The following is a 124123-nucleotide window of genomic DNA, read 5'->3' as shown; positions in this document are numbered from 1 at the left end:
GTTTTTAGGTAGTAGAAAAAACAATGCAAACTAAGAGGAATCTCCTTAACTTCAAGCCTTTGTTACCAAGCAAGTTACTTGAAAAGTACCCAGACACTCAAAACATAAATTCATTGTATGTTAGAGGAAGTGTACATTTGGGCAGAACCCATAGGCAGTGACATCCCTAATGGAAACTCTAGTAGGCCAAAGCAGCCACCTTTGAGAGACCCAGATGTATTCATGTAGGCAAGAAATTTTATTGGGAACTAACTTCTGATATATGGGTGACACACGTGCTCTGACAGAGCCTGAATCGGAACCCTCTCGACCTACCCACTCCTTTGAAATCATCTTTAGGTAACAATCTTCCCAAAAATAACAGTCGAATATGCCATCGAGATTAACTCAATGGTCCTGCATCGTTGCTCTTGAAGTGCTCTTCCCATAACTTGAAAACGATAAGCAGATCTGTGTATTAGAAAAATCTACTAGTCAGAACGCTTTCGGTTGCACGTGAGAAAAGCCAAACTCGAGTTATCTTAAGCCAAAAAGATCACTTATTGTTGCATGTTATTGGAGAGCTCAAGTAAGCCTGGATCCAAGTGTTCAGACGATGTTATCAGGAAGTGTCTGTCTCCATCTCTCAGTTGTTCTTCCTCTCTAACAGATTTATTCCCACACTTTGCTGTAACTATGTGAAGACCCCTGACAGGCAGGGCTGCTGAGAGCTGGTGTGGCCTGGAGGAATTCTTTTTTCAGGCGTTCTGGCAAGGATGAAACTGGTTAAAAATCTTTACACTGGTTTGGAACAGCCCATGGAGGCCCAGAGCACTCCTCTGGATCTCTTACCCCATAACGTGTACTATCCTCTCCCCTCATTGGTCCAGTTCATGGGCTTCCGTGATGATTTTACAAGGTAAGAGATTCCATCTGTCTCTATCTTGCTCTGTTTTTGTTTCACATTCTCTCTTCCTTCCCTCCCCAACTCCCAACAACCCTCCCAATCGGTATCAAAGTTTGAAACAGGGCTCCAATTGGTTCCGCTGAGGGAACCACCCCCAATCCTGGCCAATCACGGTACCCAGTGGAATAGAGTGTTCTGGGCATGCCCAACCCCATGAGAAGAAGAACATGTCATGATGGACAGCCCCACTGATTACATGTGCAGTTGGGGTAAGGGAAGCAGTCCCCAGAAGAAAGTATTCTGTAACACATAAGAAACAGACTCTACGTCAACTATTGAAACCACTGTAAGAATAAGGATTTGTTGTTTTATGTGATTTTCTCTGATCTCTGTTTTCTGATTCAGTTGACACCAGTAAAGCCAGTTGAAATAGGTCCCATCCTCACCAAAAACGTGTTGCTCAAACTCATTGAAGTGTACCTAGGCTTCAAAGTGTAGACATGATGCCACCCCATGGAGCAGTGAGTCTGGTGTTTACTGCGAGGAAATGAGGGGAGGAATTAACACAGGAAAATTCTCTTCCCTTGAAATTTGGCTAAGGTGGTGTATAGGCCATTCCCGGTGCAAGCCTGATCAAATAAAGAAGTACTGTGCATCTCTTGTGTCAGGCATTATGAGGACATACTGGTGAATTTTTTAAAAATTCCCTGCCTCTAGGAAATTCGCAGCTTTTAGGGGAACATAGAAAAGCAAACAGCTAACTATAATACAACGTGATTAATGCTATGGGAATAGTATGATGAAGTGTTACAGGAGCAAAGGGGGAGAGGTGATTAATTTTTCTGGGGATAGAGGGAATGAGCAGTAATCAGGGAAGTGGAGAGACAGGGATGTTGGCCGAGGTTTCCCAGGGGAGGTGACATCTGACCTGAAGAATGAGAGGGGGTGTGATAACTTAGAAGGGGGAGAACAGCATTTTAGGCAGAGGAAACTGTAAAAAGAGGGAGGGGGGGAAATCAATCTGACATCTCTTTAATAGTTGCTGGCCAAGTTCCCACAGCTAGCGCAAGAGGGAGAATTGAAGCAATTATTGAGAAAACTGTCTCAATCTTTCCTTTTCTCCAGGCTGTGGAAATTTGGCCATTGCTTCATTTTCATAAGAAAAAGAGCCTTGATTCCAGAGACCACACAATGGTAAGTGATGGAAGAATTACTTTTTCGATAGTATAGAGAAAAACCAGAGCACCTGAATTCAACTAGTCTGGGAAAACCAGACTTCATAGGGGAGGAAAACAAAACCCTTTCGTCTCTGTCTCTCTGTCCCTCTTGTCTTCCCTCTTCCTTTTCTGTGGGTGGAGGGAGATGGGTGGAGGAAGGTTTCACTTCAAAGAGCAAATCTATGGAGCAAAAACCATGTGTCCACAGCATTTGGTGACTTGGGAGAACTTAATAAATAGTTGTAGTAGGGGCGCTTGGGTGGCTCAGTTGGTTAAGTGTCCAACTTCAGCTCAGGCCATGAGTTCGAGCCCCGTGTCAGGCTCTGTGCTGACAGCTCAGATCCTGGAGCCTGCTTCAGATGCTGTGTCTCCCTCTCTCTCTCTGCCCCTCCCCTGCTCATGATCTGTCTCAAAAATAAAAAAAATAAAAACATTAAAAAATAAAATAAATAGTTGTAGTAGGATGATGGTAATTATTCAAATAATTTTTCAAGAATTTCCTAACATCAAACTTAAAATAAAGTGCAACTCCAGGAATTGACTCCCACGCCCTCCCCTCCCTTATCCCATCTCCCCAAATGCCTGAGTAGCTTGTTAGCATTCAACACATCCTTTGAAGATTAAATAGCATTAAATTTTTGCCTTGCAAGGAAAGAGATTATGAATTTATGTGAAAACAACTCTTTGGGAGAAATGTATGCAGAAATCTAAACAGGGAAGAGATGCTGGCTTAAAGTCCACAAAATGCACCACACATGAACAGAAACTAATCGAATAGACCCTGATTTGAAGTTCAGCACCACCATTAATATATTAGCTGTGTAACTTTGGACACATTTCTTAATCTCTCTAGACCTCAGTTTTAAAATGGGAATAATGGCAGTATCTACTACATAGAGGTATTTTGAGCATTAAAGAGGATAATCCATGTAAAAATACTCCACATGGTGCCTGGCACAGTGTTGTCTTGAAATCAAGGGAGCAATGAATTCTATGAAATTGCCCCCACAATCTGCAGAAGCAGATATTACAACAAGATTCTAATTTGTTTGTCCCTTCATTGAAGTGTTGTATTAACATGATTTGCTGACTGTCACTATGACATTAATCTGTGTTGGATATCACCAGAGGGCCAAGGGATGACCTTCAGTGCTTTTAACTCTCCCTGACAACTTTTCTGCCTGAGAAAAGCACTGAACTCTCCTGAAAAGAGGGGATTGGCCATTTGGCACCATGTGAGTTTGGTTGCAGAGAAGGGGGAGGTCTGAATGTGATGTTAACACTGAGCTCCAAAGGCCATGACACCAAGCCTTTCCCTGTCCCAGGGCAAAACATCCTCCTGTTCTCTGAAAATACATCTCAAAAGCATCTCCTTCCATTAAGGCTTCGAATTTGCTAATGTTTGACCTTTAAGCTTGAGTTGCATATTCTTTTTGTAAGACAAAAGGTATCATACAAAAGCTTCTAACTGAAGTGTAGTGCGGGTAACAGTGGAGTTGTCTATAGTTCAAAAGTGAGTGTGAACATTCTCTTTATGTTACGCATAAGAAGTAGGAGCCTAATTCAGTGCTGCTTGTTTTTAATCCAATAGATAGATAGATAGATAGATAGATAGATAGATAGATAGATGATAGCTAGCTAGATGATAGGTAGATAGATCCATAGATGATAGATAGATAGATAGATAGATCGATGATAGATAGATGGATCCATAGATGAAAGATAGATAGATAGATCGATGATAGATAGATGGATCCATAGATGATAGATGATAGATAGATAGATAGATAGATAGATAGATAGATAGATAAATGATAGATAGATAGATGATAGACGGATCCATAGATGATAGATAGATAGATGATAGATAGATAGATAGATAGATAGATAGATAGATAGATAGATAGATAGACAGATTTGCCTGTTGGACTCTTGACTGGGATTGATCTCTTACAAAGGAGCTAAAATAAGAGTGTGTGGGCAAACACAAGTCATGGCAAAATTCTCACTTCCCTGTGTTGTAAATTAGACCTTTTTGTGCCTTAGTTTTATACTTAATGGCTTCAAACATTATAATTCATCTCATTTAACATACAAGGAATAAAATATGACTGATTACAGACACCAAACTGAAAATAGACAGGTGGAAGATAGTGCTTAGGGCTATATACTTTGTGGGCAGGCTGTCCTAGGACTTTGTTCACATACCTGCCATTTAAATTCATCTTTAGCTGGATACGTACACCAAAGGGATGTGTCGACTGTTTGTGATTTATTAAAACAGCTGAACGGTTGCAAGATACAGCTCCTTGTGGTCATCTATCATTCCAAATGATGATTAAGTACAAAGGGAGATACAATTTAGAAAAAGAGCAAAGTGAAGTTGGGATAACAGGAATGGGCCACACCGCGGTTGTGTTCACAATAAAAAAAAAATATTTAATGGGGAACCAAATAGACATGTTAGATTTTGCAAGATCAGATAAACACAACTTTGCAGAATGGACGGAAACTATGATTTGTACTCGTAATTAAATACTAGTTTCTTAGGTCAATTTTTCAAGTGACATTGTAATGGGCTTTGGCTCTGTGTGCAATGGCTTCTCACTTTTCTTTAACAAGAGTAAGGTTGAGAGAATTTTTTATACGGACAAAGAAGCTGTATCCATTAGGGCTTCTCAGTTCAGAAAACGTCAACCCCAAGTGGGGACTTTGGAGTGTAGAACCAGTTCTAGCACATGAACACTTGAGCAAACCGGAACCTCAGTTGCTCAAATTATAAAACGTAGACAATGATACTAACGGCTCTGCTTCCGCCACAAATTGTGAAGATCAAGCAAGAAAGTAGATGTGGGGCGTCTGTGTGGCTCAGTCAGTTGAACGTCCGACCTTGGTTCAGGTCATGATCTCACCGTTTGTGAGTTCGAGCCCAATGTCGGGCTTACTGTTTACAAAGCTTCTTTCAGATCCTCTGTCCCCATCTCTCTCTGCCCCTCTCCTGCTCGTGTGCTCTCTCTCTCTCCCTCTCAAAAAGAAATAAACATTTAAAAAAGAGAAAGCAGATCTAAGCTACCATTATTATTATCTTATAATTAATTAATTTAAGGAGAATTAAGGTCACACCCATGTAGTCCTGTGTGGGAGCAAGGTGACATAAGACCTTATTTCCAAGGGTAACTGTTGTCTTGAAAGTGAGATAATACTGTGCTATTTGTTTTACTGTTTTTTATTTTTTAAAAAAATTTTAATGTTTATTTATTTTGAGTGAGAGAGAGAGAGAGCGAGAGCGAGCATGAGTGGGGGAGGGGCGGAGAGAGAGGAAGACACAGAATCTGAAGCAGGCTCTAGGCTCTGAGCTGTCAGCACAGAGCCTGACACGGGGCTCGAACTCACAAACCATTGGATCATGACCTGACTGAAGTCGGATGCTTAACTGATGGAGCCACTCAGGCATCCTGTACTATTTGTTTCCTAATCTTATTTGCATCCTCAGGCTGAGGGGTCATAAGGAAATACTGGTCGCACTTAGATATCTATGGGAATTAATGTGCATAGATGAGCCCAACTATGCATTTGTAAAAATGAGCATGTGTGTATGTGTGTGTGCCTAACAGTTAATTCTGGGATTCTGGAACCAGGTGGCTTAAATCTGAATCCTACTTACTTGCTTGTAACTTTCACAAGGAGCTTAATCTCCGTCCGGCTGTTTCTCAGTTTCCTTATCTGGAAAAGAAAAAAAATATATAGGTATGTTCCTACAGATTAAATGAGTTCACACCCAAAGTACTGAGAATCGTGTCTCTACATGTTGCAAGGGCCTAATACATGTTCATTATTTTTATCATCAGGAGGACCTGTGTTTTAAGCAAAATTATCAGTGGCGATTTACTTTGTTCAAAACACACATTCATGTCCTATCTCCCTGGTGACCAATACGTTAGCAGAATACTACTAGCATAGAGCAGGATAGTAACTTTTGGAATTCCTTGGAGAAAGAAAGCTGCGTGGCCTGTGGACAAGTCCTGGTAGCTACCTAAACAGAAATCCATACCAGGCTCTGAACTACCAACTGTATTTTGTAGAACATTATTGGCCCTAACATGGTGAGATATGCTTCATGAAAAAAGGGTTATGGCCAAATATGTTTGGGAAGCTGTGTTCAACTCTACAAATCAGGTCTCTTCATTGTGGGATGTCTCATAAACCTTAATAAACTAATGTGCATTCTGAGTCTCCAGGGGACTACTTATTTTCATACAGAATCATTGTTTTTGTCCCTTCTTTTTTTTTTTAAAGGAAAGCCTATAAAATCATGAGGAATATTAAAAATTCCTTAAAACACAGGTTGGAAAATACTTCTTTAAATAATTTTTCTCAAATTCAGATATTTTCGTCCAGTAAAGAGTACTCAACAAAATACTCCATTGTTGGGGGGGGAGGGGTAGTGCTTTGTGGAATCTTCCACTGGAAGGTCTTGGGGTTGTCATTGTTGATAATGAGTTAATAATGGCTTGTCAGTGATTTAAAAAGAACATCTCCCAAACCTGAGAGCTTGCTGTGGAACGTAGAACCACATGCACCATGAACACCAGACTTAAGTGTGATCTTTTGGGAACCCATTTGTACAATTGAGAGATGATGAGAATTTCTTTTTTATGGATTAAAACAAAATTGTTAACTGTAGAGCAGAAGTCGGGTCAGACAGATATACTGCTCTCAAGAATGTGCTGATGATGATTTGTATTTTATGGTAGCTGAAGGGTATGAGCTGCTTGTTAATGAGATCAAGCACCATTACATATATTACCGGCATCCTCAGAAGCCGAGGATCTATTTTGAAATATCTTTATGCTACATTTGTTCAAAGCATTGTCTTTCTGTTAAAAGAATTCACCTGCACGTTAAATTTTCTCTATAGTGTACTACTGATAGCTTAAAGAAATATTTCTGTGTATCTCTTTGTCTGAATTTGGAAGCTATGTATTTTCTCTGAGCTCCATTTCTTCTGAAAACTAGTTGTTGACAAATACGACTGTCACAGTGATTGTAGGACTGAATTACCCTGTTGATTTCCTAATTCGTTGCTTGAATTGTAATGACTCAAAATAAAAGCAGTCTCTCTAAAATATTTTGTCATCTTACACCGTTTGAAAGATAAATGGTCTTAAACAAAATAGTTGCGGAAATTCTTTGCCAGAATGGAAGTTTTAGCATCAAGGTCTATGTCCAAGAGAATGTAGGTGGCAGGGATTGCCCTTTTGGGGGGGCAGGTTTTTCTAATCCAAGCAGCGGAATTCTGTAGAGTCAAGTCTAAAGTAAAGGAAAGAAGATGAAAGGGGTTTCCAATTCAAAAGGAGAGCCGGAATGTGTATTAAAAAGAGTACAGGGTTTAGGTGTAGACCTGAAATGAAGCCTTGGGTAAATCAGGCCGTAGTCCAGGTGTCAATTTCCATATTTATGAAATGAAAGGAAAGGGCATCAGTAATCCAGAAGATGGAACATGTTTCCTTAGAAAGTTGGTACGGAAGGAGAGGAAAACAAGGAAAAATATGGAGTGTAGCAACTAACTATAGGATTCTTTCCACGTGTTAAGCATGGGGGGCGGGGTGGGAAGTCATACTGTTAGGCCTCATGATTACATATTCCTTGGTTTCCATTTCACATGTAGATTAGTAATAGTTTTGCTTTGGGGGTTACAGCATTTCCAAACTTGACTCAATTTTCTGCCTAGAATGTTGTATGTTGCTGTTGTATGCCTCGAATGTTTTCCCCCCATTTCTCATTTCAAAGGCTTTCACTTACTATGCCTATAAGCTATGATATTAAGGTTCAATGCCAGTAAAGTTTCAGGGAAGAGAGTGAGAAAATTATTTAAAAGGACTACTTTTTGATAATGGCAGTGTTTTGACAGTTTTTGACAGGCAATTTGGAATAATGCAACCTCCTGGATTACAGCCAACCTCTGAAATGGGCTGTAATTTAGAATGATGGCAGCTTCTATGACCTCTATATTGGAGAGTCACTAAAATTAAAAAAAAAAATCTCTAAACAGTTTAGGTTTATATTTGAAAATCTGGCTTAAATGTTCTGACATCTAGCCATTTTATTTAATGAAAAGATTTTCCTGTCCAATGCATAGCTCCAAATACTTATCCCAAAGCTGGGGAAGATTTGCTGCCTTTTTGTGTGTGGTAAAACTCTTCTTCTCAGATTCCACTCTCAACCAGATCGTGAACATTCTAAAGGGCTGCTTGTGGGCCCTTCTCTCCACTGGATGAAATCAGACCCACTCAGGCACGGGGAACTATATTATGCTGTCATCCTGTAGGGAAGGCAAGTCCTGGGCTATTACAGACTCCAACTTTCGTCCTTAACAAAGATGTGTTGTCTCAGGTTCTAAGTCTGGTCCTCAAGGCCCCTTTGAAAAATAGATTCTGTTACTTCCTTCATTCTGAGAGTTAAATCCTTTATAAAGAGTTGTGTAAGTTAAATATGAGCTGGGTGTGCAGTGTTGGATTTGTAACTGAACTGCAATTCTCCAAACATACCAATATATTCCAAAATTGCCAGTTGCAGGCCATAAAATATTTACATTACAGAGTAAATAATGTATGTTTAGTAAGAAATGATGAAATATTTACAGTTTTTCTAAAGACACTGTATGGGTTTTTTCCTCTACCACAGCCGTTTTTCTTGAAGCAGGCAAAATAGGCAACTGTAAGAGCTCTGAGAACAACATGGAACCATCTATGAAGGAAGAGAATGTTCTGAGGCACTAAGTGCAAAAGTCTCCACAAGGAGAAGAAACAGCAGCTAATCCCAGATACCAAGATACATATTTCATATGGTTAAAGGTCTAGGGAGGCGTTGGCAAACAATTTGGTATATTTACCATTAAACTGAAGAGATTTTAGGCCCAGTTCACGTGACACATCTTTCGCTGGAGCCATTCTGTGGGAGTATTCTGAACCTCAGAGGATAGTATGACCTTCCAAGCTTTCAAACAAATACATTTTTAAAAACTTTCCCATACACTCATTGACCCTGAACACGATCCAGAAAACCTAATCACAGTGTTATAATTCTTACTGCATGTGTCTGAGAAAGAGCCTGAAGAAGCCCTTAACAGAAGTCTTCCAGAGAATCACCTGAGAGAGTCTCACAAAGAGATTTTCAGGCCTTTGCCCAGAAATTCTAGTAGAATCGCTCTAGTGCAGGGCCTGGAAATGTTTATTTTTGAAAAGTTTCCCAGGTAATTCTGATGATCACTTGGAAGCAGAAAGAATATTGCCCCCCCCCCCCCACACACACACGCAAATATCCACATCCTCATCCCTGAAACCTGTGGGTGTTACCTTATGTAGCAAAAAGGAGATTACAGGTGTAATTAAATTAAGATTCTTGAGATGGGGGGGGGGGGACTATCCTAGGTTATCTAATGGGCTGTAAATGTAATGAGAAGTTTCTTTTTAAGAGGGAGATAGAGGGAGATTTGGTTATGGATGAAGGCAAAGTGAGGATAGAAACAAGATGGTGGCCTGCTGGTTTTGAAGATGGAGGGAAGGGCCAGGAGCCAAGGAAGGTAGGTAGGCTTTGGAAGTGAGAAAAGAAGAAGCCTCTCCTAGAGCCTCCAGAAGGAGCCAGCCCTGCTGATGTCTTGTTAGCCCAGTGAAACAGATTTTGGACATTTGCCCTTCAGAACTGTAAAATAATAAATATGTGTTGTTTTTTAAGCCATTATTTGCAGTCGTTTTTCCAGCAGCATTAGGAAACTGTGCAAAAATGACTGCCCTCAGCCACCTTAGTTCTAGTAGTCCTCTGTTGCTAAACACAGCCTTTTAAGCCAGACCTTCAAGGCTCTAGGATTTAACCCATTTCCCAGCACAAATGCAGCCCTGCCTCCAGAAAACACTGCCACTCCCCTTCCCATCTGTGGTGGGCACTTTCTTCACAGTCATGTGCCCTTGAGGATGCCATAACTGCCCGAAAGAGAAAAGGCAGCGATGTGGGACTGTGGCCAATAACTGCATCCCTCAAATTTGGACATCAAGCCACAGGAATTCATCATTCCCCGCCTGTGTACTCAGCATTCTGTAGCTACTGTGGGGAATTCAGAGAACCAGGAGAAGTCACTCCCTATTCTCGTGCTGAATACACACATTTCAGAGTGATTATGAACACTTAGGTTGCATTTTCCAGGAACGTCAACATTGAGGCTCCCTGGCTACAAGGGATATCATCTCATTTGGGGATAAGACAAATGCATCATTTCAGTTTAGGGGAAGAAGATGATATCAAAGCATGGGCTTCCCAGTTATATATACTCTGATTAGAAGACCGGGAAATCAAGTCATTTTTCCATAGGTTTAGGCTCTCCATAAACTGAGGGACACATTCACGAATTGTCCAGGCAGTACTTGAAATGTAGCTCTATTTTCCAAGGGCGGGGGGGGGTGGGTATCTCTATATTTTATCAGTATGGGCTCCTATCAGAACTGCTCACAGTGAAAGGGAAAAAAAAAAAAAAAAAAAAAAGATGGCAGCTGCATAGAGCCGGGATAGCATCTTGTTTCTATGACGACAGTGTCTGCTCTGCTCCCCAGCTCCATCTGGTATTTTCAGGCCTAACAGCCAGGTAGCATCTAAATGCTTAGTGGGGGGAAAAAAAAGTATTGATAGAGATTCTCCAGATCAAACACAAATGAACATAGCAATACCACGTCCTTTCTGAGAAAAACTGATTGCTTCATCAGCTACAGGACGCATGAAAGACAAACCACTTAGCACGTGGAACATGTTCACCTTTATATCGTGAACTAAGCAAGCACAACATTCATATAAAATGAGAGTGCTATTGGGGCAGACGGGGGCTTTTTCCTAAAGGCGGTCGAAGGAGGCTCGCGTGGGATGATTCTCTCCTCCCTCTCACGCTCTGTACCCTGTCCCGCTTTGTGGAGCTGCGTGTGCTTTAGGTAAGACGGATGCAGCAGCTCTTACCTGCCTCGCTGACCTTCCCTTCAGATTTTATCCTTGTTGATTACTGTTCCCTGGTAGCTCTGAAGAATTTACGAGAAGCTGAGTTTTAGTCCTCCTCCATGGGCCCTCGCTCACAGAAAAGCATGCTTTTATAGGGTAACATGACACAGCCAGTTTTCACTCTCCCCTACACTCATATTCAACATAATCTAGGGCAGCATCTCCTGTTTCTTCCTGAACAGTGCCATCATTAAACACACAGCATTTTGACCAAGTCCGAATTTAGCCGAAAGATGATACGATATGACTCTAGAGCTAGGTTGTCCTGCAATATTTGGGATGCACTTACACTAAAAAATTACTCATTGTTTACCTGACATTCAGATACTGGGCACCCAGTATTTTTATTTGCTGAATCTGGCAACTATGTATAGGCAGGAATATAGGCCTTTTCAGTTCACCTGGTCACTTCAGCTTCGATCCAGCAGATCAAAGTGTTAGTTCATTGGAGTATTGGTTTCCAGCATTTTCTGGTTATTAAAACAAACATTTAACGTTCGTTGTTCGTGCCAAAAACCTTACTGACACCAAAGCTTTGCATATGTTCATTTTTCCCTTATGTATTCAGTGCAGAGTTCCTGGGCACCTGCTATTGGCCTGGCACTATTCTGAAAGCTTGGAATTGATGGTGCACAAAACAAATGGGTGCTTCCTCAGGAGGCCAACATTCTATTGTGGCTCCTGGATTTCATCTCAGGACTGTTACTTTCATTGCATACAGGGAACTGTTATACACAAGGACCCAAAGCAGATATGGTCCTGCCCCCAAAAGCAGATTTAACTCATGTTAAAATTTTCCCAAACCCCAAGTCGTTCTTCAGTTACAGAAGAAATTTAAATCGCCTTTTTTCACTCTCTTTGTCCCTCGGTACCCCAGATTAAGAGACAACTGACCCTAGAAGAGTGGGACATTGACTAGTCCCACCTAACCATCATTTTCTAAAGTCCTCCCTTGTCCTTGCTGGGATCCATCTGCTTGAGAGTCCTTTTCCTCTGCCGAGCCCTCACAGGAGATTCAGACAGACAAGTGACCTTTGCATTCTTTCTCCGTCTTCTTCAATCCTTCTCTCTGTACTCCCCAACTCTTTTCTCCTTTTAAGTATTTCATCTATTTGATGCTGATAACGACTAAACAAGAAAGGAAAATTAAAGGTCTGCAGTGTTCCAGAAAGTTCTTGAGATACAGACCTACTTACTTAAAATTTTTTTTCTATAGACTCAGATTCTTGTATCTCATATTTTGACTGTGACACACTCAGTTTTATTTTATGAGAATTCTAGGTAGCGTATTATATACACTCAGGTATGTTACTTGAAATGTATAACCACCATGGTAGACAAAATGATGGCCCCCAAGGGTATTTTCATCCTAATCCCTGAAACCTGGGAGTATGTCACCTTACGTGGCAAAAAGGACTTTCAAGATGTGATCCAGCTAAGGATCTTGAAATGGTGAGAGCATCTTGACTTATCCAGGTAGGCCCAACAGAAATACAAGCATCCTTGAAAGAGAATGGCAGAAAAGGAAAGAGATTTTAGGGTGCTATGTTGCTGGCTCGAAGACGGAAGGAGCAGGAGCCAAGGGATGCAGGCAACTTCTACAAGCTAGAAAAGGTAAGGAAACGAGTTAGCCTCAAGAGCTTCCAGAAGGACTGCGGATCCTTTGATTTTAGCCCAGTAAGATCCATTTTAGATTTGTAACCTCCAGAACTGTAAGACACCAAATTCGCATTGTTTTAAACCACTAAAGTTGTGATCTGTCGTAGCATCCATCAATAAGACAATACACAGGCCCAGGCACTGAGAAATCAGAACTGAACCTGAGCAGGCTCCTTGAGGCTCTTTACTAAGCTGGATGTTACCTCTTAGTTGCCAGGTTATGGGAGATCTGCATGGTCATGGAGTTGGGACAGCCTGGTAGTGGTTATTTACCAACGACTGTGGCAGTATTTCAATATCTTTATAGTCAGAATGGGTGTACTGGTGGATTTCTGCTAGGCACACACTCACGCACAACTAAATCTGGTGGATGTAGAGTGGATTCTGGCATGAGTCTTGAATTTTTCTTCCCTAAGGCCCCGATATGAACTCTTAATCAGAGTGGTCAAGGGGCGCCTGGGTGGCTCAGTCGGCTAAGCGTCTGACTTCAGCTCAGGTCACAATCTCGCAGTTCGTGGGTTCGAGCCCCACGTCGGGCTCTGAGCTGTCAGCACGGAGCCTGGAGCCTGTTTCAGATTCTGTGTCTCCCTCTCTCTCTGACCCTCCCCCATTCATGCTCTATCTCTCGCTGTCTCAAAAATAAATAAACCTTAAAAAAATTTTTTTTTAAGAAAATAAAAAAAAAATCAGAGTGGTCAAGGCAATGATTCTAATAGAATTCTATATTCATTTCTATGTGTCCTACACTGGGATTTTACAAGGTGTGGACTGGAATGACTCCTTTTTGCTCAGGAACTTGTAAAAAATGAAATTCTTGGGGCACCTGGGTGGTTCAATCGGTTAGGCATCCAACTTCAGCTCAGGTCATGGACTTCAGCTCAGGTCATGAACTCGCAGTTCATGAGTGTGAGCCCCACATCACACTCTGTGTAGACAGCTCAGAGCCTGGATCCTGCTTTGGGTTCTGTGTCTCCTTCTCTCTTGGTTCCTCCCCTGCTCACACAATGTCTCTCTTTCTCAAAAATAAAGATTAAAAAAAAAAATTAAACGCTTTTTTTACTTTTTCAAATTTTTATTTAAATTCTAGTTAATCAACATACAGTGCAATATTGGTTTCAGGAGGAGAATTCAGTGATTCGTAACTTGCAGACAACGCCCAGTGCTCACCACAAGTGCCCTCCTTAATACCCATCACCCAGCTAGCCCATCTCCCACCTCCCTCCCTCCATCAACCCTCAGTTTGTTCTCTATCTTTAAGAGTCTCTCATGCTTTGTTTCCCTCTCTCTAAAAATGAAATTCTTGTTCGTTTGTTTTTCCAACTTACTATCTGAACATTCCATCTCTAAGTATTGAGGATGTTCTCTCCTTTTCATCTTTCCTATTTCCTCCTTTCTTTAACCCTGCCTCTCCTCTTCTCATTTGCAAACAAGTGAAATAAGGGGAAAAGAGACTTGCTCAAAGTCCCCAACCTAGTTGCCAGCCACACTGAGGGCAGGACCTGGGTCAACACCCCATTCAGGGATGTGAAATCACACCTCCACCAAGGGAATGATGCTTAGCGGTCATCTTCTCATTCTTAAATTGGGTTCAGTCTCCTACAGCTCCATCTATGGCCTTCCGCTGCACTCTGAATAAAATCTGAACTGTTTCCACTGCTCTCGGGGACCTGCATGGTCCGGCCCTGACCGCTTCATCAACCCCATTTGTACCATGATCCCACTGGTCCCTCCCTTCTCAGACACCAGTTCTGTCCTGCCCTCGGGGCTTTGTGGGAGCATAAATGTGTTGTCTGCACTGGCCACAGCAGGTCCTTGCCTCACGCTGATAGATTTTACACTTTCACTTACTCTGTGCGTGTTGAATTAATGAATGGCTGTACTCTGTTTCTTGTTCCCCCAGAGGCTCCATGCATTCAGAGAGCTTATTCATCTTGTTCACTGTTGTGTGTGCGCAATAGTGCTTTAATGAACACTTTGTGAATGATGTTCATGGTCATTCCTCAAGGCCTCACCCTAAAGTCATCTTAGCACTCTCAAGGCACAGAATTCCTAGGCCATCTCGTCAGCCACCGACACAGGCTGCCAACCAGATGCGGGGGCTGAATAAAGGAAAGACAAGGTGCCTGGTCATTTGTGTAAAATATCATAGCTGGTACTTAAAGGAAGTGGAAACTAGCTTTCTGACCTCTGCAGTAATCAGCTTACACCATGAAGCAGGAGATTTGAATCCCCTTATCTACTTCCAGATGAGAATATTATGTCTCGTTTATAGTTACAGCCTTCTGGACTGAAATATCATATTTTATGAGTAATAGCATCTGTAAGTAAGATAAAAGACATCACAAAAGAAAATGAAAGCATTTAAAATACAACAATTACTGAAATAAAATCATCTTTAGGACATTCTTCTGACAAGTTCTCTTAGGTTTTATTAATTTCTTCTAAGAATATCACCATGAATCTTTTTTACGAGTGTTTGGATCCCGTGTGCACAATCTTTGCATTTATTCACTTGAGGCTAAGGCACAGTGGAGTGCAAGATCTCAGCTCTTTCCTGCTTTACTCTGCGTTAACATCTTGAAAAACGAAATGGTAAAGGTAGGTCATCAAACAGTTTAAGAAAACTATTCATGTACGTGTTTTATAAGTGGAATAATGAGATATAGCAAGCACGGAATTACAAGGCCGTCAAATTCCAAATGATGATGTATATACAACTTCAGTAATTCTAATATTTGTAATATTTCCTTATTAGTTTTCAGATATTTAAATTCCTTTCACTCTGTATGCATCCCTTTCAATTCTATTCCAGAACTGCATACTATTACCTATAAAATAATCAGTTTATTCTCTGTTTAAAATGTTTCTTACTGAGCTCTTTTATTTAAATGCTAATTAATTGTTTCCTTTAACCATCTTACAGAGTTTCCATATTCTATTATCAACACACCTGCAATGTCAAATAAAAGATAAGGTTTATGAGCCATGTAAACTATGATGAAACATTTTGAACTGTCTATGGCATCGTGAAGGGAAAATAATGGCAGTGCCTGGCTTTTATAATGCAATACTATTGTACTAAGGCCAGTAAGTCATTTTAAGCATTGGAAGCATAAAGTAATTCTATCCTGATAAATGAGCAATTTAGCAAATTGTTTTAAGAAGAAATAGGATTTATGGTTCACTCTGCCTATATGTATATATGGACATCACATTTTTTTCAAACTTTACAAAGAGCCACTGTGAATAATAGAAGTATTAAAATTTATCCCAAATTTCCAAATAGTCCCTATGACCAATTTCCTGAAGTTAATAGAAATCTGCATGGAGATTGTAATAAGAGTAGGACATGTTAATTGTTGGTTTAAATTTGAAAGTATTCAATAGCTAAAGTCATTTATTTACTAAGCAACCACGTCTTATAAGGTAGTCAGAGACTATGTTAATGATGAAAACAAATAACTGGTAAGAAACAAAAAAAGGCTTAAATTTCTCTTTTAATTTTTTTCTGTGCAATCCCAAACCACTTAAATTTATTGTCATGGGAACGACAATTTGACACAACCAGATTTCAAGGCCCTCGCTCATTTTATTCACCTTTGTAATAGAAAATTCTTACCTGCCTTATATAGTGTCCACGCAATAAATATTTATCAACTAAACAAATTAATTATACAAGGTGGAAGAGAATGGCTTCCAAGGTCTGTTTTGTTTTTGTTCTGGGTGGGGGGCTGATGGGCTAATCTCGGGTAGGTGCACCTGGGGCAGCCTTCCTGGCTCCTGTGCTGGGCTCCTGACTCTGACAGCGTGAAGATCTAAGTTGAGCACCTTCACTATGGCTTCCTAATTCCAAAGTTTGCTATCCCCTGACTCTTTTTTTTTTTTTTTTTAATCCCATGACTCTTAATGGGCTATTGGAATTTCTTCATGCAATGTATTTCACAACCAAAACAAGTCTGCTTTTCTCAATCAATAATTAAGAATTGACAGTTTACTTTCACTCTTATTGTGGAATTGCAAGACCAAAAATAAAATTGGCACCTTTAAGTATTTATATTTATATTTATATTTATATTTATATTTATATTTATATTTATATTTATATATATGACTTTACCATATATATGGGTGCATTTATATATGTATGTGTATGTGTGTATGTATGTGTGTTTTCTCAATATGCACCTATATTTATCTACCTGTCTTTCTCTCTTTATCTATCTATCTAATCTCCTTAATGAAGAAGGGCTCCTACAGTAGGTGAATTGCCCCAGGCCAGCTCTGAACCCTAGCTGTATACCCTTTCTTCAAACTCTTACTAGAAAGTTCAATATAGAAAAAAAGATAAAAGAGGAATTGTTTTAACTAAAGTAGTTGAGAGCCACTGGTGAACAAAAAAGATCTTTCATTGGAGCAGAAGGAATTAGGAAGGAGTTCTAGACTAGTTCTAACATTAATTGCCTGTGCAATGTGGGGGAAATCCATCAACCTCCGTGGGCTCAGTGCTAACACCTATAAAATAAAAGGATTGTGCAAGATGTTTTCTAAAGCCTAAAATAAACACTAAACACTACAATGCTTTAAACACTAAAAATGCTTTGATTGTAATAGAAATAAATCAGTCACTTAGATTTTTTGTAACTATTTTTTTGCAGCTTGGGTTTTAATGTCTGTTTTATGCATTGAATTATATCCCCAAAAAGATACTTTGAAGTCCTAAACCCTCAGTAGCTCAGAATGTGACCTTATTTGGAAATAAGGTTATTACAGATGTGATTATTTAAGATTAGGTCATACTGGTGTATGGTAAGCCTTTTATCCAAAATGAGCTGTATCCTTACAAGAAGAGGAAAGAGACAAAGAGGCAGAGACAGATTAAGAGAACTCCAGGGGACAATGGAGGTAGAGATTGGAGTGTTGCATCTATGAATCAAGGAATGCCAAAAATTCCTACTAAGGATCAGCACGTAGGAAGAGGCAAAGACCAGTTTCTCCCTTAGGGGGCCCAGAAGGATCCAACCCTGCTGACATCTTGATTTCAGACTTCTGGCTTCCATTGTGTGAGAGAATATATTTCTGTTGTTCTGAAGCACCGAGATGTGATACTTTTGTTTTAGCAGTTCTAGAAAACTAATATAAATATTAGGAAGTGAATACAATACTTTGTATACAATTTTCATTTTTAGTTTTTCATGTTAGATATATTGCTGGTTAAATAAACATTTACAAAGCATGATCCATTCTCAATTATTTTTCTTTAAATCACTTTTGATTTTAATTTGTTATACATGGATTGCATTACTAATCTAAATTCCATAAATCCAAAAAGCTTTTGAAAAGATATTAATTTGTTGGTGATGAGCTTTTTTTTTCTTTAAACGTATCTGCTTTGAAATGAAACACAGCTGCTGAAATAGTCTTATTTTCTCCAGCCTCTAGTTTTTGGAGGTGGCAAATGAAGTGGTTAAGGATCTGCCTTAAGATACTATCAGGGTTTAAATCCTGATTCTGCTACTGTATGTGATTTGAACAGGTTAGTTCTCTCTGCCTCAGTTCTCCAACTGTAATGTGGAACAAATAAACGCATTGATCTTATAAGGTTATTGGGTTGATAAGGAGAATTAAGGCATGTCAAGGTCTCAGATGGTGGTTGGCACGTACTAAGTTATTAATACATTTTTAGCTGTTGTTCTCTTCCTTTCTAGTACTTCTAACTCACTGCCACAGATTGATTACCTAGAGCACCTCGGACAGGCCCACTCACCTGCTAGAAAACATTACATGATTTCCCATTATATAGTTTATGAAAATGTTAAACACCATCTCAATGTTGACTTCATCTAACTTTCTGCTTTTTTTCTCCCTTACTCGCTATCTGTTGAAGTTGCACCCTCACTGAAATGTAGCTCAGAGTCTATCCCCAAGTGATAAGTCTCCCAGGTCACCCACATCACACTTATTCTTTCTCCCTCTGCCAGATTCCCGTAACACGGGGGTGAAGGTCTCATACACAGCCTGCTTAGGAGTTATTTGTGCATGCTATATCTCATTTGATAGCTGATGACCTCTAGGAAGGCAGGGCTTGTACCTTTCAATTTTGTATCCCCATGGTACCTGGCAGAGACTTTTTTGTACTTAGTAGATACTCAATAAATGGTTGTTAAACTTGGTTGAACCTACGTTTTGTTTTTCTTTTTGGCAGATGCCCTAAGAAAAACATAAAATAAATGAATTACTTTTCTTCTTTTCATTGCAATATATACGCCCTGGGCTAGTGGGTATTTGCAAGCCTGGTTTAGAACCTAGGGAAGTCATCAATCTAAGAAAGGAGAGGAAATGCATTTTAAATCACAAGAGCAATCTAGCCTTATGTAAGGCCTTCTAGCAAAGCAATTATCAATGGCTCAATAACCCAGGTGCTAGAGTTTTTATGAACACAAGTCTGAGGTTGAGAGACAATGAGTGATCTTAACTTTTATATTTCATAGGTATGCAATTCAATGAAACATGTACAGATGGAAAGTTTAGATCTGAGAATCATATGTGGGTATCATAATGCAAATAATTGGCTTTCTTTCTACAGAACATCTGTTGAAACATCTGAGAGCAGTTGTTTATACTGATGCCAAAATGCTGAAAAATATAATAATTCTCCAATGAGGTTAGAAATATCCGGGGGAAGAAAAATAGTTTTTATGTAGTTCTGTTTTTATTAAATCCTGTTGTTGTTTCTCTAATATGGCACATAGGAGATGCTCAATAATATTTGTTGAGTGAATGTTGATTGAATAGCAGACTCATTAAACAGTTGTGGAATGACTCACTTTTTTTATACATATAAGATAACATTTTCAGAAAACGGTATGCCCTAGTTTTACCATGCCATATACCATTTTTATTTGGCATCAATTTAACTAATGCTACCCTTGCTCTGAATATTATAGAATGTAATTAGCATGTATATCTATAAGAATATATTACTGAATACAATATATGAATAAAGCTAGTATATGACAAATGAATAAAGCTAGTACACGATAACAATATTTTAATATCGTAACATGGTACTTTTACTCATTATTAAAAAACACTTAGAATTTGATTGTGGGCTTGTATAGTCATGTTTGTTTGAACAACTAAAAGAAAATGCCTAGAGGTACCTATAGTTTGGTACCTCTAAGAATTGAACTTGGGATTTAAGAGCACCAAAATACTCTGTTACATACTGCAGAAGACGAAGAAGACATTTCTTCCCCCTTACCCCATTCCAGAATTTCCAACAGTTCTCTCTTGGATACGCCTGCGTGAGTGAGGCGACCAGGCTCCCCAAAGGCTGTCCAAATTCCACTCTGCCAAGTTTCAGTACAGAAAGAGTTTCAGTACAGAAAGAACATGTTAAATAATAAATGTGAGTTTGAGTGTAACTAATAAAATTGGGATGTTAAAGAGCAGCGTGCTTTTGAAAAGCAGCCTCCTTGTGAGGCTGCTCCCTGTGCAAGTCCACGGGAAATAATTCTGAAGGGAGTGATATTAATTAGTGATATAATTTATCTTCTGGAAGCCCTTTCCTTTGACGGTGCTGTGGCACAGTTCGTAAGCCTCCAAACGAGCGCTCAAAGAAAATGGTTCAAACCACAATTTCAGTTTTGTTTTCCATCCTTGAACAGATAAAAGAGTCAAATTTATTTCAGTACATCTAAATTTTACACATGCATCACATGATGGGGGGATTATGAAGATAGAAAAATGTACTTATGAAGAGTTTTCAACGAAATGGTAAACTGCTTATGATGTAATCAAAGGAAAACAGAGTCGAAGCCAAAATTAAATTCATGGTCTTTGATCTCAGATTTCTTGGTTTCAGCTCTAGGTCTGCCATATACTAGGTTTGCCACCTTGGCAAGATACTTAACTCTTCCGTGTCTCAGTTTTCTATACCAATACTGTGAAGGTAATAGTAAAAATCGTTGTGTTCAGAGTAGTACCCAGCAAACATTCAATAAATAGTATTAGTTGTAATTATTACTTATTCCTAATATTTTCAAGCTTGGGAAAGAACAATTCAAGGTGAGGAGGATTACTCGGAAGGCAGTAGCCAAAGTGTTATTAATATTTGCTTCTGAACGGTATGTTTATGGGCAATTCTTTTCTATATCATTCACTTTTCTGTATATATTCTTTTATAATAAAGTTTAAAAATTAACTTATAATCATACATGGCGTGATGGAAATTGAGGTGGAAATTTGGAATAGGTTAAAACTTATAACCAAATATGCTACAGCGTTAATGAAGTATTAATTAAGTCTCTTATACAGATGATGTGACCGATGATGTTGCCGTCTTTCAATTCTAATACAATCTAACTAAAAATTACTTTTTTAAGTTTAGCCAATGTCAATGCTACATTCAGAAATCAAGACAAATGTTTATTATAGTATTACAATTTTGACCTACTAAAACTAAAAAAATACTTTATGTTTTAATTTAAAAATCCCATGCAAAAGTCCCAAAGGTGCCTTTCATGTTTAAGCTTTAATTAGCAACCACTTTGGTCTCTGACACATATTGTGCAGATATCGAAGTGTTAACATTACTGAAGCTTGATTACAAAAGGCAATGATTAATTTTAAAGCAGACTAAAAAGATATGCCCTGATTACAAAGGAATGATTAAGGCGGAATGTCAGACATTGCACATTTATAGCAGTCTTTGCCACAGTCAAAGGATAAGCTGTTGCGGTTTATATTTAGAATCATGAGTACTTAGTTCTTTATGATACGGGGTGTCTGTGCCTTGGAGATAGATCCCCCAAAGCCCAAGCGAGGTCTTAAGACCTTTGGGGCCACATGGGCAAAGCAAAACATTTGAAGGCAGATGGACCCAACGAGACGCCGTAGTTTACGTCCACAGCAGGCGAGGCCAAGGCTAGGCGCTGGCGGCCGCCTGCGGGAAGGTCTCCAGGCCATGGTATTGTGAGCAAGTACACGTTTTGCTGAGGGAGGGAGTATTATGTGGTCCTTCTCCATAAAAGAGAGGAGGGGACGGAGAGGAAAAGGCCGGCCACAAAGGGCTGCTGCCCCGGCAGGCTCCAAAGCCTCGGCTCTCGGAGCCTCCATTTTTATCTGCCACCAGCACAGAAAAGAAACTCCGAGAAGGGCCGCGGCCTTGAAGGAAAGGGAGCTGCGTTCAGCCAGGGAAGGAGCGCAGAGTTGCTGTCCCGGGCAGAGCGTGGGGGAAATACGGTTGTCAGTCCTTAGTGAACAGGGGAAACAAAGGCCTGGAGCCGGGCTCGCGTCCCGCTTCGGGCGGCCCGGGCTGAGGCCGATGCAGGAAGAACAGCCCTGAACGAGCCTTGTCCCTGTTGTGCTTTCCAGGACCCGCGGCTACCAAATACTGAAGGGCCCAGGAAGGATCCGTGGCAGCCCGGGCCTGAGATGAGTTTAGAGTCCTTGTTTCAGCACATCATCTTCTCGGAGCATCAGGCGGAGGAGAGTCGCCGCTTGATCCGAGAAGGTGGGTGTTTTCTGTCTCCTGCTGGGGTCTCTGGCTCCTCGAGGTGGGGGCTTGGAGCTCAAGGCAGCCCCGCAGGCGAAGTCAGAGCGGGTGGGGGGGGGGGTGTCTGCTGTCTACATCAAGAGACACGGGGGCTTGAGAAAGGTGGAGGTGTTTAAGGATTTAATTTGTGTTACAGTAAGGTCGGAAATTAACAGATGTCGTGAAGACATTAAGAAAGCAACTGAGATGCTGAATGAAGAGAAAATCAAGTTGGAATCCAAGGTAGATTGACCGGTGGAGCATGCTCATTGTCACTTGGGATACAAAAAATCTGTTTTAACTTGGGTTCTCGAGGATATTTTACCCTGTAACTAGTTGTCCTTCCAGTAGGAGGCACATTACTAGGCTGGTTAGTGGAGTTGCATGTTGCCGGGTAGTATTTCAAGCACTGAGTCCCGTGAGGCTCATTCTAATATGAACTTGCCCTAAAGAAACCAGTTTAAAAGTAATGAATTGATTGCCCCTGTTGTAGGATGGTTAACTTCTAAAAGAGCCCGATGTCACTGGGAAAAAAAAAAAAAGTTGTTCAATAAATAGTTGGTGCAGTGTATAAATTTTGAATAGTAAATAATTTAGGAAATGGGCTGTGTTGATATAACAATTGAATGTAGCTTTCGAACCAGCCTCTGCCATTTGTTGTTCAGTTCCCTACCACATGTTGGACATTTCTTTCATCCAGAAGTGTAATTTTTTCACTAGCATCTCTCTGTTTTCTGCGTCATTTGAAAAGTTCTGTTGTTTTAAATAGAAGCAAGGAAATCTGACGGCTTCTTGAAGGAGGATTTTGAAGGGTGGGTAGGATTTTGGAAAGGCAGAAATAATAAGAGAAAAGCATTTGGGGCAGAGAGAGGATGTGAACAAAAGGGAATCATGCCCAAGGCATATTGGGAGAGAAATCTAGTCAAAGCAGAGAGCTGCTATCTGGGAATAGGAGGAAACCATTCCAGGCTTTCGAGCAGGGAGTGGTGTGATAAAAGTGGTTTTAGGGAGATTTCTCTGAGCTCTGGGAGGAAGGGAGCTACGAACATCATCCAAGTATGCCCTAATGAAGGCCTTGCTATGGGGGACGTGGGGGAGAGAGACATTCATTCAAAAACATTTGTTCAACACCTAGAGATAAACTAAACAAGCTGTGTGCAATGGCAAATCTGTTTGAGGAAGTCTGTTTGCTTAAAATATGTCTATTTTAACCAGTGCGAGGGATTTCCAGTTATCTTTCTCAACAAAGTAATCCTAGATCCCTTATTTACCCGGTGACCTGCGAAGCCTGCCCTTGGACAGCTTAGAAAATTTCTTTATTATAGCATTCATTGTACCACGTTACAATTAAACAACGGTACATACTTGTGTTTGTGTTTGTATCCCTCACTGTTTGGGGAACGACACATCTGGCATTTTTTTCTTACCCGTCTTTTGTTCCCACAACTTGTATCCAGTGCCCAACACATAGTTTGTTTTGGCGTTTGAATGAATTGATGAGAACTAATAGTAGGATAATAGAGTGCTGTCTTTTAAAGTAGAATTTCGAACTGTTATTCACTGAGACCCTAGGTCCTGCTTTGCTTGTGAGTAGCGGACGAAGTAGCTACTAACAACAATATTGTAAACTGATGCAGCGGGTAGAGCATTAAGACTGCCATAATGTAGCTTTCTTTTTCTTTAAAAAGAATTAAGATACTTTCAAGATTGGTAACTGGAAGCTAATAAAAGTAATAGGCAAAACATGCAATTAGGTAATGCTTAGCTAACACTTACTGAGCACTTACTGTGTGCTGGGCAGTGTTCTAAATGCTTTACCTACATTAACTCCTTTACCCCTCCCAGGAATCCTGTGATGAGGCACCGTAACGAATCCCCCTCTATGGGTGAGGAAACACAGAGGTTAAATGACTTGTTCATGATATAGAATTAAAGGCAATTAAGCTACCACAATGAAAGTAACAATTGAGTAATGATAGCATATTTTGTTAAAACAGATTTCTTGGGGCGCCTGGGTGGCTCAGTCGGTTAAGTGTGCGACTTCGGCTCAGGTCATGATCTCATGGTTGGTGAGTTTGAGCCCCGCGTCAGGCTGTCTACTGACAGCTCAGAGCCTGGAGCCTGCTTTGGATTCTGTGTCTCCCACTTGCGCGTGCACTCTCTCTCTCTCTCTGTCAAAAATAAATAAACATTAAAAAAATTTTTTGAAATATAAAAAAGAAAGAAACAGATTTCTTGAGCTCATCTTAAGTTTTATTCTTCATGAAATCCACATATAATAATGTATCTGAAGCTTTTTCATTTAGTTTAGGACAAATTTTTAAAAGGTCACTTATGTAAGTTTTTATACAAAATGTATTTTTCCTGGATTGGTGAAGATATTGACCTGACAGATAACAAATGTTAAAAAAAATTGCTCTTTGTATATCTTCTTTGAAAAAAAAAATAGGTTTGCTCTTTGTACTATTTTCTTTTTTAGCAGCCTATTTTGTTGAAATGGAAATGTAATTTGTGGCTAAATACACATTCTTAAAAAATGTTGGCTCAAATATTTATACTTGAGAAAAGACAGAGCAAATCCTTAACATTGTTTAGAAACATCTGCTGAAATTACTAATTAATATAGGCTCTTAAATGTGCATTGTTTTTTAATCCGCTCATATACGTGGGTAATAGTACAATTGTATCTTACTAATAAAATTAACATAGAGGTTCACAGTTCATACAATACTAATTTGTAATTGAAATAATTTGATTTATAATATAGTCAAAGTGGTGTGTGTGTATATGTGTATGGATAAAGATTTTAAAAGTGGAACCACAATTATAATGTAAATGACTAATGGGAACAACTGAAGAAGTAATCATAAATTGATTTCTTGTATCTTTTATTCTCAGAGTTAATTATATGTCTGCCAATAACAATGAAAATATATTTACTTGAATATTTGACTTGGCATTTATTGACCAATTTATCAAGTGGAAGCAGCATAGGGAGAAACTAGAACATAATTTGAATAGACCAGTGCTTGAGCTATTTGTACAGTGATACATTCAGAAAATATTTGGGGCATTTATTTTGGAAGTGGCTTGTGGTCAAAAATGTATTTAGGAAGTACAGTACTCATTTTTTTTTTTCTGTTCTGTAAAACCCAGGTAGCATGTAATTAGAACTTGAATGATAGCATTTGCCTTTCAGGGCTCAATGAGTCCTTTAAAATATATGGTTCCAAAAGTCTCAAGATTATATAGTATGAGTACTTTGTGAATTGGAGGGCTACAGTATGGCTGGTTAGGTTTGGTAATATGAAAACAGAAAGTCAAGAACATGCCCTGGATTTGCATTAATGCTTACCAATATACCTAAAGCTTCTGATAGTCAAGGAAAGGTTTTATAGTATTGAGGACAGAGCAAATCAAAGACTGAGCAAATCAAAATAAAGGACTCACAGAACATTTGTAGTTTCTTCTAAGCATTTGAAAGGTATCTTGTTTGTTTGTTTGTTTGTTTGTTTGTTTGTTTCAAAAATGGTATATAGTTAAAATTTGGACATTTAATCTTTATACACATACTACATAAAACCTAACATAATGCCATACTGCCTCAAGATAAAATCACTGGAGGAAAGTCTGAGGCTATTTTGCTTAATTTTTCTTCTCCCAATTTTAACTTACTGTATAAACATTATAACAATAATAAGATAATATTTAATGAATTTTTAAAAGAAAATTATATTTAAATAAACAAGTCACTTAAGGGGGCTTCTTTTACTTTTCTTCAAAATGTACATATTCTTTTTTTTTAAGTTGATAAAAACCCTTCCCGCCAGGGACCCACCCAAAACAGTAGGTAAAAGTCATGTCTGTTAGTACTCTATTACCTAACTATGAAAAGAACAAAATCACAAATTGTTCTTTATGATATTGAAAGGGAGTTTTGTTACTAAGATTTTTTCATTTTGTAAAAGTTGAACAATGAAAAATTCATATCCTTCTTAATTTTATTGTTGATTAAAATTTACTTAAAAACATAAATAAAAGAAGGGCATTATTTCTTCTCTCTAATCAACAGTGTTTTAAAAAGCAGTACATGAGAATTGTTTAATCTCAATTTTAGGGAGTAACATGGAAATTCTGCTTATCACAATTTAATATATTCCTATAGTTTCATTAATTGTGACCAAGACACTTTTGGGGGTAGTTACACTTAGTTGCTTACAGTCTCTCTGACTTCTTTACATGCAAGTCCTTTAAGCAAAATCCCTCCTGTCCTGAACATGCACAGCTGATTTTCTAAAATTGTAGTATAAAACTTTAAGTACATTATGTCTTTTGCATTCACCTTGGTCGTGTGTATAATTCCATAGCCAGTCAATATATTTTTGAGTCTGGAATCTATTCTACGGAGTATTTTTCTTTCACACTGAAGATACCTCATAGAGGTTTGGCAGAAGTTTTCTTCACTCCCCCATGCTACTGCCAGAATATTTCTCCACCCTCTTTTGGTGGCTCATACTGTGTTCTACCATATTTTCCCCTCTTTCTTTTCTGTTACCCTACTCACTCACTTGTTCTTTAGAATTTGGTACCTGGTCCCAGGCTTCCACTCTGTCTCCACTCTCCCCATCATTATGAATGTCATTGTCCATATGGACTATTCAGCTACCACCCTGGCCTGTTAGTTCTTTGGTTGCCACATTTTCAGTGACCTTTTTCCTCACTCCACCTCAGCCACCTATTTCCATAATCATACTCTGGACTTGGCCATGACCTTAAAACCACTTCACTTTCAAAATCAATAAAATATTTCATTTTTTTCCATTATATTTTTCAATTTCATCTGAACCTTGAATCCATTTCTGTCTTTCTCCACTAGTACTTGTCTGTTCATTCATTTCCCTCTTTATTCTTAGATTTCATGGTTGGTCACTCCACTCTTCCTCCTGACTCCTCTCTCTCCTCTTCTTTCACACCCCGCCCCCTTGCAAGACTCCCGACTCTAAGTGAACCAATTAGCTGCTACTGTGTCAGCACTTGGACAATTCCAGGGGAGATTGGATCCAGTATTCGTGAATGTTAGCCTCAGCTTCAACTGAGACCTCCACGCTGCCTGGAAATACTACTACATGTCTTTCTCACCCTCTGTAGTGGCTACTTAAACCTTCACTATTTTTATACATTTTATTGTCTCTTCTGAACTGTTTAACACTTAGGCGATAGATAACTTTGCCTTTTGTTTCAGAGAAAATAGAAACCATCCAACGGGATTTTTTTATTTTCCCACCTACAGTTCTCCAAACCTGCCTATGTGAAGACCCGTTTTCTCCCCTTTTCTTCCTGTTATGAAGGAGTGCCCTTCCTTCTGACAAAGGACAATTCTTCTATCTTCAGATCCTATCATCTCCTGTTTCATCATTATCCTTACCATCATCATTGTTATGCATATTCTTGGGAAGGGCGCTACAGAGAGAGATTAAAGATAAAGACTAGAGAGGGGCCCCTGGGTGGCTCAGTCAGTTAAACACCCTACTCTTGATTTTGGCTCGGATCACGATCTCATGGTTTGTGGGTTTGAGCTGGTGTAGCCTGCTTGGGATTCTCTCCCTGTCTCTCTGCCCTTCTCCCACTCAAGTTTTTTTTTTTTTTTTTTTTTTTTCTCTCTCTCTCTCTCTTTCTTTCTCTTTCTCAAAAATAAACTTAAAAAAAAAAAGACTAGAGAGTAAAGATAATCAATAGTTAAAAGTCTCTGAGGAAGTCAAAGGAGGATGGGACCCAGAGCATAAGGTAAGAATTAGCCTTAGACAAAAGGAGGGATACCTCCTCTGTTGTACAAACTAAAAATAAGAGGTAATATTGAGCAAACTGTTACTGTATATCACGCCTTATGGTAAGCATTTTACAAACACTATCTCAATTAATTCTCACAAGAACTCGGCGAGGTTGGTAGAATTATTCCACCCTTATTCATTTGAGACGGTTGAGACTCAGAAATGAAGTAACTAACACGAGGTCACGTAAGAGGTAATAGATAAAAGATTTGAATCTGTGTGGGGTTAACTAGAGAGGTCTTGCTCTTAACCACTGTAGTAGAGTATAAAGAAAGGAATAAGGACAGGATGAGGATGTAGAAAAGTTTGGAGACATAAAGCAAACCAAAGGCATGATTCATTAAAAGCCTCCTTGCTTTGGTATTTCAGCAATTTTGATGAATATGTGTCCTATGTGTCTAATGAAATGATTAATAAGAATGTTTCATTTCTTTGTTCCTCTGCTTTTCCAGTTGGGTGGCCTTATGCAAGCAAGGTAATACTGTGAGTTTACAAAGGTTTCCCTGTAATCATATGGGCTACTCATTAGCAGAGATCCATTTCAGTCAGGCAGCAGGGTAGGATGAGTAATATACAGCCTTTGTCCTTGAGAGTTTAGAGTCAAGTCAGAGGTACTACTCCTTCCTTAGAGGGCTCCGTCAGTTTAGGGTGCTCTTGGTGGCAAAAAACAGAATCCAACTCAAAAGAGCTTAAACAATTTTGAGAAACTACTTTCTTACGTATTTGAAAACCAAACATTGGATTCAGAAGTTATGCCGGTTGGAATCGCATCAGCTTCCCTATAGCAAAGATCTAACCATGGTGGCTTTACCAAATAAAGGTTTATTTTTTTTCCATGTAATGGGAAGTGTGGAGGTAGGAAATCCAAAGCCATTTATTAAGGTGCTCAAGGAAATCCTGGAAGATTTAAGGATTAAAACATTCTTTCTGTTGCACTATCCTTAGCATGTGGCTTTCATCCTTACAGTCAAAGTACTTTTCCATACCCAGGCATTATATCTGAATTCCAGCTGGAAGAAGAGGAGAACATGAAAATCAAAAGACTTCTCCTCATGTGGCTTTATCATTGCTTTGGTGGAAGGGAAGGCCTCTCTAAGGACTTAGACCTGCATCTCAAGGATTAGATGGTCACATGGTCAAGCCTGGAAAAGGGAGCCTGGGAATGTAGATACTTTTAAGGGGATGCATTCCTCCTCTGAATAAAATTGTAATTTTGTTAATAAAGAAGAATGGTAGAATGCTGGTTGTCCTTGTGTTCCCCAAAAAGTAACTAACAATTCCTAGAGTCGCATGGTTTCTCGTTTTGAATCGGGGAGAGAGAAGGAAGTTTGCAGAAGCTTTCTCTGAAAAGCAAGTAAATTAGCCTCATCAGATGCCTCCTTTCCTGTCATTTCTACAAATTGTGACATGTGACTATCCCTAACTCAATAATTGTAGTCAAGAGTAGAAAATTCTCCCAAATTCAGTGGACAGTTTAGGAATGGTACAAGTTTCTGAGAAGTAATGCTTAACCGAGGAAAGGAAGAATGTATATTTGAGGCACCTGCAGTTTCTACAACAAATATTTCAGTGGTTGAAGCCAGAAGGCCCATGTAGAGAGTCCCTGTAGTTGGCTGAAATATGTAAGGCTAATTGATTGTTTGTCATTTAATCTTGGTATTATTTATCATATATGAAAGTATATAATGCCGGGTTTTCTTCTGTAAGTTATCCCTCTGTCCAGTAAGACTTGTTTTATGTTGGGGTCCTTATAAAGCCTTTATGTTATTAACATGGCCTTAAAATTCCTTTATTTTGGACAAGAACTCAATGATGGTTTGAGATGCTTGAAGAAATCACCTGATTGAATTGATTTAAAAAAAAATTAGGCAAAGACATAACAGATTTAGTTATTATTCCAGGGAGTATGACCTCAGAATTCTAAGTACTAAATGTCATTGTGAAAAAGCCACTTAATAATGACCCCCCCACCCAATTCAACAAAGCTCTAAAACATAATACTGTGATTAAAAAAAAAAAGCAACCTATAGAAGTACATAAGTATGATACCATTTAAAACCACACAAAACAATAATAGATCTTATGAGGGATTATAAATATATAGTGAAAGTATAATGACATGCGTGGAATGATAAGTAGCAACATCAAGATAGTGATTATCTCTGACGGGGGTAGAAGATAAATGTAATCAGGGAAGGGTATACAGGGCATTTTAGCTGTACACATAATGTTTACTTTCTTAAGCTGGGGGTGGGGACATAGCTGTTATGTTACTTTTAAAAATAAAGATACATTTTAAAAGTTACAAAACAGTGCTTTTAAGCCTATTCAAAAAGTTGTGCAACCGTGACTAATTGCAAACCATTTTCGTCACCCCTCCCCCCAAAGAAACCCTATACCTTTAGCATCCCCCTCCATCCCCCCCATACCCCACCAACCCTAGGTCACCACTAATCTACTTTCTGTCTCCAGATATTGCATGTAAGTGGATTTATATGATAGGTGGCCTTTGCTGACTGGCTTCTTTCACTTAGCATGTGTTCAAGGTTCATCCATATGGTAGCATGTATCACCACTTTGTTCCTTTACCACATTTGTTTATCCATTCATCAGACCTGGGTAAAAGGTTGGGTTGTTTCCACTTTTAGCTGTTAAGAATAATACCGCTATGAATGTTTGTCCACAAGTTTTTGTATGAACACACATTTTCAGTTCTCCTGAGTAGTCCATCCAGGAGTGGAATTTCTGGGTCATATGGTAAGTATAGGTTTAACTTTTTGAGGAAATGCCACACTATTTCCATAGCAACAGCACCATTTTACTTTACCACCAGCAGTATAGCAGGGTTCCAATTTCTCTATATCCTCACCAACACTTGATGTTTCCTGGGTTTTTAATTTGTTTTGTTTTTGTTTTATAGCCATCTCAGTGGGTGTGGGATGGTATCTGGTTTATACTTTGGTTTGTATTTCAAGTTTCTTAATGGCATTAATGCTGAACATCTTTTCAGGTGCTTATTGGCCATTTGGCACATCTATTCTTAAGATGAGCTGCTTGATTAATGGTCATTTGCACGGTTCCAATTCTTGTAAGGTGTGGAGAGCTGGTCTCTGAGAAGCAGTGATCTCTCTTCATATTGATAGAACTGGAATGATTGCATTTATAAATGAAATGAAAAATATTACATATAGCATTTATTGAACTCCTTTTTCTCAACTTTGTTTTCACGATCTTAAAATCCAAAGAATATTTCATGATAATAGCAGTGTAGAGCGAACTCTATAACAGTATGCCAGATAGCCTTTCTATTTGCAAGTGCTTATCAATCACAAAAGTTGCACACTTCCTGGCTTGGATTCACAAAGTGGAAAATCTACTGCACTGTTTCTAATTGTAAAATTTACCACGTGTGCCTCTATTTCTTTCTCTTTTTTTTCTTTCTTTCTTTCTTTCTTTCTTTCTTTCTTTCTTTCTTTCTTTCTTTCTTTCAAGAGCTACTCTAAGTGAATTGTTTAGCTTGAAATGTGAGAAATGTTCTCAACAGGAAAAAAAAAAGTTTCCTTTCCAGGAACTGAGAGAATGGTTCTCTAATTAAAGAATAGTAAGTTTGTGGCTCAGTATGCAAAAAGCGTGAGATTAAATTTAGTTTGCTGACCTCCTTATACAGCACAAAAGAATCCTTTTTCAGTAGTTTATCTTTTGATTTGTGATTTCTTAGAAAATCAGTTAACTGTGTTCCTCATTTCTAAATATCTCCAGTCACACATTGGAGAATTATTCATTCAACAAACATTCATTAAGCAATTTCTAAATCACACTATGAATGATTGGAAATCAATTACAAAATGACTCTCTACCTTAATTTGAGAGTTGACATCAAACAGCTTCAAGTATGTAAACTTAACTGTAAACTTAAAATTAAAAAAAAAATTACTTTTATTCATTTTTGAGACACAGAGAGAGAGAGAGACAGGGCATGAGTGGGGGAGGGTCAGAAAGAGAAGGAAACACAGAATCCGAAGCACGCTCCAGGCTTGAGCTGTCAGCACAGAGCCTCACACGGGGCTTGAACCCACAAACTGTGAGATCATGACCTGAGCTGAAGTCGGACGCTTAACCAACTGAGCCAACCAGGTGTCCTAAAACTTAAAATTCTTGATGTTTTCTTTTCTAAAAAAAAGTATGTAATTACTTTTAATTTTTTTCTGTGGAGTTCTATAAAGAAAAACTTTTCATATTTGTCATGAGTAATTATCTAAAACATGAAAATGCATGAGGTCACTGGATGTCCTTTGAGTATTTGAGCACTGGGCATTTTCTAGTAGCCTACCTGCCTGAGGATAATCTAATTTTCTGCCGTTCTTTGACTTCAGAGCTTTTGCACTTGGTGTCTCCTCTTCCCGAAATGCATCTTCCCTCAGCTAGTGGTATTTTGTGTACACTCACTTCTTTTAGGTCTCTTTCTGGAGGGTGGCCAACCATTCCACTGGAATGTGAGACTTTTGAAAAGGACAGTCCCGTGAAAATCTTAGGGTGCAGTTGCCACTTTAGAGCTCTGATTTTCAAAATGTGATCTGTAGCCAAAGGCCTCCCCAAGACTCTTTCAGGAGGTCTTGTGATGTCAAACTATTTTCTTAATAACGCAAAGACATTATTTGCCATTTTCACCAAGCTTGCATGCACATTGATGGTGGGTAAAGGCAGTGAGTAAAAGTGTTGGTGCCTTAGCACAAATCAAAGCAGTGACACCAAACTGTGCTAGCAGTCATTGTATTTTTCACTGTCATAAACTCGCAGTAAAAAATAAAACCCACCAGTTTCACTATATGCCATGACTGTTTTGAAGTTGACCACTGTGTATATGAGTTTTCAATACTGTGTGTGATGAGTTGCGGTATGAAATAGCTCTCTTTTTTTTTCTGGAACACCATTTTTACTTGAATAACTGACAGGCTGTAGTTATTTGAACTTGAGTACTTGGCAAATTTTTTTCAAAAACGAAGTAACCCTGACATTTCAAGGCAAACAACGAATAGTTAAGTAGTGGTAGTAGTAGTATTAGTAATATTTTGCCATTGATAATATTCAACCTTCCAAACAAAAATTAGAATTTTGGAAGACTCTTACCTGTCCCTATAAGTTTGACAGTTTCCCAATACTTAAAGATTTTTCTGATGAGTTTGGTGATGATATTAACGAATGTTATTTCTTAGTATCATACTTTGAAATGTATCCACATCTGGAGGATTTGAATAGTTGAGCGAAACGGTATTTTCCGAATGACCAGCACATAATGTTAGGAAACCATGCATGGATAAAAGATCCTCTCAAAGCACAAGATAGACCAATAAATTTTATTGTAACAGAAGAGGAATCTTCTCTTATTGTAAGAGAAAAGGAAAACTATTCTTTGGAATAGTTTCAGATTCCACATTGCAACTAACCTTTACGGACTACCAGCAGTTTAGTTTGGGTGCGGTATAAAGCATACCCGCAATCGTTTGAAAAGGGTATTAAAATATACTGTGTGAGGCCACATTTTCTTCATTTATTTCAACAACAACAACAAAAAACATATTGCAAAAGATTGAATAAACAGGTAGATGTGAGAATCCAGTTGTCTTCTTTAGGCCAGACATTAAAGAGATTTGCAAAAAATGTAAACGCAACTCTTCTTACTATTTTTTCGGAAATACTGTCTTTTCATAAATACATATTTTTAAACACGCAATGGGTTTACTATTGTTATTCTTAATAAATGTTTCTTAACATTCCTCAGTTTTAATATTTGATACAGAAAATATTGATAGGTCTAGCTTGCAAAAAAAAAAACAAACCAAAATGTTTACAATAATTTTTTAAGACTATAAAGTCTTAAAGACAAGAAAAGTCATGAGACTAAAAAGTTTCGTAATGGTTGCTGTAGAGGACCCACCCTGACCTCCAGTATATAAAATAGCATCCCCCCATCCCCCCCCCCCCCATTCATTATCCTTTATTTTGTAACACTTACTGCCTCTTGACATATTTTACATAGATGTGTGTATTATTTGTTTTCCCACAATGGGATGTAAGCTCCACAAAGAATACAAATTCATCTAGTTTGTCTGTTACTGTTATTCCCAGTATAGAATAGTGCCTGAATTGTAGTGAGTGTTAAATAAATATTATTGAGTAAGTTAATTTAAAGTTTTTCTCATAGGGGTGCCTTGGTGGCTCAATTGGTTGAGCATCCAACCCTTGATTCCACCTCAGTTTATGATCCCAGGGTCATGGGATGGAGCCCCACATTGAGTGTGGAGGCTGCTTAAGATCCTCTCTCTCTCTCTCTCTCTCTCTCTCTCTCTCTGTCTCTCTCTCTGCCCTTCCCCCCTGCTCTTGCACTCTCTCTCTCTAAAATAAAAATAAAAAATAAACCTTTTCTCATAGAATTCCGTTCTCTTCTGTGAATTCTGTTTGTTTCATCTTATGACTTTCTTATGTAATGATATATTTTCTTATGAGCTTCAAAGTTTTCTATTGTGAACTTACCTTTAGCAAAGCCTATCATTCCTGGGAGTACCAAATATTCCCTTCATAAGGAAGGTCTCCCTATGAAGCAGTTTCATAGCCTTACATATTTCACCCATTCAGGACCAGTTTTGATGTTAATTTCTGAACTTAGGGTTTCTGCACTACATGAATAGGAGATACATGAATCTCATATTTATGAAGAGTTCACGCTTGGGGTTGGGCTTCTCAGGGATGACTCCTTCCACTCATGGCTCAATGGCGGCAGCTCATTTATCTGCTGTGTCTCTACGACGAAGGGGGCTTTGTTACTCCACCTGCATAGCTGGCAAAGACACTTCTCAATTCCTGACTTTATCCAGTGATCCCAGTTCCAGCTCCCTGTGGTCCTGACGTTTGGTCTTATGTGGGCATTGGAAACATTAGTCCCTAATACCTGTAACCCAGTCTCAAAGATATCTCTTGGGCTTAAATTCTACCACACCATTTTACCCTGAGTCACCTCTTTGTTTCTGGCATGACGATTTCCCATTCTTGATTCCGGGTTGACTATGTAAACAATGTCTATTTTAAATGTAGTTCTATTTTATATAGCATTTCTCTGTATTTGAGGAGAAAGTGGGTCCTGCTCACATTTGCTTAGACTGCCATATTAACCAGAATTTTTCACTTTACAATATCTTAATGCCTCAACTTCCTCATTCTTGAATTCTTATTTCTTACCTATCTTTTGGTCAATCTGTATAACTGTTCAAGTAATTTTTCAGGAAAAATGGATTTTCTAAGCCCCTAAGGTCCTAAATTTCTTTCTGTTGTTTTCACACTTGAATGAGTATGTTTGCATACAAAATTCTTGGCTCACACCTATTTTTAGAAAATTATGTAGCTCTAGCACCACTGATTTTGTAAAGTTTTTATCTATATTCCAGTTAACATACAGTGTAATATTAGTTTCACGTGTACATTTTAGTGATTCAGTACTTACATACAACACCTGATAATCATCAAAACAAGTAGCACTACTGATTTTTGAAATTTTTAATGCAGAAGAGAAATGCTGAAATCAGTCTGGTCTTTCACAATTCCTTTTAAGTAACCATTTTCATTTTTCTACCCTGGTTGGTTGTACAGATTTTTTTATCTTAACAACTCCAGTTTTGTTCACAGATGCATCTGTTTGTTTTGTCTAAACCATGGGTGAGCCTCCCATTTGAACCTCAACTATTACTTGTGATTTCTTTTTCAAGTACCCCTATTCCCGATGAGCTTAGATCTTTGTTCTCTGTTCTCTGAACCCATGATCTTCTGTTATTTGCTACTTCTCAGCAGCCTTGGAGAACTCTTTATACTTTATATTACTGATTCCATCTTTGGCAGTGTTGTTTCTGTTATTGAATACTCTGCAAATTTAAATCCTGTTATGTTCTTACTTTTTTATTTCTTTAACTATCTGTCTTCCTTTTAATCTCAGCTTGTATTTGTATATTACTCTCTTATGTACTTACTTGCTCTTGTTTTTTTTTAAGGGAACATACCTTTGTATCCTTTTGAGGACATCACAGACTTGATTAACAGAATGTATCTTTTTGTACCCTGTACTACTATATTACAGAGATTTACAGTACTTTTGCTCTGTAAGCTTTTGGGTAATTCTCTTATCTTCCATTACAGTATTTTTTTTGGGGTGGGATTCATGCTGTCATTATGTGAGAACTGTTCAGATTTACAGTTTGCCAACAGATCCAGTGTATGCATTGTTCTTAATCCCATTCTTGTTTTCTCGAATTCTTAAAGTATGAACTGTCTTCTTAAAGCCAAAGCTGATGGTTGACAAGTTGATGGGAATATCCCCAACCCACTTTCTTGTAGTATACTTGACTGAGGTATGATCTTTTCTTGCTCATGTGCCAAATTTTCTTATTATGAGGAGGAAAATGTATGTTTTAAAGCACCTGTGACATTTTATAGTTCTTCCATTAAAAGCAGTACATGAAAAATCACTGCCTTCAGCATTCCATTGTTTTATATCCTGACAGAATAGGAAGATGTAGCGATAGGTAAGATAAGGTACTGCCTCCTGAATTGTCAAATAGCATAGAAATCACCTTATTTCAGAGTATCTCCCCCATGAGCCTTTCAGATTAAGAAGTATCGTTACAAGGTGTTCTTGGCCTATCAGTATTTGTGCATTACTGCTCTTTCCCTAATCAGATTAATATCTAGCTGAATCAGCAGTTCTTTGGAAATGGGAGTTTTATTTGAGGAAAAGGGGAAGAATAATTTTGGAGTATGGGGGTTATTTTGAGAAGATTAGATTTAGGTTGGACTTTGTAATACCAGATGGGTTCAAAAAAAGGTGAATGGCAGAGGTCAAGAGCAAACTGGCTATTGCGGCTGTGCCTGTGATCTTGATATTTCTGGGGAGAATTTCTCATGTAGCCATTGGTACCCATGTGGCCTTAGGAGTGGTTATTGCCTGAATTAATATCTCAGGATGAGTTGAAAGGTTGCCTACCTCAGCTTCTTTGATTCAGTCTAGTTCCATGGCTTTAACTGCAGCCCAGTTTGTCCTGGTTAAAATTCTATTAATTCCTCCTAAGAGAAGACAGAAAAGAGGAAGGAATGGGAGATATGTGACTGCCACGGTAGGAAAATGCATTTGATTATTACTCTACAATGGTCTTTTTCTCTTTATTATGAGATCCTGTTCCTCTCCATCTTTATTAGGAGCCCTTGCTTATGTTGCCACTGGAAGAGTGGGTTATAGTCTCAGGAGGTAGGCTACCTCGTGCCATGATATTTGGTGAACATGCAGTAGACATTTTGTTTTTCCTGAATCAAACTGGCTTTAATTGTTTGAGTTCTTCATAAAAGTAACATGTGTTAATTGCAGTTTATTCCACAAATAGAGATAAGCCAAAAGCAGACTGAAAACTACCACATAGTTCCAATATATAGTTAATATTTTCATAGGTTTTCTTTCAGAATTATTTAAGTGCATGTATTTTTTCTTAAATGATTTGGTTTTTTTTCAGTTTGATGTATCCTGCATATGTCAGTAAATATATATCTAGATAAGCAGTTTTTAGTAACTGCATAGTATTCTATTCAATGGCTATACCGTATCTTAGTTAACTACTTTCCTACTGACAAACATTTATTATTACTGTTAATAAATTACCATTATTAATATCACTGTGATGATAATTTTGGACATACATCTTTGTGCACTTTTTTTTTAGGATAAAATTCTAGAAACCAAATTGCTCTATCAGTGGGTATATACTTTTTAAATTTTTTTTTAAGTTTATTTATTTTGAGAGAGAGAGAGAGCATGCACACAAGCGGGGGAGGGGCAGAGAGGAGAGGCAGAATCCCAAGCAGGCTCTGTGCCATCAGCATAGAGCCCGATGTGGGGCTCAAACTCATGAACCGTGAGATTATGACTTGAGCTGAGATCAAGAGTCAGACGCTTAACCGACTACACCAATTGGGTATATACTTTTAAGGCTTTTGATAATTTCCAAATTGTCCTCCAGAAAAGTTGTTCCAGTTTATTTTCCTGATAATTTCACTACTCATATAATTGAAATTATCTATTCTTTTGGCAAATATAAGACAAATGTCTTTTTATACTTTTAATTTGAATTTCCTGTTTAATTATATTTATTACTTTGTTCGTAGATTGCTCATATTTACTATGTGTTTTACCTATTCATATCCTTTCCTTGTCTTTTTCTTACTGATATGTAGCTTTTTACATGCTATAGATCTTTTATATTCCTCAGTAGAATTTTTTTTCATATAGCTTTCAGATATTTTTAAAGCTTATTTGTGTTTTCTTTATTTGGTTTTTGCTGTTATAAATGAGATTGTTTCCATGCTTTTTTTTTCTGTTTATTGTTGGTAATTAGAAAAGATACTTAGTTTTGGTATTTATTTGTTACTAATCTCTTTCCTGAATTCTTGTTATTTCCAACAGTTTCTCAGTAGATTTTCTTGGACTTATTAGGTATGTATTAATGGCATTTGCCTAAACAAATGAAAGAGAATTTTGTGCCGGCTTTTTGGATAATTATATCTCTTATTCCTTTTTCTTGCCACATTGCATTCATAAGAACTTCCAGAAGAAACTTAAATTGCAGTGGTTTTCTCTGGCATCCTAATAACCTTCAGTGAAAAGATGAGAGATGAGCAAAGGCTTGATTGAGGTAAAGGAACGAACCAGGAGGAATCTGGGGAAAGAGATTTTCAGGCATAGAGAAGAGCCTGTACAAAGGCCGTAAGGAAGGAGTGTGCCTGGGATGTCAGAGGAATATCAAGGAGGCCAGTGTGGCTGGAGAGAGCGACTGAAGTGGAGAATGGTAGAAGATAAGGTTGGAAAGGGAATAAGGGAGCGCAGATCACGAAAAGCCTTATAAGCCATTGTAAGAACTAATATTTCCTAACATTGAAACAAGGATTACTGTGTCATGGAGAGTTTCTCTTTAAGTACTGCATCGTGGTTAAGAAATGCATTTATAAAAAATAGATTTTTTTATAAAACCTTAATATCTGCTGTTGATACAATATTCATTGATGTACTCTAACATTTAAAATGTCTTTGCCGTAATAGTCATAACACATTCTTTCCCCCAATTGCTATGATGTTACAAATGTGAAATGTACGTTACCTATGTTTTCTTATGTAGAGTTGCCTATTACACTATTGGGCAGACCATTTAATCAGCAAAACGTCAGTTCCTAAAATCTGAGAATATTTTAAGCGATAGCAATCACAACAGAGTAGCTTTGTACTTGCTTACGTGGACCTAAACATTAATTTAGAATTCTTAGTCATTTTCAGTTTTCAAGTTCTTCTGGTAGAAAAATACCTTAAGGCACCCAGGCAGCAAGAATAGTGAAGAGTCACAAATCACGGCTATGCTGAAAACTGACCTAGTTGACCAGATAAGTCAGCTCACTGGGAAAACTATAAGCTCTGTTGAAAAATCAAATATCCCAAGAGGAATAAAACAGGGAAAGAAAGAAAGACCTTTATTGCTGAGGGAAGCAGAATTAACCAGAGTGTTGGCAGTGCTATAAATTAAAAATTTCCAAAACAGCAATATTTTCTCACAAAGCTTGGCTATTTGATTCTAGAATGTAACTTTAAGGCGGCATGCAAATCTTTTCTCTTCGTTTGTAGTCAGAGGAAGAAGAGAGATGAGAAAGAGAAATTTGTATTACTGCTGCTAGGAACCTTCTACACTTTTTATTGTTGTGGCCTCTTGATATTCTTGGGTAATTCAGGAGATAGAGTCAGTAGCATCTTAAGTGTTTATCGTAAGATGTTCAAGCTACCGTGGATATAAGGTGGTGCTTCAATTCAAACCTGCCCCCATAAGACATGTTCAAAACTATTTTGGGAGGTGGCTCAAGATGGCCGTATAGGAATATCTGAACTCACTTCCCACATACACACCAAATCCACAGCCACATACGGAAGAATTCTCTCTGAAAAAGACCTGAAAACTAGCTGAAAAATGCCTCCACAGCAAAGGATACTAGACAGGGCCACACCGGGAGGGTGGGAGAGGCAGAGACATAGTCTCACCAGAAACCCCACCCTGGCACAGCAACCCCTGATCAGGAGGAAGCTCACAAATACGAGCTTCTCCCTGAGGAGCACGTCAGCGTCAGACACACCAACCCTCGGGACCTGTGCAGGAGAGATGAATCTGCAAAATGTCTGCCTTTGAAAACCAATGGTGCTTACATCCAAGAGATCCAAAGGGCTGTAGGGAACTGGGATTCTGTTCTTAAAGGGCTCATCCACACAATCATTTGCCCCGGAACCCAGTGCAAAACAGCAGTTTGAAAAGAACCTAGACTATAGATATGCGAAGGAGAAATTTATTTGCTAATTATAAAGCATCTGCCAGAGGGACAGGGGCCTGTTGGGACTCTCTCCAGAGATGGAGGCGGAGGTGGGCGCCATTTTTGCGCTCTTCCTCTACCTTGTGCCATTTTGCTGCCTTGCTAGCACCAGTGCTGGCGGGAGCCACTTTTGCACTCTCCCTCTACCTTGCTAGCACTGGTGGGTGCACAGAGTCACGGCAGTCTCCAACTGGCCTTCTAATGCCAGTGGGCATGCCCACCTCTGCAGTCTCCTGCTGCTTTGCTAAAGCTGGTAGACATGCACACACACACACACACACACAACAATCTGATTAAAAAATGGACAGAGGAGGGGCTCCTGGGTGGCTCAGTCGGTTAAGTGTCTGACTTCGGCCCAGGTCATGATCTCATGGTCCGTGAGTTCAAGCACTGCGTACGGCTCTGTGCTGACAGCTCAGAGCCTGGAGCCTGCTTTAGATTTTGTGTACCCCCCTCTCTCTGCCCCTCCCCCACTCTGCTCTGTCTCTGTCTCTCAAAAATAAATGTTAAAAAAAGTTTTTTTTAAATGGACAGAGGCTCTGAATAAATATTTTTCCAAAGAAGACATACAGATGGCCAACAGGCATATGAAAATATGCTCAACATTACTAATTATCAGGGAAATGCATATCAAATACCACAATGAGATATCAACTCATACCTGTTAGAATGGTTATAATAAAAAAGACAAGAAATAACAAGTGTTGACAAGGATGTGGTGAAAAGGGAACCCTCATGCACTGTTGGTAGGCATGTAAACTGGTGCAACTATATGGAAGACAGTATGGTGGTTCCTCAAAAAATTAAAAATAGAACTACCATATGATCCAGCAATTCTACTTCTGGGCATTTACCCAAAGAAAATGGGAACACTAATTCAAAAAGATAGGGGCACCCCTGTGTTCATTGCAGCACTATTTACAATAGCCAAGATAGGGAAACAACCTTAGTGTCCATCAGTGGATGAATGGATAAAGAAGATGTGGTGTGTATGTGTGTGTGTGTGTGTGTGTGTGTGTGTGTATATGTGTGTGTGTATATGTGTGTGTGTGTGTATGCATATATACACATGTGTGTATGTATATATATATGCATATATATACACATATGTGTGTATGTATATGCATATATATACATATATATGCATATATATATGTGTGAATGTGTGTGTATATATATATATATATATATCTATGTATTTCATTCCAAAAACATAACTTGTAATCTAAAGCATTTGTATATCAAAGTGAATGTCCCCATAAGAATTAATGGAAATTCAGATGATTTGTTCCACAACCCAACAGTATTCATATAAGAATGATCACATTACTGTAATATAATACAAAATAATAAAGAAAATAAAAGACATAAAGAAAAATAAACATAAATCTGCACTTACCTTTGAAAACCTTCGTGGCTGGTGTGAGGGAGACAAGAGAGAGGGGGGTTGTTGTATAGGATGACTTTCACTATCACTAATGAAATCCCTGCTATCTGTTGGCTCAATGGAATCTTTTTCTTTTTGTGCAACTTTAACGAGGAGCCTATCCAATGACACTTGCTTTTGACTCCTTTTGAGGATTTCATAGAAATGTGACATTGCATTGTCCTGAAACAGATTCATTGCTCACACTGCTACAGCCTTATTCAGGTGGTGCTTTTCTACAAGATTTTGCACTTTCCCGCATTTTACACATATCCCTAATCTCATCTGAAGTGAGGATACTCCTCTGCCTTTTTCTCCTCCTCCTCTGCAGCAAGAGAGAGAGAGAAGAACCATTGGTTCCGTTGTGATCATGTGACGTTTGGCATCACGTATTACTTATACTGCAAGACATGGCTCGTTTATCAAGTTAAAATTTATTAGAAATGTTTGCTCATCTTGCAGAACACTTGCAGAACAAGTTACTCTCAGTCCAAGGTTTTACTCTGTGTGTGTGAGTGAATATATATCTATAATGGAATACTATTCAGCCATTAGAAAGAATGAAATGTTTCCATTTGCAACAACATGGATGGACCTTGAAGAGTATTATGCTAAGTGAAATAAATCAGACAAAGAAAGACAAATACCATATGCTTTCACTTATATGCTAAACACAAAACAAACTAACAAATAAAGCAAAAACAAACTAAGGGATACAGAGAATAGATTGGTAGTTACCAGCTGGGAGGAGTTTGTGGGGTGGGCAAAATGGGTGAAGAGGGTCAAGAGGTACAAACTTCCCGTTATAAAATAAATAGGTCATCGGGTCATAATGTACAGCGAGGTGACTATACTCAGTGATATTGTATTGCATATTTGACAGTTGCTAAGAGAATAAATCTTAAAAAGTTCTCCTCATAAGAAAAAAAAATAAGATTTTATAACTTTGGTGACAAATGGTAACTAGGCTTTCTCTGATGATCATTTGGCAATGTATATAAATATCAAATCATTTTGTTGTACATTCAAAACTAATATAATATGTCAGTTATACCTTAGTTAAAATTATTTTTTTTATTTTTTTTTATTTTTTTTTTCAACGTTTTTTATTTTTGGGACAGAGAGAGACAGAGCATGAACAGGGGAGGGGCAGAGAGAGAGGGAGACACAGAATCGGAAACAGGCTCCAGGCTCCGAGCCATCAGCCCAGAGCCTGACGCGGGGCTCGAACTCACGGACCGCGAGATCGTGACCTGGCTGAAGTCGGACGCTTAACCGACTACGCCACCCAGGCGCCCCTAGTTAAAATTATTTTTAAGTCACAGTTTCACATTTCTTCCAGCATCTTTCAAGTTTTGATCTCCACCCATCACTTTTATAATGAAAGAGATGTTTCTGATGATGGTTTATTCTGTGAAATGACCTTGTCTTGTGATCATAGCAATATGTATGGGGTTATATTTGGATTTATTTACCTAAATTTTACACCTCAGTAAGTCTGGCTTTCAAACACAAGAATGTGAAAAATAGTTTAAGAGATTGGTTGTGATAACAGAAAGAACAAAAGGAATAATGAGAAATGCATTCTGCAAATAGGTGGCCTTGAAAAGCTATTTCAGCTTTTAAGAGTAACAACATACTTGGCCAAGAGGAACTGGGAAGATCCAAAAGTCTTTGTCCTTTTGGTTTCGTTAAAGTATGAAGAACTCTATTATTAATAAACCTGTGTAGCTTCTGCAACCTTAACTTATTGCTGTCTTCACCATTTGAATCAGCATATTGTGGGCATCTCCTCTTTAACCTTACCGACTTGAGCTTTCTCAGACTCTTTGCCTCTTTTTCTATTAGGCTCTTTCCTCTACCTGCCAATTCCTTTTTGTATTAAATGTTTTAATCACAGACCCTAGTAAATTTAAAAATTAGTGTTACTGTAATTTTTATGTAGTTATTGATTCTAGGACTTTTTAAGGTTAATTTAAGGAGGAAAATGTGGAAGTACGAGATAAAGACAGAGTGTAAGACAGAAAAGGGGAATGATGAGAAGCCGGCCAATAATTTAAAAAAATATATCAAAGAAGCTGAAAAGACCTCAAAATGATAATTCCCATGGGAGTTTAGGGGAAGAGGAAATGTATAGATACATCTTTCTTACAAAGCTTTTGAATAGCTGTTTACTTTTCATTTGGGGTACATAGGTTTCATTTTTCAGATTGTGGTAAAATATTACAATTAAATGCCAACTTATCTAATAGTTCACTTTAATATATTAATTTCTTAGTTCTCAACATAAGGCTTTTCTGAACTTGAATAATAAATTTGGTTATGTCATATTTAAAAAACTTTTTAACCTTGTAAGTAATATTTTCTTCATCTTTGGGTTTTACCATAAGTCTTTCACAACAGATCAGTGGCAGAAACAACCCGAATTCAGGAATTTTGATTCTGAAGGGCATAATACCTGACACACCTTATTGGCTTAAGCCAAAATTTATCCAGCCCAGTATTTGGTCCTAGCAGTTTTTCAGGCATTCATGGTTACTGTCCAAAATAGCAACTCTGGGAGGTAGGTGTAGACTGCAAGCCATCTTCTTTCATTAGGGTCTGATAATTTTTCTCTTTCTCAAACTTCCATACTTTGAACTTCTGCTATTGTCAGAGACTGAAGTCCCTTTTAGTTCCAGAAGTATCTCTATTACTTTGAAATAGTTCTAGTCATTATTTAGAAGAAAGGAAGTAAAAAGATCTGGATTTTCAATCCTGAGTTTGCCCATAATTAATATATTACCTTTATTAAAGAATTTCACTTTTCTGGAACTCATTTTATTCTCATTTACTAATAAATAGTAAGTGGCTCTGAAGTATTTTCTTATTCTAAATAAATGTAATAGAATTCATGATCGTATTCTTGCTTGCTATTATGACCAATTTCTAGATGATTTTATAGATCTGGCCTTATGTTTTCTAATTTCTGTCTTTCTAGACAGTAAAATAACTAACTGCCCCATTCTTCCTGCCCCCAGTTTTAAAACAATTTTTTCTGAGTTTCTTTGGTCATGAAAATTACATCTCTTTCATCATTTTTGGTTGATGTCTTTCTTAAGATAGAGCTGATGAGAACGATACCAAGTACTGAAGGTGTGAGCAGACGTGCCGTGATATTATATATATGCGACATCATATTTTCTGTTTTATTCCTGTTACTTTTTTTCTGCTACTTTTTTAATGCCAATATTTCCAGGACATTTTAGCCATATCATTTCAAAATATCTTTCAGGCCAACCCTTTGCCTCTGGACTAGACTATTCCTAAGCTCTTTACTATTCAATATCTTCTGGGACAGAGATTTCACACCCTGTCTCTCACCTTCAGGAAATTCTTATGGCTACCGTAAATCTTGCTTTCTGCAATTTAAATTGAATTTATTTCCTTTTTCTTTTCACTGTGGAGATGGGAACAGCCCCAAACTAAAAGTGATGCTTTCTTATGAAGGCCAGTACTGAATATAGAGGAAAGATTATTTCCAGTCTGGCGTCATTTTTAGCTTTTATATATTAAAACTTCCTGACTTTCACTTCAATATTCATGGTCTCAGGAGATGCTATTCTTTATGGCTCAAATGAAATAATAGTTACATATCTAATATTAATGTTATTATGTCTTTTGCTAACTAGAACCAAATGAGGTACTAAAATAAAAAAATGATTTCACAAAAGCATTTGAAGGCTTTAGCAGATTTGTGGTTTTTTAGTATAACTGTAGTCATGGGACTAGGTTTTTGCCTGTGGTTTGTAGATTTTATCTCATTTTATTAGTCATACTGTATACATGTTTAATTCATCCATATCTTCCTTATAAATGATGAGAATAGAAACTTGTTCTTTAACACAAGCTGTCTTGCAACAGATTTCAGTGTGTGTAGTCAAAAAACCTTGGTACCTAAGCTAAGAAATGTGCTAGGTATTGGAAAGAAAAAAGAAAACACGTTCTCTGCCCTTGAGGGGCCTATAGTCTAATTGGGGGGAAATATTATAAAACTTGTAATTATAGAACACTTATAAAAAATATGTGAGAGTACCTATAAAATACGATGTTTAATGTGAATTTTATTTTGTATTTAAGTTTAATACAGAAAATATCTTACGCTATACAGATCTGTTCTATTAACTAAGGCACCTAAAATGTCTGACTAATTGTTTCATTCTGATTTCTGTTTTTTCATTTTAAAGGTTCAGGAATTTTCTGAAAAAACTTTCCTCTTACAGCTTTGGAAGATTCATGAAAATGCCTTAGAAAGACAGTGTAGTGAAATTACAAACCAGAGGAATATGCTTCTCCAAACCTTTGTAAGCCTTCAGCCGCTTAGAAATGTCTATTTCACTAACTGTATTGAAAAGTATTTAAATATACTTAGGTGTACTTTTAGAAAATTATCTGTACGCATATTGGCAGATAGTCCTGTTCAGATATGGAAAGTATTAAGTGCTATTTAAAACCAGTTGGTAGAGTAATACAGTTTGAAAGAGTTCTATTGGCAGGGATGCAATATAGATATTATTTGCAATTATAATAAGCATTTAAAAAACGGTGAAACTGATTTGAATTGCTCAGGCTTTGAGACCTTGGTTTTAATGCTTCTGAAAGACAGAGAGGTTCACACTTTAGTCATATTATGGATGTTGGTGAAAAGATAGTTTTTATCTTTTTATCTTAAGTCAGAACCAATAGACTGAGTAGTTTTAAATGACAGGGCCAGTTTAGGAATGTGACTTATAGTTAATTGACATTTCAAAAGAAAATATATTTAGAAATACTAAAAATATTTATCTGATTTCAGAATCAACAGACTTGGTGGTTACATATGATATGGCCAGTTTCTCAATGCAGTTCACAATCAGTGGACATTTCTTTGAAAAAATAGAAAAATACAGTAATATTTAGGTTCTAGCATTGCCCAGAGTTCTTGGAAATTCTTACTTCTTCTTCATGTTATGTCTCATAGAATGTAAGCTATTTCATAGAACTGAATTGGAAATAAATATAGAATTTTACCTTCTTTACCTATATTTTAAAAGGGTTCTTTGGATTTCCTTGTTTGTTTATTTGTCTTTTTTCTTTAGCGGTTATTCCTTTGAGTATAGATTTTTATTTTCAAGTTTGGACATTTAGTTATTTTCCCCAGTTTCACATTGCAGTGACAGAATGGCACATACGGCTCTAAGCTTAATACACAAACACAGATACAGAGATAAATAGTAGAATTTCTACATCAGTAATACTCCCAAAACATTAAGGATAAAACTTCCACATGGGAATAGTTGGTTGTCATTATGTAATAGCTTCAGCTCTTTTATTAGTATTGCTAGAGGAGTAAAGCACTTTGTAATAATACCAGGATATACAATTATATATTTTTGTTGTTAATAATTCCAAATGACTGCACTGTAAATCACTAAAGAAAATATTGTTACAAATTAACATCTATATTTGGTCTTTTGTTTCTGTTTTTTAGGAGGCTACAAAGAAAAAAGTGATAGAAGAGGAGGAAAAATTTATTAAGGAAATTGCAGACTTCAATAATGAGTATGAAGTAACAAAGAAAAGAGAGCTGTTGATAAAAGAAAATGTCCAGATTGAAATATCTGACTTAGAAAACCAGGCAAACATTTTGAAAAGAGGTATGAGTACAAAGTACCACCTCATTTATCTATCTGCCACTAACGAAACTAACTTATTTTGAATCAATGGATTTTCTAGAAATTTAACTTTTTCACAAGCAATTTGGGTTATTTCATAGCTATTCCTTTACCTTTTTCTTAATTATCCTAATGAAAGTGTATCTTTTATTGCTCAGTCCCACGTTCTTTAGAAGTAAGTGTGACAAGAGCATTTAGTCATTCATTCAAGAAGCAAATATCTATTTACTCTCTGTTGCGTGATAGGCACTGTTCTAGGTCATCAGGATATAAAACTAAAAAGTGGAACAATCAAATATGGAAGCAGATATTTATAGTACAATGTGATAGACGCTATAATAGGGATAGGACTGGTGCAGTGATCCTCATTTACCATCAGTACAATTTAAACTAGGAAACAAGGTTACACAGTGGAGTGGGGAGAATTTCATTTCAGGAACATTATATGGTTATTGCAATCTGTGATAAGATTCTGAGCTAAAGTCATTGCCAAGGAGAAGAGAGTGTGAATTAAAGAGATGTGTAGGAATAATGACAGGACTTTATCACTGATAAATGTGAATAGAAATAGAGGAAGTCAGGGATGAATCATAGTTTTCAAACTTCAGAGATTGGGTAGCATATGGTACCAGGAGGAAGAGCAGAGGTAGAGAAAGAAGCCTGTTGGAACGATAGCCTTTTCTGGACAAAAAGATTGAGTTTTGTTTCAGGCATTTTTAGCTGGAGATATCTATGAAATATACAGGGGGAGATGCCCAAGTGGCAAGGGAAAATTTGGTTGTGAAGCTAGTAAAAGATCAGAGCTAGAGTATTAGGCTTGGGACTGAATCCAGAGGAGTTTGTGACGTCATTCAGAGAAAGTATGTAGAGAGAACATAGATGAGGAGTGAAGACCAAAGCCAGAAATTGGGAAAGCATAACATTTAGGAAAAGAAAGAAGAATGAGACAGAGTAGTCAAAGATGGCAAGAGGAGAACCAGCAGAGAGTAATATTTTGGAAACCAAAAGCAAAAAATGTTCTCCTCAAATTAGTGGAAATCAAAATAGGAGGTTAATCTGACGGTCAGATGTCAAGAGCAGTATCGTGGAGTAGAGCAGTAGAGGGAGACTGGTAGTAATAGATTGGAGTCAATGGGAATTGAGGAAATAGAGAATGAAAATATAAATGATATTAAATGGAAAATTAGTTTTTAATGGAAGCCTTTCTAAAATGTACTCTTACTTTGATGGCTTTAGTAGGTGGAGAATAATAAACACATTTAACTTTTTTATTGACTTGGAGCTATCAGTATGAATAATTTATTATTTTCTTTGCATTTGACAACTATTATTTTAATTACTATTTATTGGGCTTATACTATATAACAATCATCATCATCCTAAAGATTATAAATGCTAATGTCATGTTGATTTAATTTAAATCTTAATTTCACCATTTAATAATTGTGTGATTTGGGGCAACATATTTAACATTTCTTTGGCTCAGCCTCCCCATCTGTAAAGATGGGGGTTAGTAGTAATGACCTTAACAAAGATTGTTGTGAGAATTCAATGAAATAATGCTGAAGCACATAGAATGCTGCCTCGCACATAGTTAAGCCCTCAGAAAATGTGGTGATTATACTTTTTAATCTCATTTTATAGATGAAGGAAATAAGGTTCTCAGAGATGAATTACTTTGGGTAGAGAATATAGGACAGAGGCCCACATCTGGGAAGCTTTAAAAAATATTAAATGTTTGAATCTCATCCCAGACCTATTGAACCAGAATCTTTGTGGGAGAGGATAGGGAACGTAACTTTTTTATAAGTCCCTTAGGTGATATTGATGTGTACTATTCAATAACTACTAGTGTAGAATATAAAGTTAAATAGATACATACTCTAACTTTCTGTGAGAAGTAATGGATATCGCCAGTTCTATTTAACATAATATTGGAAATTTTAGCCGAATCAACTAGGCAAGAAAAGGAAATGAAAGGCATCCAAATTGGAAAGCAAGAAGTAAAATGTTGTCTGTGCCCAGATGATATGCTCTTATATATAGAACAACTAGGGATACCACAAAAAAAAACCTGCTAGAGCTAATAAATAAATACAGCAAAGTTGAAGTATGCAAAATCAACACACAAAAGTAAGTTGCATTTCTATGTATGAGCAATAAATGATCCAAAAAGGAAAATTTTTTTAAATTCCATTTATAATAAATCCAAAAGAATAAATACTTAGGAGGTGAAATTTAACCAAAGAGGTGAAAGACTTGTGCGCTGAAAACCATATAAAACTTTGCTCAAAGGAATTAAAGAAGTCCTAAGTAAATGGAAAGACATCCCGTATCATGGATTGGAAAACTTAACATTGTTAAATGCCATTATTACCCAAACTGATCTATAGATTCAATGTAATCCCTATCAAAATTCCAACAGCATTATTTTCATGAATAGAAAAACCCACTGTAAAATTCATATAGAATCCTAAAGAATCCCAAAAAGCCAAAACTATCTTGAAAAAGAAAAATGAAGAATAAAGGATTCACGCTTTCTGATTTCAAAACTTACTAAAGTGCTGCAGTAATCAAAACGGTGGTACTAGAATAAGGACAGACATATAGAAAAACAGGATAGAATAGAGAACTCAAATATAAACCCTCATGTATGTGGTGAACTTACTTTTAATAAGAGTGCCGAGACTATTCAATGGGAAAGGACAGTCTTTTCAAGAAATGGTACAGGGAAAACTAGATACCACATGCAAAAGATGAAGTTAGGCCCTTCCCTTACACAATATACAAAAATTAGCTAAAATGGACCAAAGTCTTAAGCTTATGAAGTAAAACAATAAACCTTTTAGAAGAAATCATATAGGAAACACTTCATCATATTGGAATTGGAGATGATTTCTTGGATACCAAAAATACAGGCAACAAAAGAAAAAAATACATAGGTTGTATTTCATTAAAATAAAGATCTTTTGTATATCAGAAGACACTATCAAGAGAATAAAAACAAAACTCTCAGAAATAATGGGTCGTGTTTTCTTATGGAAGAAAATATTTGCAAATCCTATCTTTGATAAGGGATTAATATCCAGAGTATTTTTAAGTAGTCTCTGCACCCGATGTGGGGCTCAAACTCCTGACCCTGAGATCAAGAGTCGCATGCTGTATCAACTGAGTCTGCCAGGTGCCCCTAGTGTCCAGAATATATGAAGAACTACAGCTCAACACTAGGAAAATAACTCAATTAAAAAATGGGCAAAGGACTTGAATAAACATTTCTCCAAAGATACGGCCAATACGCACATGAAAAGATACTCAACATGACTAGTCATTAGAGAAATGGAAATCAAAACCATAATGAGATACCACTTCACGCCTATTAGGATGGCTATTATCAAAACAAATCAGAAGTCTCCACAATATGATATTCACAATGTTCAGGATGCAATCCAAAATCACTCGACCTCTGAAGAATCAGTGAAATGTGACCTAGTATCAGAAGAAAACCATGAGATGCCAGACTCACAGTGATCTAGATATTGGAATTATCAAATATTTTATAGCAGCTATTATTGAGCTATGCTCAATGAATAAAGGAAAATGCACTTGCAATAGATGAAAAGACAGGCAATCTCAGTGGAGAAATAGAAAATGTAAAAAAAAGAACATTTTAGAATGCCACAATACATTATCTGAAATAAAAATGTCACTGATAAATGAGGAGTTAAGATGGTGGAGAAGTAGGGGGACCCTGGACTTTCCTAGTCCCTGAAATTCAGCTGTGTTGAGGTCAGATCACTTAGAACACCCAGGAAGTCGATCTGCAGACTGGCAGAAGGATTTCCAAGGTTGGAGGGAGACAGTGTGGTAGTTGCGAGGTACACAGAAGTGAATTGGGGGGAGAGGAAAACAGCAGTCCTGAACCCTTTTCATGGAGAGACAAAAGGGAGACTAAGAGGGGTTAAGAGAGTGCGGCATCAGTTTGCACAAGAGGAAAACCTCTGTGGACAACAGACTGGGGAGTGAGAAGTACTGAGTGTTGCAGGGCTCTTTTTGCAAACGGTCTTCAGAGCTCAAAATCTGAGGCTTTGGAAGTGCCTTTCTCCAGATTGGAGCTGTGGTGCAAGCTCCTGCAGGGAGGGAGCTGGCCCCAGACTGCAAAGCATGGTGTAGAGATCTCTGGGGTGCATTAAGAGAGAACTTTCCCTTCCTGGAGTACTTTTGGAAGAGGGTATATTGCCTCCCCAAGGACAAAAGACCCTGAAGGTGCCAGCAAAAGCCCTTTCAACAGTAGGGGACAGAGGTGCACCCAGAGGGAATACAACCTTTGCTGCTTTTAGCAGTGCTATACCATAGATTCCACAGATTGCACAGGTGTGGGCCTGATTTTCAGGGGCAAAGAACTTCACAGTGTGGAGAAACTCTATTCTAGAGAAGGGGGCTGGGTCTGAAGAGCCAGGGACTTTAAGACTTGAGTTTTGAATCCCAGCCTCACACCAAAGAAAAAATGCAGGAGAGTTGTGGTGCAGGGTGAGTCGACTGCCCTCACAATTCTGTGAGGGCTGCCTGAACAGTAGGGGTATGACATCCCCAGCCAAGGGATGAGAGATTGAGGTGGTGCCATTTCCCGCCCCCCCCATTATCAACAAGATGGGACTTCAGAGTGCAACACAGTGGCCCCCAGTGGAGGTGGGACCCACTTACACCAAACCCTATCCCCCTATGCCTGGCAACCAGTTATTCACTGAGGTAAGACTGATGCTGAGCCAATGCAGCAGGCTTCTCTTCCAGAAGACCAGAGCAGCCAGCACCCTGCGTGAACCAGGTATACTGAAAATCGAATGCTTCAAAACAGCATCTGCAGTTCTGGTGGAAACAGGATCAGACTTACTTTTATTCTTTCTTCTTTTTTTTCATTTGGAATCAGGTTCATTGTCTTGTTTGTTTTTTAAATTTCCTTTTTTTAGGATCAAGCTTCTTTTTTTTCTTTCTTTTTTCTTTTCTTCTTTTCTTACCCCCCCCCCCCTTTTCTTTGGAATCAGCCTTATAGTTTGTTGTTGTTGTTGTTGTTGTTGTTGTTGTTACGTTTTGTTTTTGTTGTTGTTGTTCCCTTTCCTTTTATCTTTTTTGGGGATCAGGGTTTTCTTTCTGTTTTTTTTCCAAATGAATTAAAGCACATTTTAATGACCAAATCAAAGCTCACCTAAAGGTCCAAACACCCCACACAGCAAGTAAGGAAGAACTCTGTGGAGTACTGGCCAGTGGGAAAAAGCAGGCAAAACACAACAGCAGAGTGCACACAGCTTACATCAGAAACACTTCCTGAAGTGCCAGGTTCTGAAGTGTATGAGCCCTTTTGAATATAGCATTACTCTCAGGTTCAGGAAATATAACAAGCATTTAAAACATGTAGAAGACAGAAACTTAGCCAAATGACAAGACAGAAGAAGTCTCCCCAAAAGAAAGGTCAAGAAGAAATTACAGCCAGAGACTTGCTCAGAACAGACATAAGCAATATATCTGAACAAGAATTTAGAACAATAGTCATAACTACTAGCTGGGCTTGAAAAAAAAAACATAGAAGACACCAGAGAAACCCTTGCTGCAGAGATCACAGACCTAAAAATTAGCTGAAATCAGAAATGCTATAACTGAGATGCAAAACCAACTGGATACAGTCACAATGAGGGTTGAAGAAACAGCAGAGAATAAGTGATACAGAAGATAAAATTGTGGAAAATAATGGAGCTAAAAAGAAAAGGGAAAGGAAACTATTACCATGAGGGGTGATTTAGAGAACTTAGTGATTCCATAAAATTAAACAATATCCATATCATAGGAATCCCAAAAGAGGAATGGTGGTAAAAGGAGGCAGAAGGTTTATTTGAACAAATTATAGCTGAGAACTTTCCTAATCTGGGGGAGGAAACAGGTATTCAGGTCCAAGAGGCACAGAGAACTACCCCCAAAACCAACAAAAACAAGTCAACACCATGATATATCATAGTGAAACTTGCAAAATACAAAGATAAAGAGAGAAGTCTGAAAGCAGCTAAGGACAAAAGGTCCTTAACCTACAAGGGTAGACCCATAAGGTTAGCAGACCACTGAAACTTGTCAGGCCAGAAGGGAGTGGCAGGAAACATTAAATGTGCTAAATTAGGAAAATACGCAGCCAAGAATTCTTAATTCAGCAAGGCTGTCAGAATAGAAGGAGAGGTAAAGAGTTTCCCAAACAAACAAAAACTAAAGGAGTTCATGACCACTAAACCAGCCCTACAAGAAATTTTGGGGGGACTCTTTGAGTGGAGAAAAAAAAGAAGACCAAAGCAACAGATACTTTAAAGGACCAGAGAACATCACCAGAAACACCAACTCTACAGGTACACAATGGCACTAAATTCTTATCTTTCATTATCACTCTGAATATAAATAGACTAAATGCTGCAGTGAAAAGACATAGGATATCAGAATGTAAAAAAACAAAAACAAACAAACAAACAATAAATAAGATCCATCTATATGCTGCCTACAAGAGATTCATTTTAGACCTAAAGACATGTGCAGATGGAAAGTGAAGGGATGGAAAAACATCTACCAGTCAACTATATATTAAAACAAAGACTGTAACAAGAGATGAAGAGGGGCATTATATAATTAAGGCATCTATCCATCAAGAAGATCTCACAATTTTAAGTATTTATGCCTCCAACTTAGAGAACCCAAATACATAAATCAGTTAACAACAAATATAAGGGCATTGATAATAATACCATAATAGTAGGAGACTTTAATGTCCCATTTACAACAATGGACCGATCATCCAAGCAAAACAATGACTTTGAATGACACACCAGACCAGATTGACTTAACAGGTATTCAAACCATTTCATCCTAAAGCAGCAGAATACACATTCTTCTTGAGTGCCCATGGAACATTCTCCAAAATAGATCACATACTGGATCACAAATTAGCCCTCAACAGATACAAAAAGATTGAGATCACACTATGCATATTTTCAGATCACAACACTATGAAACTTGAAATCAACCACAAGAAATAATTTAGAAAGCCCTCAAATACACAGAGGTTAAAGAACATCCTACTGAAGAATGAAAGTTTTAACCAGGAAATTAAAGAAATTAAAAAAAAATACCTGGAAGCAAATGAAAATGAAAAATGACAGTTTAAACACTTTGGGATGCAGCAAAGACAGTCCTCAGAGGAAAGTATATTGCAATTCAGGCCTATCTCAAGAAGCAAGAAAGGTCCCAAATACACAATCTAACCTTACACCTACAGGAGCTCAGAAAGGAACAGCAAATAAAGCCTAAAGACAGCAAAAAAAAAAAGGGGGGGGGAATAATAAAGATTAGAGCAGAAATAAATGATAGAAACAAACAAACAAAAACAACTAGCAAAACAGGTCATGAAACTATGAGCTGGTTCTTTGAAAAATAAACAAAATTGATAAACCCCTAGCCAGACTTATCAAAAAGCAAGGACCTAAATAGATAAAATCATGACTGAAAGAGGAGAGATCACAACCAACACCACAGAAACACAATTTTAAGAGAATACTGTGAAAAATTATATGCAAACAAACTGGGCAATCTGGAAGAAATGGACACATTCCTAGAAACATACAAACTACTAAAACAAACAGGAAGAAATGGAAAATTTGAACAGACCCATACCCAACAAAGAAATTCAATCAAAATTCAAAGATCTCCCAACAAACAAGAGTCCTGGGCCAGATGGCTTCCCAGGGGAATTTTACCAGACATTTAAAGAAGAGTTAATACCTATTCTTCTCAAACTGTTCCAAAAAAAAAAAAAAAGGAAAAAATAAATGGAAAGAAATTTTTCAAACTGATTCTATGAAGCCAGCTTTTCCTCGATTCCAAAACTAGATAAAGACTCCACTAAAAAGAGAATTACAGGCCAATATCCCTGATGAATCTGTATGAAAAAATTCTCAACAAGATACCAGCAAATCAAATTCCACAGTGCATTAAAAGAATTATTCACTGTGATCAAGTGGGATTCATTCCTGGGCTGCAGAGCTCATTCAATATTCACAAATCAATCAACATGATGTACTACGTTAATAAGAAAGGATAAGAACCATGGGAACCTCTCAATAGATGCAGAAAAAAACATTTGACAAAATACAGCATCCTTTCTTGATAAAAAACTTCAAGAAAGGATAGAAGAAACATGTATCCACATCATAAAGGCCATATATGAAAGACCCACAGCTAATATCATCCTCAGTGGAGAAGACTGAGAGCTTTCCCCCTAAGGTCAGGAACACAACAAGGATGTCCACTCCCACCAGTCTTTTTCAACGTAGTACTGGCAGTCCTAGCCTCAGCAGTCAGACCACAAAAAGAAATAAAAGACATACAAATTGGCAAAGAAGAAGTCAAACTTTCACTTTTTGCAGATGACATGATACTCTACATGGGAAACCCAAAAGACTCCACCAAAAAACTGCTAGAACTGATACATGAATTCACCAAAGTCTCAGGATACAAAATTAATGGACAGAAATTGGTTGCATTTCTCTACACCAATAATGAAGCAGCAGAAACAGAAATTAAGGAATCGATCCCATTTACAATTGCACTAAAACCATAAGATAACTAGGAATAAACCTAATCAAAGAGGTAAAAGATTTGTATGCTGAAAACTATAGAAAGCTTATGAAAGAAATTGAAGAAGACACAAAGAAGTAGAAAAACATTACATACTCATGGATTGGAAGAACAAGTATTGTTAAAATGTCTATACTACCCAAAGTAATCTATACATTCAGTGCAATCCCTATCAAAATAACACCAGAATTCTTCACAGAACTAGAACAAACAATTCTAAAATTTGTATGGAACCAGAAAAGACCTGAATAGTCAGAGTATTGTTGAAAAAGAAAACCAAAGCTGGACGCATCACAATTCCAGATGTCAAGCTGTATTACAAAGCTGTAATCATAAAGATAGTATGGTACTGGCACAAGAACAGACAAATAAATCAGTAGAACAGAAGATAGAACCCAGGAATAGACCCATAAAAAGACCCAACTAATCTTTGACAAAGCAGGAAAGATAGCCAATGGAAAAAAGATGGTCTCTTCAGCAAATTATGCTGGGAAAACTGGACAGTGACATGCAGAATAATGAAACTAGACAACTGTTTTACACCATACACAAAAATAAATTAAAAATGGATAAAAGACCTAACTGTAAGACAGGAAATCATCAAAATCATGCAGGAGAAAACAGGCAGCAACCTCTCTGACCTTGGCACAGTAACTTCTTACTAGTCATGTCTCAAGAAGCAAAACTGAGCTATTGGGACCTCCTCAAGATTAAAAGCTTATGCACAGTGAAGAAAACAATCAACAAAACTAACATGCACCTGACAGAATGAGAGGAGATATTTGCAAATGACATATTGGGTAAAGGTTAGTATCCAAAATCTATAAAGAACGTATCAAACTCAACACCCAAAGAACAAATAATCCAGTAAAGAAATAGACAGACGACATGAATAGACACTTTCCCAAAGAAGACATCCAGATAGCTAACAGACTCATGAAAAGGGGCTCAACATCACTCATCATCAGGGAAATACAAATCAAAATCACAATGAGATACCACCTCACACCTGTCAGAATGGCTCAAATCAGGAACTCAGGAAACAACAGACGTTGGCGAGGATGCAGAGAAAGGGGAACATTTTTGCACTGTTGGTGGGAATGCAAAGTGGTGCAGCCACTCTGGAAAACATTATGAATGTTCCTCAAAAAGTTAAAAATAGAAGTACCCTATGACACAGCAATTGCACTACGAGGTATACAATGGATACAAAAGTGCTGATTCGAAAGGGCACATGCACCCCAATATTTATAGCAGCAGTATCAACAATAGCCAAATTATGTGAAGAGCCCAAATATACATTGACTGATGAATCAATAAAGAAGACATGGTATATATGTACAATGGAATATTACTCATATATAAAAAAAATGAAATCTTGACATTTTCAACAGCATGGATGGAACTAGAACGAATTACGCTAAGTGAAATTAAGTCAGAGAAAGACAAACATCATATGATTGCACTCATATGTGGAATTTAAGAAACAAAACAGGTGAACATAGGAGAGAGAAAAGAAAAATAAGATAAAAATAGTGAGGAAGGGCGTGCCTGGGAGACTCAGTTGGTTAAGCATCTGACTCTTGATTTTGGCTCAGTTCATGATCTCAGGGTTTGTGATTCGAGCCCTGTGCTGGGCTCTGTGCTGGCAGTGCAAAGCCTGCCTAGGATTCTCTCTCTCTCCCTTTCTGTCTCTGCCTCTCCCCCCTCAGGATAAATAAATAAACTTGAAAAAAAAAAAAAAAAAAAAAGAAAGAGGGAGGCAAACCATACCAGAGTCTTAAATACACAGAACAAACTGAGGGTTGCTGGAGGGAGGTGGGTGGGTGGATGAGCTAAATGGTGATGGGCATGAAGGAGGGCACTTGTTGGGATGAGCACTGGGTATTAAATGTAAATGATGAATCACAGGTTCTACCCCTGAAACCAATACTACATGGCATGTTAGCTAACTTGAATTTCAATAAATTAATTTAAAAAATAAAAATAGAAAATAAAAATGATAAAATGAGGATAATATTACCTAAAAAATTGTCTCTAAATGAGCTTAATAGCAGAATGGAGCTTATAGAAGAGCCAGTGAACATGAAGATAGATTGATAGAAATTGTCCCATCTGGAAAAGCAAAGAAAAATTAAAATGAAACAAAAAAAATAGAAACTTAGGGACTTGTGGGACAGTTTTAAAAGGTCTAACGTTCATGTAATTGGAGTCTCTGAAGGAGAAGAGAGAGAATTAGCAGAAAATATATTTGAAGAAATCATGGCAGAAAATTTCTTAAATTTTCTAACAGACAGTAATTTACATATTCGAGAAATTAGCAAACCCAAACTGGATAAATTCAAAGAAATCCAGGCCTAGTCACATAATAATAGTCAAACAGTTGAAAAGCCAAAGATAAAGAGAAAATCTTGAAAACAGAGAACAATAAATCTAATGACTATGTACCTGTCAGTAGAAATGATGAAGTCAAGCAGATGGTGGAATAACATCTTGAAAATATTGAAAGAAAATTTTCTCTATCCAGTGAAAATATCCTTCAAAAGTGAAGTTACAATAAAGAAATTTTCAGATAAATAAAAATTAAGGGAATCTAATGCCATCACGATTCAACAAGATATGCTAAAGGAAGTCCTCTAAGTAGAAGCAAAAATGACACTAGAGAGAAACTCAGATCATAATGAATTAAAATAATCAGAAATTGCAAATATAAAGATAAATATAAATACCTATTTTTTCTCTTGATTTTAAAAAATGCATATGATTGCTTAAAGCAAATAATATATCATCTTGTGGAATTTATAATGTATGTAGAGACGATTTGTATACATGTGTGTCACTTGCATATGTGACAGCTATAACAAAGGACTGGAAAGGGGGACTGGTAAATGGATCATTACAGTCCTATATAACTCTAAGAAAACCAGGAATAGAAGGGAACTTTCTCAACCTAATAAAGAACCTGTATGAAAAGCCTACAGCTACTATTACACTTAATGATGAAATATTGAACACCAATATTATACATAATGGTGACATATTAAATACTTTTCCACAAAGATTGAGAATAAAGTGAAGATGCCAATTCTTATCACTTCTATTCAATATGGCCCTGGATGTCCTAATAATTTTAGCCATTTCAATGAGGCAAGAAGAAGGAAAGGTATAAAGATCAGAAAGTATAAAAATAAAATTGCCTCTATTTAAGGTTACATGATTATATAGAAAATTATAAGGAATTTACGAAATAATTACCAAAATTAGTAAGTTAATATAATAAGGTTATAGACTACAAGGTATATGTTTTAAAATCACTTGAATTTTTATATACTAACAGCAAACAATTGAAAAGTGGAATAAAAATACCATTTAAACAATCAAAAAAACAAAATAGAAACAAATTTAACAAAAGACATCAGGGATTTCTACACTGTAAACCACAGAGCACTGCTGATAGAAATTAAGGAAGACCTAAATAAATACATCTATCATGTTCATGGATTAGAAAACTCAATTTTGTTAATAGAACAGTTCTCTTCAAGTTGATCATAGGTTCAAGAGAATCTCGGTAAAAATCCCATCAAATTTTATTATGCCTTGAATGCTGATTCTAATATTTATATGGAAATGCAAATTACTTAGGATAGCCAAAACAATTTTTTAAAAGAACAAAATTTAGGGATCTATACTCCCTGATTTCAAATTTTGCTAAAAAGGTATAGTAATCAAGATAATGTGTCATTGGCTTAAAAATAGGCACATATGTACCACTGGAATGAAGGAGTCCAGAAATAGCCTTCTGCATATAGGGTCAATTGATTTTCAACAAAGGTAGCATGGCAATTCCAGGGAGAGAGGACAGTCTTTTCAGTAAATGGTGCTGAGACTATTGGACATCCGTTGTGAAACAATTATTCTTAAATCTTCATGCCATATTAAATTAACTCAGAATGAGCATACACCTAAAGATGAAAGCTAAAATTATGAAACTTCTAGAAGAAAATATAATAGGAAATCTTTGCCATCTTGGGATAGGCAATGAGATGAGACACAGAAACGTGAACCATAAAAGAAAAAACAATTACATTGGATTTAAATTTGAAAAAACACTATTAAGAAAATCAAAAGACAAACCACAGGCTTGGATAAAATATTTGCAATACGTATATCTGCCATTGTACTGTTATCTAGAATATAATGAACCTGTACAAGTTAATAAGGTAACACAACTGATTATGAAAGAGGGAAGAGATTTGAACTTCACAAAAGGGCATACACTGATGACCAATGACATATGGAAAGATATTCAATATCTTTAGTCTTCAGGAAAATACAAATTTAAACCACAATGCAATATCACTGTACATTCATTTAATTAAAATTAAAAAGACCGGTCATATCAAGTGTTGGCAAGAATGTGGAGCATCTGGAATTCATATAGTAGTGATGGGAATGTGAAATAAATGGTACACACTTTGAAAAATTATTTTGCAGTTTCTTAAAACATTAAGCACACATTTACTGTATGACCCAGTCATCCTACAACTAGATACACCAACGAATTGAAACATATGTCCACACTAAGTTTTTAGTAACTTTATTCACAATAGCCAAAAACTTAACATAACTTAAATGTCCATTAGGAGGTAAATGGATAAACAAAATTGGTATATCCATGCCATAGGAATACCCAGTGATGTAAAAAATAACAAATCTGCTCATAGACATCATGGATGCATCTCAAAATGATATTGTTAGTGAAAGAAGCTAGATACGGAAGAACACACACTACGTACAATGCAAACTGTGTGTGACAACAAGCAGGCATGTGACAAGTCAACCAGTGGTTGCCTGGGTGAGAATGAATAAATTGCAAAGCGGCAGAGGAAGCTTTAGGAATTGATAGGAAGTGTATATACAATTTCTTGATTGTGGCGGTGGTTTCATGAGTGTATTGTGACAGCCAAAACTCATAGAATTGTATGCTGTAAATGGATGTACTTTATGTAAATTATTCGTCTATAAAAATGATGAAGAAAAAAGTCCTTGATACCACAAATACTGTAGGAGCCCTGTATTTTGTATCCTTTCTTCCAGAAATATGAATTTATTTTAATAGATTTGCCTCCATGGTACCTGGTACTGTTGGTCTTTATACTTTCACAAAGCCTGCCTCTAAATATTTTTTAACATTTTTACATGAGACTTTAAACTCTGTAATGGCAGGACTTTGTTTTATTTAATGCTCTGTCTCCAACACTATGAAAGAGATAATTATGAATTAATGACTGCTTCAAAAGGAGAAGTACAAAATGGTGTGATAACATATAATAAGGGAACTTAATGTGAACTAGGAGTTGAGGAAGATCTCTCCGAGCAAGTGACGTCCAGACTGAAGTCTGGGGCCGATAGAGATTAGCCAAGTGACAGATCTAAGTGTAAATGTTGAAAAGTTGTGTCTATAAGTCAAAAGTGCTGAGAGAGGTTTGGCTGGAACTGTTAACTTTGAGCGTCACCCAGGAAAAATGTATTGAAAGAAAATAATAGAACCCAGATTTTCAAAGCAAGGAAAAGGAAACGGCAAAGAACAATGTGAGAGGTAGGCAGGAAACATTACTGTGTGACAACGAATTCACCTACAGGAGGGAGTGTTTGAGGGAGTGATCAACCCACATTACTTGCTGCCAAACTGTCACCCATAAGGACTAAGAAGCAGCAAGAGGAGGTCCCTGGTGAGCTTTAGAGAAAGCAACAGATGGAGGTAGTAAGAAAGGGCAGAAACCCTGTCGGGATGAGCACTGGGTGTTGTATGGAAACCAGTTTGACAATAAATTTCATAAAAAGAAAGAAGGAGAAAGGAAGGAAGGAAGGAAGGAAGGAAGGAAGGAAGGAAGGAAGGAAGGAAAAAGAAAAAAAAGAAAGAAAGAAAGAAAGAAAAAAAGAAAGAAAGAAAAAGGAACTAACGAACCAGGTCGTAAGATGGGTTGAGCAGTGGCAGCAGAGGAAGTGGCGATCATGAGCGCACACAAGTCCTTGAAGCGAAGTTTCTCTGGAGAAGACAGAGAGTCCAGTAACCCAGAGGGGTATGAGGTCAATGGAGGGTTTTTACTGGGGAAGTGTTTTTTTGAGACAGGAGATATTTGAATATATTAAATGCTGATGGATCAAAGCCCATGGAGAAGTAGAGTTGAAAATTCAAGAGAGAAGCTCTATCATCGTATGATCTAGACTCAGGAATTGGGTAGCATTACTTCTACCTCATTCTGTTTATTCAAAACAGATCACTGAGGTCGGCCCACACTCAAGTGGAGGGGATTAGACTCAACTTCTTTTTTTTTTCAGGTTTGTTCATTTGTTCGTTTATTGATTGATAGAGGGAGACAGAGAGACAGTGCAGGAGGGACAGAGAGAGAAGGAGAGAGACAGAATCCCAAGTAGTCTCCACATCGTCAGTGCGCACTTCTCAGTTCCCAGAGAAGATAGGAAAGTGCACAGGTAGAAGGACTGGTGGTGATTTCAGAAGAAAACAAAACAAAATAAAAATCAAGAAACAACCAACATGACCATCAATAAGGGCCTCTCACTATCTGAGTATATATCTCCCTATACTTCTGTGACTATATTTGTGTGGCAAAATCTACTGAAGAAACTGCTAGATCAGAAGAAAATATTAAGGGACTCAATGCCAAATTATACTCCTTAAAGCGCTGAATTAATTAATTTTCCTACCAAGTCTATAAGTGAGTGCCTGTTTTCCTATATTATTATCCTATACCATTACCAGTCTGGGCATTATCGCTGACCTTAATCTTTGCCAGTCTGACAGGTAAAAATATTATTTTATGTGTTGGTTTAATTACATTTCCTTGATTTTTGCATGATGTTGAATTTCTTTCTCTGAATTTATTGACTGCTTATATTTCTTTTTATTGTCCTGTGAACAGTCTGCTCATATTCTTTGTTCATCTTTCTGCAGTTTTATTCTTACTGATTTATATGAGCTCTTAGTACATTAAGGAAGTTGGCTACTAATTTAGTGTCATGTGCTAGAAATTTTGTGTCCTGATTTATTGTTTACCTTTTGAAAAATTAGGTGAATCTTAAAGAATGAACTGGAATTTACTGTGGGAATAAAGAGAGGAAAGGCATTCTAGGTAGAAAAAATAGTATTCCCAATACTATGGAGGTTTGTAGCCATATAGTGAGTACTGGGAAATGCTACTTTAAATATGCTTTAGTTATGAAGGGTAGAGTTTTCTCACTATCCTATTTGGAATCTTGTTTTACTTAGTGATATTACATTCTTTGGAATTATCTCTTGGTGGTCCAACCACCAACGAATTCTTTTGTACCTGGTTGTTGCTTAATGAATCCTGGTCAGTTTACTAGAAACAGTTTCTAGATGGCCAGAGGAAGCCTTTTGGGGCCTAGAATTGACCATATGATGCTTAAATTATTATTACTACACACACACACACACACACACACACACACACACACACACACACACTCGTGTGTGTGCGCACACACAATGTTAATACCTGCTGACGTATTTAAGGCAAAGCCTAAATAGTTAAAATGTGATTTTTATTTGTCTATTTGTTTCTAGAAATGAAGACAATGGAACACGATAGTGGCCAGTTAAGTGAACTTCAAAAACAAAAGGATGAATTAATACAAGAATTATTTACTCTGCAGAGAAAACTTAAAGGTATTATCTTTATGAGCTAGTTTATTTTGCTGATTAATATAGTTATATACACATAACAGGGTCATAATATTCTTTCAGATTGTACTAATTTATTGGGATATAGTATTATTATTGGTATAAAAAAAGAATGGGTAAAATACTGAAATGATTAGTGTTAGATCTGGTATTTTTAATGTCATAAATTTTGTTAAGATCTTTTTTGTGCCTTTAGTTGCTATGTTAAAGTAGAAAAATAAAAATCATTACTACATACATTTTATATGAAGCACCAAAAATTAGAGTATTGTTCTTATGAATGAATGAAGGTAGCTCTTCTGTTTATTTTTTAAAGATTGTAAGCATTTTCTTAACTGTTTAGTTTCTGAAGATAAAAAGAATGAAGCCATTTGTACTACCAAATACCTAGAGGCAGAAAAAGTAAAAATCAATGAAAAGCCTCAAAATGATGCTGAATGCTTAAGGTAAGAATTGCCTATTATATTTTGGTATAAAATCTAGTAATTTTCCAAGTTTTCAAAGAGATTTGAGCATAAAACTGAATGTGTAATTTAAGTTCCAAATAAAGACATTAATTCCTTCTATGTATATTATGAAACATGCTAATGAGAAAACGCTTCACTAGCTAAAAAGAACTATATGTAAGTTTCACAGGGTATCAGGTTGATAATACTGAAATCAGTTTTATCTTTCTGCCTCATGGACTCAGTGCTATTCACATGCCAATAGATTAAGACAAAGTATTGGTTCCACAACCCCCCTTTTTGTTATTTGTAACTTTTTATTTTTATTTATTTTTTAATATTTTTTATGTTCATTTCTTTTTGAGAGAGAGAGAGAGAGGTGAGCAGGGGAGGGGCAGAGAGAGAGGGAGACACAGAATTTGAAGCAGGCTCCAGGCTCTGAGCTGTCAGCACAGAGCCAGATGCGGGGCTCAAACCCACAAACCAGGAGATCATGACCCGAGCCGAAGTTGGACTTAACCGGCTGAGCCACCCAGGTGCCCCTATTCATAACTTTTTAAAAAAGTATTGAAATTATTTTTTCTCTTTTTAGATCTAAGGGGGGAAAATCACAAATTCCTATTTTTCTTGAAATTTATTACTACCGGTTTGGTGCTGAAAGAACGAAATGTATTTTTTGTATGAAACGTTTAGATGCTTTTTATGCATTTGGATAATGAAAGAAAGGCTGGCGTTTGAAATAACACAGTCATACACACAAGGAGAAAAACTTCGGTTTATTAATTTTACTATTATTTATTAATAATTCAATGTTATATTTTCTTGCTTAATTTCAAAGAAGTTCATATACTTTCTAGGCTAAATATAAGGAAAGAAACCTCATTACTGAATCTATGAGAAGCAAATGAAGTCTTCTTTTACATAAATCATATAGAAATATGTCCACTAGAGCTGAACAAATGCTTCATATTAGTAGTGTATTGCTTTAGGCCATACTTTTAGTAGATTGTGAGAAAATATTTGCAATTTAATTTTATGTTAAGTTTTATAAGCATGAAATATCAATCTCTTGGGTGATATGTGTGATGCAGAATGCGTTTCTGTAATGACAATCTGCTCATTGATTTTTTTACACTTTTAAAAATGATAATGCCCACTGGTATCATTATGGTTAGTAGTGTAAGGACTTCCAATGTGAACTCCAGTTTTGTGGGTTTATCACTGAGTCATAAAAATTTGCCCTGGGTTAAAATTAAACACACAAAGTCTGTTAGAGTGTTTTTTCCTTCACAGATGGTGACAGGAAATTTGAATAGAAAGAAACATCAGTCTGTATACACTGTCCATTTTCTGCATTTTAGCAGTTATTTACCAGTTCCCACTTTAAATTGTTTGATATGTGTAGCTTATTTTGCCAACTGGTATGTTCTATAAAAGTTATTTCAAGTATAAAGAACCTAGTCAAAGTAGTGAGTGTAAAGATTTTAGGAAATAGGGCCATAAGTCTCATAATTAGTATAACAAGAGTCTTATGATGGCAAGAAATGATATGACATTTATTCAATATCATGAAGGCCAAAATTAAGTAGGTTTTATCCCTAACTTTGGAATATTCTGTTCCATTTGAACATTCTGTTCAAACGTATACTGAATTCTGTTGCCTTTTTCCTAAATTTTCAGGTTTAACTTCTGTGGGTATAGATGCTATATTTATGGCAGGATTTCTCAAACTTCACACTGTTGACATTTTGGACCAGGTTGTTCTTTGTTGTGAGAGGGCAGCCCTATGCAATTTAAGCGTTTGATAGCATCCCTGGCCTCTGCCCACTGGATACCAGTAGCACCTTCCACCCCCAGCCTTGCCAATTAAAAACGTCTCCAGATATTGCCAGATGTCCCCTGGGCAGAGAGGGGTGGGTAAAATTGTCCCCAGTTGAGAACCAGTTTTATTTTAAGGTTATTATAATTGTACTCCTACTTTTATTAAACTTGAACCAGTAAGAAAGCAATTATAAAAAAAAATTACTGTTAGCTTATTTGTATGAGCTTATTGTTTCTACTTTTAGTAATTGGAAATTTTTATACATATTTTATTCTGTCTACATTATTGGAATTCTTTTTTAATGATTTTTTAAGTTAATCTGCCATGTTCAGGTTATTTGTTGGACACTATTGTGATGTCATCCATTATTGTAGACTCGGTACTTACATTCACAGTGGTTTGATGGTCTCTGCTTTAGGTAATCTTTTCCTGTTTGTAAATACCAAGATGCTTATTTATTTAAAAGGTTCTATTTTGAAGAGTGTGGGATCATGTTAAGTCAGCTAACTTGTAGAATATCGCTGTGATTAACACTTAAATCAAAGGTTGGGCTAATCCATAAGAAGCTCCCAGAAGGTTGTACAATAATGACTGATCTAGTTGTTGTGATTTTTGTTTCTTTTGTTTTGTTTTGTTTTTTCATATAGTTCAGGGAGGATAGAAATGATAAATCTCAGGTTCTTAAGAGACAGTAACCATAGAGATTAAGATTACAAACCCCTTGGAATCTCAGCTCTGCTGTTTACTAAGTGAGTAGTCTTGGACAATTTAACTTGTCTGTACCTCAGTCTCTAGATCTATAAAATGAGGTTCATAATAGCACCTACCTCACAAGGGTATAGTAAAAATTAAGAACAGTGTTTGGAACATAGAAATGCTCTATAATTAGGTATAATTATATAATTACTTACGATTACATTTTGACTTCATATTATCCATGTGGATTTCGTGACTTTCAAGCTTCTTTCTCATTTTTCCTTCCACCTGTCCTTTAAATGCAGGGGATCCCTAAAGGTTAATCATTGATTGTCTTCTTCCTTTGTATTCTTTATGGGCTGGCTCATATGTTGTAATGGTTTTAATGATCACATATGATTTCCAAATACTTGTCCTGAATCTCTCTTTCCTAAGCTCCAGTCCTGAATACCCAACAGTTTGATATAATCATAGATCTGAAGTGATGCTGCCCTGATTAAATAAGCAAAAAAGCAAGCACAAAAGTTTTATCAGAAGTTCAAAGGTTTTGTCTATGACCATACTACTCCGAACATGCCTGTTCTAGTCTGGTCTCAGAAGCTAAGCAGTGTCGGGCCTGGTTAGTACTTGGATGTGGAGTTCAAAGGTCTTCGTAATCTGTGCCCTATACTACTATTGCATCAGAATACCATTTAAGGAATTCCAAATATGCCACAGGACTTCTTCACACCTCAGTATCTTTCTTTCTTCTCTATGAGCTAAAATCTAACTTAGTCCTTAAGGCCCAGCTCAGGTGTCATTTTTTATGGGTTTTGGTCAAACCTAAAATGTAGCAGGCAGTTTTGACATATTTACAAACCTCATCATTCTCACCCTACCCTAATCCATAACCAAGTTTTATTGATTTTGTCTGCAAAATATTTCTTGAATCCTTCCAATTTTCTCTCCCCATTGCTAACATCCTAGTTCTAGCCACTACCCTCTCTCACCTGGATCACAGTAAGTCTCTCCTCTTCTCTACTTCTTCTCTCCCACTCACCCACTCTTGCACAGGCTGATCCATTGTAAATTGAGTCATGTCATCCCCTCATTAAAATCATTCAATGACTTCATAATGAACATAATAAAACCTAAAGTCCTTAGTGTGGCCTTGTCACAATGTAGCCTCTGACCATCTCCTTGATGTTATTTTCAGCCATGGTCCCCTCTTCACTATGCTGCCTCAAGCAATCCAAGCTTTTTTTTCCATTTGAGAACCTCTGTCTCTACCTTTCCTTCTCCCCAAATTGTCTGCCAGCCCTTTTGCCTGCATGTCTCCTGCCTAGGTGGAACATACCCTGTCCTTTAGATCTCGATTGAAATGTTTGCTCAGAGAAGCCCTCCCTCTGTTATTTTTTTAAAATAACAACCTGTATTTTTCCTTTAGAGCACAAATTCTATTTTGTAACTACATATTTATGTGATTTATCTTGTTAGTATCTCTCTCTGCCATGTGCTCAACAAGAGGAGGGATCTTGTCTACTCAGTTTACCATTGCATACTCAGAATCCAAGACATCGGTGCAGAGCTTGGCATATAGTAGGCATTAAATAAATAAATGAATAAATGACTCTAATAAATTATGAAAACTCTCCTCTACTTTTCCTTTCTCTGTGTTCATAGAGAATATGTTTGTAATTCTGTTATATCATTAATCATATTCTATGATAGTTATGTGTATCAACCTATCCCACTTGACTGAGGATTCCCTCTACTTCCTGTTCATTTTTCGACCAGTCTCACATCTAGCACAATCAAGGGCACATGGTGTTCAACAAATGTTCCAGCGATTGATATAATTTTATTTTCACTACAAAGAAGATAAAGTCCTTCACCTATTTTGAATGTTATTTACAAAAGCATGGTATATTCCCACCACTGGGATAGCCCCATGGAATTCTTTTCTTCACTCCTGACTTTTACGGGTTTAACCCCTCCAGCCTTTCCCCAACACCCTCCTTTCTTTTTCGAAGGTGAGGACGAGCAACTCAGTCTGACTGGTGAGTTTGGCAAGGTAAGCTGGAGCTAGCCCCTTTCTTTGGCCTGTCTCTTTGGAAGGTGGCCTACCTCACATAGTGTATGTTCCACTCTGCTCTTCTGTCCCATAAGCTTCACGGTGATAGGACTACATAAGAGAAAGCTTATGGCATCCAGTTGTGCCTTTAATGGTGTGTGTATTACCTTAGTCTAATTCTGGGGCTCAATATTAGTCAGTCCTTTGCTTGCAGATATAAGCCACATTCTCCAGTATCTGCCATATTCGTAGTAAATGCAGTATCTTCTGCTTTGCTTATTTCTCAATAGGGCAGAATTCAGCGAGGAAAGAAGAATGTTATATATTGGGCCCTTTCAAACTCCCAACAGAAAATATTTTTTTTATTATTACCCAGCACCAGGGTCAACAAAATACAGCTCTTGATCATGACTTTTTATTTGCTCCAAATAGTGACATGCCAGACAACTTGAAGCATTTCAGGCATTTTTCTTACCCACAAAACATCTTTCTAGAAGGTTTTACATTTTTTTATAACCAATATTTGTGCCTGTTTAATACAACAGGAAGTTTATTTCAGAAACAGAGCTGCAGAGTCAACAGCATGGGGCTGTCCTTCTGAACATTTGAAGATAGTGAGGCTTTGTGAAGAGATATTTGCAATGGAAACTGAACAAAAGTTAATATACACCTCCTACTGAGAGACTCTAAATGCATTTATATGAAGTAGTAAATCAGTGCTGTTGCCTTTTCAGTGAAAAAGCCATCGAGTTAAGGTGAATGTAGAGGTCACATTGATGGTCCTTCGATTTATAAGAAGGCATAAATACAGGATGGTATTCAGACACTCCCAGCCTCTCTAAAAGATACACAGATAAATGTGTATATTTACACACATTTATATTTTTTATTTTACCAAATGTGTAGAGGTGTTTTTAAATTTTGAGAGTAGGTTATGTTGACTGAATCCAAAATTCAAACACTACAAAACTGTAAAACATCAAAGTCTCCTCTCTTATCACCTTACTTCAGAACCCCCCCCCCCCCCCACGTAACCATTGTTGAAAGTTTGACATGCATCCTTTCAGGGTTTATGTATCTCTGTGTGTGTGTCTGTGTGCACACACACGTCGTGTGTGTGTGTGTGTGTGTTTAGCACTTACTGGGCTGCAATTTGCTTTATTACTTAGCAAAATATTATGGACGTTTCCCATGTTGGTTTGTACTGATCAGTGTCATTCTTTTTTACTGCTAATGCATGGAGATGCCATATTTATGTAGCCTTTCTCCCTCTGATGGATGTACAAGAGTTTTTAAAGTTTCATAGTTGAAAACATTTTTATACATGTATCCCTAAATACTTATGGGGGTGTTTCTATAGCATTATTTAGGATAAGCATTATTGGGGCACCTGGATGGCTTAGTTGATGAAGCAACTGGCTCTTGATTTCAGCTCAGGTCATGATCTCACAGTTTATGAGTTCAAGCCCCCCTCATTGGGCTCTATGCTGACAAGCACAGATCCTGCTTCGGATCTGTTCCTGTCTCTCTCTCTCTCTCTGCTGCTCCCTGCTCATTCTCTCTCTCTCTCAAAAATAAACATTAAAAAAAAACAGAATAAGCATTATTTAGTAGAGTAACAGGAATTGTTATTCAGGTGACAGTGAGAAAATAATGCACATGTATTTTGCAGTACTCTGTGTTATCAATAAAAATGAACTCTATGTGGGTAAGTATAACAAGATCTCAACAGTAAAGTTTCTGGAAAATACTAGTCAAATAATTATATATCTATAGCCAATCCATACCATCTCTCTCTCTCTCTCTCTCTCTCTCTCTCTCTCTCTCTTTCTCTCTCTCTCTCTCTTTAGCATTTATAAAAAAAAATGAAAATCTCCATTTAATTCCAGGATTATTCTTAGCTATGTTGAATATTTCTGTTGACTCTGCATCTTTTCTAGTAAAACTTCATCATTTATTCACTAACAGAAGTGTCTCTACAGCATTGATTATGTAGCCTTCAAGCTAATAGAAATCTCCTGTTTTGTGAACTCTTGGCACATTCTATGGTTATTAAAGCTTCTAAGTAAATACAAGGGAAACTTTGATGACAGAGTCAATTGATTATTTTAAACATTATATTCTGATATAAATGTGACTATTCGTAAATGTTCCTAAACTTTGAAATAATTTTGCCTATTTATTGTACAAGCCATGTATAATGTTACAATAATCATTTTCAAAAATCATTGGTGTCTTTGAAGGAAAACAGATTTTTTTTTTCCATTTTCACATGTTACTTTTACGAATAACCCCTTTTGGCATGGGGGTAAGGAAGGTGATAGAAAGTATGTGGTTAAAGAAGATGCCTAATTCAGCTCGCCCAGGATTTGCAATAATAGCCGCTGGCAGGACCCCACTCTCTTTTACCTCCTTCTCAACAGATCTCTCTGGTTCAGACTGACACACCTGTGAAGGTTCGTAACTGTCTGCTTGTGGCCTGGACTGAAGAAAGGATGATTAGGACACCAAAACCCTGATTTCACACATTCAACTTTGAAGCCTAGTTGCAGAAATAAATTGTACGTGAGAGAGGATGACCTACATGTCTTAAAAAATAGTATGTGTTTAAGTGGCACTAAAATAATTTTCATATGAGTTAATATACAGAAGGAATACTAAGACAGTCAAGCCAAGGAAACACTAGCAAAAAGTAGATAGAACTACTGTCTGTGAACTCTGGTGTCTGTGAACACCAGAACTCTGGTGTGATCAAGGAAACCAAAAAAGTGTAAGATTAATAGACTTAGCATGTAAGATTTAAAATTTCATGTGTCAAAAAAGTCAGCATCATGGGATGATAAACTGGGAGAAATTTATAGTCATTATGATAAACAACAGATAACAGCTTACCAAATAATCAGCTGATGAAAAATCAGAAAACACTAAAGTCGATAGTTTTATTCATGTATTTATCCAACAAACATGCATAGAATGCATACTTTGTCTCATACACTATACAAGTTAGTAGGGATAACAGGGCAAATAAGTCAAATAGTAATGCAGTTATACTGCTTACCAATTAAATGCAAATTGAAACCAGTAAATACAATTTTCCTATCAAATTTTGAAAGCCATTCTTAAATGACCATACCAAAATTGACAAGAGTATGGTATGGAGATAATACATTGCTGTGGCAGTATTCATTGCATATGTTTGGAATGCAATTTTATGTACATAAAATCAATCATTGTAAGCACTTAAAAATATCTATGCCATTTAATCTAAGAGTCCACCTCTGAGCTCTGTCTTAAGGAAAACAATTCTAAGTACAGAAGAAACTTTATGTACAAAGGTGTGCATAGAAATGTTATTTATAGTAGAAAAACGTAGAAAACAACTTATAAATGAATGATTAAGTTAACTCTGATGTAGCCACTTGGATCGCTACATATTTTTCTTATATGGTATGAACTGGCATGTGTAATTAACTGGGGGAAATGTAAGTAATAACATTGAGCAAAAGAAAAAACTAGGAAGTAAGTGTACATAGTCCCTATTATAGGGAAACAAAAGACCGTGACGAAATATACCTAAATTTTAGTGTCGTTTGAGTTTGTGTACTAGGACTTTGGGTGAAGTTTTTCCTTCTTTCCACTTAAATAGTACTTATGTACAGTCCTATAGCTTAAAAGAGTGTTCTTCCAGTAAAGGCTTTTCTTTAGCACTCAGAAGTAACAAAAAAATTGGAATGGCGCAGGAAATCATAAAAATACATGGAACATAAGTTTTGCAAAGCTAACTAGCAATATTGGCCCATCCTTGTCATCATTTGATGATTCAGAGAAAGCTGACAATAACCAATGCAAACTGCCCTTAGTTATTGTGCAGCAGGTGAAGGAAGTCCTTCTTGACTCCTATAGGCAATCAGTCTATGCACTGAAGCATGAGATCTGCTTACCATTATATGGCTTTGGCTAGCTGCAAATGTATTAATATTCATACCATTATTATCTAGCCTCTTTTAAAGCTAGCAACAGCAATTTTTTCTTCAAGTACAGATCTAAATTCTACAGCTTGATTATATGCTGAATAGTGAAATACTTCCTATAATTTGCTCTAACTGCCCTCCTTAATTTCAGTAGTCTCTCATTTTTATTGTTAGCTAACTGAAAGGGAAAGTGGTCACTGCCCAGTGCTGATGGGCATAAACAGTCTTAGGCAACCTGCGGTCCGTTTGAACTGAAAAGAGGAAGGAGCAGGTATGGATGGGATGATGGGAAGAAAGATCTCTACTATTTTAGTTGAAAAGATAAATATATTCAAATGAGGTCTGAAGTACATTTTAGAGCAGCCTCCACAGTACATTGTAACTCTCCATTCAGTTTTCCACTTTTTAAAAATATTCATTATAAGGCTTTTATGCTTGTGTAAACATCTAATGCTCAAAAATTAATAACTTGCTCTATCTTTCCTATGTAAGCATTCCTTCAGGATTCCTATTTACTATTAAATTCATAGAAGTTCACAGAACACATTGAACTTCACATATATAGGGTATTGTTTCCTTTTCCATCCCTACAATTATGTTTTTCTTCCCTAACTATGTGTAAGTTCTGAAGTATAATAATATAATAGGCGCCTGTGAACTAAACTAGACCTTGCATTTAGCCATGGCTCCTCCTTTATTCCATACCCTTCCTTACTCCACATGTAATTGTGGTCCTACACTGTGTTTCATTTCCTTGTGTGTGTGTGTGTGTGTGTGTGTGTGTGTGTGTGTGTGTGTGAGATATGGCATTTAGTCCATTTTCTTATATATAATTTTCTTTGTTACCTTATGATTTATTTAAATGTATGCCATACATTTATATATATGTCTGCATATTGTTTATTTTTGTTTATATTTGAGTTATGTAAAAATGGTATGATACTGTTTTTATTCAACTTAGTTTCTAAAACTCACCTATGTTGTTGAGTGTAGATATGTGAATATATCACAACTTTCTTTTCTCTTTTTTTTGTTTTTTAATATTTTATCTATTTTTGGTAGAGAGAGACAGAGCACAAGTGGGGGAGGGGCAGAGAGAGAAGGAGACACAGAATCCGAAGCAGGCTCCAGGCTCCGAGCTGTCAACACAGAGCCTGATGCGGGGCTCAGACTCACAAACTCAAGACCATGACAGCCGAAGTCAGACGCTTAACCGACTGAGCCACCCAGGCGCCACTCTTTTCTCTTTTCAGTGCACATTTGGGTTGCTTCCAGTTTTTGTTTTCACTGGCAGTGCTCAGGTGATCATCCTGGTGCACACGCGTAAGAGTTAAAGTTTTACTCCTGGCAGAACTGCTGCATATAAGGCACACGAATGTTGAACTTTACATGATAACAACAAACTATTTTTCCAAAGTGATTAAACTCGTTTATATTTCCATTAGCACGTGATAAAATTTCCCACTGATCTCCAACTTCTTCAATATTTTCAGACTTACTAACTTTTGCCAATCTCAGGGGACGTAAGATGGTATTTTGTGGTCTTGATCTGCATTGCCCTACCATCTATGTGATTGAGCTTCTTTTCATGTTAATAGACCATGTGTTTTCTTTTCTGTAAAATGTTCCATACTTATTTTGCTACTGGGTTTTTGAGTATTTGTCTTTTACTGGTTTCTAGAAGATTTTTATTTTTATATTTTTTAATAGTTTTGGATTTTGTCTATTACAGATTGAAGATATCTTCTCCCAACTTATGAAGCTTTTTGTTTTTGCTTTGTGTTTTGGAGTTCTTTATATTGTTGTGCTTTACTGGAATTCCTACTTTTGCTGTGGTTTAAATTATCAGTCATTTTTTGTTGCAGTTAGCATTTTTGTGTCTTGTTCTAGAACTCTTCCCCCATCTAAGATCGCAAGGATATTGTCCTATATTTTTTCTAACAATTTGTAAGGTTTGCCTTTCACATTTAAGTGTTTAGTTTATATGAAATTGATTTTATGTGTATAACAAGATCCATTTTTATTTTTTTTTGCACACGGATAACCACTTGTCCCAGCAACATTTATTGAATGGTTTCTTCTTCCTCTAGTGATCTACAGTGTCACATCTTTTATTAAAAATAATAAAATAACGTGGATATATTTCATATTATACTTTCTCTTCTGTTTCATTGGTCACTTTGTTGATTTCTGCGTAAGACTGTGTTAATTACTACTAAATGCATACTATTCCATTTTAACTATTTAATTACTTGATAAGGAGTCATGATACAAGGTATGACACCCCCTTTGTCTCTTTCGGTCTTCATCAGGAGCATGTTGGCTATACTTGGCTGTTTACTTTTTATGTACATTTCTTTTTTTTAATGCTTTTATTTTATTATTTATTTTGAGAGAGTGTGCATGTGTGAGCGGGAGAGGGGTAAAGAGAGAGAAAGACAAAGAATTCCAACCAGGCTCTGTGCTGAGAGTGTGGGGCCTGACATAGGGCTTCTCCCCAGGAACCTTGAGATCATGACCTGAGCTGAAATCAAGAGTAGGATGCAACGGGGCTCCTAGGTGGTTCATTCGATTAAGTGTCCCATTGGCTCAGGTCATGATGATCGCAGTTCCTGAGATCGAGCCTTGCCTTGTGTGGGATTTCCTCTCTCTCTCTCTCTCTCTCTCTCTCCCTCCCTCCCTCCCTCCCTCCCTCCTCCCCTGCTTGCCCATTTTCTCTCAAAATAAATAAAAAACTTAAAAAAAAAAGAGTAGGACATTTAACAGACTGAGCCACCCAGCCCAGGTGTCCTTATATACAGTTCTGAATCAACTTATCATATCCATGAAAATCTGTGGTGATTTTGGCTATAGTTGTACTTACTATCATAGTTACTTTTGAGAGACTTTATGTCTTTATTAAACTGAGACTTCCTGTCTATGAACTTAGGATACCTCAATTTGTTTTTCTAATATATTTTAATAAAACTTTAGAATTTTCTGTTTGTCGATCTTGCACATCATTGGTAAGTTTTAATTTTAGGTACCTTGCAGTGTTGGACGCTGTTGAAAATGGTGGTTTTAATTTAAGTGACATGTTCTAATTGTTTATTGCTTGTGCACGGAAATATAACAGATTTTTGTATTTTGACTTTATGACTGCTATCTTTGCTAAGCTCTGTTTCTTAAGAGAATTATTTTAGAAGATTTAAAGCACGTACAAAGGTAAAAAAGAAAAATATAATGAATCTTATGCACTGATCACTCAACTTTAACAGTTATCAATTTATGGCCAGTCATGTTTCATCTATGTCTCCACTTGTTTTTCTTCTGTATTACTTGAAGCAAATCATGTACATCATATCATTATTATATATTTATCTTAGTATGTCTCTTAAGAAATAACTTTTAAAAACCATGGAGTCCATTATTACACATAAAATAATTAATAGCAATTGAACAAATAATAATTAACTGATATCAAATATCTAGTCAGTATTCACACTTACAATTTATAGGTGTCAGTTTTTTGTTTGTCTGTATTATGTTCCAGATAAGGTCTACATATGACAGTGACCTGATGTCTTTTAAATCTCTTTTAATCTTGAAGCTCCCCTATTTTCTTTTATTTTTTAAACTTGTAATTTATTTGTTGAGGAAATTAAGATTTAAACACATTTTTCAACATTTATTTATTTTTGAGAGATAGAGACAGAGCATGGGTGGGGGAGGGTCAGAGAGAGAGGCAGACACAGAATCTGAAGCAGGCTCCAGGCTCTGAGATGTCAGAGCCTGATGTGGGGCTTGAACCCATGAGCTGTGAGATCATGACCTGAGCTGAAGTCAGATGCTTATCCGACTGAGCCACCCAGGCACCCTAAGGAAATTACATTTTTTATCCTGTAGAGTTTCCCACAATTTGGATGTAGTTGATTATGTTCCCATTGTATGGTTAAATATATTTGTTTGACCTAATATATTTTTTGGAAATTGGTAATTGGATCTAAAAGCTTGAGCAAATTTAGGTTGAAATTTTTTGGCAAAGCTATAGCATAGATGGAATGTTTTTCCATCAGAAGGCCTTGTGCCTCTTGTTTTTTGAGTGTTAGTGGCCATCAATGTTCAGTTTCTCCAGACTTTCTAATTCCGCCCCCCACCCCACCCCCAACGGCCTAGACTAAATTATGCTTCAGAAGCAAACAACCTCAGTGATGTGCAGTGAGTGTTTATTTCTCAATCACACTACATGTTCATTGGGAGTTAGCCACACTTCTCCTCATCTTCATTCTGCAACCAAATATGAAGAAGCAGCCCCTATGGCGTATGGTCATAATCTTTGTCAATACTTGTTGCTTGTTTTACATTTTAGCTATTCTGATGTGTGTCGAGCATTTCATTGTGTTTTTCTTTTCTGTTTCTTTGATAACTAACAAAGTTGAGCACATTTTGTGGATAATCTGGTAGAGGTGTGTGTATGGGGGTGTGTGTGTGTGTGTGCGCGCTTGTATGCCCATTTTCCATTGTGTTGTCTTTTTCTTATTGACTTGTACTTCTTCATATATTATGGATATACTCTATTATTTATTGTGTCTTCTAACTTTTACTTGCCTTCTTGGACGCTGGGTGATCTCTGATTTTGAGCTCATGGTTTCCTCTTAATCTGTGGGAGGCCTATAGGTCTAAATATGTTCAACTTTCCTTCCAAGGGGATTTTCTTTTGCTTCTCCTAGCGTACAGGGAATGCCACTGGCCTAGGACCCCTTCAGACTTTCCTTAAGGGTTGGAGCTCAGCAGAGGTTCGAGCTGATCTATTCTCTGCACCTTGGGGCTGGCCCAACTGGCTTAGGTTTGTGAGATCAGGATTGCTCTTGGTATCCGCCCTTAGGTTGGCCTCACCTGCCCGGCTGCCCTTGCTCTCTACCTCTCCAACTGCCATTCATGGCTTTTGCTTATGTTTTTCTTTTTGGAAGTCTGTAATGCTAGAAATAGAAGACTTTTCACTATTTTTTACATGAAATACAGACATAAAATATTTTTTTAATTTCAGAATATTCTAAGGATTAAAGACTTAACTGGAAGAAAGAAGTATTGCTTTCTTACTCTAAAATTAAAATATATTCTAATTACATATGTGTACTATAAAGTTAATGTTTAATTTTAGTGCAAGAAGAAATCTCAGAGGTCAATTTTTTCTGTAATTAAAATTTTTCAGGTTAGGTTCGGAGAGGCGAAATGAGTTAGCCAAGTTATTCAGCTTGTTAGTGGCCAGGACTAATACAGAGCTCTTCAGACAGTACTATATTTTTCCCACTAAACTGCGATGCTCTTTTAACTAACTAAAATTGCCTATTGTGCATTTAGTCTGCTTTTTTCTTTATGGAAGCTTTTTTTTCTTCTGCAAATTTTATATAGTCTTTAGAGAATTAAAATTTCTTTCCAAACTCTTTAGTGTTAAACTCAAATATGCCACTATCCATATAACCAAAACTTGCTGTAAAAGTTTATTGCTGAACTCATAGAGTGAATTTTTCCTTTAAAACAGACTTAAGAAAGAATTAGAACTTTGTAAGGAAGACGACATGCAAAGTGCTTATGAAGCTCTCCAAACAGAAATAGAATTTCTGGAGTTGGTAAGCCACCAAGTGATTCTTTAACGTCTGTCCAGTATTATTGTACCCATTGGCGAGAATGGGCTTGCCGGGAGACATATCATCAATCTAGTGGTTTGCCCTTCACATGGATTTTCACTAGATACAAAAATTAAAACTGCACCAACGAACCAGGCTAAAGTCAGGATCTAAGTCAGTGAAGTCTTTTGAGTTCCTGGAGAGTTAGGTGCTACATAAAGCAAGTTCTCTTCAAAGCGAATACATACAATTTCAAACTAAGTTTCAAAAAAATTCAAACCTGACCTCACAACATTCCCTTGACTGAAACAGTTGTTAGAGGATTAATGCACTGAAGGATTTTAACTATCATAATGCTTAAAAGCTTTTTGTTTTTGATAGGCACAAATTATACTTTTATTATATTTGATCTTAAAACTTTTTTATTACAGATTTTTATGATCTCAAGAACTTTGGATTCAATTATTGGAAACTTATTTTCGGATTGTGTGGGAGCACTTTAAATTGCTTTTAACCTCTTTGGTTGTTTATAAAATGAATGCAGTATTTGCCATGCTCTATTTTAATGGAAGACATATATAGCTAGCTTTAGAATATGTTAAAATGTCATTTTAATTTATTACATTACATTTTGTTTCATATTTATTTTCTGTAAACATTTCTTTTAAAAGTGTTCCAATAGCTTATGTTAAGATTTAAATTTTTTATGAAAATTTTCAAAAATAAAATTGAGAAAAGCCCATTTATTGTTGTGCTAAATTTACATGAACTTTATGGAATTCCTTCAATAAGAATTTCATTTTTCCTCATGAAAAATTATCATATTTTTCTTTTCAGACATTGGCACAGAAAGATCTTCGGGAAAACAAATAACTTGTGGAGAATTGACCAAAGCTATCCAAGGTTTGATCAAAGCACCTTAAAATCAAATCCTGTGACAGATACACAAACAGTGCCCATTATAACAGATTTTTGTGGAAAACATGAGGTTCTGAATGTTCAAAGTTGTTGATATCTAGAATTGGCATATTAGCGTTTTTAAAATGTAATGTCTTGTTACTTGCTGGAACTTTAAAGCTTCTTATGGGATTTGATTTTGTTTCTAAAGGAAGAAAAAGGGACAGGTGGATATTGTGCTCTCCGCTTCTTATCTCTCCTGACCCTTAAGCTGATCTGTACTTTGTGATGTTCATTCTTTATTGCAGTTTACCTCGGGTCTGGTTAAACACCGGTGGGGAGAAACGATCAGATTATTGATCCCATTTTGTCGGTGCCATTTCCCCTAACAAAGATGCTCACTTTCATTTTAATCCTTCTCTAATCTTTAAAATGTCTGTTGACAGAAGTCTTCTGAGGCCTTTCATCTGCAAAAGCCAGTTTTCTCCCCTTTTCTCTAGATATTTTTGTAGAGTTAAGTCTGGGGCTCCCGCGGCCATTTCCCAGCGTTTTGTGCCTGCTGTCCTCTTCCCAGTGCCGGTGTTGGTTAGAATGAAGTAAGTCATCCACCTGGGGAGGTGCATGATCTCCTTATGGCCATCAGGATTCATTTCGCTGGTGGACTGAAACATCGCAACTAAAACTCACGTTTGGATCAAACGTGGTATTTCCACCAAATTTGCAGCAACACATAGCTTCCTACAGTTAGCAATCCTGCCTAGGAAGGTGTATTTTTCACTAGTTTCTAAAAAAAAGTGGATGGAAATTGCCCAACGATGCCCTAAACTGTGGTGAATCAGGGAGGGGAACAAAACCTATTTGGGGATATATTGCAAAGTTCGGAGTGCAAATGTTAGAATCATGTTTTCTTTTGCGGCTGTAGTTGAATTAGTTTAACATCAAATATGAGATGTTTACAGATGTCTTCTATCTACCGACAGTGAGGTGGGCTAGTTTCAGGGCAAGTCCTATTTTGGTATAGTTTTCTGTGTATGTTGTTTTGTACTCTTATTTTTTTTAATTAGTAAAGTTAAAATTCTCCTTTGAGATGTGTAGCAGTTGCCATCTGTTTAAGTAATTTGCATTTTCAGAAGTGATTTCTTATTTTGATTCCTTAAATAGTTGATAGTAAATTATTTTTGCTTAAGAAGAAAAAAATTAATGGTACCAGGGAGTTGCTTCCTATTTTATATGCAAATATAAAGCGGAAAATGGTTATTGGGATTAGTCGTGACTTCAGTTTTGTCTTATTTTAGTCCATTTATCTATCTAAATTCTAAGTCTCATGAATATCTACTTATTAAATGTGTATTCTATTATTAATATGCAGATTGAGCTTACACATAAAGCCTCTTACACTTACCAATAATTTTTGTTCGTTATTGGTTTTGTAGCTAAATATTAATGTAAACTACAGATATGCCACTTATTTGCATAACTAACATGCAATGACATATACGCAGAATAAACTCTTACTGATACAACTATCTTTTCATATGTGTATCATCCAGAATGTCAAGATTAAATATTCACTAATGGAATCAGGATTCATATGAACTGAATCTGAGAAAAAATGGAAGATGCAGTATTTTCATTATTTCAGAATGCTTAAAATGCATATTTTAAGATTTAAGGTAATTTTCAAACAATCAAATGAATATTTTAGTGTTACATGTTAGAGTAATTCAAAGCACTACCCATGTGATTCCAGACAAAATAACTGGGACTTCTAGAATCAATGTAATCAAAGGAAGAGTTTTACCAAACAAAGGAAATACAACAATCAATAGAAATCACAGTGTACTAAACTGAACTGTACTGCCAAAGTAAAATATCAGTAGTAGATTTGGTCAGTTTTTAGTTTTTTTAAGAGTTAGTATTCATAAACCTCGTAAGTAGGATAAATAACTGAAATTTCTGGGTAAACATGTGTCTCAGACTGACTTTAATTATTCTGGAAGCAAGACTTTGGCTATACAGAAAGGCAGTTTTTAAATGAATGCTCATTCATTAAGTGAATTCACTAAATTTTCCTTGTACTGATGTATAACCAAAGCTCAAATTAACCCAGAGTAACAGTGATCCTGCTCCAAGGTTCTGGGCACGCCACCATAGTTCTTTACTGTGACAGAAGTTCTTCCAGAAGCAACTTTTTCATTCTCAGCTCTCTGTTGGGGATAATACGAGGATGTATAGATACTTTGCTGCATATTTTTCCTGCTGATTAATGGCACTATTTGGCTAGGGGAAAAACGGCAACAAAATTATAGTATGTGGAGCGTGACCACTAGACTAGAAATTCCTTTCTTCCTTCCCTGGCCTAATTATTGAAACAGAAGGAAAAAAATCAAAGAAAAGGAAAAGCTTTAAGGTATGGAGAGTCAAGAAGATTTCTATACTACTCATTGTTTTATCAATAACAGTGTTTTCTCTTATAAGAGAAACAAAAATTGAGGAGTACTTTGTCTGCTTGTCTTTTTCTCCTTGAACCTTGAAAAACTATGATGAGATGGTTAAAAGTCCTAAATAAGGTTCAAGTCATAGAATTATGATGAACTGCAATCTAGAAATGTCTTAAAACAGAGGCAATTGGGATTGGTAATTTATTGTAGAGTGGATATTATACTGTGAGAAAATCTACTGAGTCTCTTACCAGAAGGGTAATTCAGCTGGCTGGTTGCAGATGGACGGATAGCGGGCACTGAACAGGCCCTGTTCTAAGCTTACACGGAGGACAAAGTCCCTTTCTATTTCATACCAATCAATCATACATAACTGTGTCACATTATTATGAATAAGTCATTTATTTGCAGCCCAGAAAACAGTAGCAGTGCGGTGACATGATTAGAAATAAATATGATATGATTTTTAATCCTGGGTGTACAAGGGTAAGGTGTTCTGTCATTCAAATATTTATTTCTAGCATAACATTTGAAATTTGGAGTTGTCCAACGTTCTAAAAAATATATTAATATTTGAAACAGATTTTGTTGAGGTCAACTTCTGTGTTTCTTCATGACTCTTCTCTCCTTTGTCATCCTGAAAAACTGAAATGAAGCAAATGCATTTGCCTTTCGGAGTCTAGTTCAGAGCATTTTCTGTCAAGGGAATTTTTTTCAGGATGTGAACTAAAAAAATGAAAAATTTTTTTTGTCATTAGCCTGAAGCAGGGATTAAGTCTTGGAGTTTTGTGGCCCTTTTATCTTAAGACAACAGATTTTTTTTTTTTGATGGAAGAAAGGGGAAGATGAAGTTGTATTTGAAAATGTCAGAGGTAGGAGTGTATAGTTACTTGCATTTGTGCTTTCTAAACATTATATTTTCAAGTTAAGTAAATTTCTGCTTGGCCAACTAATGATCTAATTATCATGCCGGCAAAGAAACTTTTTTTTTTTAAGTTCATTTACTGACATTTGACCAAATAATATGGAGATGACACTGACTGATGTATGAAGGAAATAATGTAATAATTCTCCCTGTTCTATAAGGGAGTCTCGGGATTTCATTTGTTTATTTGTTGTTGTTCATTATACTGAGGGTCATGTTCATTAAACATGAGGAAACATTTTGCAGGGTAATGCTAGTTGTAAGGACATACTTACTTTGATTGGAGGAAGAAAAAGGAAGCATTACAGAGAAAGCCATGACTGACGGTAAAATGCTCTCTCCTTGCTGCTGCTGTGAAAAGTATCAAGAGCAAAGCTGTCAGAACTGAAAGCTTATTTAAACAACTGCTTTTGATACATAGCACATTTAAAAGACCTTTATGAAATTGACAGCACCAGAATTCAAATGTCTAGGAAAATAAAGAGTAAGTAAAAATGTGAAATTAATAACAATGACTGGTATAAGTAGCTGTGCAAAACAAGGCCCACAGAGTGGGAGAGAAATGATTTTATTTCTCTCTTACAACCAGAAAAGCTATACTACTCTATTAATTCTAAGTTAATTATTTTCATACTTGTAATAAATTGTCATTTTAATTAGTTGGTAAATAAAATCTTGTTAAAATAAAATCCTCTTAATCTACATTTAATAGATGCAAATATAATTACTAATGAATATTTCTGGATATGGCTTTGTGATTGCTGAGAGAAAGTATTTGCAAATTCAAACCACCATTACATGGTGTGGTTGTTGACAGTTTTTGTGGACTTTACACAAGAAAGCTTCTGGTTGGGAATGGGTGACATGGGAGTAATCCTGAGGTCAGTGCAATGTCAGCTCTAGAATCTATTGCCAATTAAAATTTGTAAAATATCAATGTTATATTTATAGAAATAATTTTATCCAATAAAATCAAATCTCTTTATTGAGATTCTAGTTGGAAACTAAACATATATCCCAGTTTTTGCAGGAGGAACTGAGATTTTGATTGATAATCTGATTTGTGTGAGGTCACAGAGGGCAGTGGGCCTCTTTATTTACATTTTAATTGCTTGGGCTTCAGTACCAACAGCCTTAAAAATACACTGCTTTTGAAAATTTGCTTATAATAAAATCTTACACAACAGGTAAATATTAGAATATAAGAGAAATTTGAGAATCCCTTAAAACACCTTTTTGGACCAGAAAACATCGATCAGAATCTGTGAATCTAAATCATTAGCTAAGACTATCTTTTACACTCCATGAATAGAAAAGGGCAAATCAGTATAAAACAGACTCAATTCAAGTATTACTGAAAATTTACCTCCCGGATATCGCTTGAAATTAATACCTATTCATCCCACTTTATTATACTTTCTACAGATGTATTTTTTTCAGTGCTACCCTGTGGTCATTGATAATTTAAGGTGATAACCTAAGGGATGGCATCTTCTTAAAATATCAAATAATAAGTGTTATATTCATGTTTCAGTACTTGCTAAGGCAGGATTGTGAACTAACAGAAAAACTTCCAAAAAGAGCAACATATTAAAGAATTTCTGATTAGCCTGAAATTAGCGCTCTTGTTCATTTCTTTCTGTTCCCCTTCTATTCTCCCATCCAGCCATCCCAACTCCTGGCAACCTCTCAGAACTCGTATCACGCCACTCTCCTCCTTGAACATTCCTCTCCAGACACACTGGGTTTTTTGCTTCCCAGATAGGCCAGGCTCACTCTGGCCTTGGGATCATTTCAGGAACTGTTTCTCTTGCCTGGGATGCTCCTCCTCCTGATCTCTTTATGGTTTTCTGCTCTGTCATTCTGGTGTCAACTAAAATGTCACCTCCTCAAAGAAGCCCTCCTTTAAACAGTCGATCTAAAGTAGTCACATGTTCACATTCAAGTTTAATGCTCTTCATACTACTTGTCATTTCTGATATCTTTCTTGTGTTTTTTTTTCTTTCCTGTTTCTAACCACTGAAACACAAGTTCCATGAGGGCAGGGGTATTACTTATACGTCATTTTTTCTTCTCAAAGCCTGGAACAGTGTTGGCATTTAGGAAGTGTTCAATAAATGTATGTGAAAATATGGCTCCTTAATTAACGTGTTCGTGTAACCCATATTTATTAATTGAGAATTTGAACATAAATTATTGATTCTCTAGTTAAAGAAATTAGATTCATTTATTGTTGATTCTTTCCTGGCTGATAGATTCTTACTCTATGCTCTCATTTTTTACTCTTTCTGAGCTTATGTTTACTTAGCTAAAAATTGGCAGTAATAATGTTTGCTAATTTCAGAACCTATCTTTGTAGAACAACCAATAAAAGCGTTGAAAAGAAACTCGAAGAAAATAATGATTCCATATCCCATCATGGAAAAAGTTTGTAGGTCTCTAAGTGTTTACTTACAGCTTTCTATTATCAAGCTGTTGATTGGCAAGTAATGGCTTTGAATGCCTACTTTCCACCAGCTACTAGAATAGGAAGTGAAAATTGTAAGTTGCTTGCAAGCTATGAATGTGCATTAGAATAGCTTAAAAGCATTATTTCTCCATGGTAATAGAAAATTTTGAAATGCACTTGCTTCTGACTGTGATTTACTCGCTCTTTCTGGTCTGAAATACAATGTTTAAGCAATCTTGGTTTTATGCAGCACCACATTTAGAAAAATGTATGAGTGCCATCTGCTGGATTTCTTTGGTACTGCCTTGAACAAGATGAGCTAAAAATGGAGGAAATTTGGGAATGACAAATCCTTATAAACAAGTGATTCTTCCTTTCTCCTTTCTTTCCTTCCTTTATTCCCTCCTTCCCCCATTTATGTAGATATAGATTTTAAATCTCTATCCATAATTTTCATTTGTTCCATATATAATTTTCAAATACGTATTTGATACTAATTTTCAAATCAGTATGACATGTATCTTACAGAAAATATAAAGTTTAAGGGCTGTAATAGTGAAATTTTAGTAATACTACTATTTCTACTTTTGCTAACATTAAAAGAACCTAACTTATTTAATCAAGACATCTTCTTTATTTTTGAATTAAAAAATATAAAACTTGTGCTGTGACACCGCATGAAAAGTTAGTGTAAAATTAAATTGATTGTTTATATAACTTCTGAGTTTGTTAACGTTTGTTATTTAGTGTTGATCTTTAATCTTCAAAGATTCACTCATGAATTGGTGGACCACCAAATGAAGTGCAGTCATTCTGTTTAAGATCTTTGGCAATTGACCTGCCCATCACCTTTATCACCAGATATGTGTTTTCTTTCAAGCTTTACTTTAAAATTCCTGTCTCCTTGTCATTGAACATCTACAGAATTCATGTTGTTTCAGGAGTTAAGTGATTGAAATCGTTTGTAGCACAGTTCTGTTGACGAAGGGAAATTGGGGTGAATCTCTGTTGACTCCAAGAATGTCCTAGTTGTTGAATATTTGACAGCATTTCATATGACCAGTCCACCAGCAGGCCTGTTGTTTCTGTCTTCAAAATATTTATAGAATCTGGGGAGCTCTTGCCATCACAACATGGCTACCACCCTGACGTAGTCTCCCCGATAACCTGCCATTCCTTTCTGCTTTTTCTCTTAGTGCTTATCCTATTATTCTTATTAGTTATAAATTCTGTCGTATTCAGTCTTCCAGACTAGAATACATATGCTTCATTAAGTTAGAGATTTTTGTGTCTTTCACTGCTGTCTCCCCAGTGCCCAGAACAGTGCCTGACACATAGTATGTACTCAAATAGCTTATTTCTTAAATAAATGGATTTAGTGTGAGTGATTTTCCTCGTCTCACATTATAAATCATTTAGTAGAGATACATTCTTGGCGCTGCTGTTAGCTCAAAATTACAATGTCCAAGAAAATATAATCTCTATCGTTTACATGCATGCAGACTATCACTACATTTTAAGGTGAAAAATTAGCACCTACTACACAAGAGATCATGATAATTGTAGTATGGGACCAAAGGTGACGAAGATGCGGTCTTTTTGCTTACAGAACTTACACTTCTTCCTGAGAATTGTTGTTGTCAAGTGACAAAACAACTCAGACTCAGAGCTGCTAGATTTACTCTTCAGTTAAATAGGAGATGGATTTAGTTGTGTTGCATTTTGCTTTATTTTCTGAGGGGCCTGGGTTAAACTTGGCAGAGATTCTTGAAGAGTTCGGTGAATTTCCTGATCCGTGAACACTTGACTTGTGTGTGGATTGGCGTTAGAATCCGAATTCAGAATTCCATTTTTGATCTCTCATGCTAGGTGGTTTATATAAACCATCTCTGCTCTTCACCACTATCTTGGAAGATGGTGATGTCGGTGATTGCTTTATAGCCAAGAAACCAGAGGTTGAAAGCCTGAGAAAATTACCAAGATAATGCAGTGACAGTTTCCAGGCACATTTGAACCCAGGACTACCTAAATTCAATGCTCTCTAATAAGTGCTATCTTTCCCAATTCATAAAACGTAGCCTGGGTTTAGAAATGCAACAAAGAGATGTTTTGTTTTGTTTTGTTTTGTTTTGTTTTGTTTTGTTATGTTTTCGTAGATGCAGAGAGAAGTTAACCAGGTACCAGGGCTGTTTAAACTGCCTCTTCTCCAATGGTGGCCACTGCTTCCTCCTTCCCAGCAAGTGGAGGTAATTGGAATAAGAATATTCATTCCTTTCAGATATTGCCCAAGTGTTTCTTTCTCTGCCACGTGTCTCCTTATACCATCAGGCAAATCAAGCATGCCCTCTCTGCCCCACTGAACCTTTGCTAAATGCACATTATAGTACTATCTAGCAGTGGTATAATTATTAGTCTCCTCTGGATTGTGAACTATATGAGGGCAAGAATTTTCATTTATGTTTGCATTTCGAACTCATATCAAAGTGCCTTGCACATTGCAGGTACCCAGTAGGTGTGGAAGACTTCATGCATATGATTAATTTGCACTTCACATACTTAACGGGTTGATTAAGTTTTATAGATTGGCTTGAAACCTAATCATCTTCAGTACTCTTGGTGAAAGGAGGTGAATGGGAAGATTTGAACAACGCACTTCTCCTGAAACTAATGTTACACTGTATGTTGACTAACTGGAATTGAAATACAAACTTGAAACAAAATAAAAAACAACCTACTTAATATTAACTTTTGAATAGGTACCTACAATTCTTTCTTTCTCAAATTCTTGTTCTGGTGATTTCCCCCACCCCCAAATTCAAATTTGCTCTCAGTACAACCAATTACCATTGGCCATTCACATTCACAGCTTGATACTGTTAAAAAGGAAGTTGGGAATACTCACCAGTATGGGAACACTTTAGAAGGAATGGAGGAAGCATCTAGAAAAACATAGCTGATGACAGACGACTAGAATTAAAGAATTAAGAACTACATATAAACCAGCAGAGGAAGTTCTTCTTAGGGAAGGGTGTTTGGTTACTCCATTCTGCAAGTGAAGAAAGAAGCAGATTTGGCTACGCTACAGCGATATTATGCAATGATGATGATGTACTAAACAGGCTACAAATACATGTTTAATTCAGTTCTGATTTCTGTTTTCATAAAACCTCATTAATTGAGTTTAACTGGGAATACATTTATTTGAAACTGAAAAATAGAGTCAATTTTTGTTGTAACAAAAAAGTGATCGTTTTATTTTTGCTGTGCAAAACTTGAGGGTCTACTGGCTTGCTTTAAAGAATAAGGGAAGACTCACAATGAGTTTACATGCATTGGCTGATCAGATGTATTAGTTTCCCACTGCTGCTGTGACAATTACCACTAATTTAGTGGCTTAAAACAACACACATTTGTTATCTTACAGTTCTGGAGGTCAGAAGTGTGACGTGGGCCTCACTGGACTGAAAGCGAGATGTCAGAGCTGCGTTCCTTCAGAGGCTCTAGGGTAGGATGTATAGAACGCTTGCCTTTTCTAGCTTCTGGGGGCCGCTTACATTCTGTGGCACATGACCCCTTCCTGCACCTTACTCCAGCCAGCCCAGTAAGCCACGTCCTTCTCACGTTGAGTCTCCCTGGTTTCCCTCTTCTGCCCTTCTCTTCAACTTACAAGGACCCTTGTGATTACGAGGCCCACCTGGACAGTCCGGGCTTGTCTCCCCATCTCGAGGTCAGCCAGTTTCTCTTTGCCACTTAACTCACCATATTCATAGATTTTGGAGATCAGGATGTGCACGTCTTTGGAAGGGGGCATTACTCTGCCTAGCACATCGATGAAATGTTTGTGCTCTCTAAAACAGGCTAAGCTGCCTTCTTACCTGTGTGGCACATTGTGTGTTCAGTTTCTTAGCAAGTCCTTTTAAATTGAATGAAAAATTCAATATTAGTTAATGGCATTTTACTTTTTATGATTCTGTGGCCCATCTTCTGGCCTGCAATAAAGTGAAAACATAATGTAGTTGAGTGATTTCCCCCCCTCCCAGGCAAGTGGGTCCTGTAGTTCAATAACAAAGACATTTCATGTGCAGTTCTACATTAGAATTTTTTCCTTTGTCTCCTTTTGTCCCAATTGTTAACATCTCTGTCTTTCTGAGTTTCTGCCAAATACATTTTAATAAATTTTTTTCTCTTATTTTTCACTTCCCTTGTTGCCCACTCTTATCTTGTTTATCTGTTTTACTGGATTACTTTCACGGATAATAAAAGAAGTTTGGTCCCCTTTTTAGATTGGAAAATGTGATCATTACCCCCAGTTTAATCTCTCTTCTCTGGTAAAAATCTTCATTTGGAGGACTCCCCAAAGAACATAAAACTTTGGGGTGACCTTTATATACTAAAGCAAAATTATCCACCCTCAGAGTACCCTTTGGAAAAACCACCTTGTTGGTTCAAATGTTTGGAATCTTTTTATTTAGAAAGACAGAAGATATTGCAAAGTAATGGTAAGTAAGTACTGGTAAATAATAAAAGTAATATTACTTTTATTACTTCTGTGTATTACTTCTCTGAGGGGTTATCTGTCCTTTTGATTTCCCTTGGCAGAAGTCTGTCTAGTGACTTGCCAGACATAACTATAATAATCTTGAATGAACCTGTTCTTGTGTATTATGCATAGAGCTATTAAATATATTATAACCGTCTTCAATTCAATTTAATGAGTATTTCTTGAAGTTTTGCTCCGATGGTGTATAGGTCACACCTACACAAAATAAGATGTGTTCCAAATCTGTAAAAAACTTAAATTCAAGTACACTGTGTTGCCTTACGAAATTCACTTGGGTTTTGTGTCCAAAGTAAATATTTGTATTTGCTTTTAACTCACTCAATTTCAAAATGGTCATGTGGTAGCTTTTGAATTAGACAGGCCTGCATTCCTCTTCTGGCTCTGCCCTGTCCTATGTGGCCTTGGGTTAGTTACGTAACCCTTTTGGAATTCAGTTACCTAACTGGTAATAAAAGAGTAAAATAATACCTATTGTGTGGGGTTGTTGTAAAGATTCTATGAGACAGAGCGTACAAAGGAGCTAGCATAATTCTGACCTTAGGAGCTAGCATAATTATGCTCAGTGAGTCATTTTAATTGTTCTTGGGCAGAAGACCATGTGGAACAGAGAGAGTACCTTAGCATGGTGTTAATGTTTTTAGTGTTGTTCTTTGTATGCAAAGATGAACCTTCTAGTCCAATCACGTTGATGTCTTGCTTTGAGACACCAGGATTTCTATGTGTGGCTTGTATCCCAGACCCATGACACATTTGGCTGTGGGAGAGGTGCAGTCTGAAGCTGTGAAGCAGATTTTCCCATGCAAACATAGTTTATAGCTTTTGCCAAGTCGGCAACAACTGAACTGACCAGCCTGGCAGAACTTTAGGGGATGGTTCAATCTGCTTTTGTTACGTCTATGTTCTGAAATACAATTAGTCTGGGAATATCATTTATTGGATACTAAAGAGTTATCTAACTTCCAGTTAAAGGCAGCAGATTAAACACAAACTTTAACCTAATGATTTTCTTTTAAAAGCATCAAAGGGCAAAGAGAAAATGATGGAGAAGAGCTGGTAGTGACACAATTTGGAAGCTGGAAGTAGATGGATGAGTGGGAAATGACTTAGCCAATGACTTAGCAAACTTGAGAAAGTAGATCCAGTTTCCAACACTGGTGAGAGAAAGGTGAAAACCGTCTTGATTTTCCCCTCAAGAATTCTCAAAACACTTGGAAATTGGCAATCTTATGTACCTTTATAAGGGGAGGGAGGTAAAGGTAGAACTGAAAAGAAAAGGGATTGGTTGGTTGAATGTGTATTTAAGAAACACTGAGACCCTTAGATCCTCTTTGCCATTCCAGCTAGGAACAGCCCCTCCCCAACTCTGGCAAAAGATCTTAGGCTTATTTTCTGGAAACTGTAAAACAGAAGGCCTCTGGACAGAGAGTACCAGGCGCTGTTGAGGATGGAGTATAATTACCGAAAACAGAGAGATTAAGAAAAGCTTACATTCTAAATGTTGTAAGTCCAACTCTTTAACTTAGGTCTTGTTTTGGACAATCAAATTTATATCCTTTAAAAGGGCCAGCCAATATTCTCCAAGGATGGTCCCAGGACTAGCAGCATCAGTATTATCTAGGAACGTGTTAGAAATGCAAATTTTAGGGCTCTCAGAAAAGCTATAGGTGGGGCCCAGCATTCTGTGTTTTAACAAGCCACCTATGTGATTCTGATATACATTCAGGTTTGAGAACCACACCACTCCAAGCAAAAGACTGGAATATCCTTCTCTGAGGAAGCTCAACAGAAAAGACTTACGGAAAGAAAGTTTTCAATGAAACAGTCCAGCCAGATCACTCTAGAGTGAAATTCACAGCTGACAAGTACCACCCATGTGTCCAGAAATTTTAAAACATTTTACAGCCTCCTTCTTAAATGGAATCAATCAATATCCACAAGACGTGCGTTTAACAAGAAGAGGACGTATCCAAACAAATAGGGGGAAAAGCAACTTGGAAGACAGTATGCGGGGAAGTGAAAACTTCAAAAATCCTTGATATCCTGAGATATGAGAAGATATTTGCCATTATAAGATGCAAATAAATGAAATTTAAAATGTTAGCAGAAGATTTTTAAAATAAAAGAGCTAAAAGGTAAAGTTGAGGAGATGTCCCAGAAAGTAGAGCATAAAAACAAAAAAAGAGGAAAACTAGGAGAGAAAGGTAAATTTTGAGAATCAGTTCATTTTGTTCAATATCTAAATAATAGGAGTTTGGAAAGAGAACAGAAAAAGCAGAGAAATTTTTCAAGAATTAAAGGACGTGAGTTTTTAGATTGAAAGAACCCATTAAGAGCCTAATGGAATCAATGCATAGACCTGCTGTCCAAATGGCATCATCACAAGATTTTAGAATATGAAAGACAAAAGTAAGATCCTGTGAACTTACAAAGTGAAAACTAGGTCACCTCTAAGGGATCAGGAGTCAGAATGCTTTGAACTTCTCAACAAGATTAGGATGACTGATCCAACAATTGGTTTACCAATTCACAAGAGAGGTAATGAGAATCTTATAGATAAGGAGACGATAACTCCCAGGATCAAAGCTGTGCATCAGGCTGGAGAGCAACCGACCTGAATGAGAATAGCCTCTAGAGAGGTGTTTCCAAAGTGGAATTTCTACGATACTTACATGTTGGAAATATTGAGAGGAACTTTAAACAACTGGAGTAGAGTTTTGGTCAGTGCTAAGTATATAGAAAACTCAGTAAATAAAATAAATCACAAGAATATTACTAACTCCAGAGAAAACAAAAAGGTGTGCAAGGAAGGATGAGTAATACCAATCATAATCCTACACAGCTTGTCTGTACATATTTTCATAATCATATCAGTGTAAACATTGACTATTGATCTAACTAAAGTATAACACAATGTTGAAAGGCTAGAGGTGGGAAGAAATGTGTTTGTGATGATGGTAGATGTTTTGTGGGAAAAAAGACTAAATTCATACCCTCCATGTAGAAAATCAGCAGATAATGCCAAAACTGGAAAAAAAAAAAGCATGTTATTTAGTGACATGAAAGCAAATTCAAAAATTAATAGCCACAGGGCCGCCTGGGTCACTTTGGCTCAGGTCACGATCTCAAGGTTCGTGAGTTCGAGCCCCACGTTGGGCTCTGTGCTGACAGCTCAGAGCCTGGAGCCTGTTTCAGATTCTGTGTCTCCCTCTCTCTCGCTGCTCCTCCTCTACTCATGCTCTCTCTCTGTGTGTCTCTCAAAAATAAATAAACATAAAAAAAATTAACAGCCAAAAAAGTTGAAGTTACTGCCTGGCAGCAGTAAAGGGGAGCAGGCAAGGAGAGATTGATAGTCTATGTTAATACAAATAATCTTTATAAAACTATTTTTTGGGAAGTTTGCTTTGTTTATGGACCATAACTCTAAACATGACATGCAAAGTAGATCTTTATTTTAATATAAATCAAATACGGTGACGTGCTAGTAAACCAGCTCTCTGAGAAGATGGGGGTGGGAGGAGCCCTGATTTGTAATGTGTTGTAAAGGCTACCACCATGGCCAATTTCAAGATAACAATAGCTTCACAGCTGGCTCACAAAGTTCCTAAAATACAACAATGGGCTCATGCAAGGCAGTATAAATCAGCTTATAATGACTTCAGTAAAAGTACATGTTTTTGTTTTTGTTTTTAAAGGAAAAAAGTCGGGGCGCCTGGGTGGCGCAGTCGGTTAAGCGTCCGACTTCAGCCAGGTCACGATCTCGCGGTCCGTGAGTTCGAGCCCCGCGTCAGGCTCTGGGCTGATGGCTCGGAGCCTGGAGCCTGTTTCAGATTCTGTGTCTCCCTCTCTCTCTGCCCCTCCCCCGTTCATGCTCTGTCTCTCTCTGTCCCAAAAATAAATAAAAAACGTTGAAAAAAAAAAAATTAAAAAAAAAAAAATAATAATAAAGGAAAAAAGTCCTCTCTGGCTTACGTGAAAAGCACACTGCTGCTGTGTGAAACAAGGCTCTCTCTATTTTTTTGCAGTTGTTTTTTCTTTAAATTTAAGTCACCGTTTGAGATGTAATTCATATACAATAAAATGCACAGATTTTGAGTGGAGTTTGATAAGTGTTTACCGATGGAAGCACCCATGTAATCTCTACACAAAGCAAGGGATAGAACAATTTCATTTATAGTTATTGACTGGATGGAATCAGTAATTTTAAGAGCTTTAATGGATAACTTACAGTCTATAGTAATCCACCACAGAATGTGCTTTATTTTTTTCCAGGTAAAAATGTAAAAACAGGCAAAAATTGGACTATTAAATGGAGAAGCGGTGAGATGATCAATCCTTTATTAATTAGGCTTTATATAATAAGTTTCTATCTTTGAAAGTTTTGTTTTAATGTACACTGGAACAAATTAAATATTTTAACTGGGAATCCATGAGGTCTCATTTATCAAGCTAATTTATAAATGCCAAAAACTTTCTTAGTTTTCATTTATTATTCACTATTATACATATATATATATATATATATATATATATATATATATATATATCTCACTATATAATATATAGATGTTAGAACATCTATACCCAGTATGGGATATTTTAGGCCATAGGGTACTATGACTAGAGGAAGTTTAGGCAAGGCTACAGTTAAAGTAAGGCATATCTATTTTTCCCTTATATTACATTTAGTTTCCATTATAGAGATCATGATGTTTAAAGTTAGTGGGATCTCCAGGTATAATTTTCAGCACCAGTATTAAGCCTATGAACTTCTGTCTACTAGAGCATTTTAGCAAATGCTGAAGTTAATTTAGAACCTGAGTTGCAGAGATACAAAAGCCAACCGGGCCCTTTTAATATTTTTTGTTACATAAATTCTTTAGTATATAAATTTTGGATTTCCAATTAAGAAAAAGAAAGGTGTGCCAGGCATAAGACTGTCTAAAACAGAACCATGTTTGAACTATGCTAGGAAAGAGAAATGAGGTTTTGTGTATATAGAAAAGTTACGATATTAAAGTTACACAAGACAAGTTGAGAAGATCTACTTCAGTAGATGTGTAATTCGATCATATAGGAAAGGTAGTGAAACTACGTCATCATAAGCTGGCAATGCTCTAGTCATAATATATGCTGTTTGAATATAGTACAGATTATGTGAATCTTTTGGTTATAAATTAAGAATAGGAATTGTTTCCTGGTGCGTGTCAAGAGGAATGACATCATAATGGTTGGTTTAAGGATTGATTGTAATAGCTGAAAATAGAGATAATAAATGAGCTCTGTAACACTGCCTTCAATCTTTTTGTTCAGAACATGAACAAAATACATAGCCTTCTTTGAACAAAACTGGACAATTTCTTTATAATGTATCATTATTATGTATGACAATTTGACAGGGGAAAAGGAACCTTCAGATAGGTGCCTTAAGAGGCATGAAATACCCTGCATCTATGGGCTGCTGAGAACAGGAATATATATACGTTCCCCCATTTTTAAGAGAAGTTAAATTAAGCTGTTTAAAACTTAATTTCCTCCTTCACTTAATGCCATTTATTCCTTTGACCTGAAACCTTGTTTTGTGTTTTCTGCCTGTTACTTTTGTACACGTTCAAGTAGTTAATTACTGAATGTTGCGTAAGTCGGGACACTCTTACTTGTAAAAGATCAGATATCCAACCCAAACTAGCTTGAAAAAACAAAGAAGGAGTGTGCTGTCTCATGCTTAAGTAGTTAAGTCCCAGAATGCACACTAGCCTTCGGCACAGCTAGGTCCAAGGGCTTAAACAAAGGAATTAGACCACACTCTCTCTCCATCGCTAGATCCACCTTTTCCACTCTTGCAGCTTCATCTGCCGGTGAACTCTGCCAATATGGTGGCAAAGATGGCTACCAGCAGCTTCAGGGTTTTATCAGCAGTCTAGCTATCCCCATGGAAAGAGTGCTCCTTCTCTACTAGTCCTGGCAAGTCTCTGAACTGGTGCTCGTTGGCCCGCATGGACTAGGTGCCTGCACCTGAACCACTCTCTACGATTCTGATTGGCCAGGCCACTCTGGGGTGGCTGGTGGCGGGGGGGGGGGAGTTCCAAGGAATGAGATCAGCCCACTGAGGAAACAGAAAGCTAGTTCTCCAAAAGAAAATGGCAATGCTGTTACAACAAGGAGGTGGAATTAATGTTGGGCATTACCAAAAAAAGTACTCTTCTGTATCCCAAGCACTGTGAATGTCTACTTATTCTTCAAGGTTTGCTTCAGGTGTCACTTTCTCAATAAAGCCTTTCTGGGTCCTTCTCAATACAGGCAAAAATAATCAGCCCTTCACCTCTCGTTTAACTTTTACACATATCTATGTCATGACACATAATTTTGGCTCAATTATAATTAATCGTTTTGCCTCTCTGTTTCCTCTAACCTCTTTGAGGGCAGAGACTGTATTTTATTTTTGTTTGAATGCCATTTTTTTCATTCATTTAGTCAACAGATATTTATTGAGTGGCTACGATGTACTGAGCATGACTGATGCTAACGCCAGCAAGATGGTGGATTTCAATAAACGTATTGTCCCTGCGCTAACAAAGCTTATTTTAACGGGGAAGAAAAAAATTGCAGATTATGTGTTAACTTGTGTGACACAAGTTGTAAGAGCACTGTGGTAATAGGCACGGAGAGAATGAATGAGTTAGCACGATGAAGGGTGTTGTGGAGATGGGAGGTGACTGTTTCAGGAAGACGGAAGGACCTGGGTGAGAGCTCTGAGGTAAGAAATGATACCATGAGTGTTCAAGGAACTGAACCTCATATAGTACGGAAACAGCATAGGCCAGATCTTGGAATGCATTATTAAGCTGTTTCAGCTGTTTGCATTTACTTAGAGGTCAATGGACCAGGAGTTTCAAGAAGGAGAAGAATATGACCATATTTACATCGAATCATTCTTTCCTACTACAGTATGGGTAAGAAATTGAAGAGGCACGAGACTGAAGGCAGAGAGATTGGACCCTATTGTAGTAGGAGGAGGTCAACATTGAGAGCAATTTGGACCAAAATCATTGTAAAGAAGATTGGGGAAGAGGAGACAGATTTGGGGGAAATTTAAGCCCTAGAATTAAGAAGACTTCATGATTGGTTGCATAGAACGAAGTAGAAAGAAGTAAAGAAGACCGAGGACTCACACATGACTCCCAGTTTTCTAGCTTGAACACTCGGTTGCATGGGACTGCTGTTGTGGGGTAGAAGCATGTTGAAGCAAGGTGAAGAGGAAAGGATAAGCTCCAGTTTGATGCAGATGAATATGAGGTGTCTGTAAGATCAAAGGGGAGAAACCCAGAGACAATTCGATCTATGATCTGTCACTCAAGAGAGAGATTGGAAATAAAGATTTGTTGTCCACATAGAAGCAGTAATTGAAGACTTGGAGGTGAATAAAATGACCGGGGGAGAGGGAGTAGACTTAGTAGAAGGCTTATGACAGACTCTGAAGGAACTCCCAAAAGTTAATGGGCAAGTAGAGGAGGAGTCGGGGAAGAACGGTGAGGAAGAACAGTGAGGATTTCCCCAAGAGGTAGGAGCAGAAACAGGTGAGTGTGACATAGAGTGTGCCTAGAAACAGAACTTTAAGGAAGAAAGGGATGGGCAACTGTTTCAAATGCTGTCAACAAAGGTAGGGATGAAAACATACCCATCCTGCCTAGCACAGCACCTGATTTCATTTATTATTTTATTTGTCAAATAAATGATTATTAAACAACGATTATGCCAGGGCCAGTGCTGGGTACTAAAAATTCAAGAGTGGAAAAAATATTTTAGTGAGTGGTTAAAAGACGTTTGTTGAATAAATGAGTCACTGAATGAACTGTTTTTGTTAAAAATTTAGATGAGGTCGGGCGCCTGGGTGGCTCAGGCGGTTGAGCGTCCGACTTCGGCTCAGGTCATGATCTCACAGTTCCTGGGTTCGAGCCCCGCATTGGGCTCTGTGCTGACCGCTTGCTCGGAGCCTGGATCCTGCTTCAGATTCTGTGTCTCCTTCCCTCTCTGCCCCTTCCCCCTCTCATGCTTTGTCTGTGTTTCTCAAAAACAAATTAATGTAAGAAACTTTGAAAAAAATGTAGATGAGGTTGCTTGAAGATGGGATAAAATATGTAAGGACACACATCATTGTGAAGCTAATATTCACCCAGCTTTCAACATTTCCTAGTAGCTGAACCATCTCAATGACAGAAAATTGGTTTGGGCTTAATCAATCTGGGCCAAAGGAAGGTATCAGTCTTAGGCAAAGGATTTACTGGTAGAGCATACAGGAGTAATTAGAGTCTCTCATTTGAAAAGTCTTGTTTCCAAGTGCAGTTAAGTGTCAGCTCTCGCACTCTCTTGATTCCTCATGGAAACCACCACTTTTTTCACCTGGGTTCACATGCGTCCTGTGATTCTTTTTTTTAAATGCCCATCTTATCTAATAACAGCTGCACAAACAGTTTATGTCATTGAGACCTGTCAGATCAAGCTGAGCAAGATAGTCCACTAAAATATTTTCCTGTGGCAGAAGGTACACAGGGAATACAGCAAATTACGTCAACATTTCTTCATTCCTTATCCAGAGTACGTTCTGATTTCTCATCTGGGGAGCATGAGACAGAGACTGCAGGGCTGACCGACACCTGTTACACCTGTGTTCCACTGTCTGAGGACATTTTGTTCTCAAGGATGAGTCATAAGAATTTAAATTGTTTTCTGATGCTTGTCATGAAAAATGGTATCTGTTTTAGTGTGAGTTGGCTTATGTTAATTAAAACTCAGTTTCCTGTAGAAGATTTACAGTTAGCAGAATGTGGAAGTAAGAAAGCAGTCGTTCTCCGTGACTGGTGTGGGGGGAGGAGTCGGATATAAGTCAGAAGTGTGTAGAAAATGAAGCATTTAGCTTCCTAACAGACTTCAGTAGGACAAGCAACGGGGTTAGCTCCTGGCATCAACCATTCACATGACGGGATTAATAACAGTAGTTCTATCACTGCATGCCTGCTATTCACCGTGCCAGGTGCTTTATCAGCATTCATCTATTTCTGATACTTGTAATGAAAAACATCCAACACACACACAAACGCACAGACACATGAACACACAAAACCAGGACGATGAATTTGCAACAGGTAATAAGTGGGGGGTTAACATGAATAATGCAGAGAGAACCTAGAAAATTTAATAAAAAAAAGAAATGGGCCAGGAATATCAATAATTAATAGAAAAAGATCCAAAGGCTGGTACTCATATAAAAAGATGCTTAAACTCATTTATAATTAAAGAAACGCAAATAAAAACAAGATAAATTCACTTAGGAAGTTGGCAAAATTTTTTAAAAAATGATTATAGCAGTATTGGTGAAATTAGGAGGAAAAAAGCATCCTCTTACGATATTTTCAGGGAATCTCAACATTTTAATTTGTGGTTCATAACCTAGCAGGTACTACCAATTATAAGCATGGGTTGTGTGAACGTTTGTAAATGAGAATTCAGCAACATTTATAGTTTTGAAAAATTTGGAAATGACTTAAATTTGGAATCAAGGGCATATTATACAACTATTAAAAATTGAAGAATATTTATATTACCAGTTTGGAAAATGTCCATGATACATTTTTAAGCAAAAAAAAAGCGCAAATTAGAAAATACCATACAATAATATTTTACAAACCTGTAAAGTGATACTTTGAAAGACGAATAGAATTGATACACTGCAGCAAATATAATCAAGCAAAAGAGGAAACACAAGTTACCAATGTTTGGAATGATGAGACACCACTACAGATTTTGTATACAGTATGAGAATAATGTGAATGTTACAGACTTCTTTATGCCAATCAATTTTGCAACATAAAATAGACACATTTCTTTAAAACTAAATTACCAAAACATATACGTCTTGAACATCTAAATAGCCTGTATCTATTAAAGAAATTGAATTTGTAATCATAAACCTTCCTACCAAGAAAACAACCACCCCAGATATCTTCATTTATGAGGTCTACCAAGCATTGGAGGAAGAAATAAAACCAATCTACACAAACTTTCATAAAGTATAATAGGGGAGAATATTTCATACTTTCTTTCATGAGGCTAGAATAACCCAGATACCTAACAGTAATATTACAAGAAAAGTAAAGTATAGATCAATAACTCTCACGAACATAACACAAAATTGTTAACAAGCTGGTAATATACACAAAGGATAATTTATCATGGTGAAGTGGGGTTTATTCCACAAATACAAGGTTGATTTAACACTTGAACACCAAGCGAATGGAGTACACCCCTTAATAGAATAAAGGGAAAAACTCATAACGCATGCAGAGAAACACTTGGCAAAGTTCAATACTCCATCATGATGAAACCTCTTGACACACTACGAATAGACAACAGCCTCCTCAGTTTGGTAAAAGGCATTACAAAAGAGCCTACAGGTCACATCATACTTAAAGGTGAAATGCTAACTCCTTTCTCCTGAGACTGGAAACAGGGTGTGGAAGTTTGCTTTCAGCGTTTGCATTCAACAGTGTACTGGAGGTTCTTGATAGTGCATTAAGGCAAGAAGAAGAAACAAAAGACATCTAATTTTTCTATATTTATTTTGAGAGAGAGAGAGAGAAAGAGAGAGAGTGAGAGCACAAGTGTGTGAGCAGAGGAGGGGCAGAAAGACAGGGAGAGAGAGATTCCCAAGCAGGCTCCGTCCGCACTGCCAGCACAGAGCCCCAGGCGGGGCTTGAACACACAAACTGTGAGATCACGACCTGAGCCAAAATCAAGAGTTGGATGCTCAACCAACTGAGTCACCCACGCACCCCAAAAGACATCTAAATTTGAAAAAAGTTGTAAAATCCTCATTCAAAGACAACATCAGTGAGTATTTTAAAAATTCTATGGAATCATCCAAAAGTATAGTAGAACTAACCAGTGAATTTAGCATGAAGACAAGATTCACAGGCAGTATTCAAAAATTAATTGTATTCTGTATAAGAGCAATGAGCAATTTAAAATTAAATTGTAGGGAAGGCTGGGTGGCTCAGTCAGTTAAGCGTCCAACTCTTGGTTTCTGCTCAGGTCATGATTTCGCAGTTCATGAGTTCGAGCTTCATATCGAGCTCCCTGCTGATGGTGCAGAGCCTGCTTCAGATTTTCTGTCTCTCCCTCTCTCTTTGCCCCTCCCCTGTTCATAGTCTTTCTCTCTCAAAATAAATAAGCTTTAAAAAATTAAATTTTAAACAATACTAAATACAAAGGCATCAAAAAACATCAAATACTTTGGAAAATACAGATATATTACAAAAGATGTACACAACTTCTACATTGAAAAGTGTGCAATGTTATTTTGAGAAATTATAGAATGCCTAAAGAAGTGTAGAGATATATGGATACTGTACTGTGTGTTTCCAAGTTGGATTCCTCAATATCCATGGTGGAAAACAACCCTGGTAACTCCACAGTTCTCTACAAAACCCACTATTAAAAAATGACTGAAAAGTAGGTACAACAGGTAGAACAGCCTTTAGGATTGTGTTGTGAATTCTCAAGAGTTTACTCAGAGACCACTGAAGCCAGGTGAGGCACCATCCCCTTGTCTTCACTGGATAGACTCTGATTTTTATTTTTATTTTATTTTATTTTATTTTATTTTATTTTATTTTATTTTATTTTATTTTTTTAGTGTTTATTTTTGACAGAGAGAGGGGGAGGGAGGAGCGGAGAGAGAGGGGGACAGAGGATCCGAAGCAGGCACTGTTACTGACAAGAGTGTGCATGATGTGGGCAGGGCTCGAACTCACAAACCCTGAGATCATGACCTGAGCTGAAGTTGGATGCTTAACCGACTGAGCCACCCAGGCGGCCCTGGACAGACTCTGATTTTTAATGTGGGACACATGAGCGTGGAGTGATGCAAAACCCATGAGTGTTAACAGCAGTCTTCTTCATTGTGATACTCTTTGTTATCTACAGCATCCTTTCTGCCTGACCATTTGCTGGAGGCAACCATGAAGGCAGTTCAAATAACCCCTTAGTTCACAGCCTGTCTAATACCAACACAGACCAACTGATTCATTCACTCAGATTCTGAGTCAGAAACTGTCCTATCTAGTCATCTGTCAGTTGCAAGTCACTATAATTGAGGCATCAAGGTCTGTTTTGTTGCCGGTGGCTCAGAGCCAAAGATCATTCTTTTTTCCACCTTTGGGTTGCCCTCCTCTGTAGGTATTGTGGAAATTGGGGAAGTATGGGTGACACTGATGTACCTCTGTCAGGTGGGTTCTTCCCCCCTTGTAAATCTCTAGTATTTGGTTCTGATGCAGCCTGCTGGTCTCCTTTCTATTTGGGAAAACACACACACACACACAATCACTGGACACTGTCCTGGCCACTAAAGGACATATTCCTGAGCCTGATGATTCTCTTCTGGATCTCTCCTCCTACCGAGGCACTGACACTTGACTCCATGGGAATAAGGCTGAGATTCTCCTTGCGATTCCTGTCAGAAAGTTCAAGTCCTATTTATCCAACCACCCGTTTCCTACTCCCACCAGGCTTCCTCCTTGCAGCCCAGAAAACAGCTTGTAATCAATGTAAATTATATAGACATAATTGCAGACATAATTCTGGAACTTCTTGACTCTGAGATAGTATCAAGGGCTTCCTTTATTTGGAGGGCATTGTCCCTTAAGAATACACATTTTCTCCCTCAGCACCGTCTGATTTCTTAATGTGAAGCCGAAGAAATTGTGGTTTGTGTTTGTAATGTTCTGGCACAAATTCAGAACTCAGTACCTGCTTGATATTCCAAACAGCATCTCTGTGCTGGTAAATTTAATATCATGGAACAACATTTTTCTTGTGGGCTGTAAAATAATTCTGCAGTAATTCATGTTTATTGAATGAAAATATGGTAAAAACTGAGTACCTTGTAAGCACTGAATATGGGTGCTTAGATTCTTATTTGATGGATCATTGATGGCCTCTCAAAATGTTCTGTGGCTTTAGGTTTGAAACCTTTCTGTAGGGCCTTGGGTAGAGCCTACGGGGTTGTTTCACTAGTCTGATACCCCCCTTTTTTATTAATTTAATTGGTTTTCAGTCCCCCCCCCAAAAAAAACACAAAAGATACACATTTTGAAGTAAAATGGCTTAATATCTGAATCTAGATAGAATTACAGTTTGTAAGTGCCCATTTCCCCAGATTATATCTTGGGAAATGGTTCAACAACTGAGGCCATACTATCGTTTTATTGTACCTGGATTTTTAATGAACCATGTCTTTCCCAAGACATTTTTGTAAGTTGTCCCCCTGTAAGCTGTGTCTCCCTTTGCAGCTCTCTGCACTGTCTCTAGCCATGTCAGGTACGATGTTCATCAGTGCAAAAGACCATGTGAGGAAGTACTCACTGTTGATTGACGCCAAGAACTGCAGTGGACATCTCCAAGTCATGGCCATTTCTCCCATCCAAGTACTAACCAGGCCCGACCCTGCTTAGCTTCCGAGATCAGACGAGATCGGGCGCGTTCAGGGTGGTATGGCCGTAGACAAGTCATGGCGATTTCTAAGGGCTACTGCTAACCTATGCCATAGGTCCTGAAACCTATGCCCTAGTGGAGGACCTCTGAGTAAGAACCGTTTATAGTTCACATGAATATTCACATCCAGTTATAGACTTTGTTATAATATTGGTAAGTCTTCATCCTAAGGACAGGTTTACTCAAAGTGGCACGTCCTGAGAAGATGGACACATTGTATCCTTGAATTAGTCAGATAAAGCTTTAGGTCCTGCATAATCAAAGCCAGATTTGGCTTGTCTCCTTGCATTCTGACACATGAATTTCCTACATTCTGTTGACTCTGTGGGCAACAGATTTCTGCCTGTGTAATATGGACAACATTAGTGTCAGGATATGGTGTTTTTTTGTTTTTTTTTTATTTATTGTGGTGGTTGGTTATGGGGTCTCATTGGCTGGCGAACTTAATTGGGCTGAGTTCAGTCAGAAATTAACTTGGGAGGATTTTATTGGTAACTCCACATTCGATTTTTGTCCTATGTTGTCAAAGAGATCCAACAATGTTAAATGGTGAAATAGATATACCAGCCTTTACCATAAGCAGCATAGTTTTTGGTTCTATTTTTGAAGGTATAATCTCTGAGCAATGTATGATGTTGCGGCTGTAATAATCAATGGTAGTATTCTAAGTAAAGCAATAACGATGGGAGGCGTTATTCAAATACATGAGCAGATTCCATAAACTGCCCAGGGACATCTATTTCCTTCGTGCAAAGGAAATCTTAGGACATATACTGATCAATGTCAAACTCATCAGTGTGTCCCAAAGTGCTCATTTTAAAACAAAAGATCTACTTGAATACCAGGATGGAGACCAGGAATACTGAGAATGAGTTAGTTATTTATGCCTTTTCCTGTATTGTTTCTTTTCAATAGAATCTCACCTTTGTCTCCAGAAAGTATATAGAAGATAAACCAGTTTTTCCTAGCAGCTCTTTACTTGGTGAAAAAGTGATTCTAACCCTGCCTCATTCTAAAATATTGTCATAAGCAACACAGGAATTCAAAAGGAACGAAAATTCTAACAATTGATTAAAATGGTCTTTGACATGCAAAATTTTTGTTAGTTTCTAATCCAATGACGTTTCTTTCATCCCTACTCTCCTGTGATCAATCATAAACCAACCCAACCTTTCAGATCTCAGTAGATGAATGCAAAGTTTTGAGGGGCTTCCACTAATTATTTTCTATATCAATAACAATAACTATTATTCTTTTGGGGGGCTTACCCTATAGTCCTAGCTAATGAGACACTGTCTTTATTTACCTTTTAAAGGGACATATGGCCGTGGCTACCCATTAGAATCTTAACCATTGGCCTTTTGCCCATTCATTAATTCTTTCAACACTCTTGCTAAACTCTTCCTACTTCTCTTGCATCATGTGTGCTAGGCACTGGGGGTAAAAAAAAGATGAGTAAAACAGGGTCCTGTCCTTGAAGAACTCACAGTGTAACGGGGAAGTTAGACTTGTGAACAACTTTGGTTTTTACCAGTTAGGAGCTACAACTGAGAGGTTCTGAGAACACATTATCTTTTTTGGAAAATCAGCTGGACTTGGTTTCGTTTCCTTCCTTCCTCTGTTGCTCTTTTCCCCATGCCACCCCCTCAAGGGAAAAAACAAAAGATGAGAGTAAAATCTCTTTTGAAAAGTTCCTCCATGTCAGCTATGAAAAATGATATTACTTACTACAGTAATAGAGGAGGAGAAATAATATTCATCCTAGGTCCACACTTGATTTTGTAGAGCCAAACAGAGATAACCAGCGAGAGCTACTATAATTCTATTTAGTATTAAAGCAACCAGTTATTTTCATCTTATTCTTAAATAATGGAACCACATTTGTTTAGAATTAGTTATTTTATATTTTAGCTTCATACTTCATAAACAGACAAGTGCAAAAATGGACAGATTAACTGGAGGGTTTGGACTAGAAACCCAAACTCTACATTTGTGAGAATTTATGGTTTGGACAATAATGCAAATACTGAAAGCAATTTAAAAGCTAATCACTTCCATGTGTCATTCTTTATTTTAAACAAAGATATGTCTGTGTAGATTTTTAGTTTTATGTACTTATGATAGCAGAAGTTAAGATCAGATAAGAGGGCCCCATAGGCTACATAACATAATATTCTTTTTCAAGAAAAAGAAACAAGAATCTTAGCAACAGTAGCTATGCAAAACATTAAAGGTGATTTTGAAAAGAGATTTGTTCATTATTGTATGAAAGACTAAAACTTTAAAAAAAATTTTTTTTAACATTTTTTAATTTATTTTTGAGAGACAGAGACAGAGCGTGAGCAGGGGAGGGGGGGAGAGAGAGAGGGAGACACAGAATCCGAGGCAGTTTAATCCTAAGTTTATCCTCTAGCTTAATGAAAGAGAAAAAGATTCCACTAGAATCAAATATCATTTTAAAAGATGTTTAGAAATATGCACATTTTTCTAGGGCATAACATTCTAAAAGTGTAAATTTTCATATTTTTGAGATTAGACTGGCTGAGTTTTTAATTTTTTTTACACAATTAAAATTTAGATGTTGTCATTTTTTATTTTCATGCATTAATAGTTCAAAATTTGTTGCATACAAGATTTTCAGTTAAGAAAAAATATAGTATGAAAATTATCCTGGTTGTAGTTGATTTTTTTTTCTTAGAAAGCCTGTGAAGTCCAGTTTGTTTTTCTTTTAGGGCAAGAAATTCCATTACAATGACCACCCCTTTGTAACAGATTTGATCTATTTTGTTAAGCAGGCAGGATCACATTCCTTATAAACACTGATCATCGTGAAAACTACTAAAATCTACTCATGTGTTAATTTTTTTTTTAAGAATTAAAAAAAAAACCTATGAATCCTATATGTTTACTAGTTCATGTGAAACTTTTAAGAGAATGTATGGAGTTCAGGGGTGCCTGGGTGGCCCAGTAGGTTAAGGTCTGATTCTTGATCTCGGCTCAGGTCATGATCTCATGGTTCGTGGGTTCGAGCCCCACCTCAGGCTCTGCGTTGACAGCACGGAGCCTGCTTGAAATTCTCTCTCCCTTTCTCTGTCCCCCTACCCCTTTCATGCTCTCTCTCTCTGTCTCTCTCTCTCAAAAATAAATAAGTAAATAAACTTAAAAACAAACAACCAAAAAAGAAAACGTATGGAGTTGGTTCAATAGGTGATACCATCTCTAATTTATGTGTGGAAAAAAAAGTACGTTTTTAAGCGTGTTGCCTGAGACCAATGACCTGTTGAGGATGTCATTAATAGAACTGGAAGGTTAGCCATGTATTGTAGAGTAGATCCCTCTGTTCAGCCGAATACTTTGGTTTCAATATGCAAGCTGAGGGGTAAAAGTTATAAAGAGAAAAAAATGGACCTGCATAACAGAAGAAGAAAAAGTTGAGGTTCCTGGGAAATTCAGGAGGGAGATTGTAAAGAGATTTGAGAAGGGGAGAGGAGGGACCTGACAATTGGGTAGAAGTGATGACCTTCCTTTGGGTTCCTTAAATCTTTTTTTTTTTTTTTAGTTTTTTTTTATTTTTAAATTTTTAACATTTATTCATCTTTGAGAGACAGAGAGAGAGAGAGAGCGTGAGCAGAGGAGGAGCAGAGAGAGGGAGACACAGAATCTGAAGCAGGCTGCAGGCTCTGAGCTGTCAGCACAGAGCCCAATGCAGGGCTCGAACTCACAGACCATGAGATCATGACCTGAGCCGAAGTTGGCCGCTTAACTGACTGAGCCACCCAGGCGCCCCTGGGTTCCTTAAATCTTTAATGATTTCTAGTGTGTAACTATTTTTTTGTGTGTGAAAACTGAATTTTCCACAATCTTGATCTTCCTTGAGTTTTAATTTACCCATTCAATATTTAGTGATAGGCTGCTCTATGCAAGCACTCTCTCTTACTGCTGGGGACACGATGATGATGGGACTCTTTCCTCACCTTAGGAAGGTTATAATCTATGACAAGGTCAGCAGTCCATAGCCTGCAGGCCAAATATGGCTCACAAGTGAAGAATTATTTTTTAAGTGGTTGAAAAGAATCAACAGAAGAGTAATGTTTCATGACATGTGAAATTATATGAAATTCATATTTCAGTGCCATTAATAAAGTTTTATTGTAACCTAACCAGGTTCATTTGTTTATGGATGATTTTGCACTAACAGACAGAGTTGACTTAGTTGTGGCAGAGTACCTCTGGCCCAAAATGACTAAAATATTGACAATCTGGTTCTTTACAGATAAAGTTTTCCAAATCTAGTACATAAAATTGATGTTAAATAGAGATTGTAATTAAGTATAGTATATTGTAATAGAGAAAATTTAGGACTATATGGATCATATAGCTTGCCAAACAACTCAGACATAATGGGTAATACTAGTTATCCACGCTAGTCAGACGGAGTAAAGACTCCACTCGTTACAGAACCCACACTAAATCAGCCTATGACAAGAAGTTTAGGTAACTAGGAAGACCAAGGAAAATTCTGGTTTTAGAGATGGCGTGCTTCAACAGTTCAAATGATATTATGATCAACTTATTTATCTCTCTTCTTCAGATTTTAGGCTCTGATAGGTTTCTCCATATTGGCATAATTTTGAATTACACTCTTTTTTTGTGTTGTGCCAAAAATGACCTTAAGTAATTCTAGATGTCATGGCACTTTCTGGTAGTGAGCCCCAAGAAAAATGAGTATATCAACGTTTAAACAAAAACCCAAGGAGGATTCTGACTGGCCTGGCTTGGGTCATGTGCCCATTCATAAATCTCAGAACTATGGCTAGACCGTATCACATGACATTCTCTAAATGACGGTGGATGCGGAGAATGCAGGTCCATGCGCTCGACATCCCTACCAGTAGAGAGAACCTGTTGGGATGATGAAAATAAGAGATTCACACTATGAACTGATATCTATAAATTATTTTGCAAAGGTTTGAGATGTTGGGGAATATATAATATCCTAATCACAGTGATTGATATAGTCTCCGAAAAGTAAAATTCTATGAAAATATCTAACACTTCAATGCAGAGTTTGTATACTGATTGCCTATGGGACTGATTCCACTTGCTGATCTATTCTGTCTGGCCTATTGGCCTGTAGTTTTCTTTTCTTTTCTTTTCTTTTCTTTTCTTTTCTTTCCTTTCCTTTCCTTTCCTTTCCTTTCCTTTCCTTTCCTTTTTTAATTTAGTCAATCATTGTGAGTTTCTCCTTTAAAAAATAAATGTTGGCATTACTAGATCTGCCCTCCTGCATGAAAATAATTAGCCACCTTTTTTATATGGAACAGCAGCAGCTCTTACCTTAGATGGAGCATTGGATCTTCTGTTAGCCACAATCACCATCACCCTCTATTGCTTCTCTAATGTTGAAGCCCTTTTCAGTTGCCACTTGTGCTTGTTTCTTCTAGAAGAGAATTGCTTCTCTATATGCCTACCTCCACCAAATATGGGAGAAGATGTTTGATTCAGGCATAGTGGAAGATATCATCTTTCTTTGATTAACTTAAGAATATTTTTCCATATATAACATGCAAACAAAAGATATCTGTATTGAAAGAACCACAACTTAAGAGGCTGTGACATATGAAATAAACCATCTGAAACCATTATGAAACAAATCATAATAAGATTTAGGACTGGTGCATGGAGAAGATGAGAAATGAAAAACTTAACCTGAGAATAGGATTGAAATGTCAATGATTGTTTTTGATTATGAATAAAATATCTGATACTCCTATAAATGAGGTTATATATTAAGTGAAAAAATTACCCAGACAACAAAAGCTTTTATGGATGGCAAGTTTATGAAAGAGCATCATAGAATACAGCAGAAATTGTGGGTTCTGCACAGAGACAAGCATTTGTAAATTGAAAGCTTACTGGAAGTACTGTTGACCTGAATATTGAAGTTATGTCTTAGCAGTTACAGAAAAGTTGTACCAAAAAAAAAAGTTAAATCAGTTGCAGCATTTTCTATTGAAGATGATGAGAGCACAGATTTGAATAATATCACATCGTCAGCTATATTGAATTGGTGATATTGACAAGAATGCTTATGTGTCAGAAGATGACAGGCTGTGATTGGACTCAGCAAATGACTGATCTTTGTCTAGGGAAATTTGCAAAAGGCAACGCACTTGGTCAAAGTCAGTCAGTGTGACTCAGCCCTTGCAACGGACAGTGTTAATGTGAAAACTTAAATTTAAGAAAGGATCATTCCCCAGGAAACCTAGGATTGAGGTCTCCTGATTACATCATTTTCCAGGAATTGCTTTGTGCCAAAGAATTTAAAATGCAATATACCATGAATGTGCTTGTAATTAACACCATGAACTGGACAATGCCCCGTAGCATGAAATACAGATATTCCAGGGCTTCTTTTTATAAGTTAGATGTATACGGTTGTAGCCCGTTGCAGTACATGGACTTATGTGGCTGAGGGCTAAAGGATATTTTTGGATAATTTTATGTCATTCAAGAGAAAATCTCTACTCAATCTCTAACAATGAAAAGTGGATTAAAGTCTTGGCCTTTCGGGTGGATGTTAGAACCTATCAATTTTGAATAGTTCTCTACAAAGGCATTCACAAACAGCTACACAAACGTATGATTCAATTTGCTCACTTGAAGTGAAACTGTGTCTTTAAGAAACTAGTTTGGCAAAGAATAATCTGGCCCATTATCCTGCACTGAAATCACTTTCCTAAAATGAAAGTCATGGCTAGAACTACATTACCAAAGCTAGGGGCTTGAAAATGGAATTCCGAAAAGGTTTTTGGGTTTTAAACTTTAGGAAAATAAAGTAACAGTTAAACATTAGAAAGTTTATCTTTATAATTTGAGACTGACTGATAATACGAAAACAAGAGCTACCCACTAACACTATTGAACTGAATATCATAACTGAAAGTTAAATACAATGGAATTGGAATGCCAGAACTGAACACATTTCCAGACCCAAAGTGTTGTGTAAAGAGAGTCTATACATGCTAAGTAGCACCAATGTTTGTAATCTCCATTTTTCAAAAAATTTTTAAAGTTTATTTAAAAAAATTTTTTAGTGTTTATTTTTGAGACAGAGAGAGAGAGACAGAGTGCAAGCAGGGGAGGGTCAGAGAGAGAGGGAGACACAGAATCTGAAGCAGGCTCCAGGCTCTGAGCTGTCAGCCCAGAGCCCGACGCAGGGCTCGAACTCACGGACCGTGAGATCATGACTTGAGCCGAAGTCGGACGCTTAACCAGCTGAGCCACCCAGGCGCCCCTAAAGTTTATTTATTTATTGAGAGAAAGTACAAGCGGGGGAGGCCAGAGAGAGAGAGAGAGAGAGAGAGAGAGAGAGAATCCCAAGTAGGCTTTGCACTGACACGCGGAGCCCGATGTCACAAACTGTGAGATCGTGACCTGAGCCGCGACCGAGGGGTCAGACGCTTAACCAACTGAGCCACCCAGGAGCCCCTGTAAACTCCATTTTTGCATATGACACTGAGTACATTTTGCATATGACACTGAGTACACCTAGTCGACGGACTTGTGGTGTAGGTTGACATGATCTGATGGTAATTATCTTATGTCTCCATGATAAGTCCAGAAGTAACAAATGAGAAAGAACTCAAGTAATGAAACATTTCTATTTCTGTGATTTTTTTTGTATTTTAAAATTTCAAATATCTCTAAGAATATCCTACATACCAGTTCGCACTATATTCAAGAAAAATAAAGTAAGTTTGGTTATTTTCCAACACTTGACTTCTCTCACATCTCGTTTACCTCACTTCTTTCTGTGACTAGCTGGTCCCTGTGGGCATTTGAATGAGTACTCTGGCTTTGACCTATGCCTCTAGATGATGCTCAATCATCCTTTGATGGAAGACTGTATTAAAGAAAACAACCTTTATGGTATCTATAAGCAGAGATTCCAAATAGCAAGAATTTGTCAGAGTGTCTCCAGCACTATCTAGGGGAAAAATGTCCCAACCAGGGGCCTCAAGGATATTGTTACCGTGGAGATAGTTGTGCTGGTCTTTTTCTAGACGGATAACAGTAGCCATAAATATCATTCAGCTAGCTATCCTTGATCAGATGCTGTGCTCACCAAGCAACGGCAACATTATTGATCTGGCCTGGGGGACAGACTAGGCACCAGAGTATCTTTTCTCCTCAAAAGTGAATTTTTCTCCTACACATTAATAAATTTGCTTTCCGGTTAACATAGCATCCTCTTGTCAGTTTGGGTAGCTAAATTAGTTGCTAAAGCCTTATCACCCTCGGGCATAAGAACAGAGTATGCATCTTGACCTATAAGCAACGCACCATATCCTGCTACTTATTTATTTATATAACTCAGTGCCATTCAACGGAATTCACGTCTGAATATTTAGGAACAGCAGTGAGAGTCTTCCTTACCGCAATAATTTAGAAACCAAATTGCCCTTTTACTAGTTTTTTTTTTTTTTTTAAGTTTCATCTAATCCAGATCCAGTGGCTTTACATTCTGAAAAATTTAAGCTGCTAGCACTTGACTATGGAAGGCAAAGACAAGGTGGTTAATGGCCCTAATAGGTTTTTCCACAATAAATTCATTAGTGGAGGTTTACATTCTTCTCAGAGGCAAATCAGCATTCTCTGCCATGCACCCATTAATATAAGTTATGAGACAAAGTATTTTAATTATATATCACGCCACATAAGGCTTTATAACTTGTACCAAGTCTGTCAATATCGAAGTCAATAAAAGTTGAGTGGCTGTGAAATAAGATTCTGAACAATTAATCTTAAAGCTAAAATAGTATGAAGAGTGAATGGAAAGTATAAATGTATGTCAGATTATTATATCAGTCCTGTTTTTCTGGTTTGTATTATATAAAATAATTAAGTTTTCCTTTAAAAAAATCCATCGTGACGATATTGGGAAAAAATGTTTATATTAGCCTTTTAGAAATAGTTTTAAATATCTCTGTTGACTTTTTCTGATTGAATTCTCAGACATACTTTAAGTAAATTAATTAAGAATGTTTGTTCTAAAAACTAATGTTGGAAAAAGATACCAAATAATAGAGATACATTTGTACGAGGAAAACGTCTAACTGAGATGTGACTAGAACAGAAAATCAGACAATCTTGTGTTTTTAAAAAATCCTTACTATAGTGACAGTCTTAATAAAACCACAAAGCATTTGTTGGAAAGGATCTTGAAGGTCATGTAGTTTAACTTCCTACCGGATGTATAAATCTCTCTTACGTCACCCCAAACAGTCATGCAGCCTCTCCTTGAACATTGTCACTGACATTGGATTTATTACCTTTCTACTCAGTTCATAAATTTTACCTTCTGTCTGGTTTTGGAGTTTTTACTGTATGTGGCAGATGATTTCTACTAAACTATAGTCTCCTTGAGGGCAGATTCAATATTTAAATCCCTAATATCCTATTTATAACAAGTGCTTTCCCTGCAATAAGGTTCTCAAAGATACTATTGAAGTGATTAATGAACAAGTTTGGGCACATTCTTTTTAGAAAATTCCCCCTGAAATCTTCTGTTAACTGGTCCCATTCTTTTCTTAGAAGACTCCCAGCCCAAGAATGGGTCTTCATCCTTAAAGTGGAGCTTAAAGGTATTTAGTTTCTTGTTACTGCCTCCTTGTTATCCCCTTCCACAATGGGAAGGGAAAAAGCTGATCTCAATTCCTGTTCCTTTGAAATAACAGTGGTTTCAATTTTCCTTATGCCACTGCAAGGTCTCAGGTTTGACTGAACCTAAATCAGTCCGTTTACTCATCAAGACATACTGATTCTTTGTTTTGTTTTTGTTTCTCCTTTTTTTTTTTAGTTGAAATTCAAGTCTTTCATTCTTCACTTTTTTTAAGTGTTTATTTGCTTATTTTTGAGAGATAGAGACAGAGTGTGAATGGGGTGAAGGGCAGAGGGAGAGGGAGAAAGAACCCCAAGCAGGCTCCACACCATCAGCACAGAGCCCAGTGCAGGGCTCGAACCCACAAACCCTGAGATCATGACCTGAGCTGAAATCAAGAGTCGGATGCTTAGCTGACTGAGCCACCCATTTCTTAAAATTATTTAACGATATCCTGCCCCAACAGAGGAGCTCCTGTCTGGGTGGTGGCAAGAGTCACACTACCTAATTGGTATAAACACTGCGTCAGCATAGACAGCAAGAAATAATCATACTTTAGGTTGGTCTTATGGTTAAAGCACAAGCATTACTGTGAGAGAGGGAGACAAATTTGTCGATTTTTTCCTTCTCTCACAAGATGACATTATTCAAGTATCTAAGAATGTGATCCTTAGAATTTAAAGCTTAGACTGCTTGAGAGCTACAAAGGAGCTTAGATCACAAAATTTAACTTCTTCATTTTATAGAGAAGAAAATTAAACTCAAAGTATGGCAAAAAAAAAAAAAATGTCTATTGACCTAGTGTCTATTTTCCTAGGCCATAGCTAGCTAGAGACTGTATCAGAAATAGAGACCAAGACCTTTTATTTCTATGTATCCCTCTGTATCCAGAGAATTTTCTCACATAACTCTCTTCAGATGTCAAATTGAGTTGTCTTTTCTATATCATGTACTGTCGTGTAAAATTTAAATATAAAATCTGCTAGAGGGAAATAAGCGCTTGGTTAAAATGTGTTTTGTGATTTATCACATAAGGAGCTTAAGGATATATGTATTCAATAAACCTCAAATAGCAGCATTCCATTCTCCCTATAACAGCCCAAATACTGCGTCTCTTGTGAAAAGAGAAAGCCCAATTGTCTTCAAGTTACCCGTAGGTCATCTTTTTCTCAGAAAATTTAAATTCATTAGGATGGCAACTAATATGTGGAATTTAAGAAACACAACAGATGAACACAGGGGCAGGGAATTAAAAATAAGATAAAAAGAGAGAGGGAGGAAAACCATTAAAGACTCTTAAATACAGAGAACAAATTGAGGGTTGCTGCAGGGGTATCGGCTGGTGAGATGGCCTAAACAGGTGTGGGTATTAAGGAGGGCTCTTGTTGGGGCAAGCACTAGGTGTTATATGTAAGTGATGAATAACTAAATTCTACTCCTAAAATCATTATTACACTATATGTTAACTAACTTGGATTTAAATAAAAGTTAAAAGTTAAAAACAAAAAAAAAAGATGGCAACTAGACAGTGTGGAAATATGGAAACATAAATAAATAATATTCATCAAATTAATGAAATAATCAGTATGTAGCCTGATTAAAGACAAATGATCATCAATACCAAAGTTGAATTCTTGGAATTATTTTTTGTGGAAATATATACATTTGTTATATTGGGATACACATACCTATTTAGTATATCAAGGAGAGCAATACATAACAGTGATCCTTGAGAATGGAAACCAGGCCTGCAGTTGATTTTTTTTTTTAAGAACCTCATGTACTAGAAACATGAAGAATGGAATGAATAAACTCATAGAGTTCCTTCCTTTCCCAAAAGTTGTTGAAGACTAATAGAAATTTGGACCATTGGCAAGAATTCTATTTTTTTTGATATGTTTAGCAAAATCAGGATGAGCCCATTCAATATTTATTTAGACCACTTCTTTCCTTCCTTCCTTCCTTTGTTTATTCTTTCACTCATGTATTTATTCAAGTATCTGTTCTAGAAGTTTTGAGTGCCCACCAAGTGACAGGCCCCTTACATGGTAGTGAGAAACACAAAGACAACTATGAGGCATTGATTTCCTTAATTTCAAGGAGGGGTCAGGTGGGACAGCCCAACATGTCACTAATTATAATGTAATAGTGTCAGAGTTAAAGATGTCTCTAAAGTATGGGGGAGCCCATAGTAAGTGATGATATGCAACTTGAAGGTTGAGTATGATTTCAGAGAGTAGGTAATACCTGAAGTGGATTTGGATGAAAGATTAAGATTTCACCCAGTAGAGGAGGGAAGGAAATAGTGTTGCAAAAATGGCTGAAATGAAGGCAGAGCTAGCTTGTTGCAGTGCTCTAAGTGGTTCCGTTTGAAGGGCATGTAAAGTGAGGAATGGTGGAAGAAGCCCAAGGGGGTAGTGTAAGAAAGGCCATGCACCATATGCTGGTGAATTTGGACTTAGACAAAGTAGAGGAATAAAGTAATCAAACGTGGGGGTGCCTGGGTGGTTCAGTTGGTTAAGCTTCTGACTCTTGATTTTGGTTGAGGTCATGATCTTGCTGTTCGTGAGATCGAGCCCTGCATCGGGCTCTGTGCTGACAGTTCAGAGCCTGCTTGGGATTCTCTCTCTCTCTGCCTCTCTCCCTGCCCTTCCCCCCTCCCCCAAATAAATAAGTAAACTTAAAAAAAAAAGATCATTGTTGTAAAAAAAAAAAAAAACTGTACTCATCAGGTATCATAATAAGCATACAAATATATATCCCTGGCCTTGAATTTACTACATTACAATGTAGTTCATTACAATTGAATAGTGAAGATGAAAAAATAAATAATTTGAGACTTTTTTAAGTTATAAGAAGGATAAAAATAATTATTTGCATTTTGTTTTGCAATAGCCAAGATATAGAAACAGCCCAAGTATCCATCAGTGGATAAATGAATGACTTACGCAAATGGGGTCTAGATCCCTTAGCAAAAAGGTTAAATGCTGTGAATCCCCCGGCAGGGGCCCTGAGAGCACGTATACCAGTAGGGAGCCCTGAAAATCATGGTGAGTCCTTTGATAGGTGAGCATTGGAGTTGTTTTAGAATGTGTTGGGCTGGGTTTACGCCAATCTACTTAAGGTCTGGTTTTCCTTGTGATAAGTATAAGTATATGACGGAACAACGAGTCAAGGTTAGGAATGCTGTTGATCATGGAACAAGTGTCTCACAGGAACACGTTCAATTTCTGCTGAAGCCAATCATGTCTCCTCCCTCTGCTCTAAACCTATAAGTCACCTTCTTCTTCCCTGTCCTTGGGCATAGTTGCTCTTCTTCCTGATGTCCTCACCCGGCAATCATCCCTCACTTCACCGTATCTAACTACTACATCATGCTTCCCAATGAGCCTGTTTTCCGTGACTCTCTCTCCCTGTGGTTTGTTTCTATTGGGCCCACAATTCCTACGTAATTACACAAGCTGTCCACATACAGACTTCCCTATTGTCACTCTGCTCCCACGGAATACTTACCCATGGATGACCCTCCCTTCCAGTCCTGCCTTTCTCCTGGGCTCATTTGAACAAGTAGCCCAGCCTCTCTCAATAACATTCATGGCGTAGCACCCCACACATAACAGGAGACTGGGTTGGACCTACGACAATAGTAATTATTGTTACAGCTTCCCTTTATCGTTTACTGCGTGCCTCGTGTGGGCACGAGGAGCATTTGAGTTGAGGCATGTGTGCCTCTTTGTGAACATGTGCTCAGTTCATCTTCCCAAGAACACCCCGACATCCCTTGATGATGGTAGTTATTCCACAATGCATGTATGGCAAACCATCACATTGTGCACTTTATACACAATTTAATTTGTCACTTGCACCTCGATAAACCTGGGCAGGGAGGGAAGGACAGAAACGAAGAGTTGGATAGAGGAGAAAAGGCAAATTTTCAAACATTCAAAACACAATCAGTGCCTGGAAGATAAGGGCACTTACCTATTTAACCAATGTGCACAGGGGATCTGAGGCTCAGGGAGGTTAAGTTACCAACGATCGCACAGCTAAAGAAGTCCTGCCAGGCCGTGAACCCAGATCCAGCTCAGAAGTCCAGGCTCCAAATCCCCATGCTATATTGCTTCAGTGAGAGCCTGCTTCTAGAATTTAGATCTTCTCACACTGTGTTGCAGTCTCACGCATCATCTGTCACTATGAATCCTCCTAACCTCTCCTTCCCTTGCAATTGCCTCTTTGCCACTGATGTTTTTCTAGATGTTCCCAATTCTTTGCTGAATGTGGGAAAGTTGAAATTAATTTTTCAAGGTGTAATTTTAATACACATTCCAATATAGTAAATTACTATTATGAAAAGTGTACTACTTGGAAACTTCAAGAAGCCCTCTAGAGTAACTTGTAATTATAATGAGTCGTGTTGATGCAGTATACGTTTTTACTCTGTATAATTTAACAAGTGTGTGATGACTATCTAATTATAGCCTATAGTTCACAAAGTAATAGTTTACAATCATATTTCCTTGGTAGAGGTTATACTTCCACATGAGATTCTTGCTTTATGTCTGCCTACAAGAGGCGTATTACTACCAAATGTGCATACAAATAAAGCCTTATCACAAAGATTGACTTTAGAAGCATAATCTGCTTCAGAAATACATTTCTAAAAATTTGCACAACACTTACATTCCTTAAACCAACCAAGCCAAACAAATTCATCAAAATACTCTTGTCCTTTCAAACGTCGTAAGAACTGTTCTGACAATACTCATGAGCGAAAATCTGTTATTCAAGAATGAAACAGGAAAAAAAAAGTGAGTAGATTTTTCTACCTCTGCAAAACACACTGAGGACTTTCTTGTATCATTGCATCCTTCAAGAGCTGAGTTGAAGAACAGAGATAGAAAGGAAACCTAATGGCCCTACCTTCAAACTATATCCTGAGTCAGTCCGCTTCCCTCCACCTCTATGGGCAACCTCTTAGTCCAAACCACCATCATCTCTCACCTGGATTACTGAAATAGCCTCCTAGCTGGCCTTCCTGCTTCTGCCCTTGCCCCACTTCTGTCTCTTGGCAACAGACAGCCGAACGACCGTTACAGCCACAGTCGGCCCAGGTCTCCTCTGCTCAGAGCCCTCCAACAGCTAGCTCTCTTTTCCCTGAGAAGAAAAGCTGAAGTTGCCACAAATGACCAATAAAGCCTTACCCACTCTGGCCCCAAGTGCCTCTGTGACTCATCCCCTACTCCTCTTCCTCTGCTCCTGCCAGATTGGCCTTTTGCACTTTCTCAAAGACAGGAAGCACACTCCTGTCTCAGGGCCTGGGACCACCTGCCCCTCTCCCTGGAGAATCACGTAGTTACCTCCCTCACCTCCTCCAAGTTCTTTGCTCATACATCACCTTCTCAAGGAGGCCTTCCTGGACCATCCAAACTTAATTGCAACCCTCTCCTCCAGTCAAATCCCAAATTCTCCAACCTGCTTCACTCGTTTTATTTTTTTGCCAATTATTTGAACCACCTTTCCCTGTCCTCTAGGGTTTTACTTGTTTCTTGTGTTTATTGGCTGCCTCCCCCATTGTAGAATTCAAGGGGGAAGGGTCCTTATTGTCTTTTATTCATTGATGTATCACTAGAAACTAGAATTGTACCGAGCATGAGGTAGCCAGTCAAATATTTGGTGAATGAATGAATGAGTGCTAAAATTACCCAGGTTTTTGTCACTGTATTTCACTCTTTTAAAAAAATTTTTTTTTAATGTTTATTTATTTTTGAGAGAGACAGAGACAGAATGCGAGTGGGTTAGGGGCAGAGAGAGAGAGGGAGACACAGAATCCGAAGCAGAGTCCAGGCTCTGAGCTGTCAGCACAGAGCCTGATGCGAGGCTCGAACCCATGAGCTGTGAGATCATGACCTGAGCCGAAGTCAGACGCTCAACCGACTGAGCCACCCAGGCGTCCCTGTATGTCACTCTTTCTCTGCTTCACCAAAATGGCCACGATGCCAGCTTCCTTGAAATCTTGGATAATTTAAAATGCCATGCATTAAGAAATAGCCTAAAAAGTGCTTTTTAAAATTACAGCCATATTCTTCAGGGTTCTGACATTAATATTGAAATATTCATCATGACATCTTTAAAGGTTCTCTGCCTTACTAAATCCTAAACATAATTTATCATATCAGGGACAAAATTAATTGAATTATTCTCTATTCTTGAATCAAGAATACAACTGATTTGCTGTTTTTCCTCATTTTGACGTGCTGTCATATATAAGCAGAGCTTTGATTTTGTGATGAACTTTTAAAAGCTATTGTTAAACTGCTCTGTGTGACATTTTTTTCAGGCAGAACTACCATGAATTCAGCAAGCAGCCATGTCGTCATCAGTATCTGATCCTCGTTAAATATAATTGTTAAAGTATAATGAGTCTTCCACTCTCAGAATGATAATCTGTCTAGAGTAAGAATTTCCTCAAATGATAGGAGATCAATGAAAATTAAGGCTACTGTTTTTTTTTTTCTATCAACAAATATTGACCATGTGTCTGCTGTGATAGATCTATTGCTAGACCCTGGGGGCCCAGAGATGAACAAAAACTAGTCCTTGTCTCAGAACAGTTCAGTCTAGGGGAGGAAACTAACAGATAAATGCCCAGCAATTCCATGACATGCTAAGAGCTATAGCAGACTCATTGAAAAGTGCTATGAAAACATGGAAGAGAGCGTGGCTTGAAAAAAATTCCTGTATTATCACTGTAGATCTTTGTAGTTTTTTTTTCATGTAAAAATGTTCATTAAGCACCTGCTAGATTCCAGGCATTGTGCTTGTCCCTGGGGATGGAGACGCAAATAAGAGGCTGTCTTCTGAGAGGTGCTATTGACGATGATGCTATTTATGCTGATCCTGCGTGCGTGGCTAAAAACATTGATTCCTGGAAAAATGACCAGTGGCAACTGGCGAAGCTTTTAGAGCATGTCTTTTGTAGTCGCTGGACATTCAGCACCCCAGACACCAAGCTCAGAGCTGCTGAATAGCCCTTTCTCTAATTACTGCGTGTCTGAATGCCGTGGTGGACTGGCTGCTACCAGTTCCAGGAAATAGTTCAACCAAATAAAGCACCCAAGACTTGTAACTACTCTTGGTCTTAACCTCTTCTTTGTCTGATCCTTGCACAATGTAACAAGGTTTGTATGAAAGGGCTGAATGCTTCGTAAATGCTTCAATATCGTCATGTTATTATGGTAAGAGGGAAAAAGTAAAGAAACACCAAGAAATATTTTCAGCCATCTTCTATGAGCATTTAGAAATTGAGAATTCAACTGAGGGTATCTGTGAACTGCATCACTTTAAGTCAGTGTAGCAGCCAAAAAGGCAGGTTCGCATCACATTAGAGTTGGTTACGCGGCCCAGGTGCCATGATGTAACGCTGTATTTTATGTGGACATAAATTTGTTCTTATAACCATTAACATAGTTGAAAAATCGCTAATAAAATTAACTCCACTACAGTACTATACACGAGATACTATTTATATAATAAGTAATTCCATCGCTAAATGACCCTGTGGGTTGGGAGCCATGATTATCCCCATTTTACAAGTGAAGAAAGGTGCAGTGAGGCTTGCTAGTGTGAGGTCACTGCTAATAAGTGGCAGAGCCAGAATTTGCTTCCAGGTGGTTGGGCTCCAGATGATGGCAGCTGCAACGTTGTATTGCCACACAAGATGTGCAGATTAGCCATTATTAGCCACGTTCATTATTTACCTCCTAACACGTTTCAGGAGGGTCTGCTTGTTTGCCCTTCGACATGTGTGAGGGGAAGAATACTCCAAGTTATGGTCCTGGTTTGGAAAAACTGTGCCTTTTCGATGTTTGTTATCTACCCTCCCAAAGCCTTAAAATAACTTTCAAGAGTGACTCAGATTGTGTGTAATCAAAATCTTGCTAATGATGAAACAACAAAACCTCAGAAGTTTTAACTACCAATCACCTAATGGAAGGCACACCTTGCTAATTATATCCCTTAATGTGGAGCCAGTAGTCTAGGCTAGGGCACATTACTTTGCAGGGCATCGGGATTCAAGGTCGTGTGAACGCCACACTCGTCTGGACCTAGAACTTAAATGTTGGGTGATAACGTTTTGAAGAAAATTGCTTAATATTTTATAGTGAGGGGACTTTGTGAGTAAAAATCTTCAAGAAGGGTTGATGTGATTTTCAAAAGCAACTTCGATGTTTGGAATTTGGATTGCTGCTCTCTTATTCTTTGGCACATCAACGGGTAAGACTTAATTTATTAGTTCCTTCAAAATAAGGAGTACAGTCACATCCAGAATGTGATTGATACGGGTTTCGGAATATTGGCTCTGTTTATATTTTTATTTATTTGTCCTAAAAATATCTAAGGGAAATGAATCAATTTAGTAATACTAAATCTGATAAGTATATAGGAAGTATCTATTTCCAATAATATAAAAGTTTCTGGATGGCTTGTACTGGGCTCCCAGCTCTATACTTACTAGCCTATGGCCTTGGTGAAGCAACTTATCTGTTAAAGTCTTGATTTCTTCACTTCTAAGATAAGTGTGTAGCAATAAATGATAAAATACATTCATATTTCTGGTTTCAGTATCTGAATCACTGTAGATGCTCAATGAATGTACAAATGAATGAATGAATGAATGAATCAATGAATGACTAATGGTGATTGGAACTTCCATGTTGATTTTTTATATTTGGGTCATGCTTTTGTGAAGAGATTTTGGTCTGTGAACATTTCTTACACATTAACTCAATATTCATGGACTTGTGCTCTTTATATTGTGGACTCTTCAGGCATCTCCTGTGTAGTAGCTGTTGTTTATCTCTGTTTTTACCTCCCTGGTTCAGTGTTCTTCCTGTAAGCACAACAAAAGTTAGTTGATATGTTTTAACCAAAAGAGAATCAAAGAATTTCAGTGTTTTTACTCCCTGCCCTCCAGATCTTTTCTGTGGGAGAAAAGTGGATGGATCTATTGTTGGTTTTAGTATATTCCTGGAACTGTACTCTATTTTCTGTAATGTTCCTGCCCCCGACAGTCCTTACTGAATACTGAAAGCAGCTAGACTGATCAGTTCCAGAACAGAATCGAGTGAAGTCTTGCCTGGTCTATTGTTCTTATACCGTCACCTTTTTTTCCTCAGGTGGTCTCTCCTCCTTCCAGACTTCAGGCCTCTTTGCTATCTCTACTCACAGCCCACCCTCAAAGTCCTCTCTGAACAAGGATGCTAATATGTTTTATTTTAATCAACAAATACAATCACCTACTATGTGCCAGGCACTGTGTTGAACCCTGGAGACACAGTTGTGATTAATAAGACTTCCCTATACCCATCGGAAATATTTACTTTTCAGTAGGGAGTGATTTCTGTTTGAAGGTTTATTGAATTAAACACAAATTGTAAAATGGCAGGTACCAGAGAACTAAATGCAAATGGACCCTGTTACAAATTTAATAGATGCCAAGGCAGGTAATAATACAAATGTGATGGAGACTCACATTTTTAATGATAGCGGCTCTATAATGAATATAAGTGTGCAGTAGAAATATATATATATATATATATATATATATATATATATATACACATATATACTACTCCACATATATATATATATAACTATGCATAACTATTATATATATAATCTAATTTTAATATAACTATGATTTTATTTTTTTAAGTTTTTTGGCAGCCAGCCAACTCTCTCCTCAGTTTAATGCCATGGCCAATCATAATCACTCCTTGGTATACACATTGGACTTCTTTGCTGCTTTTGCTTCACTTGGCTTAACCACAACACTGGTTAAGTCCAACACATCATCTCTGTGCAGCTGACTGTGCCTGGAGAAAAACACACACCATGCTGACTGTCTCACTGCAAAGTCATGGTTATCAGACAGAAGGTGACCCTAAGGCTGCCAAGCCATCCTACTGTTCTCCCCTCATCCATTCATTTGCCTGGGCTCCTGGGTTCTTTCATTTTTCTCCCCTCTTCTCAAATCTCCAACACCTCCCTGCTTACCAGCACTCAGCTGATGGCCTGGTTTCCCATTTCAATAAGAAAATGGAAACAAAGAGAAGAGACCTTTGCGGAACTCCCAGTACCACATTTATCCAACTTAGCTGCATACACCTGCCTGTACGTTCTGCCTTCTCTCTTTCACAAGAGATGAGCTGTTCTTGCTGCAACAAAGGCCAACCCTTCCTCCTGTATATTAGACACTCTCTCCTCTCACCTGCCCAAGGAGTGCACTCAACCACACTCTCTTCTATTTCTCCTGCTTTACCAATTTTCTTCCTGTCTTCTGGAACATTCCCAGCAGCACAAACGTGTGTTATTTCATCCATCTTTTTGTTTTTTTAATTAAAATGTATTTTTAAATGTTTATTCAATTTTGAGAGAGAGAGAGAGAGACAGAGACAGAGCGCAAGCAAGGGAGGAGCAGAGAGAGAGGGAGACACAGAATCTGAAGCAGGTTCCAGGCTCTGAGCTGTCAGCACAGAGCCTGATGCAGGGCTTGAACCCATAAACTGTGAGATCATGACCTGGGCCAAAGTCAGACACTTAACCAACTGAGCCACCCAGGTACCCCATCCATCTTTAAAACTCCACTTCTGAGTTGTGTGTATGGGGTTTCTTTTTCTCCTCCCCTTCTTTCTTGAATTCAGTCCAATCAGGCTTTCACCCCAGAAACTACCCTTGTCACTGTCACCAGTTACTCCTTTGTTGACAAGCCAGTGGTCAATTCTCTATCCTCATCCACTTAGACTTTGCAGTATTTGGTACTCTTGATTCCTCTCTCCCCTGGAAGTACATTTTTAAGTTGGCATCTAGGATTCCACGTTCTTCTGGGTTTCCTCCTACTTCTTGTAGGCCTTTTTGTCAGTGTCCTGTGCTTATCCCCACTTGTCTTCCTGAT

At 37.3% G+C, this 124123-nt stretch overlaps 1 protein-coding gene and 1 long non-coding RNA gene across 5 annotated transcripts; one reads left to right on the top strand and one right to left on the bottom strand.

Moving 5' to 3' along the window:
- The first annotated feature begins 21683 nt into the window (after window positions 1-21683).
- CCDC172 (coiled-coil domain containing 172) lies at window positions 21684-93656 on the top strand. Of its 3 annotated transcripts, XR_009612833.3 has the most exons (12): window positions 21684-21766; window positions 22174-22312; window positions 22491-22576; window positions 46243-46359; window positions 47526-47691; window positions 63977-64078; window positions 64437-64539; window positions 78603-78690; window positions 79525-79590; window positions 87556-87645; window positions 88824-88904; window positions 91684-93656. XR_009612833.3 is itself a non-coding variant. In XM_060641396.3 (10 exons), the coding sequence occupies exons 1-9, from the start codon at window positions 21764-21766 to the stop codon at window positions 79558-79560; spliced, it is 840 nt and encodes a 279-aa protein (XP_060497379.1). In that variant the 5' UTR covers window positions 21684-21763; the 3' UTR covers window positions 79561-79590; window positions 88824-89691. The 3 variants fall into 3 exon arrangements, 1 of the variants encoding a protein (XP_060497379.1); XR_009612832.3 differs by lacking the exon at window positions 87556-87645; XM_060641396.3 differs by lacking the exons at window positions 87556-87645; window positions 91684-93656 and having other exon boundaries at window positions 88824-89691.
- Window positions 36907-68124, bottom strand: LOC132684865 (uncharacterized). 2 transcript variants are annotated; one of them, XR_009612834.2, is made up of 4 exons: window positions 68047-68124; window positions 67273-67549; window positions 41990-42341; window positions 36907-37266 (listed from the first exon to the last, which is right to left on the bottom strand). It is a non-coding gene; the product is annotated as an uncharacterized LOC132684865 (long non-coding RNA). The 2 variants fall into 2 exon arrangements; XR_009612835.2 differs by having other exon boundaries at window positions 67273-67369.
- Window positions 93657-124123: the final 30467 nt, after the last annotated feature.

This window comes from Panthera onca, chromosome D2 (assembly GCF_046562875.1).
Source record: "Panthera onca isolate mPanOnc1 chromosome D2, mPanOnc1 haplotype 2, whole genome shotgun sequence".
Classification (NCBI taxonomy): Eukaryota; Metazoa; Chordata; class Mammalia; order Carnivora; family Felidae; genus Panthera; species Panthera onca.
This window is presented reverse-complemented; position numbering and strand designations above follow the sequence as displayed.

Bases quoted from the DNA above. Each gene is read 5' to 3' on its own strand.
- CCDC172 (XM_060641396.3), top strand. The intron at 22,577-46,242 runs GTAGATTGACCG...TTCATTTTAAAG, and splicing joins AAATCAAGTTGGAATCCAAG to GTTCAGGAATTTTCTGAAAA. The intron at 78,691-79,524 runs GTAAGCCACCAA...TTTTCTTTTCAG, and splicing joins AAATAGAATTTCTGGAGTTG to ACATTGGCACAGAAAGATCT.